General features: G+C 41.1%; 1 protein-coding gene across 3 annotated transcripts; it reads right to left on the reverse strand.

The window, feature by feature from the left end:
• Positions 1-741: 741 nt before the first annotated feature.
• On the reverse strand, positions 742-75,130 carry adcy8 (adenylate cyclase 8 (brain)). 3 transcript variants are annotated; one of them, XM_034291507.1, is made up of 19 exons: positions 72,982-75,130; positions 66,965-67,021; positions 45,635-45,784; positions 39,138-39,268; positions 38,124-38,235; positions 36,255-36,382; positions 34,345-34,503; positions 32,824-33,091; positions 24,123-24,320; positions 21,724-21,824; positions 21,011-21,212; positions 19,637-19,726; positions 18,000-18,172; positions 14,410-14,488; positions 9,257-9,415; positions 4,772-4,918; positions 1,883-1,975; positions 1,529-1,643; positions 742-1,254 (listed from the first exon to the last, which is right to left on the reverse strand). In XM_034291507.1, the coding sequence occupies exons 1-19, from the start codon at positions 73,849-73,851 to the stop codon at positions 764-766; spliced, it is 3,723 nt and encodes a 1,240-aa protein (XP_034147398.1). In that variant the 5' UTR covers positions 73,852-75,130; the 3' UTR covers positions 742-763. The 3 variants fall into 3 exon arrangements, with proteins under 3 accessions (XP_034147398.1, XP_028971969.2, XP_034147399.1); XM_029116136.2 differs by lacking the exon at positions 66,965-67,021 and having other exon boundaries at positions 72,982-75,129; XM_034291508.1 differs by lacking the exon at positions 24,123-24,320 and having other exon boundaries at positions 72,982-75,127.
• Between the last annotated feature and the right edge of the window lie 37,983 nt (positions 75,131-113,113).

Below are 113,113 nucleotides of genomic sequence, written 5' to 3' on the forward strand. Positions count from 1 at the left end.
CTAGTATCACGGAGGCTCTCTGCTCAGCCAAAGCGGAACCAATTTTTTAGTTTTCAAGTTTTTATTGGAAATACAAATGACAGTGCACAGACAAACCAAAACGGACTCTGTTATGAACCAACGGGTCCCCGGTCTACCTTCTCAGTGGTTGGGCGTTTCAGGCTCTGCACCCTCTTGGACTACACCCTAACTTGGCAGGTTACTCCTCATAGGTGGACGTGAAGAGGATCTGTGTCTACCCCCATTGCTCTCACTATGGATGTCCCCCCCAGAGCTCAGCTGTAGGCCCGGCATGCTTTACTTCTAATCGCAACAATTCAATCCCCGTTGATGGCCTTCTTTTGGCATCGCTCTAGTGCTTGCTCTGTCTTTATGTGGGGCACACATGTACTCTGTGGGATCATCGCAGCAATGCTGAACTAACGTCGACCACGGACAAAACAGCACAGGCACAGCGCATTTATAAAAAATTAAACCCCTTTTATTGTGTTCTCATATATAAAAGAAATACAAAAAAGAAACGTTGACATCAGGCAAGGGAACAGGGGATAGGCATGTGTGTGTGTGTGTGTGTGTGTGTGTGTGCGTGTGTGTGGGAGGAACAGTAGGTCGGACTGGCTATGGCAGGCAGAACGTCGGATTGTCACATGAACGGACGCGTCGACAGATGGACGGACAGAAAATTCGATGCAACGAGGACGGATGAAAACAGAGCGCACAGTCCTGCAACCCCCCCCCCCTCCCCTCCCCCTCCCCGCTCCGTTCAGGGCAGCTCGGCCTTGTCGGCCACGTCGGCATGGCCCCCCCCCTCGGGCCCCGCCTGGGCCAGCAACGTCCTCCTGTTGTAGTGGTGGCCCTTCATGATCCCCGAGTTGTTGTTCTCGTTCAGGATCTGCTTCTGCTTCTGCCGGTTGAGTGACTGCACCAGGCCCAGCACCACGGCCGCCAGGGAGTACTGGCCTTGGAGCTTGCGCGGTTGCAGTATGAGCGGGTTGGGCTGCACGCGGCCGTGGAGGAAATGCGTGCGGATCTTGCCCTCCTGCTCGCTGATGCCCTTCACGTAGATCTCGCCGCGGTACTCGAAGGCGAAGCCCCGCTCCGTCAGGATCAGGTAGGTGTCCTCGGGGACCTGGATCTTCCCGCTCACCCCGGTGCTGTCCATGCGGCTCGACAGGTTCACCGTTTTCCCCCAGATGTCGTACTGGGGCTTCTTGGCGCCGATCACGCCAGCGACCACCGAGCCATGAGCCATGCCTGAGAGAGGAGCAGGAGGAGCAACACAAGGATGAGGATCAGGCCGGGTACAATTAAGAGGGGACGGGCAGAAGTAGGAGAGAAAGATATAGAAGAGAAGAAAGAGGAGAAAGAAAGTATGAGGAGGATGTTGTATGGAGGAGAGATGATGATGATTTTTTTTTAGGAAAGTTTGCACCACCTAGTGAGTATGTTATTGAATTTAAGACAGTCTTTCATGTTATTTTCTCATTCGTTTCGGAGTGTTCAGCAGGGAGCACAAGGGAGTTCTTACCGATTCTCAGCTCAAAGTTGTTGAAGGAGTGCTTGTTTATCTCCTGGATGCTCTCGTTCAGGGCGATGGCAAAGTCAGCCAGCGCACACAGATGACCCCACTTGTCCTCACATTGCTATGGAAACAAATACATGAAATTTAAAGAAATACTACCATGGTCAGATGGAGTCCGATGGTGCTACACAGATGATGTACAGGGCAAAATACATGTTCTTCAGAATGCTAGTCACTCTACATAAGAGTGTCAGTTGAATTAAAATGAACAGCACAAATGAATGATGTCTAAGTGTTAATATACAATTAGCAGGGCAGGATATGGCCACGGGATACAAGTTACAACACTATTTTTCTCACTTGTTTTTCAGGCGACAGTCCGGAGACTGCCATGTAGGTGCTGCCAATAGTCTTGATCTTCTCAATGTCCTGGAATCGTTCCTCACCAAGGAGCTACATGAAGACGGAGGAGGAGGAGGGAAGACAGGAAACCCACGCAGTCCATTGTTAATCATATTCAACATCGCATAACTCCTACAATAAGTAATCAAAATTTGTCCAATCGTGTGATTGATTCCAACAACACATTAAGTGAGCAACACATTAAGTCAAACAATAAGTAATTTGCAAAGCGTCACCATTTCACACACCGAGATAGAACGTAAAAGCGTCCGTTCATCCATCGCCTGTGCTACTCTCCAGCTGCTGACCTAAGAATGTGCTGTATCTTTGGGGGCAAGTTTCAAGATGGAAAACGGCAAGTCTATTCCTGTGCAAAGAGGCCTGGGTATAAAGTCAACTGATTTGTCGACCGCCAAAAGCATCCAAAAGACCTCAGCTGGTGTGTTCTGGCCTCGTTTGGTGACAATGATGCCATCTGTAAATAACACGGTTCTATGGCAGATTTGTAACATTTACAATTAACAACCAATCCATGGGAATATACTGCAAAATGATATGAATAATTGATTGTGAATGTGAATGTGAAGTGTAAATAAAAACATACATAAAAGGACAAAAAGTCTACAAACCCTGAGCACAGTTTAAATGTAGTCAATAAAATATTTACATTAAATATCTTTCCTATGTGATTCATTAGTATTATTATTCTTTTTTTAATATTCTACGATATTGTCATTTGTTATTTCTTCACATTACTAGTTAATACTTGATTAAAGTAGCTTTGGCAGCAATAACAGTTGAACACAGTGAATCATTTGAAATGAGATTCTACCAAGTATGCAGTTACTGTGGTGGCAGCATCAGGTTATTTATTACTGCTCTGCTTGTCACCCAGACATTCAAGATTTCCTGTTCTGGGATATCTCATGCAAATATAGAGCTACGCGGTGAACCACAAAGCAATGATAGGACAGAAGATTGGATGGAGCCAAGTGACTCTGGGGGACACCAGCAGTAAGATGCAGAGGGTGGCTTGGACATGATTAACAAGTCTGATTTGTTGTTGTTACTCATCTACAAGCCACAGACCTTCTTTATCAGCCCTTCTTCATTATCCCTTTTTAATTATCCATTCTTAATCATCCCTTCTTTATTAGCCCTTCATTATCATCCCTTCTTTATCATCCCTTTTTAATCATCCCTTTTTATTATTTATTATTCCTATTTTAATTTTGCCTTCTTTATTATAAGAAAGCCTCCCTGGTGTCTATAGCTGTCTATCTGTGCTTCTAATTCAATACTTGACTAGAAGACCACACAGATGATTTATGTGTGGGAAACAGAGGAAATTGTAGTCATTAACAAATTATGTCAATCCCAATTATTTCAGATCTAAATGGTTCTCCTGTACTAATTTAAACAAAAGGCTTGATTACCTATGCAACAACTATAGACAATTTTTTGTCATTTGTAGAATCAAATGTATATATTTTTAATTACATTCAAACTTAAATATAATATTGTAACATAACGAAATGTGAAAAGTGTGCAAGGGTCTGAGTATGTTGCCATGTGAGTTGAGACTTACTCAACATGATTCCCAGCTCTATTTTCTGCCAAAGGTGCTTTCACCAAGTATTAACCCTGGGATGCGAAGACATACATAATAATGTAGACACATGTTTTGTATTCATAAACAAACAAATTATGTGATGTCTCTTTGACTGTAAAAATGTCAAAACTGTGCAAGGACACTTGAATAGCGGAGACCTCCCAATCCCCGGAAGGCTCTCTGGGCCCACATGCCCGCCATGTCCACGTTTGCATATAACTAATTCTGACAGTAAAGTGTTGGCTGTTTTAAAATAATCTAAATGGGTGATTCAAACAGACAACTACATTTTCATGCATCTCTCGCCTATATCTCAGTCTCACTTATATGGTAAAAAGAAAGTAAAGAAAAAGAGATAGCTTCACAGGATTTTGCCTGCATCTTTTAACTGGGAACGTTAATGTTAACTATCAAGCCTGACAAAGTGATACATTGGACACTACACAGCCCCTCAACAAACAACTTTCCAAGTTCGCTTCTGGATTATGGTTACATTTACAAGCTAGGTCCAGAATGCTTCAAACTTGTAAAATGTGAGTATAGACTGATCAGTGTGTTGTCTATTGTAACTGGAACAGCTAAAATGGGTCTATGAGCTGAGTTGAGCAGTGTACAGGGGACCTGAGAAACTTTTCTATGCCAGTATGTCAAGGCTGGACAAACTACTGTTTTACACAGTACTGTATTGTCACTTTTTAAGAACATTTTCATGTCTCTATGTATGGCAGTGGATCGTATCACTTGCAGCACACAGGAAATAAGACTTTGCTCTTCAGGGCAAACCCATCAATCTTGTGCAATTGGACATTCATTACAGCGCAAGATTAAGTATTTGTTGGGCTAGCAGTGACTCCCTCCATCAATCAAAGTGCAGAGGTCAACAGACATTCTCTGATGTTGTTTAGCATATAGAAATGCTTGCAACTAAACCATTTACTTTACAATTGTGTATAAAAACCTATATTTGTCTTTACTGAATGTTTTCTTAGACAGCAGTTAGGATCTCAACCATTTATAATTTGAATTGTTCAGTAGCCTGAATACAGTCCAATTTCAGAAAGAAATTCTATAGTAATTCTATTGTACTATAGTTATCTTGTGGTCAGTGACCTCTGTGGCTGTGTAGGACTGAGTATACACTGAAATACTCCGTCAGTCCAAACAGCTTACCATCACAGAAACGATATTTCCCTAAATAATGGATGGAGTATAATTTTAGTGGGACAGTCTCCCACCTCATCAAAGTCCGCTATTATCTCGTTGAGAAGACGCAGACATTCCACCCCTTGGTTGTTCATCTCAGTTTGGGAGTAGAAGTCAGCGAATCCTGGGATGGAGGCAAACATCACGCCCACAGCATCATAAGACTGGGAGTACAACTCCTGTGGAACCAAATGGGAGTAAGTTTAGAGAAAGAACAAGAGGCAGAGGAAAACTGAATGCATTTAAAGTGCTAATAATATACGTGTGGTTTGCGATCATAGAGAAGGAAGAACAAATAATGCGGGGAGATTACTTTCACAACAGCAGTTTTACCTGCACATAATTTTTAAAGAATGACTGTAACTGTTGTGGTGTTAAGTTGATTTAGGTTTATCTTAAAAACTTGTCGATTAACCATACTTAGAGAATGCCTCATTTTCTAACTGTCCTAACTAAGTGCAATGTTTCGCGGAAATGTGTTTTTTTCTACCAGCAGATGTTGTTGTACGGGCAAGTTAATTGCACTTAATTGCGTTTACCCAGTTCTAAATTAGTACCTGATTAGGTTAAAACTATGTTTTTCAGCCCTCCAAGATGGGAGTTGCCTACCCCTAATTTAGTGCAAGAAAACTGGAAGCGAATGAAAGAGTGCTAAGGTCCTCATATTCACAGCTTCACACATCTAGTTATAGCCTTGCTTCAAGCAGAAGCAAGGCTATACTAGGAAATTACATTGCACTGTTACATCTTCACCACTAGGGAGCGACGTTAATTCATCAAAAACAATTCTATTGTTGGTGGGTACTGTAGGTTTCATAGGCGAGCAATTGAGCAACAATGGCAGATGAATAAACGAGTAATGTATTCTTTTGTGTTTTGCTCTAGTCTGCAGTATGAACACGTTTGATGAATAATGCTCAAAATGACCTAAGTCATTCAATTGCTTTTGATTCCACAAAACAATGTTATAATTAAACAAATAAATTGCTAGATACTGCAGAAAATCACTATCTATTAACCCTCCTCTCTCTCTCTCTCTCTCTCTCACTGAAAGCTAATGTATAAGTTTTACATGGGACGCAGATTACAGGTACTTAAAACTAGTTTGACTCAGGTGTTAAATGACTAACAGCCATTATAAATAAACAATGAACATTTTATTGAAAACATTTTGTTTCGTTCTTGACCCTCTGGTTTGTTTCAATCTCCTTCGATGGGCTGGTTAATTAAAAGTATATTCTGTGTTCAAATGGCATCACATTGCCAATATACAGCTCTGGAAGAAATTAAGAGACCACTGCAAAATTATCAGTTTTACTATTCATAGGTATGTGTTTGAGTAAAATGAACAGTTTGTTTTGTTCTATAAACTACTGACAACATTACTTCCAAATTCCAAATAAAAATATTGTGATTTAGAGTATTTATTTGTAGAAAATAACAACTGGTCAAAATATATATGTTCCATTGGCAACGTTTTTTGCAGAGCTGTTTGGAACCGTCCTCGCTGTGCACTTCACCCCAGCTGCTGTTTGCCATACTTTTTGTAGGTCACTTGATGTCATCCTACAGTTGTTGAGTGACATTCGAAAGAGTTGACGGTCATCTCGATCAGTGGATAGTCGTTTTCCCCCTCTGCCAGTCTGTAGCTTTGTTGTCCCCAATGTCGGTTGCTTGACCTTGTTCTTATGAACCATTGTCTTTGAAATTTTCAGGATGGAAGTAACCTGACGCTCATTGTATCCCTCTGCCATTAAAGACAGAATTGAACCCTTCTTTTCCTCACTCAAAGCTTTTCTTTTCAACTATTGCTGAATAGTTATTTTTTTATTCAAATTACCTTTGAGGTACTACTTGCACTGTTTTTTCCAGCTGGTCCTATTGTAAGAGGAGAGTGATGACCACAGCAGTGGTCTTTATACTTTTCCTCATTAAATTAGATTTGGTTCAGGTAATCACTTAATCAGTACCTCATTAATAAAAATTAGGTGTGCCTGTGTTGGAATTTCACAGACACTGGAATGGTATGGCTGCCATACATGTAGAGATGCTGATTTAAGACAAATTAGGAGTGGTCTCTTAATTTTTTCCAGAGCTGTATACACTGCCCTAACCATAAATTTGATCTTTATTTTGGCTGTCTACTTCAGCTTTTAACTATATAAAAACATCACTATAAGGTCTAAGAATATTTTTTCAATGAAGGACCATTTCCAAGTGACAACATCAATAACACATTGTCCTCCAACGTCAGTACATGACTATTTCTTCACTGAAAAAGTAAATTGGCGCGCACCCCAAAAGTCTGTAAAGGTGCTGTCCACCCTTTGTTACAGGTCAAATTCATTGTTTTATTATTTATTTAATTATTATTATTATTTGTAAAGTGAAATACCAATCTTTCGGTATCAACCTTCCTTCTTTAGGGTTGTTAGAAATCACTTGAAGCTGTAACAAAGTGTGCAACTTTTATTATTAGTATCTATGTTTATTCACAGACACACACTTCGGTTCCTCATGTTAACAGACACCAAAAGTAGACTCCAAAGGCAAATGCAAAGCCTAAATTTATCACCAGACTTACTGCTCTTTTACACCTGCAAAAATGATGTGACAAAACACATCCGACAAACCAGAAAACACTGTTTTCTAGCAATTTCTAAATGCTGAAACCAGTAAGTACAACAAATACACATGCCAAATGTACAACCCTAACTTTTAGTGTATAGAGCCCTCCCCCTCCCTTGTGGGTGTGCTATTCTCTAAATCACGGGACAATGAATAGACTGATTAATAATGAAGGGAGTGATTAGGGCTTTGGAACCATAATGGATGCATTTTTAATCTTGCCTTTTTAATTAGGAAAAGGCTTGGAACAGAATGATATCTGTACTGTTGACAGCATCTATAATTCATTGAAGCCTTTACACATTGTTGGTGAGGCAACCAAAGAGTCAAACAGTCAGATAATGAGAACGGGAGGGAGGTGTTGCATGAAGACAGTGACTGACATACGTCAGGTAGAGTGAAGTTACCCAGAGTGGATCTTCACCGGAGAGAAACATCTCTTTGTAGCCTCGGATCTTTCACCACTGGTAAATGAATTCATGTCTCATAAACAAACGTATAGAAACAATGCGATCTCAGAGGTGAACTGCCCAGGAATGGTCACTCGTTTTAAAATGTTGGCCATTTGATATCAATAGACGGCAATTGCAATGGTTTACAGTGTTCCAGAACCTAAATCCTATTTTTTTCTGTCAAAACTATTGACAGAAAAATATTTATTTGCAGATGTCGCAGGTAAAGCAACTTGCTTAATATGTTAAGCTAACATCACAGTTTTACAATTTGTAGAGGCACTTCCAGAGCAAGCATGCAGCGAAATACAAATACTGGCACTCGATGCTACAATTCAACAAGTCCAAGCGCAGATGCAGCCTGCTTAATGAACATCTTGCAGCAGTACCGCACACTGCTTCAACAGAACCGCACACTGCTTCAACAGAACCGCACACTGTTTCAACAGTACATCACATTTCAACAGAAATTACTCCTGATTTCACCTCACTTGTCAACGCCCATACGAGGCTCTCAAGTTCATATTGAGTGAGTTACCCTAAAAGTTGATTTCTTGGGTCTGGGCTGCTGGAATCGCCGTCGTTAAAAGCACGTAGTACAAAAATATACTGTATGAAGTTAGATGACGTCAATTATACCAACATTTGCTTTGAGTGAAAATCTTCAGAAGTAGTTTCATAGACTTATGTCTGCTCTAATAACGATTATACCTATATAACTGTTATACACTATACCTTATGTAATGTAGCTTACTCTGTTGAGTTGAAAGATAAATCTTAAGGCAAATATGTGTTGCAACATTTCTATTGAGTAATAACCCTAAAAAGGGATTTGTAGGCCTTTGCCTGCCATAATAACAGTTGTTAACAGAAAAAAACTTTGTAAAAGTTAATTGAGTTCAATTATGAAAACGGTGTTGCATGGAAAATAAATATGCATAAATATAAAATGCAAGTTAACAGAGTTAGCTATGTTGTGTGTTTTTTAGACATGTTGGTTAAAAAAGTAATCTGGCCCACGATGCTCTCTGGCATTTTCAGTGTGGCCCCCCAATGAAAAATATTGCCCACCCCTGTCTTAGAGGATAGTACACGCAAGCGGCTACATAGTAACTACTAGTTCTCACAGTACACACTACTAGCTAGCACAGTGTGAGTCAAAAGTTAGAGAATGTTTAAAGCTATTTATCTTTGCCGTAACTCTCTCTTTTATTTGCAAACCCACAAAATAACACTAAAAGAAATACAAATTCAAAAGTAATGAGAATATTTTATATTTTAAATGTGTCCTTCTGCTTTGACACCATAATAATAATAAAAATGCCATTTTTATTCAGTGCGATTTATAACAGTGCAAAAGTGCAGCATACATTTTCCAGTAAGTGGGCAGTAGACCTCCTATGAACTGAAAAATAGGTAGAAAGCATCCCGGCTGACCTCATTATCCCGATCCTTCTCCAGGAAATGGCGAGCGACGTGACTGGGCAGAATATTCCGGAGCATGTTCTCATTATGTTCCCGGAGCTCCTTCATCTCGTTGATCTCCTCCTTGGCCTGGACACGCCAGAGAAAATCCAGTCGTGCTGTGTATTCAAGCTGTAGAGGAAAATATACATCACCATGGCCATGATGGGTGGGCTACAGAGATGTGGAAGGTAAATATAATATTCCAAAGAAGATATTTTTAACAAAATACAAACATTTCGTCTTTAGCATATGGAGCAAGATGCAGAACATTTCTCAGATATCTACAGAATTTGTGCGTTGTATTTTTTGATGACGTCCGTAATATACACTGCACTCCGAAATGTAATTTGGCAAATCACAAGTGAGTCAATGTGAAGTCTTGATTTTAGGCTATAATCTGTATCTTTTGCTGTATAACTAAAAAGAAAAAAATTGCTGAGCTCAGCAATGCCCAAACAACCTACTAGTTCAGGGCTGGCCAACCCTGTTCCTGGAGAGCGACAGTCCTGTAGGTTTTCCCTCCAACTCTTATTCAGCACACCTGATTCTAATTAGTAGTTGGATGAAAAGCAGACTCAGGTTAGTCACAAATGAGGCTGAAGAGAAAACCTACAGGACTGTGGCTCTCCAATAACAGGGTTGGCCAGCCCTGTGCTAGTTTAAGGAGGACCTAGCCATAATGAACAAGAAATAGAAATATTAAGATGTCTCACCATAATGAACAAGAAATAAAAAGATTCTGAAGTCTCACCAAAATGAACAAGGAATAAAATGATTAAGAAGTCTCACCATAATGAAGAAGAAATAAAAAGATTAAAATGTCTTACCATATTGAACAAAAAATTTAAAGATTAAGAAGTCTTACCATAACGAACAGGAAATAAATGCGTGACAGATCTGGCACGATCAGACACTATCAAGGAGGTAGGCATTGACCTATCACCCAATACCCTCCATAGAAAACTACACCAGCAGAACTAGACACGCTGGACTGCAAGGTACAAAAAAGTAACCTAAAAAAGTTTTGCCTGAAAATCTACCTAAAAGACCCCTCGAAAAAAGATATTGTGGACTGAGTGCCAGAGTGATGGAAAGAGGAAGAAAAAGGAACTGGCATATCTCCTAGTCTGTGAAAAAGTATGGAGGGTGTGTTGTGTTTTTGGCAATGTGTGTTTGAATTTGAAATTGGCTCACTTGTCCGTACTGAATCAAACTGAGGATGCCTTTCACATGCCTTAAACAAGACTAAAAGCTAAAACAAGTAGGAACTGAAGATGGAAGTGTGGTTGGCTATGTTTAAAATGTGCAGGGATTCTTAAATTGTTTATCCATCATAGCAATGTCATTCTGCACCTTAACACCATTTCAAATTCAAAGTGTTGGAATACAGACCCGAAACATATAAAAACAAAGTGTCTCTACAAACACATGAGAGTTTACTGTATTTCCGGTTCTCAAGGGGAACTTGAAATTTAAAATATGCTATATAATTGGGTATTATTTTCCTTTTTAAACATTTACAAAAATTATGCAGTAATTGAAAAAAAAAACCACAATTATAACAAAATTATATTGCATATTTTAACAAAAATTGCTTTTGAGAGTTAACAATAAATATAAAGTAATTTGCAAATATTTATGACAAATCCAGCCACTGAAAATTTGTGGTAAGAAATTTTTCATTATTCACCCACTTATATTCAAAAATAATTTCCAAAGCCTCAAAGGTTTATAATACCATAAAAGCTTGGAAGTATTAATCTTTGCCATAAATTACTTCAAGATATGTTGAGCGAATTGTATTTTTTCCAATTAGGAAAGTCCCCCCACACCTCTAGATCCTCTGGGTATATTGGCAATACGCTAATGAGCTGTCAATCACCGAAATACAGTCATTTAAATGAAGAAACATTGCCTCAGTTATTCACAGCATACTAGTGAGGATTTCTCTCAAGTAATACAGACAGAAACACCTGACATTCATCATTTACGTGTGAATGTAAAAAGATTATAAGGAACAACTCAATGATATAGATCTATAATTAGTAAGATAAGCATTACCCCAAAATGACACATTAATGTCCTGAAATATTTAGTCCCAAATTTGCTAAATGATCTTCCCATAGCTGTTGTTCTCAAATCTAATTGATACTGAAGTCAGAGGAGTAACTATACTCAGTGATTTATTTTAATTGACAAATTAACGAAGAAAAACTGGCAAATGAACAAAGGCAGGGCCCTATCCAACCACACATTGAAAAGCATATAGGATATAGACATACATGCATTTACCAAAGCTGACTTACAGTAATTGTCAAGGTCATAAAGTACATGAATGCTTCAAGCAGCACAAACCAGCATGGTACAGACAGTGCTCAGCCACGATCATACTACAAATGTCAAGTTCATGTAATGTGCCCTAATGCAGCTAAGTGAGTGGATCAACTGAATTCACATAGAAATATGAGTTATAGATAGTAATTTTTCATTGAAAGCAAATCTAATTAGAGAAATATTATTTCCAAGTGCTCACTCTATGTTTACTGCCCATTTGATTTGTTTATTACATTTCATAATTAATATAATAACAATAACCAGGTAATGACTGAGCGATTTCTACACACTGCTCCTTTAAGGTTCCTAAACCCTGTTGCTATGGAAATGAGCAGGAAATATATTTATTTTTAAATAAAGGAAATCAAGAAAAATGGGCATGCAGCCTTACACTGCATACATAATAATATCTGTTATAATTGTATGGATTAAAACAGCCATATTGAGACATGACAACCTTTAAAATCCTAAAAATAAAGAATGCTCTCGTGTTCCCCTGGTGTATTTGTTTTACTTACGACTGTCGCCTGCACTGATCAAAGGAAGAATATTGTTTAATATTCTTTTTAACTGAATGCCCTTAGTCTGCATTATAAAGCAAGGGCCTGAATGGACCATGGATTCTCCCACCAAACAGTGGTACGGAATCGAGTCTGTGATGTAGAAAGCGGTGAAAGAGTTAAATAACTGGGGCTTTGTCAAACCACTTATTAAGCCCTGGTCTGTGCTCTTTGTGTATACAGTATCCAGCTAGCTTAATTACAGTGCTGTAAAGAAGCTGGTACATCTGACAACATTTTGTTCACTGCCCTCTGGCCTGCAGATGTTGCACGATTCAGTGGTTGCCACTATCCTGCAGTTCAACAGAGGCATTTCTTGCTTGGATGTAGGAAAGTACACGTGGGTGCCAACCAACAGGTTTCAAAACACTCATTTGAATTGCCAACGAATATTGAGGCCATCTACAGTCATGGGGTAAATTAAGTACACCCCTGATTTTTTTGTTTTTGACACACGGTACTCTTAGCTAAATTCTAACAACATCTATTGATAAAGATAACCCAATTCAACATATCACAAGAATCCCAGAGCAGCATCAAGGGACCAACAAGCTTCTCTTGCCCCAATCAAAGTCGAAGTGCATGAGTCAACTGTCAGAGAGAGACAACACAAACGTGGCCTACATGGGAGGTCAGCAAGAAAGAAGCCTGAACTGTCAATACACAACTATCGTTGACCAGACAACACCAGGGTTAAGATCAAAACTACCAGAACAATGTGCTCTGAACAAATGAGACAAATGTGGAAGTCTTTTGCTGCAATGCCAGACACTATGTTTGGGGAAAACACTGCCTTTGAACAGAAACATCCGTAAAGCATGGAGCCACCAGCATTATAGTTTGGGGCTGCTTTTCCTGCCACAAGGCCTGGCCATCTTGCCATCATTGAGTCAATCATGATTTCTATATTGTACCAGAGAATTCTTGAAGGGAATGTGAGGCCAACTTTCAAAAAGCTTAAGAATGTATTATTAAATATATATTAGAACAACAAACCGTACATCTAGTTGCGTTTTACCATACCTTTTACTAATGGTCACTGTCAGTGAAACAAAATGTTTAACTTTTTTTCTGGTTAAAGGTTACGAAGTCACAATATTTTTACAGATACATACAGATTGCTTGTTGCAAGTTAACGGCATTTTCCAAAGATGAAATAAATCAAGTAGAAATATAGAAATGCTTGTTAAGGCTAGTGTGGTGGAAAATTGAACATGCAGAGTATGACATTTAGTTGTTATTAACACCGCTCTATAGAAAGTTGGCTTTTTTTTTTTTCTATTCTTTGTTTATGTTATTGGTTTCTATATTGTTCCCATATATAATACTGTGAGTTTGTTATTGAAATGGAATATTAGTAGGGAGAGTGTACTGTGAGTAGAGTGTGTATGTTTTTACAATACAGTATATGGAAATGAATGCATAGTTTGAGGGGAGTATCCCATTCTATAGGCACATAAAACCATACTGTTGTACCTGTTGTACATAATTTTAACATCTCGCGTTCCAGCCATTTCTCAATGACTGCAGTTTCCACTTTGTTTTTACAAGAGAATGCGGGGACCTGCATAAGCCACGATAATCAATCGAAGGGGGACAGAAAAAGGGTTAACACTGGGCTGTTATTGTTTCAAATTTGTTTTATATTAGCTGCAACCTACATAATTGTATACAAATTCAAAAGACACTTTATATATGCAATTAGTGGCCTTAACCAATGTATGATGTCAATCCTTCATAATGTGTTATTCCCAGGGATTGATATCCTATTATAAACATATTATACTATCTCAGAATGGTCTGAGAATATTCAACCACCAGAGGCTAATTTGGCAAAAGAATAGGCCTATTTTGTCTTAAATCAAAAGCTGATGGGTTGAATCGCAAGCTGTATTTCATCATGGAGAAAACCAAATGTATTACATTTTATGGATGTATAGAAGTTTAATTTCTGGGTGAATCTAGAATGGAGATGTTAAAGCCAAATGCAGCTCGCTTGAAAAATGTCTATGTATGATCCATCTGTAATGGGTAAAGCGCATCACATTATCCTGCTTCATATTATACCTTAATGACAGAGCATTGCTCCTTGTGTTAAGCACCCAATCCATAACAGCTTTTGTGTCTTCATAATAGGATTAGCTAATAACTCAATACATTAATGGAAAATACATTAAATAAAAACAAATGTGTTCCTTTCAGATTTCCATTGTGAAACACCCATCATACCTGTTGCCCGTGGTAAAATACAGCCAGGAGGAACATGGCCATCAAAAGCAAGGAGGTCTCTTTGGTCCCAAGGACGTTTCTGTGAAAACAAAACTTTTGGTAACACTTTCCCTTAAGTGGACGCTTATTTCTATGCAACTGCTACGTATATACAGATTAACAACTGTATCAACAACATTGTAATACCACAGATATTACATGGTCATTTCAATAGAAAAACTATTTATCGGTATAGGTTATTACACTTGTTGAAATCCAAGAGATAATTACAAAATAAAAATAAAAGCTTTAATACCATTGTTAATATGAATTTGTAGCAGTCACATATTAACAAGTGTCAACTTAAGGGAAAGTGTCACCAAACTTTTAATTAAAATTAAAAGTTTCATCAGAAAGTTCTCAAAGAATTATAAAAATCACTTCTCCAAAAATGCAGAATACAGGATGTAATTACAGTGGAGTGACAGGACCCCTGGTCATTTTGAAGTGCCACTGATCTTGCATGATATTTGTTGCTGTAGAAGATAAAACAAGATTTAAATCTTGTGGGTGTGGTTCAGTGTGGCAGTTACTGATGACCGTAACAAAGTGAGTAGTACATGAAATACCTGAGGAGCAGTGCACTTAAACAAAAAGCAAATTGTCTTTGTTTAAATGTCCTAGGTTAGTTGCATAAGACAGGAAAAGCTTCCTAGGTTAGGTCTTCGGGGCTACCTAGATAACAGCTGGTATTACATTGTATAGCTTGGTATTCTAGCTAACCTTGTACAACATGTGGTTTGGAGAAGTTTGTTAGCCTGTCCTGGCTATGGTATTACAATAACCAAGCAAACCATTTATACATGTTCTAGGCTAGTAGTGCTAGGAAGCAATGTGTGGGTAGCACCAATGAATGAACCACAATTGTAAATTGTAAATAAAAGTCCCTCATGTTACTTAGATGCATAGCTTATGGGTCCAGGAGATACAGTGGATATAAAAGTCTACACACCCCTGTTAAAATGCCATGTTTCTGTGATGTAAAAGAATGAGACAAAGATAAATCATGTCAGAACTTTTTCCACTTTTAATGGGACCTATATTGTGAACAATTCATTTGAAAAACAAACTGAAATCTTCGAGAAAAATGAAAAATAAAAACCTCAATAACCTGGATGCATACATGTGCACACCCTCTTATAACTGTGGATGTGGCTGTGTTCTGAATTAACCAATCACATTCAAACTCATGTTAAATAGAAGTCATTACACACCTGCCATCATATAAAGTGACTCTGATTAATCACAAATTAAGTTCTTTTTTTTTGACATTTTCTTAGTTGCAACTCAGAGCAAAAGCCATGGTCGGAGAGCTTTCAAAGCATCAGAGGGATTTCATTGTTGAAAAATATCAGCCAGGCGAAGGGTACAAAATAATTTCCAAAGCATTAGATATACAATGGAACACAGTGAAGACAGTCATCATCAAGTGGAGAAAATATGGCACAACAGAGACATTACCAAGAACTTGACGTCCCTCCAAAATTGATGAAAAGATGAGAAGAAAACTGGTGAGGGAGGCTTCCAAGAGGCCTACAGCAACATTAAAGGAAATGCAGGAATTTCTGGCAAGTACTGGCTGTGTGCTACATGTGACAACAATCTCCCGTATTCTTCATATGAATGGGCTATGGGGTAGGGTGGTAAGTCTTTTCATACAAAGAAAAACATCCAGGCCCGGCTGAAGTTTGCGAAAACAAACATCAAGTCCCCCAAAAGCACGTTGGAAAAAGTGTTATGGTCTGATGAAACCAAGTTTGAACTTTTTGGCCATAATTCCAAAAGGTATGTTTGGCGCAAAATCAACACTGCACATCACCCAAAGAACACCATACCCACAGGAAAGCATGGTGGTGGCCGCATCATGCTTTGGGGCTGTTTTTCTTCAGCTGGAACCGGGGCTTTAGTCAGGATGGAGGGAATTATGTACAGTTCCAAATACCAGGCAGTTTTGGAAGGCTGAAGATTAAGTTCACCTTTCAGCACGACAATGACCAAAAGCAGACATCCAAATACACAAAAGCATGGTTTCACTAGAAGAAGATTAATGTTTTGGAATGGCCCAGCCAGAGCTCAGACCTGAATCCAATTGAACATCTGTGGGGTGATCTGAAGAGGGCTGTGCACAGGAGATGCACAGATTTGGAGCACTTTTGCAAAGAAGAGTGGGCAAATATTGCCACGTCAAGATGTGCCCTGCTAATAGATTCCTACCCAAAAAGACTGAGTGCTGTAATAAAATCAAAAGGTGCTTCAATAAAGTGTTAGTTTAAGGGTGTGCACACTTATGCAACCAGGTTATTGTTGAGTGTTTTATTTTTTATTTTCCCCACTCAAAGATTTCAGTTTGTTTTTCAATTGAATTGTTCACCTTACAGGTCACATTAAAGGTCAGAAAAAGTTCTGACATGATTTATATTTGTCTCATTCTTATACATCACAAGAACCTGGCATTTTAACAGGGGTATGTAAATTTTTTATATCAACTGTATACAGCCATTTGCTAGATTCATATCAGTTTTATATCTTTTTAGGTTCATATCAGCTTGTGTATTCCTCTGTAGCTACAAAGTCATGTCTATATTTAGTTTTCCCTGGAGCTTTATCCCAATTTCTTTGGACTGCAAACACAATGACTGGAGCAAAATAAACAAGAGAAAATCACTGGGAAGATGACAAATTTACTGAGGATGAATACGTTGACAATAACAAACTATTTGTGAGGTACTCCTTTTCAAATAAACATATTTCCCCAAATACTATATAAAATTAAATGATCCTGTTTTTTGCTTTTGGATAAATCTTCCACATGTAACCTTTTATTAAGTACTGCACATATACAATTCATGGCTTAAGTGGCTCTTTCTTCAGGTGTTCCTAGTGTTGGTTCTGTCGAGAGGTTCTTCTGCTCATCAACAGTCAGAGGTAAAAAAAAATGTATATGTTATTTCGCTCAAGACCACCTTTGTGGGGAAGCCACAGAAAAACAAAACATATTTATATAAACTATAGATGCAATGTTAGACTACAACTGACAGATTTTCAGATTTGTTTAATGACATTTGTTTTGATTGAGATTTTAAGATTCTACATGAAAATGTAATGAAATGCACTGCAGAAAATAATAATGTGTTATTGTTATCCTGCCTAATATTTTGCCTAAACTCCCTAGCATTACAGGTGATGCTTAATAATGAAGGGATTGACACTCCTTGTATGGTTGGACCGAAAGTTCTATTTTCATGTCCAAGCCTTATATTGTAAATCCAGCTAATTACTTTATAACTAAACAGATTTACAAATGGATGAGAAAGGTAGACAGATTAAGATGATGATGATGCCTATGTTTGTAAGTAGACATCTGAAGAGGTTCTGGTGTTAAGACTCACTCTGTGTTGTGGTGGACATGGAACATCTGAATATGTTTTGGTGTTAAGACTCACTCTGTGTTGTGGTGGACATGAAACATCTGAAGATGTTCTGGTGTTAAGGCTCACTCTCTGTTGTGGTGGACATGAAACATCTGAAGACGTGCTGGTGTTAAGACTCACTCTGTGTTGTGGTGGACATGATCATAACGAAGAAACAGGGAGATGTAGAAGGCTTCTGTGAGCAGAGAGTAGACTGCAATCATCACCAGGAGCACGGCAAGCTTCAGCACCGAGTTCAGTCGCAGAAACACTGCGCACGTTACCATGGCAAGCACCCCTGTGAACACAAAATACTGCGGAGGGAAACATTGAGATTGGTGACCTGGGAATGGTGCGCACGTCTTCGTGCCTTTTAAATGAATCATGTATGGGTTAGCTATTGATTCTTCAAAAATAGAACTTCTAAACTATAAATGCAACGTGACCTTAGTTAGGGATGTTTGCTCTTCGGATGGTCAAGCCTTGTATGCATAACTTTAGATTAAATGTAGAGACTTTAAATGTAGCTACATTTAGACTTTAAATGTAGTTACATTTAGACTTTAAATGTAGTTACATTTCTCCAACCATGTCCCTTAGCTTTTCAGCAAAACACAACATTGATGTTGTTACATTTTCCCTAGATTTTCCCTTTACTTGACAATAGTAGGGTTGGACAGAAAATCCACTTATGCTCAGGAAATTAAATTACAGTATTTGATTAACTGGACATATCCAGTGTATTTCTTTTAGAATTATTTTTCTATGTTGTGTTAGTCCTGTTATTTTCCTGAATTAAAAAGGAATTGATTTAAGCCCCACAGTTTAGTAATTACATGATATACTCCATAAACTGTGCTCACTGGAAGAAAAAACAACAACTGTACAGTAGCATGTACAGTAGCACTAAATACGGTAACACTTCTGAGTAATAGACTTGATTACTTTGTACTGTTGTTGTATATCTAAAGGTTTACATGGCTTGTGTTTGCTGTGACAAGATCTTTCAAAAACTTTAACTAATTCTAAGTTGAGAAAAAATGGCTTGTTTAAAACTGCCTTATAACTCTCTGCTATCTTGCCCAGTGTAGTGTGTAAGCATTTTCATTCAACCAGGGAAAGTGTTGGTGCTTGTCTTTTTGAATAAGAGGTTATCTTAACTTGCATACTTGTAGTCATGCTGTAATTACCAAAACTGTTGGTACATTGTTCTTTAGGAAATGCTTAATGGTTGTATAATAATATAGAGGAGTTGTTTCAGTCATTATACTATGCAATTGAAATAATTATATTTTGTAATTACATAAACTAAGGAACTTTAAATGTAATTAAAATGCTATAACTACTACTACTAGTACTATGCAATAAGATGTTAATTAAATTATTTCATTTGCATTACTATGCATGTTTGAGAACAAACCAAATGTTGTATGTTACAGTTTATTACTGTTACTTTAGGTTATAGTGTAACTGTTAAATACACTTACCACAGTGTGTAGAGCTACTTTTTAATACAGTTACATCAGTGCTTAGTATTGCTGCTAAATACAGTTACATAAGTGTATAGTGTTACATCAGTGCATAGTGTTACTGCTAAATACAGTTACATCAGTGCATAATGTTACTGTTCAATACCGTTACATCATTGTGTACCGTTACTGTATAATACAGTTAAATCAGTGTATTGTGTTACTGTTTTTTACAGTTACATCAGTGTATACTGTTACCGTTTAATACAGACACATCAGTGTATTTTGTTTTCTGTGTAACGCCGTTACCTCAGGGTAGAAGCAGATGTCAGGGATCGTGGAGGATGTGTTGAAGGTCTGGTTGCTGAAGGTAGTAGACTTGTCAAAATCACACCACAGCTACAGCAGAGGAACAGAGATAGATCTTATTGCCTTTATGGAGAATCAATGCAGACAGGGTATGAATATTCAAATAATATGTCATATCAATATTTCATCAAACATCAAATTAATCTTTCACACGCTGTTCAGGGTCATACTTCATAAATCTAAGGCGGTATGTAGCGATGCATAAAATCACTTGTATTTTTCTCTCTGTACTGTATAAATATATTATTTAAACTGAGGATACATAAAATGCATCACAGACTATGTCTGCTAGCAGACAAACAATTCAAAAAGAAAAATATTATATATTATAGAAATATATAAATAATATTGGTTTGTGTGCTATCTCTATCCTATTAATCCAAATTGATCGTTACATAATACATTCACATCTCTTTTTCTCTGCATACATTTTTTAAGATTCCTCTTCATTTACATAAAGCAAACTGGTAATATCTGATAACCGTATTTAACGTGCTTTGATGGTAATTATGAATTGCTGGCAATGTTGCACTGACCCCGAAAAGAGAAGAACATTCCCTTCAGGAAGCAAATTGGGTTAAGTAGACTCAGCTGTGAACCTATTTTTGGTTAAAGAACCATTAGTTTTCATTAGGTATGGAAAGTAGGAAGCTAGTTCCCCTTCCAAACCATGCTCCTATTCATTGTGTCAATTCTGTTTCAACTGTTTTGCTGCAAATGTAAACCAAAAGGTTCATATTGGACACATAGGTTGACCCCTTATTGTTTCATTCAGTTCTGTTTGTTTTGGTTTAGTTGTTTCAGTTAAGCTCAGTTTTTTTTAAGTTGTTTAAGTTGTGTTTTTTTAAGCTGTGAAGTGGTCTGAGACTTTGCCCCAGAACGCCAATTACATCCATGTTTCTATCCTTTGGCTGAACCCACAGCATAAACATCTCAGCACAAATTCACAGATTGTGCAGAAACATATTGCTAGCATTCTATAACACTTGCATATTCAGTTTTTCCATAGTTGTTCATAGTTCACTTTCTACTGGGTCAAACAAACTGAATGGCAAACATCTACAGTATGAAATTGCTCTAAAACCACAACATTTAAATGGTTTGTGACCTGGCTCAGTGCACCTACACATCAGCACAATGTACATTTGCCATCGCTGGTGTCTGGAGCCTAGAAGTGGGTTACATTGTGCTTAATGCACAAGCAAATAACAACAATATTAAAGAAGGAGGGGAAAATACAATACATCAAAGAAGGCATTGTGTTAAGTGTAATGGGGGGCATGAGCACTACTGGTTTAGTCTGGCCAAACTCACAATGTTGATCATGGCCGCCAGGAAGTTGATGAGGATGGAGACAAAGACGATGACATTGCGGGCCATGTAGGTCTCGTTGATCCAGCAGCAGGCCTTGCGCAGGACCAAAGGCAGACACTTGTAGTCCTCCGCCGTTGTCAAGAGAACCAGGCATGAGTGCAGGATGATGAGCACTGAAAACTGGATCACCATGGTCACCATCCTGCAGACATGAGCAAGGGGACCGGTGAAAGGATTCAATCGCAGCCCTAAACAAAGCCACTAAAGATATACAATATATTTCTTCAATTAAATACAATGATGTTGAGTCAGTCAACACTATTTGCAATTGGAATTCATATTAATAATTGACTGGATAAGAGCAGTTATAATTAATAATATTAATGGATTGGATTTATACAGTGGATTTCTAGACAGCCAAATCGCTTCATAGTAAGCAGGAGGTCCACCGCATCCACCACCAGTGTTTGGATGCTACTTGGTTTTGGCACGGCAAACATTTTTGCTACAAAACTCACCGCGCATCCTCTATGAGGTGGAGGGATAAATGTTTGGAATTTTACCCAGGACACTGTGATTAAGACACCTACAATTACAGTGCCATGTGTACTCACACAGTCAGTCAGGACACTAATGTCCCAACCCAAGAGATGGCACCTTATGCAGGCTAACGACAATTTGGGGAATGTGAACAATAGCTGTCTCCCTGTTACCTGGCAGAAGGCAGCAGGCTCTGAATGGCCGTGATGAAGATGAGCACGATGAAGGCGCACACCAGGTTGGACTTGAACACTTCATCCCTCATTTGGGAATACTGCATGGTAAGGAGTAGGGAGAAAGAAAGACAAGGAAGACAGAGAGAAGGATTTGAAGACAAACGAGGACAGACAAACATCTTCAGCGCTCCACGTTTCAGGCCAATGCTCCACATTTCTATCCACATTTCACAAAGCCACCACAGTCGCATGCCCAAGTTTCACCACAAACAATAGAGATTAGGAGGTAGAGAGAGGAGAGCAAAAGAAGGCAAGCTGGGGTTCTGGGAATGACGCAGAGGTTGGGTGTCGGGATGTGACTGTGCTTGAAGCAAGATCCTAAACTTCCACCTGTGGTTACTGGTCAATGGAAGTCACAAAGAAGATAACTTTTTTATGTTTAGATTTTCTTTGAACAGGTTAGTAGGCTTGAGAATACTGTCAAACAACAAATGCATTTGCACGCACTGTTAGCATGAGCAACGTTGGCAAGTGATCCTAGATACGAGTGGGATCCAGACCTAGGATGGGGTCCTCACAGACCAAAGGTCCCTGCAAAAAGGGCCCCTCGGATAGGTTTGACCGCTGGTATCATATTAACACACATATGACATAGCAGATTGTGTTGAATTGCAGTCAATTTACCATAAAACCCCCAATTTAATTCCCTCATCACAGCAAAATGTGAGAACAGTTTGTACAGTTAAGGGTTGTATGGATTGTGAGCCGTGGATTGATTACCCATAAATAATAATATCCATAAGGGAATTTGTGTGACTGGACCTTAAGAAATAGCGCATTACTACCCCTTTGCTAGCTACAGCATTGTCCTAGTTGCCACCTTGCTGCTGGTGGGTCGTGACGCAGTGTTGGGAAATACAGTATGTACGCCCTTTGACCTCTCGCACCTCGACACCCACTGCCTCCTCGCTCTTTGTCTCTTCCTCAAAGGGTGCTGGGAAATTAGCAAGAGGCTTCATGTTCGTCATGTCTAGAACAAAAGCAAGGGAGTGTAAAAGCAAACTCACTGGACATCGGGCAGAAACTAACTGAAACGTTGTGCGTGCTTGGAGGTTTTAACTTAAGATAGGCACACAATAAAAGGTAAACACAGGTAAGGGGCAAAGGTCAACTGAAAGGTCAACTCAAGGTCAAGAGTGTAGAAAAGAGGCTTCGCTCTTGGAACATAAAGGAAGGGAAATGGGAAAGAAAAATTAACAGCAAAAAGCTGACCACCTCAATTTTTTTGAGATAAAACCAATAATTTTTATGAGATTTAAAAGGAGAACAGGTCCATGGCATGGACATTTGGTCATGAGTAAACTGAAGGAGACTCAGCATTCCTGTCAAAGCAAAATAGCCAATTGCCAAATATCAACTTAGCTAGCTAATGGTGAATTATCAGTACATAAGAATTATGATTATCTCTGTAATACAAGAATTGATTCAGTCATTAATCCAAATGCAATCTAAGTAATCTAAGACAATGTTACAATACATTTTTTTTCCTGATTGTTATTTGATGTAGGTGCCTTTGGGATCGTTTTCAAACGATTTATGAATGAGCAGTGAGGTAACTACATTTGATATACCAGAAGGAAAATCATGCTGTCTTGATTTTCAAAATGGGCACTAAATGGGCACTAAATGCCTCGATTCAAACCAACTCAGAAAAACCTCTGCCTCTAACATACTGTTTATACCATATAAATGGTATTATCTAGATTTAAGCTGTCAAATAAAAACACGTCACAACTCAAATTAATTTTCACTTCTATTTTGATGAATGTTTTTATTTCAAATAATACTAAATCAATCATACTTCTATCAGGATTTTAAATTAAAATTAAGTTAAAATAACTAGGTTGGAATCAAAGTACTTTAAACGCAGGTGTAGTTTTATATATTCCCTTTGTGATTGATCTACTTACTACCAGGATTGCAGTCAGTCAGTTAAATATTATTTATCCACATTGGTTTGAACCCCAACGTAGGACAATTCCATTCCATTTTACTGATCACTCACAGTTTAAGCCACAGAACTTTTATTTAAGGAAAATTATTACTTAGTCATGCATTGATGCCAATAACAGACTAACAGAAAATATGACATCAATATACACTGTGTAACATTTTAATGCATTTTCATTGCTCTTAATGAATGTTTTCTCAGGAATTTGTCAATGGTTGCTATTTTGTGTTTTGTAAGAAATAAAAACATTCTTCTCAATTAATGAGAGGGTTTTTAGGTGAAGTGCCTTTAGCTTACTCATGATATATATAAAATATGTTATTCTGAAATTGATAGCTAGAATGAATATTAAATGAAAAAGGAAATCTGTCTAAACCCCAGCTACCTTTTCTTCCAGGCTGGAGTCTTTAAACATCAGTGAGAAAGGCTTGATATGCTCTCTTCTCAACTTATCGCCACTCCGTAAGTCGATGATGCTCTCTATGCGCTTGTTAATTTCCTCAGGACCAGAGTGGACATGCAAAGCTTGTGCAAGATGGTTTGGAAGCAGATTTATTGAATTTCTCGTTAGGGCAGCCAGAGTCTAGGGGAAAGCACATGCAAATAGAATGAACCTGCTTGTCCCCTTTTCATTCAGTTCACAAAAAGAAAAGCATACACAAATTATAAAAACTAAAACAGAATGAACCTGCTTGTCCTATTTTCATTCAGTCACCAAAAGAAAAGCATACACAAATTATAAACACTCAAACTTAACAGAAAAATGCAACAGTCTCTTAATCAGACAGGCTCATAGCAGCTCATGCGTCTCCCAGTGATTCATTTAAAGGTATTGACACCAAGGGTGACAAAAAGCTCCCATACTGTACAAGTAGTAACGTCATAATGGACGTCATAATGATAAACAGTTACATAGGACCATTAATAATGAGTATACAGCACATAATAAAAATACAAATAAATGTGACAAGAGGTATTTAAAACAAATATACAGTGACAAAAATCAAAACAAAAAAAAACACATAATTTCCTATTTACGATAAGAAAAATATATATATAAATAGAACAAGAAAAAATATATATAGAGTTGCAGTTCTCAAGACTATTCATCCAGAGATCCCAATGTACTGATGTTGGACAGACTATTTACAGCTGAACCAGAGCATTTTGGTTTTCTAGTTAATCTAGCTAGTTATAGTATCTAGTGAACACTCCCTTGGTGACGAGACAAAACACACTTTTAACCATAGACTTAAAACTGGTTTAATCATTGGTGACAGCTAGCTAGTTCATATGGACAGTGAAAAGGCATTTAGCTACAATACGACTGGTGGGTGTAAATTACCACTAAACCAGTGTTGTATCAAGCCGCTTGCCAAAGGGCAACTGAATCAGCACCTCTGATATTACGTTTGTATTTTTCATTGAGCTAACACTGAAATGTGACTGTGTAGTTACAGATATGTAATAATCAGCCGTTTTAACCTTGGAATGGATTAGGAGAAGTCTGCAAGGTGATATCGGTTTAAGTAACAGATGAGATACGTGTTACACAATATGACTGCTAACTGGAAATTGCTGGCAATTTTTTTTCCCTCAAGGCCCCCATTGTAACCAATTCAGCTGGGATAATGATCTGGTTTCTAAATTGGTTCCTAATAACTGACAGGTGGCTAATTTAACTACATCTGTCCTGAAATAGAGATGATTTATAACAAGTTCAAGTGATACAGCTCAATATTGATGACTCAATTAAGTAAGCTAAGTTCCTGACGTTAGCTATCCATTATTAGCTATTAGACGCAATACTGACGATTGATGACACCCATTAACAGAATAACCCTGTGTGAAGCCTTGAATGTAGTTATGACATGTGACTCATCTGTATGAGTGTGTGCCTGCAGGTGTCTGTTTTCAATCGAATGTCTGGCCAACTGGGTCTTGTGTCCTTCATGCCAACACACACTTCAAACGAGTACCTCATGTGGCTTTATGGTAATCCATTACATTAAGAGCCTGTTTGAAGTTAACCGTTTGGAGTTTTGTCGTTGCTACCGTATGTGTCCGGACAGGCCACATCTATGTCACCAGGTGAGTCACTGGCGGTCAGACATGGAAACAGCTGAAGGATAAAACAGGGAAAACTTTGGCTGAGCGGGGAGGGGGGCTGGGGAGGGAGGGGGGGGGCCTGGGGAGGGTGCTAGGGACTGGGTTCAAAAACACTAGGAGACTATTTTGGATTGGATTTTGTTGATTTGAAGCAAGTCCGTCACTAGGCAACCAGAACTGTCAAATAATCTTGTCTCGTTTCGCACAGCCGCCTGGGAGCAGGCCACTTTGTGCTGACATGGGTTAGGGACATACCAAAGGCCAGTCAGTGGAGGTGGATGTCTGACCACCTCTAATATACTAGGTGATGTGGACTAAGCAGTCACTCTGGGGTCACGCTCTGAACTCTGAAATGTCCTCACCGGCACAATCCCAGATGGATGATCAAAACAACCAGCATTGCCATAAAGTTCCAAGTGTGATGGCTACAAAATGATGGAAGGCCCATCAGAAGCAGCTTATGAGCACGGACTGTGTTTTCGTGTTGCTGTTTAACTGTTCCAGAAAAGAAACCTTATAATATACTGCTTGGAGACATCTTGACCCACTGCTAAAACTCATTATGCAATTCATTCCTATGACACATTTTGTTCATAAAAATAATTATTTGAGTCATTAACTTACATTATTATTTGTGTCCTTAAAGGTCTAACTGTAGCATCCTTCAAGCCTAATTCTGGACTCAGAAACTCAGAGATAAACCTACATTCATGAACAGAGGTTTAGTCCGATGCGTTTCAAAGCGGCTGCAAACGTGCGACAAGCATTAAGACCACAAGCGTCACCGTAAGCACCATAGCTCCATCTCTCAAAACGGTCAACTCAGAGCGGTCCTGTGGTCCAGTGGACTGAGCAGAAAACAAGTGAAAATCAAGGGACGCTGTTCCGTGAGGCCTGGCACATGGAATTCACCAAAATAAGAGGGACGAAGGGAGCCGAGATGGGGGGGGTGGGGGGAGAGAGGGGGAAGAGAGTGGTGGTTAATGATGACTCCTCAGTGGAACAGAATGCGTGGAGGAAGAGATGTGTCTGTCAGAATATTGTTCTCCGGTGTTTTTCTCTCTCTTCCACGTCCTGTCCAGCAGACAATCAGACTTCAAAAGCCCACGATAACTGGCAGAAGCAATAATATCAGCAGACGTGGGTCCAGAGACAGTCACAGGACAGCCAGTCAAAAAAGAAGAGACAAGAATTTGGAGCGCATGCAAAAACATGTCAACATGCACAAAACCTTTCAGTATCACAATCGCGGGTTAAATATGGTAGAGCAAATCATTGAGGTGTCAGCGAAATGGTAGACAAATGAAGATGAACTCAAGCCGACAGCCATTGTAAAAGGTATTGAAGGTTCTTCTCTTTGTAAGTGGCTTTTCGCCGTGCTCAGTAGGCATTCTCTCTCTTGCAAGAGAAGCATTTCCCATGTGAGCTTGCGGTTCCTCTATGACATCAGGCAGGATTATGTGAGTGCGGGAACAGCTGGCTCTTGTCTACTTATCATCCCCTCATCTCAAGCGCCACAAGCTTGACTTAAAAAAAAAGGAGTGGGACATCTTGCTTTCTCTAGCATCTCTGGTTTCAGTACTGCTCCAGCTAAAATGCTATTTTTGTATTTGCCCTTGGGCTACACACAACCTAAAGTCACCAAGCTCTTAATTCTGATATTTCTCTTATTTAGACTGTGGGAGTGCAACGTTGCTCCAAGCACTGGTCAGTAGTAAGGTCTATGACTGGACGGTTAAACATTCAATACACCTGAGACAGAGAACCAGATTTGGCCTTGAAAATGACAACCAATAGACAGGGGAAATAATCAAAAAGTACACAGTGTAACAGTATCACAGATTAAAAAGGGGAAAAAAGGTCAAACAAATCAATTTTTTAATTGTATTTCCTCTGAACACATCAACAACACTTGAATTTGTTTCTGCCAGCTGAGATGTTTAAATCTGCCCTGGGAGGAATAAGCCAGCAGCACCGACCCATACCAGTCTATGAAGCTAACCTACATCACAGCCTGGGCAGAACGCCATGCAACATAATCACAACCCAGATATTTCTGACAATGTTTTCTCTGAGAATATTTCACATGTTATCAAGGTACAACAATTCCACTGCATGAAAAGATTACCTCTGCCCTCCCATCGTTGATTTAACAGTAGGGCCAACAGAAATGGATTAGTACTCTGTAATCCCAGGGAATCCGAACAATATCATTATTTGATTTCCTCAATTTATTTTGTGTTCCAACCCCTGGCCATGGTCCAAGAGCTGTAAAAAGCTTCCCTTCCACCTCGTCCTTATTTTAAAACCACAGGCCTGAGCAAACACGTTATGGAAACACTAGGCTAGAACAACCCACTATTTCGGGCAGACAAAGAGACCTCAGAAGCTTGCGCCGATGTTCAACTTTCACAGCCAGAAACGAAATAATAAACATATTTGTTTTGGTGCATTTTGCGTACCGCAGTTTTCAGAGGCCAAGAGCAGAATCTGTCACGCGCAGTGCTAGCCGTTTGAGGTGAAAGCCTTGTGACAGCAGTATGTGCCATAAATAGCCAATTGGGAGAGAGAGGCAGGTGAAAACGAAGACCACAGAAAGGAAAAGTAACCAAATCTCACAGCGGTAGCCCCAATGGGCACGTAGTCACATGCTACTTGTTGGTAGTCCAGACGATGGAGGAGTGGGCCGTCCTCACCCAGTGTGAGGCCCAACTGGGCTGCATCCCAAAGGGATGTATTCCCTGTGTCAGTGGTTCTGGAGTCAGGGAACCCACTCGCACAGGACGCATTTGGACTGTAGCTCCGGACAGGCACACAAATGGTCAGACCCCTCTGGGACTTGAACTCCGTGCGTTTGTCCTGGCTACAACTGAAATGTCTGCTGTTGGGGTCGCCACTGGGACGGTGTTCAGTGGGCCCTGTTCAAAAGCATCTAGTGTTGTTCAAGAAACAGCAAAAAAACCTGTCCTGGTGTGAGAATAGGAAAACACTGATACAGTTGTGGCCAACAATACAGGATTTATACAACTTAATTACTGTTTAACATGTGTATGCTAAAATGAAGTTTGTTCCAAAAATTGATAATTACTAATAATTCATTGTGAAAAAAAAATCATGCATTTCATTTTAAAATGTCCTTTTATAATGGCTTTTAAAAAATAATAAATAGAAACTGACCTTGTATGGACTTCTTATCAAGCGGAAATTATTTATGTGGGGTAGAAAGACATGTCTTGAAACAGAAGCAGACTGTTCATAATGAATGCCAGGGCTGTGGTATTCTGATTTGTTTCTTGGCGTTTTTTTTGACAACCTCCTGTCTCTTGTGCACTCAAATGGCATCAGTGACCCGACAAGCATGTCGTAATAAGTCGGGGCATTGGAGAGCAGCCATTCAAGCAACCATTGTAAGCAAATATAAGTAGACTATCAGGAGAACATGCACACACGCATACATGCACACACACACAGACACACACACACACGGCAGCAGCATATTAATGGAGAAACAGAATCAGACAAACTAATGGAGGGAGGGAAGAGAGGGTGAGAGCCCAGAGGTTGAAAGCACATGAGAGGGAGAACTTTTGCCCAAAGGAAGAGAAGTGACAAAATAAAAGACACGTCAGGATGCCACAGAGGAGCTTTTGATATGCAAAGACAGAGCCTTTTCAAACCAACGTCCTGTCAGCGTATCATTGTTCCACAAACAAAGGAGCCTGGATTTATGAGAAATAACATTCCATTGAATTAAAATGTAGCCATGGTGGTTAGACGGCATCATATATACTCCAGAGAAATACAGCACAGTGCTATGAGGTAAACTCGCAGATTGGCAGTTTGAAATTGCAGTTAGAATATGTGCTGTTCATATGTTCAAGCCTATTATTATTATGTGTTGTCATTAAGTATTGTTGCCATGCGGTCAGTCAAGCTTGACGCTGGTGTAGTGGGTAAGGCATGAAGCATTATAATCTCAACGCTACTCGCCTTGTTTTGTCTACCATCTTATTTTCATCTCTTTGGCAAAATAAAATGTTTCTACTTACTGTTGTTTATCTTGCCCTGTACCATGTGTGTATCTGGCCCCATCCCTGTACCATGTTTCTATCTAGCCCCATCCCCATACCATGAGTGTATCTGGCCCCATCCCCGTACCATGTGTGTATCTGGCCCCAACCCCGTACCATGTGTGTATCTGGTCCCATCCCCGTACCATGTGTGTATCTGGCCCCATCCCCGTACCATGAGTGTATCTGGCCCCATCCCCGTACCATGTGTGTATCTGGCCCCAACCCCGTACCATGTGTGTATCTGGTCCCATCCCCGTACCATGTGTGTATCTGGCCCCATCCCCGTACCATGAGTGTATCTGGCCCCATCCCCGTACCATGAGTGTATCTGGCCCCATCCCCGTACCATGTGTGTATCTGGCCCCATCCCCGTACCATGTGTGTATCTGGCCCCATCCCTGTACCATGAGTGTATCTGGCCCCATCCCCGTACCATGTGTGTATCTGGCCCCATCCCCGTACCATGAGTGTATCTGGCCCCATCCCCGTACCATGTGTGTATCTGGCCCCATCCCCGTACCATGTGTGTATCTGGCCCCATCCCCGTACCATGTGTGTATCTGGCCCCATCCCCGTACCATGTGTGTATCTGGCCCCATCCCCGTACCATGAGTGTATCTGGCCCCATCCCCGTACCATGTGTGTATCTGGCCCCATCCCCGTACCATGTGTGTATCTGGCCCCATCCCCGTACCATGTGTGTATATGGCCCCATCCCCGTACCATGTGTGTATCTGGCCCCATCCCTGTACCATGAGTGTATCTGGCCCCATCCCCGTACCATGTGTGTCACATTACATATTACATATGGCATCCCTGTTACAGCCCGATAGGGGAAATCAGTCAGTTCGACCGAAACAGGAAGTCAGTCAGTTCAGCGCATCGTGGTCGCACTCACTTGATTGACAACATCAGTTAACTTGCAGGCACCTGATCCGCCTGAGACCGTCGCTAGAGTGCAATATGTCTGGGATATGCCTGCCGACAATGCCACCCTTCACCCATAGAGATGCATGGCAAACAAGCACTGTCCCGCGGTGCTCCTGGTCACACCTCATCCAGCGCGAATCTAGACTGTGGTGGTCAGCTTGGCACTATGAAAGGTTGGTGAAAGCTAAGTCTACTGTATTCGGTATCAGTAGACATTTGGCTGTTGAAAGGAGAGAATGGCTGCGCAAAGACGTGTCGCCTAACTGGCAAACTGCATTGAAACAGATCCCTTCTCACTGCCAACATTGCTGGAAAATACTGCTCCCCCAATGTATTGTGTATTGTAATGCATATGAGTAACGTGTGTGTGATTTATGTGTGTTTGTGTGCGCGTGTGCGTATGTGCTTGGAGAGGCTGGAGGGTAGGGTAAGCTTGGGTGTTCATATGTGTGGCGCTGCTGGACTATGACTGCTGCAATCTTCTTCATTATTACTGTCACAAAGGAACCAGTCATCCGAACGTCTTACCCCTGCATTGAGTTACAGCCAGGTAAATCTCCAGAGGTATGATGTCACTACTAAACATACCACCAACAGCATAGCCTGCAATGATCCAATCCGAGACAGCCGACTCGAAAAATAACTTTATGCCAGCGACTGAGTGCCGAAACTCCCTTCAGGTTATGCTGAATTCAACACTCACTCCAATATTCATATCTGAATACATTTTGAGCTCAGAATATTTTGCCCGAGGCTAAGAAATGACTGATTCCCAACCAGAAATAACATAGAGTCAAAATGCACAGCTAAAACGTGATCACTCATTTCTTTCCATTTCCTCTCTCTCGTCGATGTGGTCACGATAATATGCTTGTGTTATGGTTGTCCACGAACTCACATGATTTAATTCATGACTACATGGTCCAGCAGTTCGCTTTAATCCTGGCAGGACATTCTTACGAACATCAGACAACTAGGACAAATGACATTGTTTTGACAGTATATTGCTATCTTTATGGCCACATTGTTAGTGGTTTGAAACACCAGAATGTGTGGCAACTGAGCTGCCACCAACAACTGTACTAAAAGATACGTCATCATCCTTAGATGTTTTGAAACATAACTTTATAAGGTGTGGTGCAACACCTTGCCAGAGACTGGGAGCACTACCTGAACAACTATTATGGTGTTAATAAATTCTACTTAGTGCAGAATTAGATCATGTATTTGGGAGGTTCAACAGAAAAATGTGCTTTTGTACCACTAAAATATATAAACGTTGGAATAGGTGGTCTTACTATTGAATATCATTTTGCCTGATGGTTTCATACTTGACACCTAACACCTCAGCCAGCTGCCTAAATATTTTCTCCGTGTGGCCGTGCGTGTAAAATTCTCATGAATATTGTCTCCTCCTCTGTTATTAAATGGTAATTTAAATGCTGAAAAGTCTATTGTCTATAGGCCATTTTAGACTATCAATAAGTAGTTTATTTGCATTTAATCAAAACCCTTCCTGTACATCACTTACATTGGGGTTTGAATTTAAACCCCCTCACCATGGCTGTGTTACCAGCTGGTGAACACATTTCACACAGGTTACACATTTAGACGTATAACCTTTTGCATCTAACCAAGTTCAACACATTCGAAACGTGAAGTAAATGTTTCATTTACATCACACTATATTTTGTACGTACACGTTTATATAGCAGGTCCCAGATCTCAGGTTGGAGATAATTACTTTTCATGATTTCATTAAACAATCATGGTGTTTTGGGTCTTCCTTTTATTTTGAGAACACCATCTCTAATTGTCCACCACTAAACGCATGTCCACCACACAGTCATTGTCACTGAAAACTGCCCATTGTGCTCACTCACTGCAAGACGAAAAAAGGCTAACAAACAAACTGATAAATCCCGAATAATTTCGTGGCTACACGAACGCAGTGATGGAAGAATCTGGACTTACATTCTGCTTGCCCACAATGTTGTCAAAGGGCAGCTCAGGACTCCAGGAGCCCTCGTTGAAGGTGGTGCTGCTGGCTCGCCGGTCCGTACTGGTCGCCTCCTTCATGATGTCCTCAGGCAGTGTGAGCAGACTGTCCTCGGGCTGCTTGATCAGGTATGTCTCGATGTTGTGGCGCCGCAGGAATTCGTTGCGGTCCTCGCCGTGGCCCTCCTCCACCTCGTAGTCTCCGTTCAGGCAGTCCAGGGACGCCTTGGAAATGTGGATTCGCCTGAGGGGAAACTCTGGCGGGTCACACTTCATTTGTAAAGGTCAGTATAGCCGTATTCTGTGCCACTGAAAAACTGAAATCCCCGGAAAATGTATTCACACGCATCCGTTTGCCAGGGTTACGGTGGCGATGAGGGTGGAATGAATGGTTGAAGTGGTGGTAAGAATTTCACGTGTCTTTGATCAAGTGCGTAAAACACGATTTAGGCGGTATGAAAACATCAGAGGCGGTGTGCTAACGTTTTGTGTCGTATTACCTTGGAAACAATGCAAACGATTGTTCTTGTGTTAAATAAGGTTAACTGGTTATCAATAAGACTTTGACCATTTTACTGGTAGGTGTGTCCATTGTCAAAGGCCTTTTCTTTGTAAGATTTTGAATTAAATTCCTGTCTCCAATTATGGCAAGGTACATTATGACACATGGTTTGCAGAAAATTATTCATCTGCCCTTGAGTTCCCCCAGAGACTTCCTGGTCCTTTCCACTTGGTGGGTCCTTGTTATTGACTTTGTCAGTAAAACCTCCAATGCTTAGGACCCAATTTGACCCTTCTTAGCTATTGATGGCGCACAACTACTGAAAGTCAGAGGTAGGCAAATTCAGTGCTAGAAATAACTTCTGTTTCTTTGTTTCTATCGGCTAGTTAATCGTATGCATCTTGGGGTTGCAGATCTGAACACTTCCAATCTGACATTAAATCTCATAGCTATGCAATGAAACGACATCATACTTCCCATTGTAGCATGTTATGCAGTTTCATTAAATTTAGTGCCGAGGAATGTGCGGATTCAGAGCCTACTGATATCAACTCCAGCAGCTGATGTTGGCTGACGCTGTGGAGAAAAACGTCACAATATGACTTATGGCTGGAGTTCAAAACCCCACGTGATCCAAATCCAACCACATGTAATGGCCCTGTGATTGTAAACCAATCAGGATAAAAGTGTTTCGAAATGGTTATTTGGCGCAAGGATTTCAGCCTTACTGCAGGATGCTTATTTGTTGATGGACATTTTCAGAGGTTGGGATTATGGCACACAGAAAGGAATCCCCCCCCAGGGCAGCCAAAGGGATGTACTGTACAGAGCATTCACAGAAACATGTGACTCCAGCCCTTTCCTCTAGCTTAACATGAAATAACTGGATAAAAAATGATCCCCGTTGGTCATTAGTCCAACCACCTATTTCACCCCTTCAAAGCTGAGATATGCAGAGTGTACAGTAGTAATCATTTGATTAAACGTCGGCTCACCCTGGGATCCCCCCTGACTCCAGCTTGTTGGCGATGTCCACGTCCCACGACCACACGTCAAACTGCCACTTCCTTAGTCCCAGTACCCCACACAGAACCGAGCCTGAGTGGATCCCAATTCGCATGTCGATGTCATGCTTGGTGCGTGACCTTACATATCTATATGGGGGAATAGTCAATAGGAAAGGCATTTGTGATCTGTCTCAACTGGTACAATGTAATCTAAAGGAAAACGATTAAGCGTTGTATAACTACATCTTGAGCATAATTTTTGAAAACATCAAAGTATTTTGATTTGCCACAACAATGACTGGTACTTAAAACACACAATGGTGGAAAAATGTCAAATAAACAATATCAGCTTCAGAATCATTTTAATTTAAAGGAATGGAATAGCATGGTTGATAACCTAGCATTTTTATTCGTTCTCACGTCCTTTTTAGTGAAATTGTATGCATTTTTTTAATTGTGTGTTTACACATTAAGCCTATGTTTGTTTCACATTTCCACCATAGCTGAAAGTGTAACAACGTGGACATCCAAACCCATTCCCATATAATTCCTCGTTCTATGCTATTTCATGCCGTTAAAGGATGTTGACCGATATGAGCAGACAAGCGCTCAACGAGATTCAACCCAGGTGGTTAAATTCAATAGCTTTCAATATTATATTCAATAGGTTTTTATCACCCTGACACAGACACTGATGCAATCGCTCAGCGGGGGATTGACTGAAAGGTGTGGCTGCTGAGAGTTTGAAAGTGTTTGATCTACCCCCCAAGTTGCATTCTCTATATAGGGCACGACTTATGTACAGATAAGCTCTGGTCAAAAGAAGTGCAGTATGTAGGGAAGAGGGTGTCATTTGGGATGCGGTCGTGGTTAAAAAGCACTGAAGCTGACAATGTGACACTTAACCGTGTCAACACATTTGCGCCGAGGCAGCCATAATGGGTCTGTCAGCCAAAGGGTTCTTAGCGGGGGACCTGCCTCTTGTTGGCTTTCTGTTCTCAGAAAGGACTATTGGCTGGCTCATTCTAACGGTCTACTTCACTACATTAGCCTTTGTCAAACCCAGGTCTGTAGAATGGCACCGGTCTGGGGCAAATCCCTGGTGAAAACGTCTTAGTGGTTCCAATAAATGTGTCCAAATCCACTGAATGCATTCACGTCACTTCCAACCGATGGGTCTAAATCCTCCCCACTGAAATTTGATTTAATGGATTTGACATATTTCTGTTTGTTATTTCGGGGTGGTGTTTGAGATGATTGTGGTATTCTAAAGTATTCTAAATGAAAAAGTCTAATTACCTGACATTTTCAGATATCACTGATATTATTATGTTATTATCTTCTTTAAACAATAAAATGTGTCATGGTGGTAGACATAATAATTAAAAATGCATATAAAGAGTCATGCAAAATCAGTTGGTACCTGGCACAAAAAGCTAAGTTGAACTAACATAATTCAAGCTGCTAAACTCTCGCTCTACAACACACACACAGACACACACACACACACACACACACACGCATGCACATGAGTACACACACATCCCTCTTCATAATTTCTCACGTTTATATTTCACACGTATGTGTCTCACTGTCGATTTTCACATTCTCTTGCAGGACAATGAGCAATGTCAAACAAGAGGACAAAGTATTTAACAGCAAAAGCTCCTGAACCTAACAAGCGCATATTGTGGCCCTCATTAGCCATTAAAGACATGAAGAGTAAAACAAAGACGATGTGTGCTTTCCGATAATCACTGCTATTACAGCATTAACAAGACCTTTTTTTTATAGCACACAGAAACCTTTATATGTCAGATGAGACAAAAACAGCTTCAGGCCAACCAGAAACACTAATCCAGTGAGTAAGAGCACAATAAAACCTAACACCCTTTTACCTGATGGTCTTAATCATACTGAGGCCCATCTCTACACAGCAATGGGCGTGGTCCTGTCGAGGCTCAGGGAGTCCGGACACACAGTAGTAGCAGTCTCCCAAGATCTTTATCCTCAAACAATGGTGCTCCTAGAAAGGTTTTTTTTGGGGGGGCAGAAAAAGAATGACCACAGACAGGTTAAAACACGATCCACTGGGACACTTTTTTTATTATCACAGAATTCTATGCAGTTTGTGTTGTTCTCATGTACTGTATGCATTTTTTGACACACATTAGTACATACATTATGTTGTCTTGTACCAGAAATGATTGGAGCGCAGTTTGACTGAATGATGTTCAAGGACTATATGCACTTTAAAAACATTGCAAACGGACCATGTTTTTTTAACTGAAATGACTTATCACTTAGAAAAACAGCCGTTGGTGGCCTATGGAGTGGCCCACGAAAACATTCTGCTATCGAGGATAATTGAGCCGTAATTTAAAACCTCATAACATTTATTCAGGCCAGAGGGGAGGACCCACAACCCGCGGGCCAGCTCCGGCCTGTGGTAGGTTTGAGTAAATAAGTACAAATAAATTGTTTTATCGTAGCATGATATAAGATTAATACATGCATGCGTGATGTCAGATTGATATCTGTGTGCGTGATGTCAGATTAATACATGCATGCGTGATGTCAGATTAATGTGCACGCATCATCCACTTGGAATGCATTGCATGGGATCAGCCAGCCGCACATCCTCAGTTCCATCCCCGGGACCAGGCTAGATTTGCTCAGGCTAAACAAGAGTAGGTACATATTTTCAGTTGATCTGATGGAACCAAAGGCCAGAGGCGTAAGGCTCACTGTCACATAAGCTCCATAGAGGGGAAACCAAGCACAGTGACACAGAAAACCAACGCGCCTGGATCAACATGCCAAGCACTATCCGTGTTAATGTGGGGCTATGTTCTGCCACAGATTCGCAAACATTTTCATTAGATTCATCGGGAAACCATGTCATGAGAATATTTTCTGACTGGTAACAAAAGAGATTACAGAAGTAGCTCTTTAGAATAACGTACCGCATTTGAGCATTTATAAAAAATAAATAAGCAAGCTTGTTTTTACAAGTTTTAAATATGTTGAATACATTTTTTTTTATTACAAAAAATACACAGAAAACCACATGTTTTTTTATGGGCCCCAGAAACAGTAGCTGTTGCTTTTGGCAGTGGCAAGATTCCAGTGTCACTGATTATTTGGACATACTAGGATTGAAGTGAAATGTTGTGTAAACTTTGACTTCTTCGTGGGTGTGGGGGAATTAGCAATTAAGGAACAGTAGCTACTAGAATAATGTGTTTTGGTCAGATGAGTCAAAGGTGCAGTTGTTAGTCACAATGCCAGTGACAAACACTCCATGTTTGAACAGAATAACCTCATACGAACTGCAAAGGAAGGAAGCGGAGGCATTATGGTTTGGGGCTGCTTTGTTGCTTCAGGGTCTAGTCAACTTGACATTATTGAGTCAACCATGAATTCCATATTGCACCTGAGAATTCTTGAGGAGAATGTGAGGCCATCAGTCAAATATCTAAACCTGCTTTTCATCCATTATTGGACTTTGTGTGGTTTATGTGCATTACAATTGATTAACACCTTCTGAAAAATAATAATGTTCCATTCATTAAAAGTATATTCATTCATTTATGTCATCTAAATTGTTCAATTCACATAATACTGTAGTAACTTAGCAAAATGGATAATATGATAATCCGTGTGTTTGTTTTCATATATTTTTTCCTAAATGTCAGTTGTAATGTCATGAAGTCACATTTAATTGAAATTAGCAATGCTAATGCTTACGCGTTAAATAAACTCACATGGGCAAGACGGTCAAAGCGTGCAAAGAGCTCATTCAACATCCGCACCAGTTCTTGCGCGGACAGCGTCGTGGAGAGGTTAGTGAACCCTTTAACGTCTGCAAAAAGAATGCTGCATAAAATATGGATTAGTGAAATTAATATCAACATTACAAATCTAAAGTTCATTGTTTAGGAAAAGGTAAACAGTGCACAGTTTACTTAACATTGTTATTTATAAACAGTTTACAGTTTTTTGCACATAACATGAAGTAACCAAGTAACCATTAGGTAACTGTCACTGTCACTCTATTTGTATTTGCAACTGTCTTCCTGGATGGGCAAAGATACAACACGCACTTCTACAAGGTTTACAACATCGCTATTCCTAATTATTATTCACGTGTACCTAGCACGTGTACCTAATTCTTCTGCTCCAAAATACAGCAATATGATATCTAATTCTACATGAAAATGTTAGCTATATTACAATGTCATGCTGTAATATATAACTGTGAGTGCTAACAAACATACTAACATTTAGTGTGAATGTAGATTAGAAAGAATTATGTTTATGGACTTTAACTGACTTTCTTGCTAGACATTCACTTCTCATCACAGGTCCTGATAACAGTCTTAGGAAACACATTCACAAGAATGAACCAGGGCTGTTGGGTCCCTAATGGCCGTGTTAGTCTGTCCCAAAATAGAACACTCCCCCTATAGTGCACTACCTGTGATATAAATCGTGCACTACCTAGGCAAACAGTGCCATTTGGGACGCATCCTAATGTTGATGAAAATCCTCGATGCCTCCAGTAATGAGAGTGTGTCTGGAAATACTTACAGCTTGTCAAAGCGTGTCAATATCCCAAATAGCACACTATTCTCTATGGGTTTTGATCCAAATGAAGGCACTAAAGAGGGAATAGGGTGTGATTTGGCATGCACTTCAAAACCCCATCATGATGATGGCCTAACCCATTCCAATGACATTGAAAAGCACCAACTGAGAGAAAATGGCAGCACCCTCACCTGACATTCTCATAGCGGTGGATGTAGATTCTGTGAAACTGGTGCTGGAGGTGCTCATCGTCCACATTTGTCATGTCGTTGATCATCTCCAACACCACAAACCGGGGCAGAACCGATAACACCAGCCTTTCCTGTGAAGAACACGTGCATCCTGATAAATTGGTATTTCTATAATTAAAGGGGCCAGTGAAAGGTTTCTCCAGTGCTCAACGCCTGAATTGGACTGACTGATCATTCACACGCACAGAATCATACTTGCCAAATGTACACTTCATAACAGCTGTTAACAGACTCCTTTTTACTATTCATTAATAATCAGACTCAGTTAATATTAACTACTGCACATTTTTTTGCTGCACGCAGAGCACACACGTACTAACTACTGCAAATAATTTACGCTTGCACAATACAATACTTTGTATTGTCGATGCTCTGTCTTGTGGCAACTGGCACTAACTGTACATAAACATTTTGTTGAATGATCCATACCTTGTGTATTGTATTAACATGGCAAATAAAAATTGTACCTTGAAACTCACACAAAATGTCACATGAAACATGGACAGTCGTGTTTTTTATTTTTTACTCTGTCTGTTTGTGCTTTAGTCAAATTCTCTATCATTTATTGCCATGCCAAACATTCCTGTTCAGATAAAGATATCTGAACAGATATAAAGTCACCCACTTTTGCTGTTATACTCATTTTACTAGGCTAACCACTGATCTCCATCAGTTAATGGGGATGTATATTTAGAGCTTCCTGTGTTATACAGAGTTCTGCTGACCACTGTGTTATACAGCAGCTTGGCACGGCAACCACATATTCCATACAAACATGCAAGTGCTTTACATTACATTTATGCTTTCCAATCACAGCATTCAATCGCAATGACAATTCTCTATAGCACTTTAGCAAGAAGCTTAGTAACCATGTGATGTCAATATGATTCCTGGGGTTGTGCATCTACATCTTCTTGAGTTCTACAGAGTTGTTTAGAAGTAAATATAAACAGCTGTTTTCAATGAGTAGGCACAGTCTCACAGCCCTCGGATGCAACTACAAATGGAGGCTAGTGAAACAGTACACTAGAAAAGCACTGCTTGTCTGCCTGTAATGAATCAGATTACAGACTGATTACAAACTGCAGACAACCGTGCACTACAGAATAAACTAAACCACTTCCACTACAGATTTCACTCACAAAGGCCCCCTTTATCTCCAGGATAGCTAATTCTCTGCATTAAGCACCACCATCCTAGACCCGCTACAAGATAAACTCTGTCTTGTCCATGTCTTGTTCCACCTGTCAGTGGGCCTTTGACTTCCTGACCGACAGATGAAGTTGGGTCAGCTCACATCAGGCTGCTGATCCCTCAGCCCTGGAGCACCACAGCAATGTGATACGACAGCAGTTTGTCAAACAGCCTAGAAATGAGATGAAAAGTCCCATTTGATTTAAACTTAGAGGAAACTGGGTTTCCTCTGTATGTCATATAATTGGACCATTTCGGTGCATTTGATACGATAATCCATATCAAGTAGAGTCATTTGTTAAATTATAGGCATGTGGGAAAATGTAAACACTGCTGAAATGAGTCACGGATATGTCAAAGTGTTTTTATTTGTCAGATGTGCCGAATGACATGAACAGTGAAATCCTTGTGGTGTGGCAATTTAGGAAAATGTAAAGCCAAAATAACAGCAAAAGAATAATAATAGGAACAGAAAAAAAGGGGTAAATATTGGAATACGAATGGGGGCTGCTGATCTTTCTCTGTAGGTAGGTTTGGCACATGCTGCATTTAGCTGAAAATTCAGACAGAAAGCATATATCTACTCAGCACTATTTTTAACACACCCTGTGCCAGTCTGGCATCTCCCCACCCAGTATGAGTGATGCACAGAGTTGTGGTCATTATTAACAAGAAAGCAATTTCCGAACATCATCGCACAAAGGCAGACATCAAGTGGGGATAAAAACGAATGAAAGAATTGGCGGCACCCGTATGGTAAATAAAAGCCCAATCCCGAGTTCTACTATCTGTAAAAAAAGAATTTGGTGTCCCCTATAAACATGTTGTGTAATCTAATGAGGCCCTCTAAGAGTTGTTTATCAATACATGCAGTTCAGTGCCAGTGGAATGTGAATTTATAATCTTTAGCGCATGCCGTTACTTTCCAGCCAATTCTGTTCCAGCAGTCCTGTTCCAGCCAATTGCCTTCTGTGAGGCGGGCCTTCCTCCTTGGCTTGTTTTGTGAACGCTCATTTTACCTGGATGATATATATTGCATAAGTACGCCAAAGGGAGCAAATTTCGCTTACGGTAAGATATTATAATGGGCAGCCAGAGACCACGAAAGGCAAACTGCCTTTTCCTCGCATGTCTACTACAGCATACACTAAGAGAACCACAAAGAAGCTAAAGAAGACTTAGACAAGCTCTCTATTGCTAGAAACCAGAAACCATAAGCTAATGTTAGCAAGGCTAAGAAGAACATCAAACTCTGAGTTATAGCTTTTTTGGAACAGGTCATTCTATTTTTTATATTATTATTTGGAACTTCACTCTATCAGGCATTGGTGCGGAACCGCTTTCTGACCGTTGAGTAATTGCAAAATGCTGTAATTGTTTTTTTTACTGAAAAATTCCTATCTAGTGCAGCTTTGAACTCAATTAAATTGCTGATGGGTAAAAGACAATGATGAATGTGCTGGCAAGTTGGCCACGGGGGAAGAACAAAAATGTCTTTATTATTTTATTTAATTGCAAAGTATTTTGGCAAGCAGCTAAGGTCAGACAATTTAAAATGTTTAGCTTTTTTGGTAAGGCCATTTTATTTAAACATACAGCATTATATATCACTGTTGATCTCCAACTGGAGAAAGTGAGGGAAAGAAATAGAGAGGGAAAGGTAGAGAGAAAAAGGAAGTTAAAGGATAAGTTCGTAATTTTTGAACCTGCGGCCTGTTTACAGATTATCATGCTCTTAATATTTAGAAACATGTTTTTCATAAATAATTTCAGTTTTGAGTGTTTAGATTTTTCCTGCAGTTTCGGGCCTAGCATGAACATTGTATCAACAGTTACCGCTGTTTATTCTTTCTGGCTAAACAATATTGTGGTAGTTTACATAACGATTATCTACATGAAAAACGAATGCTCTGTCACGGTGAAAACACAACACCGGTTATCCCCAAAGAACTGTGGTACAGTACATACCATTTACATTTCATGAGATGAGTGTCATCGGGTTTTAAAGTTGACTTTTTCTAACATATCCTCCATAGACCGCTTGTAGGCTTACTGGAAATAACATAAAATCAAATCATCAGTTTATTTTCAGGGTGGGTAATCATGCAACACGATGGGTGTTGGTGTGTCTCCGCCCACCTGCTCTGTTCACCGATAACCATCCTACAAAACGAAACTGCACTTGCATAATTCTCCTGGTGGTGAGATAAAGATAGCATCCCACTGCTGGCAACCCTCTGCATCTTATCAGGATCGGCCCTGGTCAGTCCCTGGATGGGACATCAGATGTTGCTGAAAGTGGTACATGCCAGTAGAGGGCACATTTTGCCTGTCGTCTAAAAATAAAATCCCAATGCCCCACGACAGTGAAGGGTGCAGGATGGGATGTGGAATGATTGTTCTGTCCCACGTTCTCCCAGTGTTCTGGCTCTTTGTGGTTACTAAACATCCCATATTCTCCCAGTGTTCTGGCTCTCTGTGGTCACTAAACATCCCACGTTCTCCCAGTGTTCTGGCTCTCGGTGGTCACTAAACATCCCACATTCTCCCAGTGTTCTGGCTCTCTGTAGTCACTAAACATCCCACGTTCTCCCAGTGTTCTGGCTCTCTGTCGTCACTAACCATCCCACGTTCTCCCAGTGTTCTGGCTCTGTGGTCACTAAACATCCAACATTCTCCCAGTGTTCTGGCTCTCTGTGGTCTCTAAACATCCCACGTTCTCCGAGTGTTCTGGCTCTCTGTGGTCACTAAACATCCCACGTTCTCCCAGTGTTCTGGCTCTCTGTGGTCTCTAAACATCCCACGTTCTCCGAGTGTTCTGGCTCTCTGTGGTCACTAAACATCCCACGTTCTCCCAGTGTTCTGGCTCTCTGTGGTCACTAAACATCCCATGTTCTCCCAGTGTTCTGGCTCTCTGTGGTCACTAACCATCCCATGTTCTCCCAGTGTTCTGGCTCTCTGTGGTCACTAAACATCCAACGTTCTCCCAGTGTTCTGGCTCTCTGTGGTCACAAAACATCCCACGTTCTCCCAGTGTTCTGGCTCTCTGTCGTCACTAACCATCCCACGTTCTCCCAGTGTTCTGGCTCTGTGGTCACTAAACATCCAACATTCTCCCAGCGTTCTGGCTCTGTGGTCTCTAAACATCCCACGTTCTCCGAGTGTTCTGGCTCTCTGGGGTCACTAAACATCCCACGTTCTCCCAGTGTTCTGGCTCTCTGTAGTCACTAAACATCCCACGTTCTCCCAGTGTTCTGGCTCTCTGTCGTCACTAACCATCCAACGTTCTCCCAGTGTTCTGGCTCTCTGTGGTCACTAAACATCCAACGTTCTCCCAGTGTTCTGGCTCTCTGTGGTCACAAAACATCCCACGTTCTCTGAGTGTTCTGGCTCTCTGTGGTCACTAAACATCCCATGTTCTCCCAGTGTTCTGGCTCTCTGTGGTCACTAAACATCCCACGTTCTCCCAGTGTTCTGGCTCTCTGTCGTCACTAACCATCCCACGTTCTCCCAGTGTTCTGGCTCTGTGGTCACTAAACATCCCACGTTCTCCCAGTGTTCTGGCTCTGTGGTCACTAAACATCCCACGTTCTCCCAGTGTTCTGGCTCTCTGTGGTCACTAACCATCCCACGTTCTCCCAGTGTTCTGGCTCTCTGTGGTCACTAACCATCCCACGTTCTCCCAGTGTTCTGGCTCTCTGTCGTCACTAACCATCCCACGTTCTCCCAGTGTTCTGGCTCTGTGGTCACTAAACATCCCACGTTCTCCCAGTGTTCTGGCTCTCTGTGGTCACTAACCATCCCACGTTCTCCCAGTGTTCTGGCTCTCTGTGGTCACTAACCATCCCACGTTCTCCCAGTGTTCTGGCTCTGTGGTCACTAAACATCCAACATTCTCCCAGTGCTCTGGCTCTCTGTGGTCAGTAACCATCCCACGTTCTCTGAGAGTTCTGGCTCTCTGTGGTCACTGAACATCCCACGTTCTCCCAGTGTTCTGGCTCTCTGTGGTCACTAATCATCCAACGTTCTTCCACTGTTCTGACTACATTTAGCCCTCAATACCATTGTGGTCACAGTATGGTCACTGGCTTCAAATTGGATAATTACTCCCCTCACCTGTCCAAGAAAGTGCTACATTTAAATGCATTACTAATGTATGCAAGTTGTTCTGGATAACATGTTAAGTTACTAGAATCTAAATGTGAAATGTTATCCAAATGATAATGTGGTCCTTTCAATACATCTGATAAACCTATTTCATCACTGTTAGCAGATATGAAGAACTACTTAATTAGATAATCTACCAAATTTACCAAAATCTCAAGATTCAAAAACCTAAGAGAGCTGCTCTAGGGTCTAGGTAAGCAATGTAAAGGCCTACATACCTGTCTAATGTCAGGTTGGCTGTTTCAGATATACTGATTGCATATACTGTCTCCTGTTCTGGAAAGGTGATTTGTGTCCTTAGCTGTATATTCAGACAGAAGAGACTCTCATTTGTTCACATTATCTGTGGTTTGCTTCCAGGGATGGCCTTGCTCCATTAAAAGATCCAATGGTTTATCTTGGGCAGCGTAGTTCCAGGAAATGCTATGCCTTAAAAGCTTTCTCTAGCAATGATAGATCCACTCTCCCTAGAGTAAACAATGATCGGAAGTGTATTTGTGTGTGTGTGTGTGTGTGTGTGTGTGTGTGTGTGTGTGTGTATGGGCGTAGATGCATGGTTGTATGCATGTACAGTATCCTTCAGATCAGTAATGTCAGCCTAAATAAAATATTTAGAGCACAACTGTGCCATTGCAGTAGATAGATAGATAGATAGATAGATAGATAGATAGATAGATAGATAGATAGATAGACAGACAGACAGACAGATAGATAGATAGATAGATAGATAGATAGATAGATAGATAGATAGATAGATAGATAGATAGATAGACAGACAGACAGATAGACAGACACAGACAGACAGACAGATAGACAGACAGACATACAGATAGATAGACAGACAGATAGATGTTCTCAACCTCTGTCCTCACTGACCTAGTAGTCATCCATGTACACATATTCTCCTAGCTGGTTTCAGATGTCTTCCTTGTCTCTGGATCTACATTTTAATTGGTCCCCGGTAGTCTTGCAGAATCTCTACGCTGTATATACACAGGTATGACTGATTTCTTTCGGTCACCTTATTTAGATGATCTCTCATTACCTACAATCCATGCTTTTCTCCGTGGTTTTACCTGTCTCTGATTCTCTGTCTCCAGTCGGAGCCTGGCCTCGATGCATCGCCTGGTCTCAAGGAAGGCCTGGCGCTGGGCGCGGTCCGACAGGTAGCTGATGAAGATGCCGGCTGTGTTCATACACATGAACAGCACTGCCTGGGCTACCACCTAAGGGAGAACATTGAAGATGGCTAAACAGCACAGAAACACACGTAACCTTGTCATACTGGGTTGGATCAAAATCATGGGACGGTTTTGTTAACCAAAACATGTATGTGAACTAAGCTAGATGGCAAAACAGGCCTCTGATGACCGTGTTTGACTGATCAATAAAATTGATAACTATAAGGTACAATTTGATTTGGAGCATATGACTGTTTAGTACCTACACTGAACAAGGCCCCATTGCCGTAAATAATAAAAATAATGTTAACCAAGTTAAGGGGCCTAGATTTTAAGACCCTTTGAATACAGACCATTGTTTATGCATATGAGGGAAAAAAACAGACAGGCACAGCTGGGAGCATGAGATGAAGATAGCAATAAAGATATGGCGATAAGGACATGGGAAAAGGTTTTGGAAAGCAAATCAAAGAGAAAAAGCATGATCCCCAAGGGGTCTTAGGTCGAAGAGAACGGCTGAGAACAAGCAGAGTGCCGGTCAAAGAAGTGGTTTTGGAAAACATCAGAACAAAATGTGCATGATACCCCTAGGTTCTGTCCAAACACCGTACCGGCAATCCAAACTTGCATCAGATGCTGTTGCACAGCATGACACCAAGAGCCCTTTCATGCTATCTGACGCAAGTTCATGGGTTCTTATGATGTTTGGATTTGAATGATAAAAATCAAACAGGGCAGATTAAATATTAGGCAGAATAAAGGTGTAAAATATAAAAATATATCTGCCACCTCCTATTTGTTAGGTATGGTAATGGTTTTCTCTTTGCTCTAATGTCTCTAATTCTCAGTCATTATCAAAGTCAAACCCTCACAGAACAGAAGGTACAATAGGTATCCAGTGGCAGTGAAGCGACAAGCGTCGGCATAATTTCATGAGTGCAGAGGGAAGGCCGTGTTCACGACTCTCTTAGAGTCACAAGGTGATTCAGAACGAGAACGCTGATGGCGGAAACATTTGAGGAAGTGAATTAAACAAGAAAGTGAAAGTGTTTAGAGTTGGTACTTCTCAAACACACATGAAACGCAAGAGTCATTGTTATGGTCACTTCAAAAGCCTCCCCTGAGGAAAATAGAGTGACAATACCTGATGCAATCATTAAGACATTTAACAGTTACTGGTTTTAAGTGAATCTCAGGAGCCTGGATATCTATTCCCCAAAGCAGGCATGGGCAAGCTTGGACAAGTCCCATCACCTGCTGCCATCACTCCCTTCTCCTATTTAAAGAAGGAGGGAAAAAACAACACAGAAACTTCTAAAGATAGGAAACAATGTCAATGTAAATGGGTGGTTGCGTGTGTGTTTGTGTGTGTGTGTGTGTGTGCATACATGTTTAAGAGTTTTGTGCATGTTTGTGCAGTATTTTTATGAGTTCTCCAGAGCCACACTGAATATATATATATACCAATAGGAAAAAGAGGCTACAATACACATACACATACACAGTTGGGTCAGGATATATTTGGACTCTGACACAATTTTCATAATTTGGGCTCTGTACGCCACTACAGTGGATTTGAAATGAAACAACGGAGATACAACTGAAGTGCAGACTTTCAGCTTTAACTCAAGGGGTTGAACAAAAATATTGTATGAAACGTTTAGGAATTGCCACCATTTTCATACACAGTCCCGTTATTTCAGGGGCTCAAATGGAATTGGACAAATTAACACAATCAATTAACATAAATAAAATGTTCATTTTTAATACTTTGTCAAGAATCCTTTGCAGTCAATGACTGCTTAAAGTCTGGAACACATGGACATCACCAAACACATGGACATCACCAAACACATGGACACCACCAAACACATGGACATCACCAAACACATGGACATCACCAAACACATGGACATCACCAAACACATGGACACCACCAAACACTGGGTTTCCACCTTTATGACACTTTGCCAGGCCTTTACTGCAGCTGTCTTGTGTTGTTGTTTGTTTGTGGGTCTTTCTGCCTTAAGTAAGGCCAGGTGTTTTGTAAAAGCACCTTGTGACATCTGCTGATGTAAAAAGGGCTTTAAAAATACATTTGATTGATTGATTGAAGTATTTTTTTCAGGTGATAACTCAGTCGTTGCAGAATATTCCATTTATTTGCCTTAAAAAACTCCTGGGTTGCTTTTGCAGTATGTTTTGGGTCACTGACCATCTGTAAAGTGAAGTGCCGTCCAATCAAATTCGCTGAGTCTGAGCAGACAATATATCCCTATACACTTCAGAATTCCTCCGGCTTCTTCTGTCTCCTGTCACATCATGAATAAACACTAGTGACCCAGTGACATTGTAAGCCATGCATGGCCATGCTCATCACACTGCCTCCACCATTTTTTACAGATGGTGTGGTTTGCTTCGGATCATGAGCCATTCCATGCCTTCTCCATACTTTTAAATTCCCATCATTCTGGTACAGATCTTAGTTTCATCTGTCCAAAGAATGCTGTTCAAGAACTGGGCTGGCTCTTTTAGATGTTTTTTGGCAAAGTGTAATCTGGCCTTTCTATTCTTGAGGCTTATGAATGGTTTGCACCTTGTGGTGAACCCTCTGTATTTGCTCTCATGAAGTCTTCTCTTTATGGTAGACTTGGATAATGATATGCCTACCTCCTGGAGAGTGTTCTTCACTTGGCTGGATGTTGTTAAGGGGTTTTTCTTTACCATGGAAAGGATCCTACGATCATCCACCACTGTTGTCTTCCATGGACATCCAGGCCTTTCTGTGTTGCAGAGCTCACCAGTGCATTCTTTTTTTCTCAGAATGTTTCAAACTGTTGATTTGGCCACTCCAAATGTTCCTGCTTCCTCTCTGATGGATTTGCATCCTATGGATGGCATGTTTCACTTGCATTGAGAGCTCCTTTGACCGCATGTTGTGGGTTCACAGCAACAGCTTCCAAATGCAAATGCCACACCTGGAATCAACTCTAGACCTTTTACCTGCTTAACTGATAAATAAATAACAAAGGAATATCCCACACCTGTCCATTAAACAGCTTTTGAGTCAATTGTCTAACTAATTTTGAGCCCTTGAAAAAGAGGGGGTATATTTTAAAGCTGTTATTCCTAAACCCTTCCTCCAATTTGGATGTAAATACCCTCAAATAAAAACGGAGGGACTGCACTTTAAGCCCATATTCATTATTTAACTGTAACTTGAATATATTTTGGTAAACAGCCAAAATAACTAAACTTGCGTCAGTGTCCAATTATTTCCAGAACTAACTGTATGTGTATAATTGTATAGAGAAGAACATACATTTTCTATCAATCATTTGCGGAATTTCCAGTGTTCCGTGACTGTCTTTTAGTGCAATGATGGAACCTGTGCAAGCCTTACTTTCACACCCCTGATTTAGAGTGAGCTGCTGTCTGGCTCTCCTCCCCTTCATACATTTTACATAGAGCTTGCGTGGATATCAATCAGATAGTTCAAAGGCCCAGTGATGATGTCCTAGCCTACAATTATCATGCATCCATTTCATGGCTGACTTCAAAATGCTACTCAGAGGAAGATGAATGACACACTACACACAGAAAGCTTCTTAAACGTTTGCCTGGGCAGTCACAATGGCCGGCCAGATTGTACATCGGGACATACACTCAACTTTTCCATTATCGGCAAACACCTTTATGGTGAAAGTTATATTGAAACGCACATAAGTCTCTGCCCTTCTATTTACCCTAAATTGCAAGTTGCACTAAGCTATGTAGGTATAGACAACAAGATGTTTCGGGAATGTTCATCTTATCTTAAACTACAGAAATGACTTCAGGACAATCTGAGATGGTGGCTGTTGAAATCCTCTTCCTTTTGCTTGTAGACGAACGAGCCAGGTTCCTGTAGAGGTGGTCCCTGCAGCTTCTAGATACAGCTGAAGCATGGACCCTAATTTGCAGGTTTTAAAACGATTTAATGGCCATTTTCCACTGCATGGTACCGGCTCAACTACTCGTCTATAGCCTTGACTTTAATGCTTCATGGGGGACAGCTCCTTACTGTGTTTAAACACCGCCGTTTCCGTAGATGGCGCTATAGAGAATTGCACATGTGTAAGGCAAGACAATCGCCATTTGGATCCCACGCTGTAGTACGGTGAATGAACATTCATTTTAGCGACTTGGTTCTCTCGTCAACTCTTGTTCAAAGTGTGTAAGGTATAAGCTATATGCTCTGAATTGAACAATACAACATGTGGATTATCACATTGTTTTACTACAATTTGATGAACTCCTGAAACAAACGAAGATCAAGGATTTTTTGGACATCAGACCGAAAATTGCTGAACGCCGAGTCACCTACATCTAAGGTGAGTTCTGTTCTATGATAAATAACTTGCGTTAGGTGTTGTTAGGTTACTGAGTATGAACGTAATTACTGTTTTGTATTAAACAATGACTGTTTGAAATATTCTACTAACATTCAAATTCTTTAGTCAAAGTCACTGGTAGCTGAACGCAAGTTCTGAAAAATTGGCAGGAAAACAAGTTATAGAAACTGAGCTTGAAAATGAGATGAAATACCTACAGTAACCCTTGTTTCTTCGTGTGACCACAAGTTTGGTTGCTTACTATTTTTTGTTTCTTCGTTTATCCTCAAGTTCGGATGTTTTGTGCTTCTTCGCATATCAACAGTTGAACAGGTATGGTAACATCGTTAGCTAACTTGTCTAAATCATGTTTCTTAGTGTAACAAGTTAGAATTTTATAATATGTGCTTACTCCTTGTAATTTTTATCAACTGATACGTAACGTTGGTTAAATAATTTTTCTTTGTGTAACGTTATCCACATCATGTGGATAACGTTACTCTTGGCAGTGAATTTAGATAGACTAGCTAAACCTGGACTTGATGCAATTCTGTTACTGAGGTGTCTGTGTATCCACATTGTTCTTAGATAGCCTGTGTGTGTCTTATGCTGCCGGTTTTTTAAACCTCTTTTCTAAACATTGATTTCAGGTGATGACGTTTTCTGTAGTTTTGTTCCCGGAGGAGGATGACTGTGTGGCAGTAGTTCCACGCCTGTGGATCAAAGGAGGACTTTGCTACTGGCCACCAAACAGCATCACCAGCAGGAAGTCCTTCAGCCATGGCAAGTTTGCCAGAACTTGTTCACCACCTGAAGACACCTGGGAGGCTGTCCCTTATAAGCTCATCAAGCATGAAGGTGAATTTGAAAACATAATAACAATTTGAAAATATGTTTTGCAGGGTAAATGCTTACAAAACCTTAACTTTTCCTAGACACGTGAGATACCGGACGTGAAAATCGTTCCAGCGTGGGCCCCTACCACCCCAAGGCCGCACATCTACACCACAACACCCTGTGGATTGCAGCCCTGGAGGTATGTGAATTACATGTTGATCTCGTAATTGCTGCAATGTTTACTTGGTTTCACCATATTTACCTGTTCACCAACTTTCATGTTTATTTTTATAATGGAGCAAGCACAGTACTCCAAGGCACCAGAGAGGTACTCCACGCCACCATGTAGAGGATTGCTACATAGGTATGTGTGGGTTCATTCACTTAACCCAGATGCTTAACTTGTTATTAAAGAATGTTGCTTCCAATTTTATTTGTCAATTTCAATTTATTTTTAAGGGCAAGAAGGCAGAGGTAGGGGGAAGTTTTAGCTCTGCACATGAAGGTAAGAATGAACATTTTGGCGGACACTGCAATTTGAGTTCTGATTGTAAAATAACCAGATATTAAGGACTGAATAATTAACTGTCTGTCTTTACTTTCAGAACATTTGGAGACAATCAAGTGGCTGACTGAATAGAAGGTCGAGCTGAGGGCACAGCTGGCTCTACAATCAGGTAAAAACAAGACTATAGTTACGCTAGCATCTTGTCTTAATGAAACTGCATTTGTCTGAACGTGTGCCCTTTACTAAAATGCAATACTCTACAGCCTTTCTGAAATTTCATCTATACGGCAGTTTTGTTTATTTCACTATTAAGCTATTGACATTTCATTGTGCTTCTCAGCTTCTGATAAACGTCTGACTGAAAAGAATGTCAAGCAGTACTGTAATTTTAATTTTTTTGCTGCAATGTCCAGTGTTATATATATGATTGCATTATCCTCTTAATATATTTATAGCTCTGTGTGAATGTTCTTATTCTGACTGTAGTTGTAGTGCTATGCCACCATTCATAAGCTTATTGCACTGATGTATCTATGATATTCAATAACTATTGATTGCTGCTAGGTCATACTAATGTATATTACTGCCATTCTAGCCCTTGTTTATTTTGTATTGTATTATGTTTATTTTGTACTTTCACATTCAAATACTGTAATTTTACTGGATCTGTTGCTGGACATGTTTTCTTGCACTATTTGATTTTGAAAGATTTTTCTTTCAATTCATTTGCACATGTTTATTTTGTATGCTTGCTGTATAATGCATGTTTTTCTGGTATGCATCTTGCACTATTTGAAATAAATTGTTTAGATTGTATTCAGTTCATTGTCATTTGTGATATGACAACATTATTATAAAGGATTATTATAAATAAAACCTAATATTCGGGCGTGAGGCATCCTGCTTGGTTTAGTGCTTAAAAGCGGCTAGGCGCCGTCGGGCCGCTGGTGAGCCGCTGATCTGGATATTGTTAGAAGGCACTGTCATGAAAGCCCGCTAGCCGGACGCTTTGCAGAAACGCTCGGTGGCCACAGTGGCGAAAAGCTAGTGGGCCGCCGGTGGGCCACTGGCGTGTTGGTTGCTGGGAGTTGCAATCCATTAGAGAGCTGTAGCTGCACCAAAATCCACCGAAATCCACCAAAAGGCCGGTTTTGTTTTTATCAAAAATGGTCAGACTAGTAATCAAGACATAGACTTATTTTACCAGGGTTAAAACAAACTGAAAAAGAGTTTCATTTAACAATAGAGATCATAGCCTACTATTAAAATGAATGAGTTAAAAGTTAAAGTTGGAGTTAAAGTTCAGTGTTAATTTTGGAAAACCTATTACCAATTTGAAGGCGCAGCCTGTGTCGAGCTACTCTTGCTCATTTAATCCAATGACGGTTTGCATCGTTTGCTATGTTTGTGCCGTTGGCATAGCAGGTTAGGCAACATTTCTCAACCATTGAGGTGTATTTTCCCCTGTATTAAGTTTGTTTGTAGGCGCCGATATTGAAGCAGAAACCTTTCATGCTGTTGTATATGTAGGACAATATCTAGGTGCCACTCTCTAAGCAGAAGTATTTGCTAGCAGTTGCAGTGTTAAATAACTAACATTGAAAAACCATCAAGTATTTAAACAAAATTAGTCCCGGTATTTAAGTAATCAACAGAAAAACCTGCAGCACCCGCAAGAAGAAAAAATTACGGACGTACGATGCCTGCCCGTTGCCTCGCGTGAAGCGCATATCATTGACCTTTAGAGCTGCAAATCGCCAAGCTGCAATTATATTTCGATTAAGTTGCAGCCCTAGCGTACACCTAGTTCCCGCAAAACGAGCATAACATATTTCAGTATGCATTTCAAGGGAGTCTTCATACATTCAATTATTACAATCCCCTTATGATCAGCATCTCCCTCTGGGAGAGCAAAGCGAAAATCCTCCATGCCAATGCAATTACAGTGTTGTTTTGGATAGAGACTTGCTTTGGAAAGAGCATGCTTCATCTCTTGCTGCAAAGGCCAACAGCATGGAGACCTTTGGAGTGCTCATTAAAGGAGAATGCCAGTGATCTGGATGCTTTTAACAGGGTCTTGTTAAGCTTTTGTACCATGGCAGGCACATACAGTATCATACATAAAATGGCAATTGCAATGACAGAACCGGGATGTGTTCATTTCACAATAGCATTAACCGCCAACAATAACAGCAGTGGCTAATGGCATCATATTTCCAACCCTAAGTACATAGAAGCTGCCTGTGCTGTGTGGGGCTGCAGTGCCAGATCTCAAGGAAGTCAACGTCTTCTTAGAAAATAATCAGTCCAGAAAATGCCAATTCAAGGATTAAAACTTCTTTCATGACCTCTCATTCAGTTGAACCTCAGAAGAACACTTAACGTTTAGAGCATAAATGTTTCTGTTAGCCTACTCGGTATTAGAAAAGAGAGAACTAACTTTCAAAAGTAACATTCTAAGATGAAAATTAACTGTCAGAAGGGTCAAAAACTTAGTCACGATGTCTATTGGTATAAAAAGTGTTCAGACAGACTTTCCTCCACTCAGGTGTTAAAGCTGGTGTCCCCAGGTGCAAGTTAACCAACAAGGCGGGGCCATGATACAGCGTTACTAACTAGCTGCTAACAGGTTCTTGGCTGCTAATTATGAAGTCGCTACCTTTGAGATAGCAAAAAGATGAGTACAGCACTGTGTAGTTTGGCACTGCAATCTGCCATGCTAGCACTTAGCGGAACTGAGAGAATTACATTCACACGCAACAGGTAATGGTTAGGGCATCAGATTTCAGTCCGTATTTTAGTCTGGCTTAACTTTCACCTAACACCAAGAAACTGTGATGACCGTCATCAAAATATTTAAGCAATGCAAAGCATGTCTTCTAGACCGGTTATAGAGATGCCCACACTAACTTCAATGGAACCCTGTTCATATTGCACACTAGTGTGATGGGCTTTGTTCAATTTGTAGGTCCCCAAAATGGGAATGTCGTGCCATTTTGGAAACATAATAAATCTTCATCAATATCATGAGCGATGGATGAAGACACAATATGAATAGCAATGAATTACTTGGATGAATAGCAATGGTAAGACAGCTTCTACAAAAACCTTCCAGGTCAATTGCACTGTACAGCACTAAATATAACACTGTCAGGCATTTACGATTCACAACTCCTTGCACAGGCAATTGTCATTGTCAAGCAATTACTGTGCTTTATGCAGATGAACCATATTGCGTATTTAAGCACTAAGGCCTGAAAAGGTTTAGTATATGGACAATATTCCATATTTTCTAGGTGCAGTCCTTTGCTATTGGACCTACACTAGCCAAATACACCACAAACCTTTAAGGTGCCTTAATGCTATTTCAAACGAATTACAGTAAGCTAGTTGTTATTTTCAAGATGGAATAGTAAACAAGTCTCTCACCTGTGGTATATGGTCTGATATACCACACATTTCTGCCAGTACATTTTTGTAATTTAACAGACTTCCTTAAGTAAGTTAATTAGAATTTAATATTAATTCCCTTTGGGAATTGAACCCAAAATCCTGGCAGTCCAAGCACCATTCTTTACCTACTAAACTGCACTCAACCCTATTATTATTATATTAAGTCAGTCATTTCAATTGTGATTTTTCCACATATCGCTCAATGCTAATGCAAATACCTCTTAGTCAGAATGTGAATGGCACTTCATTATGCATATGCAATCAAAATGGAAATGCTACACTATATGTGTGATGAAGCATGTTGAGCAACATTTCAGACTGAGGCCTGAAAACAATGCAGACTAAGGCAGAAATGTGTACAGAATGTGTACAGAACACATTCAAAATCCAGCAGCAAGTTCAGTTTAAATGAGCGATAAAATCATAGCAAAATATATCTATACACAGAAAGAGTGATTAAAGAATATTTGCATATTGAATGTAAAGCAAGTAAAACAAAAAATCCACTCAGTGCTTAGACATTGTATCATCGTCTCATTCATAACCAGTTGGGACTTAGACCAGAGTGGCTATTTTCAAGTTAGGAGTCCTGCTCAGTATGGCATGACAAGATTTTTTTTCTTCAGAGAATGCAAGCTTCATCTCTGGTTTATTTCCATTCTGTAGCCCTTTTCCATATGTCATTGCTCTTACATTTCCCTGGAGCTTCAAGATAAGGCTAAAGCATTAACTCCAGTCAGACGAGGTAAAGTTCACTCTCTCCATCCAGAGTAGAATAGCTCCCTTAGGGGAAGCAGCACTAATACAGTAACATGAGGGACAAAGGCCTTCCGCCATAAACAGAATTGCACTTGCTCTGCGTTGATGCTAGAGACTAAAATGATGTCTCTCATTATGCTGATAAGTGGCATTCACACATTGCATTGGGGAGACTGAGACTGCCAGTCTTTTGTCAAGGTGTTTTATTAGAGTCAAAAGTTCCAGTAAGACATCATTTGTGAAAGAGTTAGCGTGGGAGTACAGCAGCAAGAGGCTTCTAGCTGAATAGATATTGAACTAAACAAGTTAGTCAAGTTACCCTATTGCCGGCTGCTTGCCCCGGGTAAAAACTAAAGTTGTTATAGCAGTTAACCGCAGTACCCTTTGCACTTGTGCATTGCTTAAAAAGACCAGGTCCAAACAAAACCATCATCAAAAAAATGTTTTATTCTGTTTGAATAATCTTTTAATTTGAAAAAATCTCTGTAATATGTTGTGAGTTGATTTTGTGATTGTTAGTTTAATTAAAGCTGGGAACTTACAGACTAACCCCTTCCTAACCCTTACCGTAATACCTACTGTAACCGTAATACCTACTGTAACTGTAATACCTACTGTAACTGTAACTTCAGAAAGCATTTACTTAGTTTTTTGATAGTTTGTTAATAGTATGAATACGTTGGTGATCCTCACTATCCAAATAAAGTATCACCTTAATTTGATATGGGAAACAGTGTTGGTCAGGCATTTCTTCAACAAAGGGCGAAAAGGAAAACACAGCATCATAAACCTCTTCCAGTCAATAGTAAAAAGCTTCTTTATTCTGTTCATTTAAAACAATTGATTAGATTGCATGTAGCTAATATACTGTTACAGACCCTCACCCTGTCCCACACCAGGTGGTTGTGCTGACCGGGCATGGTTTAGACAATGGCACACATCCCCACAGCCTGTAAACAATTGCAAGGACAAGAGTTGTGACTCAGCATTTTGAAGCTTATTGTTCATTTAACAGAGGGAGGCCTGTTCTTCCTCCTTTATCTCCAGTGCTAGTTAAGAATGTCGATTGAGAAGCCTGGGTGGACAGACGAAGACAAACACTGGATGCAGGCTGATTACTTTTTGGCTGATTTACTTTAGAACTACAACCATATCGAACAGTCATTTTATATATTGCCATTTTTTATGTATTACCATTTGCACAAAATATTTGCAAACTGGGATCAGATAGGTTTAACTGTCTTGCACAGGGACTGAATGACAACTTTTCTCCCCTTGTCAGCTCAAGAATTAGAACCAGTGACATTTTGTATCCTGGCCCAATGCTCGTGACCACTAGGCAACCCAGCTGCTGCAAAATTAACCATCAAGATTGCTGCAATTTTCTGTCTGTTCTCTAGGTTATAATTTACAGGTTAGTGCATTAAATTAAAGATTGCTCGGTGGACAGTCACACAACCCAGTGATCATTTGAACAATTTACTCAATGAAATATGTATAATCATGAGTTAGTGCCAGAAGAAAGAAAATGATAATAATGATAATAAGAAATTGATGGTATAAGCAGGGCGCCATAGCAACTGTGAGTTGCAGAATGCATGGAAGTGAGATGAAAAATCTAAACTGATTCCCCATTTCATTTACTTTAGTAAATCAATATAATTCCAGTAACAATTATGTGAGCTCAAAGTACGGTCATGATTCAGTTGTGAAAGGGTAGTTTGCTGTACCTCTGATTATTTTTAACTACGTGGGTGAATTAAGGATCATGATGGCAGACATTATGTGAGCTTTACAGATGTGAAATCTCCAAAAGAAAAATACTGAATCTTCTAGCAATTCAAAACTTCTCCACCTCTGGCACCCAATGACTGATCCAGACAGAATCTGATATGCAGCATATATAGACAAGATCAATGCAAAAATATATTCTGCACCTAAAAAGAATTGGCCAAATTAACCAAAGATATTAATACTGACTTTGGTACACAGTGTCAATACTACATACACAAAATATATATTAACCAAATGGAGGCACTATAATAGGCACAAGTTTACATCTCTTGATCTAATCGACTGAAATAATCAAATTTGGCACACCTGCTCAGGGATTCTAATATTTCTAGACCGTGTGGAATCTCAGACACAACTGCCACAATTTTGTCTAAACTTGGGTGAATTATACTTAAATCTGGGGTGGTCCAGAATGTTCTTAATCAGTCCTAACCTGAGATGACTCTTCTAGTGTGTATGCACTCTATGTGGCAGTGAGTATAAAAAACAGTGTTTTCGCTAAACCCTAAGTCCTTTGGTCCCTCTAAACCCCAAAATAATCTCATTAATCGTTGACCCCAAAGACCAGGCCGACTGACATCCCCAAGCAGCTATGAATAGACCTCTTGGAGGTAATCCAGCCTGAAATCACCCTCAATGTAAAATAAGCCTGAAATCATTTAAAATATGCCATTCTAGTCTGAGCTGTCTGGTTCAGGAGCAAATACAATGGTAAAATAAAACAATTTCAAAAATTGCTATACAGTAGGCATGAAATCACTCAATACCGTCTCCACTGTTGTTTTAAGTTGATAAGTTGGTATGCTGCTTCACCTCTGTGCATAACTGATAATGTGTTACAAATTGATATACTGGACCAGACTGCTCGAACATACTCTTTTTAGTATTTTCTGAAATCAACTGACGGAATCACAGCATAAAAGTATGTCTCAGGTAATCACCCCAAACACACTACCAGTGTTTGAGAATCAATTTAGGGGTGGTTGGATACAAGTTATCCAGCAAGCAATCCTTACGAATTCCTATTAATATATATATTTTTTTGTATCTGTTATTCAGGTGCCCAGAATACAAACAGGAAAATATTACTAAAAATTGTCACTAAATCTGACAAAAATATTAGTACTCAAAATGACATCAGCTTTATGTTATTGTAACCAGTCATGTCAACTAGATATCCCTCACATGACATTGAGTTGAGGAATGACAGAGATAATTATTTCTATTATGAATAGATTACTCAGTATAATTCCTAAGTGGTGGACTTTTGACAATGTAGACGTGTTGGTCCTCAGTCGGAAAAGGGTGGCTTGCCCACTTCAGGTTGGTGGAGAGTGCCTGCCTCAAGTGGAGGAGTTTAAGTATCTAGGGGTCCTGTTCACGAGTGAGGGAAGGATGGAACGGGAGATTGACAGACGGATCGGTGTAGCTTCTGCAGTAATGCAGTCGATGTATCGGTCTGTCGTGGTGAAGAAAGAGCTTAGCCGCAAGGCGAAGCTCTCGATTTACCAGTCAATCTACGTTCATACTCTCACCTATGGTCATGAGCTTTGGGTCATGACCGAAAGGACAAGATCCCGGATACAGGCGGCCGAAATGAGCTTTCTCCGCAGGGTGGCTGGGCGATCCCTTAGAGATAGGGTGAGAAGCTCGGTCACCCGGGAGGAGCTCAGAGTAGAGCCGCTGCTCCTCCACATCGAGAGGGGTCAGCTGAGGTGGCTTGGGCATCTGTTTCGGATGCCTCCGGAACGCCTTCCCGGGAAGGTGTTCCGGTCCCGTCCCACCGGGAGGAGACCCCGGGGAAGACCGAGGACACGCTGGAGAGACTATGTCTCCCGGCTGGCCTGGGAACGCCTCGGTGTCCCCCCGGAAGAGCTAGAGGAAGTGTCTGGGGAGAGGGAAGTCTGGGCATCCCTGCTTAGACTGCTGCCCCCGCGACCCTGCCCCGGATAAGCGGAAGATGATAGATGGATGGATAGACGTGTTGGCTGCTAGCGTGTACATCAAAATTCTCAGCGTGTACTCTCAAAACCCTGTACTTTCTGTCCCGGGAAAGGCTGGGGGGGGGGGGGTTCTGACCTCAGAAAAGTCTGACCTCTGGGATTGCCAACAAGGGTTTTGCCACAAAGTACTAAGTCATGTTTTGCAGAGGGGTCGAATACTTATTTCATTCTTTAAAATGCAGATCAATGTATAACCTTTTTGACATGCGTTTTTCTGAATTTTGTTGTTGTTATTCTGTCTCTCACTGTTCAAATAAACCTACCATTAAAATTACAGACTGATAATTTCTTTGTCAGTGGGCAAATTTATCCCTCACTGTATAAATCACGAAGCACAGGGAAAATGTGTTTTTTCCGTCACGTCTTTGTGTCAACGCGTCTGCAGTGCAGTCTTCACCAAATCCCTGATGGTCATCTTCTCTTCCAAGTAGGGGCTACCCCTGGATTTGCTCCATTTGGTTTCAGAATGGAACGGCCCATGGCTAGACCCACTGACGACATTTTCCAGATAGAAGCAGACACATGGACAAAATTAGGTCTGTTGCTTTGCCTCAGTCTCACCACGATATACTGACATTTCCACACATATGTTGTGCACTCTCACATTACTATCCCAAAGCTAATAAAATCCCATCTGTGGTTATATTCATTAGGAAAAGGGAAATTATCAGAGACAATTTATTTTCATGGGGTTTAAAATGTATTTAGTACAGCACAGCTGTACATGTTTTATTCAGGGCTTGAAAGAAAAATCATATTCCAATTATTTTGTTAGGAACAAAACCTGATTTTCTGTCATTCCCCCAAAAAGTATAGGTTTACATTGGTCCTTTAAATTACAATGTGGATATGCAGTTTGCTATAAAATGGGCAAGCTAGCTGTTTTAATGCTTGATTGGCCATAATAATATGGACAAAATAAAATAATAATAATAGACTAACATAATTTTGAGCAAGCAATTTTATATCCCCTTCCACAACATATGTATTCACATTCAACCAAACAATTCAGAAGTGGTTAAAATGAGACATAAATTACACTTTATATTCAATTTTAAATATATTTCCATTCATATCAGATGAACCACAATAAAGTATGTTATTTTTATTACTCATTATTATCATTCATTCTTGGACACGACATAATTTAAATCACAACCAAAACAGACTGCAAATGCATCCACAAAGTGTACAGAGTCAGAAGCTTGATGTGTGCTATAAATGAGTGTGTGCAGGAGACAGGTTAGCCATGCACATATATGTGAATATGACAAGAAAACATGTTCCTCTATTTACATAACTCAGAATTCTAAAGCCAGTATGGATAAAGAAGACCGTCTGTACATCCAATACATAGTCACTGAATCATTTCAAGAACAAACTACCGGGGAATAGGGCCAAAACCAACAAAACATTGTCACTGCCCAAATCCCTTTGGACCTCATTGTAACAGAGGGAAATGTAGTGGATGTCTGTATTTGGCAGGTAACTTCTAAGGTCAGTCCAAAGAATGACACAACAAACAGGGAAAAAAGCAATTTGGGTGGACACATAAACTTTACTGATGGCTAAAAGGAACTGGTTTATTTTATTTGGGAGATGTTCCTGAAGGCAGTAAAATAAACTACTGGCAAACCTCTGGGCACCAACAGCGAAAATCTGGTGAAGTCCTGTCCACTGTTGCAAATCATGCCGGAAGCACAAAAATCCATTAAAATATGTTTAAATCACCCTGTATCCTCCTCGACGTATAAAGACGCAACCCAGTTACTGCTACCTTTGCAAGCACTAAAATATTCAAAGTCACTTGAGAACCATCTGGTCACGGCAAACCCCATACCCCCATAATCTCCTCCTTCCATCCTCTACACACACACACACACACGCACACACAGCAGGGGCCCCAGAAAATTAGAGTTACAGTAACAAATACATACATTAATACATTCCCATTAAAGTTAAGTCTATGTTGTTTGACGCGCTGACCTGCAATCACATTGAGTGTAACCATAGGAGTGAATAATTCATTTTCTGTGAAGGCACCCCCTGATAAGTGACTCAGAAAGTTAATCTCCCATTGTGTCCTTCCTCCATCTGCACTACCTTTACTGAGCTCAGCGACCACAGAGCCTGAGTGGGTCTAAGGTTTCGGAAATGAGCAACGCACGCCTCACCAGCATGGGCCAAATAGAATATGTACTCATGCATGTTGAGAACTGGGAACTGGGACTCTACTCAGTCAATTTACCTAGCCCTAATTATCCTGGTGGAATTTTCTGGTTGCTTCGTTTGTTCCATTTGATGTGATGATTTAATGGCTGAATTCCGATTGGCCAAATGAGAGCGTGTCTCCTATACTAGCTCAGTTGACTTACAGACTTGGATGTGACAGACATTGGATGTCATTCAAGTGAAGGCATGATCGAAGCCAAATTAACCACTTACAGGAAATGGAACGGACCACTGTTCCCTCAGTTTGTCACTCTGACGGCAAAAATGCCGGCGGAGTGTCGTCAATTACAGCGCCTCAAGTCTAGAACTACATAGACATGTTGTAAGTGTTACAGTTCAGGGTGGAGCACAAAGCAACACAAACAAGAGATGGAGTCCATACTGGAGCAACACAAACAGGGTGGAGGTCATAACAACAGAAACGAGGTGGAGGCCATAGCAACACAAACTGGGGGCCATAGCAACACAAAGGGTGGAGGGCTATGCTCAACACAAACAGCGTGGAGGGAAAACAATACAAACTTAGTTTGGTCATCTGTGAGAGCTGAAATAGGCTTTCCGATGGGGACTTCGCCTGATCTAGGCCTTTTGGGATTCCCGGGGTACAGTACTGTGCAAGTGAAAATGTCTTCTGGCGTTCAATCAATCATAAATTCAGCTGACATTAACCCTAACCTCCTGCAGGAAGACTGCTGTAACACATTCCCTCAAAACCGCCATCTTCATGTACAATGTATTAAGAGGTCCGAATGGTATAGAAATTTGGGTGATCTCTTGTGGTCATACACAATGTAAATTAATTTGTCCATTTGACTGTCATATGTCCATTTTATTGTCATTTTTTTGTCATATAACATAAGCCCTCTGATGATGGAGGCTGGAAGCAGCACAGGGTCAAGAACTTCCAATTGGCAACCCTTCCAATTGGTTCCAATTGGCAACCCTTTTGTTGCTGACACTCCTCTTTAACCTTGAGGCTTACAGGCTTTCCAAATCATAAAACTGAATTATATGGCATAAGGTGGGCAGTGATTTTTTTATTCAGTTTAACACATTGTGAAAGGTCTTCATGCTTGACTGTCCTGATTGTCTGGGACAAGTACTGTGTGACCATGGTCGCTTTCAATGAAAGCATTTCTGAAATACCCGCAATCCTCCCATGCTTTTTGACTTCAACAAACAAATGACTACAGGGATTAGTTATAACCCTCATCTCCATACATTACATTGGCTGCCTATCAGACCGGGGTTCAATAACTATTTGATATCCTTCCACTACTAGCATTTGGTAGTCTGCCCGGAATTCCAGGTGGGTAAGGTTTGAAACTTTTATTGTTTCCATAGCTACAGACAAGCTCAGTCAAACCTGGATTAAGGACAATATTTGAAATTATTTTTAGATAATTTGTTGCCATGACAAGTGCAATGCAAGTGTTAGACTAAATAGTGTCAGCTTCTAAAGAAGGATTCCTGGAAATAATCCCTCAAACACCCTCCCCCAGTCTCCCATTCATCCATCCAACCATCCATTCAGATAAGTTGTATTTGACCTTGTAAAGGGAATGCAATAAGCAGAAGAATGGGTAATTACTGGTTAAATCCTGCCCATATTCAGAACATCACTGTTCACTAAATAATCTACCTGTGCGCAATATTGACGGGACAGAAAAGAGGAGACAGAAAAGACACTGCACAGACTGATTCCCGACGCTCTTACTACAACACTTTTCCTCTTATGCCCTATCAGTACTCCAGCAGAGGCGGTTGTTCATTCACCAGCAAATAAGTGGACTTAATGAGCTGTGTAGAAATGCAACCACGGTCATTACAATGGATCAACAACGAGACACATACACTGTTCTAGAAGGCACCCCATTGGTGTTCAACTTCTGGACTACTGTTGGAACCATACGGCTCCCGTCCAATGTGGAGCCCTGCGGACAGAACCGGGTAAGGAAAAGACTTGGCCCAGAGAGGGTGATCCCATTAGTTGAAGAGCAAGAGAATGGTGGACCAAGGGTGAGGCTGTACAGGTCTGAAAGAGTGTGCGGTCGATTTTTAGTCAGGTCTGAAGAAGAGGCTACGATCAATGGAGACCTCTTTTAAAGCCATTGTGTGTGTCCTGGAGGGAGTGGTTCTCGACAGCAATGCACAGCGCCTTTCTAAATCAGGAGTACTCGACTATGGGATGCATCTGGTCACACAAATGGTCCCTAGGTCCATTTGGCCATGGCGTGTAAGAGACCTCCACGTGGTGCCTCTAACACTTTCAGACTCTTCATTAACCTCTTACTGGCACCGACAAAATGTTGTCATGTAATTCTACACGTTGCCATGTCTTATGTGTGTCCATGTCGGAGTGGGTCAACAGAATCTATAGTAAAGTGCTCCTCTTGGGGTCAAGAGCCCTGGGGATGTTACCTGGCCATGATAATGAAGATTAAGATTTAGGCTTATTAGCCTAACTTACTCAGCTGGGAAGTCTAATTTACCCATCTGGCTAACATGGCAATTAGTTAACCCGATCGCTCCCAAGACCAGCAAGAATGAGCTTTCCTTTGTCTTCATGTCCAGCCTTTATGCTTAGCCTGTATCTTACCATATACTTTTCAGCAAAACCGGGGCTACGAACAAAACACCCAACGATTTCACATGCAGTTGCATACATGGGTTTCATTGTCACATTTTTAAATATCCCAAGTGATAATAATGCATTGAAATGAATGCTGTAGATACATCAATTGTTTGCTCGGCAGGAAATGAATATCCAACTACTCAGTGACTACTGTGTGGACCTTTCGACAACAACCACGTCATCAGTATGTCCAGGGAATTCCTTCAGTACTCTGTTGAGGAACCGTTAACCATCTAACCACTCACATGCACTGCACCTTGTAGGTGTCATCATCTCAGCATTCTGTGGATATCGTTCGGGCATTTTTTTAGGTTAAACCATTGAGACTACACAGCATCTTTGTGAAAATAACAAGCCTCAGGCTCCTGATTCCACGATGCAGCTCTAGCTACGTCAATCAAATTTATTTATAAAACCCCTTTTTACATCAGCAGTTGTCACAAAGTGCTTTTACAAAACACCCTAAAGCCCAAGGCGCAAACAACAGTAGTGTTGAATTTCACTGGCTAGGAAAAACTCCCTAAGAAGGCTGAAATTTAGGAAGAAACCTAGAGAGGACCCAGGCTCAGAGGGGTGGCCAGTCCTCTTCTGGCTGTGCCGGGTGAACACATTAAGAGTACAAATTGTAATAATTAATAAATGCATGTGGGCTGTGTCCAGAGCCTTTTTAAACAGGTCAGAAGCATGACCAGATGGACCAGGACAGGACAACACGGGGGAGGGGGGAGGTGTCAGCACAGTGGCAGCTGAAATCGTCAGGTATCATCTTGATCTACAACACAACCAGGAGGACTTTGGACAGGGACAGCAACTTTCAAGCCTGGTACTCCTCAGGTGTGGGCCAAGACCTCATGTCCTCCTAAGTTTAAAACGGCAGGAGACAGGGAACATTTATAGAATGCATTCCTTAGATCTACAGGGATTTTTAGTGGAGAATGAGAACTGACCCTACTCCTCAAACACAATAATACAGCAGTGTAAGACCTTGGGACTGAGACCGGGGGGTCCAGCGACACTGTGGTCCTATCCGGGCAGGAAATCAATCCACCCACATTGCCAAGCATCAACCAAAAGTACCCCCATCAACCGCCACCACCCTGAAAGAGGGCAGAGTACTGCCAGCAGAGTACAGCCCAATTGCACAAGTGTGCAACAGGGAGAAAACAACAAGCCAGTGACTCCGCCCCCGAATGGCACTGGAGGGAGGGCATTCCAGTGGCAAAGAGAACCCACCTGACAAGACAGCAATGGTGGACAGTATCAAGCATTTCTGGTCACCTTCACGCCCCTGGGCCAGACTACACTAAATCATAGACCATGCTGTAGAGATGATTCTTTAGTAGAAAAAGTTTGCAATTGGCCTTTTAATTGGCAAATCATTCCACAGTAGTGGAGCTCTATGAGAGAAGGCCCTGCCACCGGCAGTTTGTTTAGAAATTCTAGGTACAATTAAAAGGCCTGCATCTTGCGATCTAAGGTTACGTGTAGGTATGTATGGCTGGATCATTTCAGCGAGGTAAGTAGGAGCAAGTCCATGTATTGATTTATAGGTTAACAATAAAACCTGCACTAACCGTAACAGGCTAGTATTGGAGTAATTTGTTCAATTTTTTTTGTTCTAGTTAGGATTCTAACAGCCGTGTGCAGCACTAATTGAAGGTTATTTCTTGATTTATCAGGCTAACTGGAAAGAAGAGCATTGCTGTAATCTAATCTAGAAGTAACAAAAGCATGGAATAGGTTTTCAGCATCAGTTTTTGATGGGAAGTTTCAGATTTTTGCAATGTTTCGAAGATGAAGAAAAGCAACGCTTGAGACATATTTTATATGTTCATTAAAGGAAAGGTCAAGGTCAAGGGTAACACTGAGATTTCTAACAGTTTTTTGGGATACGACCATGCAGCCGTCGAGGTTCACAGTGAGATCTGCCAACAAAGCTCTTTCTTGGGTCCTAAAACAAGCAATTCTGTTTTTCTTGAGTTTAAAAGCAAGAGGTTCTCTGTCATCCACTTCCTAATATCTGAAATGCATGCTTCCAAAGTAGCTAATTTTGGGGCTTCGCCAAGCTTCATTGAAATATACACTCACCTAAAGGATTATTAGGAACACCTGTTCAATTTCTCATTAATGCAATTATCTAATCAACCAATCACATTGCAGTTGCTTCAATGCATTTAAGGGTGTGGTCCTGGTCAAGACAATCTCCTGAACTCCAAACTGAATGTCAGAATGGGAAAGAAAGGTGATTTAAGCAATTTTGAGCGTGGCATGGTTGTTGGTGCCAGATGGGCCTGTCTGAGTATTTCGCAATCTGCTCAGTTACTGGGATTTTCACGCACAACCATTTCTAGGGTTTACAAAGAATGGTGTGAAAAGGGAAAAACATCCAGTATGCAGCAGTCCTGTGGGTGAAAATGCCTTGTTGATGCTAGAGGTCGGGAGGAGAATGGGCCGACTGATTCAAGCTGATAGAAGACCAACTTTGACAACCGAGGTATGCAGCAAAGCATTTGTGAAGCCACAACATGCACAAACTTGAGGCAGATTGGCTACAACAGCAGAAGACCCCACCTGGTACCACTCATCTCCACTACAAATAGGAAAAAGAGGCTACAATTTGCACAAGCTCACCAAAATTGGACAGTTGAAGACTGGAAGAATGTTGCCTGGTCCGATGAGTCTCGATTTCTGTTGAGACATTCAGATGGTACAGTCAGAATTTGGCGTAAACAGAATGAGAACATGGATCCATCATGCCTTGTTACCACTGTGCAGGCTGGTGGTGGTGGTGTAATGATGTGGGATGTTTTCTTGGCACACTTTAGGCCCCTTAGTGCCAATGGGGCATCGTTGAAATGCCATGGCCTACCTGAGCATCGTTTCTGACCATGTCCATCCCTTTATGACCACCATGTACCCATCCTCTGATGGCTACTTCCAGCAGGATAATGCACAAAGTCACAAAGCTCGAATCATTTCAAATTTGTTTCTTGAACATGATAATGAGTTCACTGTACTGAAATGGCCCCCACAGTCACCAGATCTCAACCCAATAGAGCATCTTTGGGATGTGGTGGAACGGGAGCTTCGTGCCCTGGATGTGCATCCCACAAATCTCCATCAACTGCAAGATGCTATCCTATCAATATGGGCCAACATTTCTAAAGAATGCTTTCAGCACCTTGTTGAATCAATGCTACGTAGAATTAAGGCAGTTCTGAAGGCGAAAGGGGGTCAAACACAGTATTAGTTTGGTGTTCCCAATAATCCTTAAGGTGAGTGTATAACTGTGTGTCATCAGCATAACAGTGAAAATTGACATTGTGATTTTGGATTACATCACCCAGAGGCAGCATATATAGTGAGAACAATAATGGGCCCAGAACCGAGCCTTCAGGAACACCAAAACATACCTTTGATTTGTCGGAGGATATGCCTTCCACACATACGAAGTGAAATCTTTCAGATAAATAAGATTTAAACCAGGCTAGAACATGTACAATATGGGTTTCCAGTCTCTCTAAGACAAGGGAGTGATCAATAGTGTCAAAAGCAGCATGAAGATCAAGAAGCAACAGAACGGATGCGGAACCTTTTTCTGAGGCCATTAGAAGGTAATTTGTTACCTTCACAAGTGCAGTCTCAGTACTATGATGGGGTCTGAAACCGGACTGGAGCATTTCATAAATGTTATTTGTCTTCAAGAAGGCATTCAGTTGTTGGGAAACACATTTTTCTAATATTTGTGATAGGAACAGGAGGTTCGATATTGGCCAATAATTGTTTAATATGTCTGGATCCAGTTTAGATTTCTTTTAGAAGAGGCTTAATTTCGGCATTTTTGTGAGTTTGGTACACATCCGAAGGGAAGGGAGCAATTTATTATGTTCAACATTGGCTGACCTAGCACAGGAAATAGCTCCTTAAGTAATTTTTTTGAAATATGGTCTAGCTGATAATTTGTGGGTTTAGGACAAATTTAGTGAATGTGTCGAGCGATACGGCATCAAAAAATTCAAGTGTCCCCATTGACACCTGGTCAGGGAGGTTCAGGACATTCTCAGGACAACTGAGATGTTACAGACTATTTAAGGAGGAGTCAGTTATTTTTTTTTCTAATGGTGATGGTCTAGTTCATGTATTCATTACAACTAAAGTGAAGACCCACTTCACTTGTTGAGCGTTGCTTTTTTGTAAACTTTGCAACTGTCTCAAAGAGATATTTTGGATTGTTTTTGTTCAGGTTGGAGAACTTTCGCTAAAATTTTCTGGAGGCTTGCTTGAGTGATCTAGTATTGTCTGTGTTCTAGGGAGCAGGTTTCTTGTTGCATATTTCTTTTGTTTTTAGTGGTGCAACCGTATCTAAAGTATTTCGCAGTGTAGAGTTTAGATCTTCGATTAGATCGTTTGCGGAATTATTTACTCTGTCGTTGATGAGCGAGCTTGTAAGAATATCAAGGAATCTATTTGTAGTCCGAGAATTTATAGTACAGCTTTTGAAACTCATAGTTTGCGGAGCAAGTAGATTCCTTGTTTTAACAGTAAATGTAGTTTATTATCGGACAGTGATCCGATAATCCAGGATTTTGAAAGGAAATTATTATATCTACAATATCTATTTCTAAATCTACGGTATGATTGTGGCAGTGCGTTGGACCTGAGACATGTTGGATAATTCTCAGGACATTCTCAGGCTGACCTAGCACTTAATTGACTCAAATAACATTTGAGTCAATTAAGGCTTCAAAGGCTTTTTGATGAGGGTCATTGGACTTTTCCATATGCATATTGAAATCTGCTAACATTTTAATGCTATCTGCCATGGCTACAAGGTTAGACAAGAATTCTGGAAACTCATTGAGGAACATTGTGTATGGCCCGGGGGGGCTGTAAATAGTAGCTATGTAAAACGATTTATCAGCCTGGTTAATGTTCATAAGTAAAACTTCAAAAAAATGAAAACCAGTGATGTGTTTAAGAGTACATTTATATTTACTGTCATAAATATTAGCAACACCCCCTCCGTTTCGGGATGCACAGGGGATATGATCACTAGTATAGCCAGGAGGAGAGGCCTCATTTAGGGCAGTGAATTCATCAGGCTTTAGCCATATTTCACACAAGCCAATAACATCTAGTTTATGATCAGAGATGAATTAATTTACTGCAACTGCCTTTGGAGCAAGGGATCTAACATTTAGGAGTCCCATTTTGAGATACGAGGTGATACAGTCATTTTTATTTGTGACCGAGGTGGAGGAAGGCTTTATCTTAATAAGGTTGCTATTGTTAGCACTCCCTGTTTAACTTTTCTCAGCCTGGAACGAATCACAGTGGCAATAGGTAAAACTGTACTAACTACTCTGGCTATGCTATCGACAGACTCCACTATACTAGCAGGCTGGCTAACAGCCTGCGGCCTGACCTGCACCCTATCTCATGGTGAGGCTATAAGTTAGCTATAGGTTAGCTCAGCTCCTGTTAATTGTTCAGTATGGATGCACAAGAAATAGCCAAATACAGCAAAAAGCTTGAAGTCTGAAGCTAAATGTGTTCCTTCTCCAAATCCCATGTGTATGAGGGTGGGGCTTATTTGGGTACACTTAATCGACTGGACATTTCTGACAGGTCAACTGGACATTTCTGACAGGTCAACTGGACATTTCTGACAGGTCAACTGGACATTTCTGACACTATCTCTGTGAGGTCTGTCAGAGAATTTTTTTTTTTAAATGACCTCCCAAATGTTTGATTTTAGTATTACTTGTGCAGCCATTCTACTATATAACTGTTATCATGGGTTAGTTGAAAACCTTTCAAGGGTTAGGCAATATCTACATTTTAATCATGTCCTCTCAGCCCTAATGGAAAACATAAGAAACCCTCCAAAGAATCCCATACAAGGAATGCTAACCAAATTAGAATACATACAAACAATTTTCCTTAGATGCTCTTCAATGTTCTTGTACGTGTTCACAAATATAGAAAGCAGTTAAGCTCACAACTTATGCCAAGAAAATGTAGTAGCTATTTACCAACTCTACTAACACAACTGTACAGTAGTCGGTCTGTCTGTGTGTGTCTGTGTGTGTCTGTGTGTGTCTGTGTGTGTCTGTGTGTGTTTGTGTGCACTGGTCCGAGTGAACAGAAGGAGGAAGAAAGAAGTGTCAGGCTGTATAGAGAACGTACCCAAAGCTCTTTTATGACTTCTGAAAGCTCCCACTATAACACCCTATCCAGTCATTCATTAACTCACATATCTAATGAACAAGCTAAAACATGAATCACCAGCTCCTGTTTTACCTGGTTTCCAATTTTTTTTTATACGCTGTTTGCGTAAGCACTGTGTGAAACTGCTATTTTAAATGGGGTTTCATTAAATAAACTCGATTGCTTGAAATACTTCTTTGAGGCAGTAGCATGCAGATGTTGTCAGTCTTTCCTCAGTAAAATGCAACTCCTAAGCATCGGTGTTCTCTACACGCGTTTAACCATACACCACCAACTATTCGGGAACAGCCGACAAACAGCAAAAACATTCATTTGATGATATGCTCCGACTACATTTTAAACAGGGTGTTTTATCCTAAACCTGCCTTTACTCAAACGCCCGATGTCCTGACAACCGACTCTAACTAAATCCTGTTTGTGTGGGTATAGCTATGATTAGCAAATGTTCAACAGGGACAGCGCAGATGAATCGACATTTGTATGTTCAAATCCACCCATATGTGCTGGAGTATGCAACAATATGTTGATATAAATTAAGCTAATGCAGAGGTCTCCATGGCAACCCTGATGAGCTACTGGGTCAGTGTTTCCCAAATCTGGTCCTGGAGACCCCAAGGGGTACACATCTTTGTTTCTGCCCTAGCACTCACACACCTGATTCAAATGTTGCCCTAGCACTCACACACCTGATTCAAATGTTGCCCTAGCACTCACACACCTGATTCAAATGTTGCCCTAGCACTCACACACCTGATTCAAATGTTGCCCTAGCACTCACACACCTGATTCAAATGTTGCCCTAGCACTCACACACCTGATTCAAATATTGCTGTGGCACTCACACACCTGATTCAAATGTTGCCTTAGCACTCACACACCTGATTGACATGATCAACCTTTCATCAAGTCTTTAATTCAAATCAGGTTTGTGAGTGCTAGGGCACAAAAAAAAAGTGCTCCCCTTGGGGTCCCCAGGACCAGGATTAGGAATTTAGAAATGTTGTTCATTTTTAGTTGTACTTTTTATATTATTTTGAGGACTTCACATAATTAAAACAAGCTGGTGTAGCATCTGAAACCTTCTACTTGTCACACAAGGTTGACAAGCATCAGCATATTCGTCAAAGCATCTCTATGCCCTATGTTAAAGCTCTGTGGGTCAAATAAGGAGAGAATAGCCCAGAGCACCGCAGTTCAAAATAAGCAACTGCCATTAAAATCTGACATCATCAACATGTGGTCTCAATGTCTCTTTTGTACAGAGATGCCTTGCCCACAGCGGAAAAACCTGAATGATTGTCCCTCATTTTTGATGTGGACAGATCATTTGAGGCAATATATATTTATATTGGGATGTGTTCTAAATTGCACTCTATACAGGGTGCATTTCTAAGGGCCCTGATAGGGTAAAGTGCAATATAAAGGAAATAGGGAACTTTTTAGGATGCAAGCATTTCATGTCTATATGTGTTTTACTGCAGGGGAAATAACATGTTTCTATTAAAGAGATTTGCTACTGGTTTAATGATGACGATGTATTTACAAGACATGAAACTGGAAGAAATGCACCCCTGTAGATGCTATTAGAGTAAATACAGTGGTCCACAAACCTCTCATCGGGGAACCCCAGACAGTTCACAATATTGTTGTATCTGAACCAGCTCATCTTATTTTAACTATTCATGGACTATTGATTAGCTAACAAGTTGAATCAGGCAATAGCTCTGAAATAAATCAGTTACATGGAAGAGGCTGGTGGACCCCAAGGAGATGTTTGAGAATCATTGGACCTTTGTTGAACAGTGCCTGACAGAGCCATTCTGAATTTTTTTTTATATAATGACACTAAAGTTGACAAAGAATCCATTTAGATTCAACAAAAATATCAGAAGCATTGTGTGAACCATGTATATCTTTGTGAAATAATGTAATTGCAGAAGTTGTTGACATAAGCATAGTGTACCTGCATTATTTACATAATATGACCTTTAATGACCTCCAAAACGGTCTGATATTGATGCACCAGCCCCAGAAACAAAAAGTGCACTTGATATAATATTCACCAGTAGGGGGAGCTAAACCGTCACAAGACCTTCAGCACCTTTGGGGTGGACAGCGACTTGAACTGAAGCCAAAGGATTTAATGGTCGGATTTGGACCATTGCGCATCAAAACAGTATAAAGAGACTCCGGCAGTTTGCATATGGTGCTTGAAATAGGCACGGGTTTTGTAATACCACTTTCTGTCTAAACTATATCAAACTGCTCTAGCATGATCATAATACTGAGAGTTGACTATGACATGTGAAAGACACCTGTTCAAACAGGTTGAGGTTGACACCAGGACATATGCCACACATTAGGGAAAAATACATGAAATACAGCGTGGGAAAGGAGTGAATTCCGATTTCACATACCTGATTTGTGGAGAGCTGTGCGTTTGCGGAGATGAATAGTTGTACAACAATGTGGAGGGCTGAGGTTGCCAAGCCTGCCAGAATAGCCCAAGTGAGAGGCAAGGGAAGCATACTGTAAGTGGCAAAGAGGGTGAAAAGCACGTATCCCACACCGTCGCCCAAGAGTCCGTAGCCCAATCCAGCTGCCAAAATCTGTGTGGTCATAACCACCCACGTCACCACGCCACTGTATTGCAGATAGCTGTGCGAGGTCGTATCTTTTCGGACTACCACTAAGGCACAAATGACCACTTCGATGCCGGTGAAAAAGCCCAGGAGCATTCCTTTGATGGGATCCATTGGAGAAGACGCGAGTGTTAAATGTAAAACCAACAGGGTTAGTTTGGTCACCACGTCCAAAATGTTCATCACAACTACCGATTTGCGCCTCTGGCCCAAAAAGTAGCGTTGGTACAGGCGCTCGAGGTCTCGAGATTTAAAAGAATTGCGTAGAGTGGGGAATATTACGCCTCTGTACGTGTAGCCCCAATTTAAGAAAAAGTCAGAGTTGCTCGGGGCGCAATCGATTTGAAGAAATCCTAGGTCACTGCTGGCGCGCTCGGGGAAGACTTTGGTGCCCCCGTTGTTGTGTCTGTCGCCTACCGAGGTCCGACCGCCAGATTGTTTCCGTAGGCTCTGGTCGTAGGGCTCGTCGGGGGTGATGCCTTTTGCTTCGCTTTGTTCATGGATGAACCTCTGTTCGGTGATGTGTCGAACCGCGTTCTGCCACAGCAACCTTTTGGGTCGTGTGCTGCTGTTGCTGGTCGGCGTCCTGTTGATGGTGTAGAGCTCTTCGCTTGCACTGGAACATCGAACTTCAGACAATTCCATTGTTTTCAACGTGGTTGGTGATTTACCCCTGTTTTCTAGATGTTAGCCAAACGTGCTCAGCGATTCTGGGGAGACGTTCTGTGCATATCGAACCAAACTGGCATGGTTTCCTTGGGGTGTGTCGAGCTGAATTGAAACAGTGTGCTTGTCAGTCATTGTCATGCACCCATCAGTCGCGTAAAATGTATGGAAGTGGTCGCTTGATTAAAGATCATTGCAGGAATAATGTGTTTTCCATTATAGTCAACGCAGCTCAATTGCGCACGCATAAATAATTAGGTGTCAAGAACTACAGCACCAGCCACCATGTGCCAACGGTCCACACCATTATAACGTTGTGAGGTCGGCAGTGCATTACAGAAAATAACGTCTGCAAAAATAATTTGTATTTACGTTAAAAAATTTAAGCAATTTTAACGCACTTGTGCGGTCATCCTTGCCCATTAAATAACACCGAATTTAATGTAGATATTGCTGATAGGCATTTAGTGGCATTTAATGTGTGCTTGCCTCACACGTCGCTAATGCAGTAGCCTATACCTTCTGCTTTTTCATTCGTTTTTCACTCGTAACAACTAGCGTGCCATGTAACTAGTGCGAGATCATGAAGCATATTTTCCGTAAATAAAGCTTATAGTTCTCCGTCAACAATTAATTGAAAAGTATAGAACGAATGTAGTCCAGGAATTTCCGGAATCTTCAACTTCACCGGGCGCCTTGCCTCACCGCATTTGGACATCACAGGAGCTCTGAGGTGACTGGATCAATGATGAGAGCTCGAGACCCATAGCGCGAAGCTGCTCCATCCTCGTGTGGAGGTTGGTGGATGAATGCAACACCTGGAAAAAGAAGCGTCGGATGGCGGGAGAAGCAGACGCAACTCCCTCGAGCAGGGCATAGATTGGCTACAGCGACATCAGTCTGCGTCTGTCCATTCGAATATACTCCGGTGGTCCAGCGTAATATATACAGATATCAACAGATATCAATATATTTTAAATTATAGTACCAACGAAATAGGATTTTACCCGGCGGAAATGTGACGGTGTCCAACATGTGATGTGTAGGCTTTGGCGCACATAACGGTGTTCATCCTATTTCTCTCCAAAAAAGACTGTCCCGGGGTTTCTCTCATTGTCTGGTTGATGTGGCATTAAGGCTGAGTGTGCAGTGTATGGAATATATTTGCGGAACGCTGAAATGCTGGTCAGTTGAGGTAGGGCGAAGCAAGTCATATGGGTCTAGCTGACGTCACCCCCCCCATCTCCCTCTCGCTCTCTTCTCGGTCGCGTTCCTTTTGTCTTTCTTTCCACTACCGCAGCAACAGACTAGGACGCCGCGAAGCGGAAAAGATTAGAGCAAGAATTGCGCAGACTAGCAACGTGGTTCCAAGTTACTCTACTGTTTCAATCATACCCCTTATATATCAAAATATGCAGACCTCTAAGACGATGTGTTGACGTCCGTCTTCTGTTCTATTCAATACGTACAATTACATATATGATTAAATAGATTGAAAATCCGAAATCCCTAGCAATCCTAATCCTAAAGGTTATGATGATGATGATGGTAACACAAGGAGAAGTCAGTAGGCCCAAGGTTTATGAAAAAACGTTTATTATTTAAAATTATTATCTATATGTTAAAATTATTATTAGAAGACAAGACTCAAATAAGTTATATATTTGTTAGTGTCAGTGACAGGATATGAGAGTGAGCTGAGCAATACATTGAGTCATCTCTCACTCATTGTCCCGACTCCCTTTCTGTAGATACTTGACACAGGAATACAATGGTTGCCTCTGATTGGCTGAGTACCGGGTGGAGGAGGTGGAGGAGGTGGAGTTTGAGTTGTCAACAAAGCAGCATGACAGATATATTATGTCATGTTTTCAGAAAGGTTTTGTCCTTTAGAGCCATAACATTAATAAACTCATGTTAATACCCATATATTATAGGAGTGACCACTGCTGCACATGCTGCTTGGACAGATGAAACTGTTTAGAATGAGCAAGTTCTCCAGCACCAGGAAGAACATAAACAAGCAAACACATTATTTAAAGTTATCTACACACTTTCAAATCTTCATGACAGATTTCAACAAACCAAACACATATACTTCAGCCCTTTTTGCCTCAGTAATTCTCACACAAGTGGGGAAAAAAAAACATGTAGGATGTAGGCTTTTCATCGCCACACCTTTAAAAACATTAACAGTGATTAAAGAACCCCCTACAGTTGGCATTTCACTGCAGTGTGTTCAGAGGTTGCGACAAAAAACATTAATTTGACAGGACAGGGACAACCAGGGGTCATCAGGCAGAAAGTAGATCAGCAACAGGGCCAGGTGGGCAGTGGACAGGGACACCCAGAGGTCACCAGGCCAGGAAGTCCTGAGGCGTGGTCCTAGGGCTCATGTCCTCCTGGAATGAGTCAGTGAGACATAGAGAGAGAGTGAGAGAGAGAGAGAAACAAGGCAGATAAAGTGTGAGAGTAAACAAGACAGAGAGAGGTGCAGGTCAGGAAAATGGTGAACATATCTGCGGTCAACAGGACACCGGGAAATACACACCAGACAGGACTGGTGGTACCCAGCCCTCTGGCATATGGACTGTCGCCACAGAGACACTGGGAACTGAGCCAGGTGCAGACTGGGGCAAACAAATGCAATGCCCACCACACGAACCCAAGGGGACGCAAAATCAGATGGAAAGATCACGACTGTGACTCAATCCCCTTACATCCAGTGTGGCACAGAAAAAAAGAAAAAAGCCTGGCAAGACACGAAGCGCCCCCTGAGGGATGGTAAGGTAGAACATGAGCAAGCCAGTGACTCAGCCCCCATAATCGGGTCAGTGGTAGAGTATGCCGGTGGAGGGAGGGGAGCCTGCCAGGCAGAGACCACAAAGCTGGTTTGTCAGTCAAAAAAGGCTTGCCATTCCCCTTCACACCCCTGAGCCAGGCTACACCCTGTCATAGAATCTAATGAACATTAAGGTTATTAATGACATGACGGTCAAGACGAAGTTTGAGCCTCCCGTGAATCAGCAGACTATTCCATAACAATGTAGCTCAACAGGAAAAAAGCCCTCCTCCAGCTGGCTGTCTAGAAAGTCGAGAAACAATAAGGACACCTGCATCTTGTGACAAAAGCTCATGTGTAGGGACATGCGAGTGGCTGACGTGCCACAGCTTTTCATCAACCAAATGTGTCAACACATTTTCGTTTGACAGACTAAACGTCTGAAGTCTTAATTGTAACTGTCCAAAGAAAATCATTGAATCCCCACTGTCCATTGTGTAGAGTTTTGACACAGTTGTTTGTTTGCAAGAGCGCCATTTGCGAAGTCATTCCATCATTTAATAAAAAGATTATGGAATGACAAAATAAATTTGTTCTGGGATAATAATGTTAACTGGTGTGACACAATATTTGGATATTTGAAAAGACCAATGTGATTGGATTGCCCTTTCTCCACCAGAAAGAGCTGAAGACATCTCTGGAATAGATTGCATTGAATGTTTTTGATGATGAATTATTCAAAACATTGAACAGTTTACACCATCACCAGTTTCTTTCCTCTTTCCCTTTGATGTGAAGCCTTTTACACAGGATTGCAAAAACATTTTTGTTTTTTAAATCATCAATCTACACTCACCTAAAGGATTATTAGGAACACCTGTTCAATTTCTCATTAATGCAATTATCTAATCAACCAATCACATGGCAGTTGCTTCAATGCATTTAGGGGTGTGGTCCTGGTCAAGACAATCTCCTGAACTCCAAACTGAATGTCAGAATGGGAAAGAAAGTTGATTTAAGCAATTTTGAGTGTGGCATGGTTATTGGTGCCAGACGGTGCCGGTCTGAGAATTTCACAATCTGCTCAGTTACTGGGATTTTTACGCACAACCATTTCTAGGGTTTCCAAAGAATGGTGTGAAAAGGGAAAAACATCCAGTATGCGGCAGTCCTGTGGGTGAAAATGCCTTGTTGATACTAGAGGTCAGAGGAGAATGGGCCGACTGATTCAAGCTGATAGAAGAGCAACTTTGACTGAAATAACCACTCGTTACAACCGAGGTATGCAGCAATGCATTTGTAAAGCCACAACACGCACAACCTTGAGGCGGATTGGCTACAACAGCAGAAGACCCCACCTGGTACCACTCATCTCCACTACAAATAGGAAAAAGAGGCTACAATTTGCATGAGCTCACCAAAATTGGACAGTTGAAGACTGGAAGAATGTTGCCTGGTCCGATGAGTCTCGATTTCTGTTGAGACATTCAGATGGTACAGTCAGAATTTGGCGTAAACAGAATGAGAACATGGATCCATCATGCCTTGTTACCACTGTGCAGGCTGGTGGTGGTGGTGTAATGGTGTGGGGGATGTTTTCTTGGCACACTTTAGGCCCCCTAGTGCCAATTGGGCATCGTTTAAATGCCACGGCCTACCTGAGCATTGTTTCTGACCATGTCCAACCCTTTTTGACCACCATGTACCCATTCTCTGATGGCTACTTCCAGCAGGATAATTCACCATGTCACAAAGCTCGAATCATTTCAAATTGGTTTCTTGAACATGACAATGAGTTCACTGTACTGAAATGGCCCCCACAGTCACCAGATCTCAACCCAATTGAGCATCCTTGGGATGTGGTGGAACGGGAGCTTCGTGCCCTGGATGTGGATCCCACAAATCTCCATCAACTGCAAGATGCTATCCTATCAATATGGGCCAACATTTCTAAAAAATGCTTTCAGCACCTTGTTGAATCAATGCCACGGTAGAATTAAGGCAGTTCTGAAGGCGAAAGGGGGTCAAACACAGTATTAGTATGGTGTTCCTAATAATCCTTTATGTGAGTGTATGTAAAGCAGTTTGAACCAATTTCAGTTGGTAGAGTGGTGTAATGCTAGCTAATTGCCACAAGGCCCCACATTGCCCAAACAGCATTAATGTTCTTTGGTGTGATAGTATATCCTCTAGTGTGACACCTATTTTTCATGTCACAACTAAGGACATTACTGTCACACAACTAGAGATGTTTACTTTTCTGACACGTTCCTTCCCTACAGGAACAGAATGGGGCCACCAATTGCGAAAGAGGGTAACATGTAGAACGTGTCTGCCCTTGGTTGCAACACTCACTATGGAGTTCCAAACTGCCACTGGGAGAGACTGCTTGTTGGGAGCTTCAATTAATGATTTTCCATTTTGGAAGATTTGTATTTGCATCAATCACACATAGAAAAGCTTCTGGAGAAATGGAAGAACTCAAAGAATAGGTTTTGCCAAGAGTTTGCAATTGTTAAAATCATTCATGCTAAATTTTTTGGTCAGTGGAGGATGAATTCATTATTTTATTTTTTTACATGAGAATTACTGAGCAGGAGATATATTTTTTAAAATCAATATGACCCACAAGTAGATTTGAGGCTTTATAAAAAAAAGTTTGTTGAAATTAATGTAAAGCTTATTCAGCCTCTGAGAGTATATGTCACGTCCTGGCTATGCCCCTTGCCATCTCTGCACTGGGCTCTGGGCATAGCCAGGACAGGACAGGAGGTGGCACATCTTGCCACCTCCAATCCTTTTGGTCTCACCAATTGGAGGCAGGTGTCGGTCGTTGCCTCCAATTGGGGACCCTATTTAAGTCCTTTGATTTTGCCATGCTGGTGTGGTTCATTTTGGTTTTGCCTGACTTTCAGTTGGCCCCATGTCACTGTTTGCTGCTTTTTGTTTTGTTTGAGTTTTTGTTTTCATTAAACATGGATTATCCCCGTTATCCCGACTCTGCGCCTGTGTCCTTCCACACTCCAGCACGTGACAGTATACACTTTGTTTCAAAACATTAACCTAAGTTCTGAACTATTTTACTTCCCACCATGTAATACATTATTGTTTGAGAGCTATGAAACATTATACTGACAAGTGATCCTCTGATCAAAATCCAATCATTTTCATGTTACACTGGAGGACACATTCCAAGCTGAAATGTCTTAAACTGTTCATAAATTTTCTTAAACTGTTCATAAAATGTGAAAACCAATTAATCATAACCAATCGCATACATCATTTTAATATTCAGACTGAGTAGCATACCACTACATGTTTTTCTATAGTATGTGTAGAATCCTGACGTAATGTTAATAAAACTGAATTAAAATAATAAAATGACTTGTCTCCTTCTCTTCTCTTACCGAACAAGACAGGAGTGGTAAGTAATCTAGGGTGGTTTAGTGTGGGAGGATAATACAGTAAATGTTTAAAGTGAGTATGAGGAGAATTCAAGTCAATGCAAACTGAAAAATGGAGCTGTGAGAATGTTTCAATGGGAAGTAACTCAGACACTTTTCAAAATTCAAACACTAGCTTAAAACATAAACTGCAAAGGTTTACGCTAGTAGTACAGTACAAATCTTACATATTACCCTTTTAAACATCAACCACACATGGCAGGCTAGACAGAAGAGCATTGCAATGTGTAGGCACAGAGGACGATTTGCATTATACGGCAACTGATTAGAAAAACTGAGCCTAGACCCCAAAATATGTCGTCATGATCTATAAACTTATGATGTGACATTGGTAGATGTTAATGAAATGTTGTCTCACCCACAGAGTTTGTGCACTGGGTTTTATCCCACAAAACATTGAGTACAGTTCTTTTCCTTGTGTGTCTTGGCAATTCTGCCTTTCATGTCCCAAAATAATTAATTGGCAATACAGTCTAGTTGTTTGTAAAAATGCTTGGTTACAAGCAGGTTTATATTAAAATAGTTTTGATTTGGGATACAATGATTATATACTTTTGTTTCTGCCCTAACAATGGGATTAGCTGTCCACAGAGTTGAATGACAGGCTGTTAGGTTTCTCTATATTCCTCTCATGGACATCTTATTTTAATGCTTTTTTAATATTCAATGAGGTGTGTTGACATCTATGACCTGTGGTTGATGGAGAGTGCGAGGCCATACTATAAATATGCATAGATCTGAATTAGATCTGATTTTATTGGTTTTATCTCAACATTGCTGAGATAAGTCACATGTATCAAGTGCACAGTATATAATTTTTCTCGTAACAGCCTAACTAATGGTAATTAAATTAACTAATCCTCATGTATCAAAAGGGCAAATTAACATTCATGCATCTATTCAAATGCTGTTAGTGTCCATTTCTTTCCCTGTCATATCCCATACCTGGCTTTTTGTTATCATGACCAATAACAACCTCCATAGAATCCCAATAAACATTCTTCACAGTAGTTCTCCCAAGTATGGAGCGCCAGAGTATTCAAAATGAATTCACCAAATAAATCATATAGCATATATCACTGTACATTTCTGGTGGTAGTACATCATATGTGGTTCCACATCTACCAATTATAAATGACGAAATATATAGCCATAACTGTAACTAATGTAGGACCATGATCAGAGATTTTGGAATCTCCCCGGGGACAAAATGACAGGAAAATTGTCACAGAAGAGGGTATAAAACTCACTGACTGTGTAGGAAACCGGCAATGTCGCAATGTCTTTCTCTATTATCCGAGGTAACGGCTATTTTGGTGCAGAGCTAGCTGACGGGCACGTCCCTTTGGAGGACTGTAATCTTGACAGAGTTGGCCTCATGATGTGCTGAAGAAGAGACGTTCATCTTTGCCAGCGCTCCCTCGTTAGGCCTTGTTCATAGGACAGCTCAGACAGGGCTTCATTCCCCTGTCATTTCTCTGTCACTTCATTATGGAGAACTTGAGCAGGAGGATTGATGAGCTGCCATTCTGTCATATGTGCGACTCTATTAGCTGTCAAAAGTTGGAGCACAGAAATTATATGGTTTTGGGGAAATGGAGTACGGCTTCATTTATGTTTGTTTTGAAGTTTGACAGCAAAGATGTATACTTATCAATCATCGAAAGTGATGTGGACACGTTTTTTGAAGTATGTCATTTGGCCCGGACGTCCACAACATTAATATTTATTTTCTTATTACCATTAGCAAAAAAAGTGAAGAATTATGCAAAACTCAGTTAGGAAGCTTACCATATCACAAGGCTCCTAAAAGAGGCACATCCAATGTAAATAACCAAAATTTTTGTTGGTCTAAAGATTAAAACCAAGCACTTTTTCTCAACCAAATCTATCTCCTCCTACCCAAATGAAGAAATACAGCGTTGGTCACAGTTCCAATTTCATCCTTCAGATGTGTCAGAAGAAACACTAAAACAAATAATATGGAAAAATACCAATGTATTCAAGTCACGATCTTCTTACAAAGTGATCCTGTAAATGTATCATCAAGGTATCCTGTTTACAATTTACACAGTAGATATGGAGGGTAAAATAATGCAATTAAGGACAGTAAAATAACTTCAGACAGGCAACTAACAAAAGGCTATGGAGGTGTACACACGGTACAAAAGTGTAATCAACTCACGAAGCTCGGCCGCAACACTGGAAGAGGCAATTACTCCAAAAAGAAAGAATGACTTAGTCTCCCACAAATCAGGAACCGGGCATCATGCAAAACAACTAACGTGTATTTCTAAATGTATCAATTTCATTTAAGGTCTGGAGGTTTGTCAGTTGGGAACAGATCACTGATGTGCCAGTACCACACCATCGGGTATTTTAGTTTATTCACAAAATTAGATTCCACATATATACACGTATGTGCTCTTCAAGTTTAACAATCACGTATATAACTCATTACAGAAATAATGCTCATAATAATAATTTATATGGAGCAACAATAACAACATTTACATTAATTACAAATCTGTGAATGGGGATAAGTGCAGTGCTTTGTAATAGGGAAATCTGCCTCAAATTGGGGTTTGAGATTGTTTTGGTCAACTAATCATACAGTAACAAACCATTGTAAGGGCACAGCTGTGCTTATTACAGTACTTTTAAACCACATTTTCAATAACAAAGGTCTCCAGAGATATTCCTACACTGTAGAAAGCTGCTTAAGTGTTTCCACTCCGTAAGGGTCAGAACACTGGTGACTTTGACAACTATTGCCCTATTTCTAAACCGACTTATCTGGTTAAGATTATTGATGAATGTTCAGCCTACACTTCTCCGTTCGAGAACTGATGGTCAGCATATTGGCATCAAATGTGCCCCAAAACCATGTTAAAATTACAGTGACATTTAGAAACACAGGGCTGCTACAGTCATTGTGATGGTTAGTTGTGCTCTCACAAAATAGAATATCAGCGGTTTGTAAACTACTGTTCAATAGTGAATAGGGTGCCATTTGCTGTGTACATTATGCTGGCTCTGGATTTAGTCAGGCTAATTTAGTCTGGCGGCAGATTGAGCTCCAAGTAGGCCTGTAGCTATCTGACTAATAAGACACTGGATGCTCGGTTGGAATTATTTTTAGTATTATTTATGTATTGGGTACAGTGCAAAATCTGTTATTATCATACGGTACTACATACAGTACCATGTCCAACTGAAATATTTCTATTGTTAATTTCGTGTCCCATTTAAACCAAGGAAGAGCTGCATCTCACAGCAGCGCAGCAAAGGACGAAGATCTCTCCATTAATCCGAGTGTGTCTTACTACGCCAACATGTCAGGGAAAAGAAAGGATTTGAATCTGCTCGCTACAGCCTATTTGATATGGAACATGTCTGTCAGAGTACACCAGTGGCGGCCATGACAACAACCTGGCTGGGCGACCTGGCCAGTAATGCAGGTGAGTGTCATCGGTAGGCAGAGACTGAGTTGTAGGGCCTTATAACCTCGACTGACTAATAACTGATAAGCACTGATAAGCAGATATAAGACGATTTACAAGCAATGGAAAATGACATGCTTCACGAGAGACAGTTTGGATTCTGATCGTGATCTTAGGGAATAACGTGACGGTTTAGAGAATCTGCAAATAGCCAACTTTCTTGGCAACACATCTGAGGAGCAGCCTGAGAGGATGAGTCATCCCAAGGAGTTTTCTTTTTATTTATTCCAGCACCGCCCCCTCCCCCCTCCCCCCCAACACGACTACTTTGCACTCTGCATATTCACACAGTCGTTTCCTCGCTGGCTGTTTCTCTTTCGTCTTCCACGTTGCCTTTTACCTCCCGCAGATTTTCATTGTCTCCTGGATTGTTCAGCAACTGATGACCGTCCCTTTTCCACCGTTGTCAGTGTTTTGACACAATGTGAATGTTCCTGCTGGGTTTCTGTGTCATGTGACCATTCCTAGTATGCTCCAGAAGTCTGTGTACCACACGTTTCAGTCTAGCGATCGTTAATTCAGGGTATTTTTTTCCTATTTACATCCCAGTGAATATGATTACACAGAACTGGTGGGCCTGAGACCCCCTGATCATTCACTCTTTGCACATTACGTTAATCACTGGAGATACTCCAGTGTTTCCAAATCACTTTAATTATCAGGAGTTCCTTCTCTATCCTGAGTCTTCCCCATCTCCTTCCTCTCAGTCTCTTTTATGTGTGTGTTGTGATTTTCACTCCGACCGTCGGCTGTGATGGCTTTTCGTCATGGTGCGTCTTTGATTTAGATTTTTTTTTTAATTCATGTTTCATTGTTGTAATACAGGGCACTGCTGTCCCTGACCAAGGTCTTAGTTTGATTTCCTGACAGTTTGACACATTCACAGATATACATTGCAAATATCCATTTGAAGTCCGTCTCCTAAATGTACCCTGCTCTCTGAGAAGTGTACTTTGTATGACCAGAGGACAACAGAGGGAATAGCATAGGAATGTTGGAGTTGCATCTGGGTCGCAGACATAGCTTCATCAGCAAATTGACCTCCACAACCAGACAAGCATGCGGAAACAATGACTGAATAACAAGGCTAACGATCAGCAAAGATCAGACCAGACAGAGATGTTGGCCTTGAATTTATCACCCTGGAGAGCTATACATCAAGAGTGGCTGAACGGAAGGATGCAGACCACATCGATGTGGAGGTGAGTTACTTCATGGACGATATATAATCCCATTAGATTAAAGACGAGGGCGATCCTTCTTGAGTGCATCATTATAGCTGTTGTTGTCACTTCTCCATCCCCTGTTTGTGCTGGGCTGGCTGCATGAATGTGGATAGGTGTGTGTGTGTGTGTGTGTGTGTGTGAACTTTTATGCTTCTCAAATTCAGCGATCACAGTTGCCCTTTTTGTCCAAGCCTGGACCAAGTCGCATTTTTTTTGTTGCAAAACACACAACTGTTTCAACTCATAAACTGCTTCAAATCATGAACTGCTTCAACTCATAAACTGCTTCAACTCATTAACTGCTTCAAAGCATCAATTGCTTGATGATTAGTTAACAATCAGATGGGTTCATTATTAATTGGCACGTCAGCTTGAAACGTGGGTCCCTGTGACCAGGACTGAAGATGACATTGGCATGTATTCCCACATCACAAGTTAATACATATATTGTGCGATGCCATTTTGATGCGTGCTCCGTGTGGGAAGGAAGCAACACCGCGCTCATGTTATGTGTCCTGTCTGCTCAGGGACGCCATGAAAAATTGACTCTTGTTATGAAGAATGAATGTAATAAAACTTGGTTCAAAGTCAACAGTTAACACAGCTTGACGCAGTCATAACTCACTGTAAGATCTGTCACCAGAGTGCACTCAACCCTGAAGGGCTCACACTCTGCCCCCTTTTTCAGAAATTCTGGATCAGGAAGTAGAAAGGACAATAATTTTTTTCATAAACATTTTGAGAAGACTGATAGTTATGGCACTGTTACAAAAATACCCAATGCAACCTGTTAATTCAAAAGATTTGAAATTGCTTCCAAAAATATAAATGTTTCACCAAGAAATTTTTCCACATAATGTTTTGAAGCTTGCTAACCAGCAATATTGTCCAAATATCTCTGACAAAATGAGTGTCAGTTCAATTTCCTGAACCAATGAAGGGACGGAGCATGCGAGTGAATTACAGCTATTTCTGGACAGGAATTGGTCTTTACCCGTTAGTTATTATGTCATACGTTATATCTCAAACAAAACTGGCCAGATTGTTACACATTTCGGTGAATAATAAGATTCACCAAACAGGAACGTTTACAAATGTACAGTAATTTGCCCAGGGCAGAAGCTATAGTAATAAACTGAAATGTGTCCCAAAAGCTGCATCATTCATGGGGAATAACATGTTTACTGTTGGCTTGTCTATTTTATAATTCATTTTAAGAGTACATGCTTTTAAAAAGTACTTTATTCTGGTTGAATATAATTGCCACCATCAATGCTCTGTGGATTCTTTTAATCTTGGATATTGAATTGTTACCTAGCTGGGATGTTCAAACCAAGGGCACAGAAGTGCTTCTCACATTCCAGATTCAACAAAGCCATTCATTTAGGAGCAAGAAAGGCAACTAAATTAAATCCACTTGTGTTCTGAGAACGCCTTCTGTCGTGTCATTGGCCGTGGGATAGTTCCTGCCCTGGTCTCACTCCCTGTCCTAATGATGTGGAGCGCCCATCATTGTATCACTGTTTCAAAATATTTGATCTTCACTCCTCCTAATTTGACGCAACTGTCAGACGGACAGACAATCACACTTTTTTCATGCCTGGGTGTGTGACCGGCAACTGATATGTCACTGCCTTTGTCTGAGTAATGCCCTGAATCATCTTGCCTGTGTGTGTGTTAGTGTCTGCGTGTATCCGTGTCCTCGTGTGTTTCTCTGTGCATGTCTGTCTTGATGTTGACGATATGTGTGCATATGCATGTCTCTTTGTATAGGAACACATTTGTGAATGTGCATCTACAGTACAGTACAGTGTGTGCATATGTTCAAGAAACGCTTCCAATTAATGAGGGACTATTTTGGTTCCTCTTCAAGTCAAGATGTCAGCATTGCTGTGAATAGACGTCGATGGGTTGCACATCATTTGTGGACATTTTAGGCAGCCAAGTAGCCGAATTAACAGCCTTCCAATGATGCATGTGTACGAAGGAGAGATTTTGCATGTGTGCTTGCTTTTGCATTCATGCTATCTTCCAAGAGCATTTGTAGTCTAGGTTGGGCGTTAGGCTGTGAAACAGCGTGTCCCTAAAAAGTAGAAGAGAAATTGAGTAGATTCGAATTGTAAATTATGTAAATTCTCTTTTGTGATGACATTGTTTCCTTTTTTCCCTCATTTGTTTTACATTTTCTCCCCAATTACATTATATCTAATTTGTGACTTAGGCCTTGCCTCATCAACGCTAATCCTAGCAGACATGGGGCAGTTGATGTTGAGATATGTGTTGCCCAAAACCCATTTAGTCCAGTTTTCAATCAATCAAATGTATTTTACATAAGCAGTTCTCGCAAAGTGCTTTGACACTTAGCCTGAAACTCCAAAGTGAAAGCAACAACAGGAATTGATGCACGGTGACTAGGAACACATTAGCCCGGTAGCAACTTAGGAAGAAACCTGGAGAGGAGCCAGATTCCAAGGGGTAGCAGGAGCTCAGTAGGACACCAGAAATCCCTTGGATCCAAAAGGGTACCCCAGTAAATAATTTAGACTCACCCTATTCCTCTGTCACATAAAGTGGGCCAATCTGTGAGCAAATTCCACGCTCAAACTCCACCCGAACCAATTTCAATTTGAAATCAAAAGTTAGTAAATATTATAAATTTTTATTCAGTTTCAGCTTCTTCTCTTTCTCCTTTTTTCTGCATCCTTCTGAAATCCGTAGAAATCCAAAAACTCTTTCCGACAACTGGCTTTGAGGAGGAGAAAGGAGAACATTATGAGGATGAAATTGAAAAAGATCAGTTGTTTTGTTGACATTGGAGGTTTTCTATCACAACAATAACATTATTTTCAGGGCTAAGACAGAATTTCTCAACTGATGGATCGCGACCCAATTTTGCATCACTGTAGGGTTTCAAAGGGTGTGGGCATTTGTAAAAATAAATAGGGCTACTGTTACATACAAACACGTGCATATTAATTTCTGGAGATGTAAATGGATATCAAATTACATAGCACAGCGCGGTTTATTGCCTAACAGTGCTGGATAGCTACACTGTTCAAATACTCCTTTAACAGTTAAATGACACTGAATCAGAAATTCATGTTTAATATTTCATTTAAAAAATTCGGTCATGGTATTTGTTTTTCTAAAGGTAAAAATGTTCTACCTTCAAAGCAATATATTTTTTGAAATATATTTTTTGTCCAGGATTAGGCTTTCCCGTGTCTTCACAACCAGACCACAGAATGAACCTCATGGCAGAGACTGATCTTTTCAGTGGTCTTGGTAAGTTTAACCATTTAATATGTTTTCATGTTCACAGATATAAATCCATCTAGGAAGACCGTCACCACAGTATTTACAATCAATAAGCTCATTATCAACATTTGCTTTTTGTCGTGTTTCTGATTCAGAATAATTGTGTGCAAGGAATTCTGATCTGTGTTTACTATTCATGGGATTGTTTGATTTTCACACCTTGCTATCTTCCTGCATGTACTAACTCTGGGTAAGAGCATTGAATAAATTACTAAAATGCACAAAGTCAAATATCTAACTGAAAATGCAATATCTCAACATTATAAATGAACACTGCATGCTACCGACTTGGGGCCACATGTACTGTAGACCTTCTTATAATCTGGCAGAATAAAGAAAAAAGAGATGAAATGTTGCTTCAGCAGTAATGAAATAATCACAAACCTGAATTGGGCAAAGTTTTCAGATGTGTTCAATAAAAAAAAAAATCTCGTCTTGCCCTTTCATAGGCTAGGCAATGGTCACACTGGACGCACTTAACCGAGACATGGACAGCATTTGCTCAGATGCTATGGGCAGGGGCCGTACAGCATTTGGAGGACTGCGGTTGTGACAGCACCCCTTTCGATGGCGGGTGTTTGTGTGCACCAACCATTGCCTCTGGGGTTAGAACGATGCACCTCAAGGTCACACCTCTGTATTGTTACAAACACCTTCACAAATCTTCAAATCCAAACAGTAGAATGTAATGTTTCCATCTCTCTGCACATGAATCCCACATGTGCAGAGAGAGAGAGAGAGAGAGAGAGAAATGGAGCGAGCGGATAGATGGAAATAATCCTTGTTTTCTTCCTCTATGAAGGTTGTTTGTTACTGTATATTCCTCCACCTGTCTCCCAGTGACAGAGCTGTTGTTTTGGGTTGTAACACAAGGCATTTTCATTCTTAAACATTACATTTTCCTTGTGATTTGAACAGTTAGTACAGCATGAATGTTACAGTTATTATGACATTCTATCAGACAATGAAATGTGCAACAGTGGCCTTGCAGCATTGTGTGTGTGTCTGGTGTTTGTGTGTTCATGTGTGCATGCAATGCGAGTGGGTGTGTGTGTGTGTGTGTGTGTGTGTGTGTGAATGCACCAAGCAAGTGTGTGCATCCTTCCTTGTGATGAAGACTTGGTCCCAAGGCAAGCTTCCTGGGGGAGTTTCTACTGGATATGCTGAGAAAAATAACTGGGGTGTGAAACCGAATTAGTAGATTGGTTATACTAATGCTGCAATAAAAAAAATCTGAGGGAGGGTATAAGACTGGTTTCATACATTCTCAATGATGTTCATACCGAATATGTTTTCTGAACCTGGGAAAGGGAATTGAATTGGTTTATTTCTTTGTGAGTGTACATAATCTCATGACGCATTTCTAAATGTGATAGGTCGTTGAATGTCTACAGACGTAGCATCTAAAATGGATCATTAGCTACTCCCAAAAGCGACAGATTTCATTTCTGGGGACCACACAGAACATGAAACATAACATTTAGAAAAATGTAAAAAGACCAAAAATGCAATGCAGTTCAAAAAGTATTTTAACATATTGTGTAATTTCCCCTTTGATATGCCAGAGTTGTTTTTCCCTTATAGGTACAAACCTCTGCAAAAATGTCATATAATTATAATCCACATAACATTTCACATTTCCTGATGCTAGCGGATCATTTCCCCGCTGTGGCAAACTGGTTCAAATTGAACTCCTGCGTATGTAGACTTGCATAAGCATCTGCTTGTTGAGGTAACATCAGTCCTCAGGTCACAACCAAGGTTAACAATCATGCCAGAGTGGATCAATGAAGGATGCTAGTTTGAATACCGAGTCAGAAAGTAAATAAAACGGTCCCTGAGAAATACACTTAACCCCTTACTTTAGATTAGATTAATCTTTATTGTCATTGAACAAGTGCAAGTACAGTACAATGAAATGCTGTTAGCATCTAACCAGAAGTGCAAATTATGTTAGCCTTAACTGCTCCCAGGTCGTTGTTGCAACTAAGAATGTGTTGTTAGCATGCTTACTTGGTAAAATTATGTTTAAATAACCCCTCCTCTATTACATACACATAATAACAACATTATTTGTGTTCAAATAGGTTGATCACGTGACGGAAGTAGAATTTTAAAATGAGATGAGCCGTCACGGGTTACAACACAAACTACAGTACAGTTACTATGACACATTTCCAGGCTCATTTGATACTCATATGCGTACATATGAGGGCCCACCCTTAATGAGACCTCACTCATTGTCAATGGAATTGCTATAATGTTGACAGTGAGCTTGCAACCAACCTCGTCGGTTTTGTCTCGCCGCTGAGAAGATCAGATTGCAAGGAGAGAAAAACAGGGACAGGAGGGGCAGCGAGGGTATATGAGACAAAAGCAGTAATGTGTCACGTCCTGGCTATGCCCCTAGCCATCTCAGGGCATAGCCAGGACAGGACACAAGGTGGTTCATCTAGCCACCTCCAATCCTTTTGGTCTCCCCAATTGGAGGCAGGTGTTGGTTGTTGCCCTGGTCGGACCCTATTTAAGTCCTTTGAGTTTGCCATGCTGGTGTAGTTCATTTTTGTTTCTCCTTTGTATGGAATACCCCACGTCATTGGTTGCTGCCGCTGTTTGTTTTGTTTGAGTCTTTTGTGTCATTAAATCATGGATTATACCCTTTTCCTCGACTCTGCGCCCGTGTCCTACTCCTACCACAACCATGACAGAATGAACTACCAGAAAGAGACACAGCAGAGATGGACGGTAGGGGAACTCCTCTGTTGGCCTGATAGCGACACAGAGGAGGAGGAGAACCCCTACCGTCCCCCGCTGAAAACCTGGCCAGCTCAGCGCCGACCCCGGAGGAGTCGTTGACGGAGGAGACGTACCAAAACCTCCGTAAGTCAGCCCCAAGGAACTTCTGGGGGGGTGCTAGGGGGGCAGCCGGTGTGAGGACTAGTGGGGCTACAGGGACCCACCGTACCGGTTCTTGCCGCCTGAGGGAGAGTCCCCGGCCAGCTTGGCGGGGCCAATGCCTGGCCTACGTCCGGTGCCAGCCCCAAGACGCCAGGGGGTTTCCAGCGCCCAGCACTGCCCAGGAGCCGCAGCCAGCGCCTCCACCGGCTCCTGCTCCTCCGCCGGCTCCTGCTCCTCCGCCGGCTCCTGCTCCTCCGCCGGCTACCGACCCTCCGCCAGCTCCCCCGTCTCCTGCTCCTCCGCCGGCTCCTGCTCCTCCACCTGCTCTCACACTGGCTCCTGCTCCTCCGCCAGCTCCCCCACCGGCTGCTGACCCTCCGCCGGCTACCGACCCTCCGCCAGCTCCCCTGTCTCCTGCTCCTCCGCCGGCTCCTGCTCCTCTGCCGGCTCTCCCACCGGCTCCTGCTCCTCCGTCGGCTCCTGCTCCTCCGCCGGCTGCTGACCCTCCGCTGGCTCCCCCGTCTCTTGCTCCTTCGCCGGCTCCTGCTCCTCTGCCGGCTCTCCCACCGGCCCCTGCTCCTCCACCGGCTCCTGACCCTCCGCCGGCTCCTGACCCTTCGCCGGCTCCTGACCCTCCACTGGCTCCTGCTCCTCCACCGGATGCTGACCCTCCGCCGGCTCCCCCGTCTCTTGCTCCTTTGCCGGCTCCTGCTCCTCTGCCGGCTCTCCCACCAGCCCCTGCTCCTCCACCGGCTTCTGACCCTCCGCCGGCTCTCCCGTCGACTCCTGTCTCTCCGCCGGCTCTCCCGTCTCCTGGCCCTCTGCCGGTTCCGCCTCCCCGGCCTGTCCCGGCAGCTCCGCCTCCCCGGCCTGTGCCAGCGGCTCCGGGTCCTGAGCCTCCGCCTGTCCGGGTGTTGTCGTCCCGGTCTTGCGGTCAGGAGCCCGCGCCTTTCGGGGGGGGTACTGTCACGTCCTGGCTATGCCCCTAGCCATCTCTGCTCTGGGTTCTGGGCATAGCCAGGACAGGACAGGAGGTGGCTCATCTACCCACCTCCAATCCTTTTGGTCTCCCCAATTGGAGGCAGGTGTTGGTCGTTGCCTCCAATTGGGGACCCTATTTAAGTCCTTTGAGTTTGCCATGCTGGTGTAGTTCATTTTTGTTTCTCCTTTGTATGGAATACCCCACGTCATTGGTTGCTGCTGGTTTTGTTTGCGTCTTTTGTTTCATTAAATCATGGATTATACCCTTTTCCTCGACTCTGCGCCCGTGTCCTACTCCTACCACAACCATGACATAATGCCAGACTATTTCTGAACATGACTAACCATTAACCATTTATTTTGAGGACTACTTATTTTTGACCAGCAGTCGAATGCTATCAATGCACATCTTAGTAAAAGATCTTGCCTTGACAGTCATTTACTCTTTCAGGGTAATCTCCACCCAGCACCAGAAGAGGAACCTGGATCTATTGACATTTCTTTCTAGGTTCCTTAGGCTGGGTATCGGTATTAGGATTGATGTAAAAATGACTTCAGAAACCATATTCAGTATATTGATGAGGTGTGCACGACAGCTACAGATGTGTGATTGAAAAGACACTGAGAGATTACTGTTGAAAGAAATAGAGGTTATTTATATACACTGTCTGTATGTGAAAGAGGGAGAGTGTGAGAGAGATGGAGAGAGGATGTGATCCCACTCTCTCTCTCAAAGGGACTGAGAGAGAGGTTGATCAAGAAGGGATGCATAGAGAGGGATGAAAGAGAGGGATGATAGAGAGGGATGGATAGAGAGGGATGATAAAGAGGGATGGATAGAGAGGGATGGATAGAGAGGGATGATAGAGAGGGATGGATATAGAGGGATGTTAAAGAGGGATGGATAGAGAGGGATGAAAGAGAGGGATGATAGAGAGGGATGGATAGAGAGGGATGATAAAGAGGGATGGATAGAGAGGGGTGGAAAAGATGGATGGATAGAGAGGGATGATAGAGAGGGATGGATAGAGAGGGATGATAAAGAGGGATGGATAGAGAGGGATGATAAAGAGGGATGGATAGAGAGGGAGAGCTTCTTCTGTTTACTGACTCACCCCACAGTCTGATGGGGATGAGGGTAGGTCATAATCTATTGGTCAGAAGCAGGGGGACCCTCATCTCCGCCCTCAGGGGTGTCAAAGCTTACATCCCCTCTTCTGATCCGAACAAGTCGTTGGGTGGAATTCCTAGCCGTTAGCAACGTGTGTCTTCTTTTCCACCCCTTGTTCTTTCTCCCCTCCCTCTTTCTCCCTGGGCATCCCCCTTTAATTCCTTCCTACCCTCTGGATCTCCTCGTCTTATCTTCTCTTACCATTCCTGAATGTTTACTTCATTAATTATGAATGTTTACTTCGTCTTTCCCCACTTGGCCCTACCGTCCTTCTCACTTTTCTCACTCTCAGTCTCTTCCTAGCTGCCCTCATTCATTCATCACTACCTCCTCTCTTTTTCTTTTTGGGTCACCACTCCTTTTAATGTCTTAATTATTCCCATTCCTCATCTACTCCCTTCGTCTCCTCTCTTCCCTCTTCCTCTCTTCAGTCCTTAGCTCCCTTGCTTTACTCCTCCTCTCTTTACTCACCTTCATTTCGCTCCGTCTTTGCTACCTGCCGTTCGGTTTCTAAATGTATCCATTTCTCTTCTGTTTACCCATGAGTCAAAGGTCACAAATGGTATGCACCCTATGCCCTTTATAGTGCTGTTTGAGCCCTAGTAAACATGATACACTATATGAGCAATTTGGTGCCATTTAGGAGGCTTTCATGAGGAAGAAACAAACTGCCCAATAAATGGATGACTAAGCATTGAAGTTTAGAGAAAATGTACATGATAAGCCAGTTGACCTTTCTGAGTGGGGTTGAGACAGCTGACATGTGTCCTGCTGGAAGGAGGCCTGGGAGAATGCAGAGTTCTGGATTTACCCAGCTTTTGCCAAGATCAAAGCTTGGCAATTGTAGCTTGTGAAAAATAGCTTGTACGAATTGTAAAAATACATTTTGTCAATGAACATCCTATATCAGCTCAATCTGTCACCGTGTTCCAGTGAACTCCACTAGCACTGACCTGGTGGAGTTCACTGGAGATTCAAGTCCCCAGATAACAGCTCTACAGTAATAGAAGAGTAGAGTAGAAATGCACATTCACTGCTGCTGCCCTGGAGCCAAAGATGTCACAGTACAGCGCTGCTGGCAATAACTTTATTTAAGTTAGTCCAAGACACGATGACAGGGTACCTATAAACTGTTTATCAAAACTCAAAATGCATTTTGCTCTTTCCACCGTCCGTGCAAATTACACGGACGGCTTGTGTAGTATTTTCCGTGGACCCCTGAAGTATTGCATGGCTCTTGTTTGCAATGAGGCCAAGTTTATAGGCCCCAGAAAAAGAAACGGATAGTTTAACAGTGGATCCCTGCTGGGAGGATAAATACGATAGACCCTGACCTCCCACCCATCCTTACCACCCACCCACCTTCATCCTCCCACCCAGCGCGCGTGTCCCGTGTCACTGATGAACGATCAAAGGCAATGTGCTAGATTTGTCTTGGTGCTGATCTCCACCACGCGCTCCCATTTGACCCCACTATTTAATGTGAGCCTCAATGGAACCCATTTGTTCTGTCACCAAGAAGAGGTCTATTTCAGCTGACAGTGTTTAAGGCTTTTCCCGAGCGGCCGCACAATGTCAAAGTTAATATGCGGAGGCCCGTGCCGTGCAAAGTCCATCAGGTATGCTGAGGACGGATGAACGGTCAAACGCTCACTTGTGACCACACGACTCCCGATGAGCATCGATTCCCTCAAATCAATTTGTCCCCTCGTCTTATGCGGCGACTCAAGATCACGGCCGACCCTGTGTTTCCATCGACTCGCACGTAACGCCACGCGCTCATTATCAGCCTATCTGACATTTAGCATTTTACTTCTGCGTTCAAAGCCCCCCGGGGGAAAACACCAATGGCAATATCTGCTGATTAACGGAGGAGTTTAGCGGTGGATAGTGTTGCTTGTGAGCGAGTAGAGAACGGAGAAGGAGGAATGATAGTGGGGGGGGGGCACTGCAGTACCCTAAGGCTCATTCAAATGTCACTGTCTAATAAGGGCCCCCAAAACAACGTGGACTGACAAGTAGTCCCTAATTATGACAGCCTGTTCCAAATAACCTGCTGTCTTGCACATTGCGCTCCACCATTTTGTTTGCCCCCGGCTCCCTCGTCACTCTGGCCTTCTCCTCGTTCACGTCGCGATGTAAAGCGGCTTGCAGCCGGCAGGGCTCAGGCGTGGGGAGAACGGAGGACTTCAAATACGAAATGACGGACGTGAGATCTGTTTCTGGCGATAGAATGCTGTATTTCCCGGAACGGCAATGTCTCACAACTTATCAACACACTCAAGGCTACAGTACAGCACAGTTGCAATAGCCCAGGGTAGCTGAGCGAGGGGGCCTGCTTATACTGTAGTCTTGGCAATCCCGCAATGTCTTGCCTTGCAATGCGTTGCTAATTCAACAAAGTTTCTGGCTTCCTCCCTGGTTTTAAGTGTGACCTAGGGTTGTCCAGTGGTCTGAGCCTCTGTCTCTGGTGCACATATGTCACTATGTCATGGGCTTGATTCGCTCCAACTGCTCTATTGGCAAAACCTCTCCTCCATCTTTTGCCTCCGTCTTTGGCGACCTTAAAAGGCCGAAACTATATGTTTATAAACATTTCACAACCTCGACCAGGCCTTTTATGGCCCATTGTCAACTTATTAAGTCAAACTATTTGTTATAGGGAAAGACCACACAGTGAGTTGTTAAGCCGAATCAAATCTTATTTAAAAACGTATTTACTTATTCACCAATCTTCAGTGTTTCCATGCATCCGGGGATGTTAAATGTTCCCTTTTCGGGGAATCCTATTCATGTTGAGGATTTTCTTTTTTTGGAAAGTGCTGTTTTGAATCAGACCAACGTTCATATTGAATGCTGCGGTTGTGGTGGGTGAGGAGCGTGTCCGAGGATGAGAGGCACTGTGCGGGAGCATAACAGCTTTGGTCAGGGTGACCCCATGACTGGGGATGCCGTAACAGCCGAGGTTTTCCTCTTCAAAGAAGCCTTTAAGTGCCAATGCATTCGCAACCTTCAAAGGATGAATAATGACGACATTCTGTCGTCTAGATCCGCACGATGGGAGAGAGGCTGAGGTTGGGGTGAAGCATGCACATGAGTAATGGTCTAGGAGCCAGTGGGGTCGGTTGTGTTCACCTGGGGGAGGGGGTGATGTCTCATAGGGATTTTCTGGACAGTTTTTGTCCCTAGAGTTGGAAAATGTGTCATCACAGAGCAGCAAAGGGTGCTCTCAGCACAATCACCGATTTTCCCTTCCTTACCTTACACATTTTGTGCTGGTACAATGTCAGTGTATAACATTATTGTGTACATACACCCTTGGACTGAATGAGAAAAGGTTTATTCACGACTATTCATGCGATTTCTTCGGAGAATGTTCAAGTCAAGATAACTAACTTTGGAGCTGGAGTTTACCTTTAATAATTACCTGTATAAATCACTTTCAAAGGCTTTCTTTAATAACTATTTCCAGAAGGTTATTACATTTGGTTTAAATTAATATATAATTTGACCAACTTTGAAAGCATTGACTAGAGTACAAGGGTTATTTAAAAAATTGCCATATTGTTGGGAGTTTAACTGTAGAGTTCCATTTCATAGGCAGCTATATGGTTTTCAGCAATAGAGGACCAAAGTGGCCACACGCAACCAGGAAAGCACTTTTAAAATCGTGACTTGCCAGTTTCCCTTCAACACTGGCGACAGAACCTCAGCCCCCCCCCTGTGCTCTGGTACACCAAAAAAGCACCAGAAATGTGTCTGGATCAAAGTTACTGGATGATATATGACAAGCAGGGGTTCCTAATAAGAAACCACAACATGCTGTATACTGACGTTGTATAATACCTGTGGTAGAAACAAATGATGGGATTAAAGAAAGTGATAACAGAAAGATGTCACTGAAGGGTTCCCAAGTGGTGCAGCATACTAAATCCGTGCCTCACTGTCCACTTGCATCATTGTGTCCGTTCAAACCCTGGAGGCCGATTACAGACAGCACCTGGAGGTCTGGCCGAGGGCGGGGCAGATACAATTGGCTTTGTACTGTGTGGATGAGTAGGATGTCATGTCACCTGCTAGCAACTCCTTTGGGTTGGACACCTGCAAAAAAAATACCATTACTGTGAGGTTGTCACATATTTTCTGACTCCAAAGACACAGAACTTCAAGAAAATCCTTCCGTAATATTTCCTGGGGTCTGGCTCGTGGACTAGAAAGGGCATTTTATTTTATTTGATAATTCAAGAAACATTTGTTGTCATAGCTGTTTCTACCAATCACACATGTGACACGTGTGAAGGTCTGGCAGCAGCGTTTAATGCTCCTAAGCCTGAAGATGATGTAATCTCGACTTCCAGGGTCAATGCCTGGAAGACGGCGAGATGACTGTCTGAACTGTAATGCAGTGGTCAAGTGAACAATCCCATGTGCCCTTGCAATCAAGATCCCAGGGGATTTAATCACCAACCATCAGCGTGATCATGATTGTCTTGTAAAGCCTAGTAGTCATTTATTTTTCCAAGGGTAAGTGCAAATTGTCCTCATGTGAACTGCACACATGGGAACCTTTCCTGAGTTTAAAACAGTCTTTACGCAGGCTATTCTTCATGGTGGACAGGGCTTCTGCGATGTGTAACGCAATTCTTGTGCGACTCAGTCGCACTTGCCTTTATATTGCAACATTTGATTGGGAAAATGTTCAATAGATTTAGCCCTAGAAAGGCACTCCTCTTACAGACTTCGAGGACGTGAGTGGTATGGGAGAGTATATTGTCCTGTTTACTTCATTGTCCTGATTACCCTGCTTGATACCCTGCAATCCATCTTTTATCCGAGGAGGGAGTGAACAAAGATCCTGTTAGGTAAGTCTTGGGCTTTCCTGTCACATACATGCAAAAGGGTTTGTTGGCGTAGCCAACGACTAAGCCAAAACTAGCGCCATGGTGGTTTAGTAGGAGAGGACTCTATCTAAAGATCCTATTGTCTTATTTAGGAGAAGATCCAGAGGCTGTAGGGATCCAGTGGACCACCCACAGGGCCTCCAGACTGAAAACCAACTCACAACCACAATGCCAGGGAATAAGCCTGTGGGGTTGTGGCATCAAGTCCCAGTTGAAAAGCTGAAATTCAGTGATGTGTCTGACATTCTGTTAGTTTTTGTTGGGCTAATGGCTGATTATTAACAGCCCCAACATGAGGGGATGTGCTGGTTGTCTTCACAAAGGCTCCCCACCATCCTCAAATTCTTTCTGGTTTTATTAACTAAAACATTGGTTCACGCATTTTGCTGACTAATTACTCACAATTGATTACAATGCAATATGACAAATGTGACATGGCATTCTCCAAACCAGCACATAATACATCAGGAACAAATAATCCACAATAAGATACTGATGTGATCTGACTTGGTTTGGAGTTCTTTCAGAGTGGAACAATTTTGTAGAAACCAAGTTTAGAATTTAAACATTAACGTATAATGTATAACATAAACGTATAACATTAACTGCATATGCCTTCTGGTCATTAGAGGACAAAAACTCCAAAAGAGGAACCCTACTGTCATTCCTGCATGTATGAATAGTACTGCAGTAATAATGCTAAATACATCCCCCTTTAAGTTTGCAGATGTCACACTCTGGTGTGTCTCATCCCTGACAGAGACCTTATGAAGTGAAAGAAAAACTATTGGTGGCCTGGAATTGGTCAAAACAATGTGAAACACAGAGGTAACAGAGAAGTTTGGGGTTGACTTTAGGAAATGGACCACTCATGGAAAAACTGTGAACAGTCAGAAAAATAAATCTCAGCAATGATACAGCAGGAAGCATATTATACACAGCGATGTGAAGCCTGGTGTAAAAGCCCATGGTAACTATGAAGTATTAAGGGCAACTGGCTCACAGGTTTTATTAGAGCCACAGATAATGCGCGTACTTACAGTACTTGATCATTCCTCCTAGCACTTCTAATGAAGAGGACACAGCATTGGTTGTGGGTATCCCCTGGATACGAGTGCTACTAAATCAGCAGAGGGAAAAGGACAGTCACAACAGGGGTGCTTTCAAATCCCCACACTCTCCTTTGAGATGTGGGGAACGACTCACAGCTGACACATTCCCAAAGTTCAGCAGTTAAAACAGCCTTTAGAGTTTCTGGTTCCCATTGAATGCTGTTGAACCATCCAGGCAGATCAGACAAATACGGTGTAATAAATAAGCACTTGGACAGAGACACACGTTTTGTTGTTTTTGCTTGGTAATGTAGCACTGGATTTAATATTATACAATGACAATGGGGTTGAAGTATATACTGGCTGCTTTACGTTCCAGGTATTTTCTTCCATTTCAGATGAACCATCTCAAAATAACAGCACATTTTGTACATAGTTCCCCATTCCAGAAGTAATTGGACAACTGGCTTCACAGCTGTCTCTTATTAAGGCCAGCGTGCTTGGCTTGCTGTTGGCATCAGCATTGTTTACTTTTTTTATTTAGCTGATGTTTTTATTCAGAGCACAGTTACAGTGAAGTGCCTTGGTCAAGAGCACGGTGACACATTTTTCACTTAGTCTGCTTAGAATTTGAACCATTGACCTAAGCAAAGTGTGTCTTTGTGGAGACGATGATAGCCAGCTAACGATAGTAGACACGTCGTTTTGGTAGTGGATAAGTAGCATAAATATGAGCTAGCTCTGCCTAGCTAACTGATTACACATTGGCCACAACTTTTGACTAGTTGATGTTCATGTATATATTAAGAGAACACAGTCCAGTAGCTCAGTGTAGACGTGCCTATTGTAAGTGGTCTTTCTGTGCATTGTCCAGATGCCCTGAAATCGAACAATGTTCATTTCAGTACCCCAAAGTGGTCCTTTAATGCTCCACTGTAAAAGCAACTTCATAAAATACCCATGTTCTCATTGTTGCAGCACTCTCAAGCCATTTCTATGCATCCATGAGCTGGGCGTCAGGCCCAATGCCCAGAGCTGCTGCTGGCAGAGTCGCTGGTAACTGAAAAGCATCTTTTGAACTGAATTTTTATTTTAAAAAGCAAAATGTACACATGAAACAAAATATAACCCATTATTATTAGTAGTATCATCTAGCCAATCACAGGTAGGGCACCAAACCAAATATTCTTATAGATGGGCCATCACTGAGTGAGTTATCCCCTTAAACAAACCAGTAGCCTCTGACAATGCCAGACTGTAGGATTTAAAAATCACACAGAAAGACGTCATGCTGATCTCTGCAACAGAAGGTATCATTAAGTTCACATCAGTTTACCTACACTGCAGATGGTTTCCCGCATCTTCTGGCTTGAAGAGAGGACGCTAAAAGAGGCGTGAAGGACATCCTCTACATTTGCATAATTCTTCATGCAAAGACAAATATGGTGCAGGTGGATGGAGAATTTATTGTATTTCTTATGTTTTGCATTTGAAAGACAATGGATCATTTTCTGTAATCTTAGACCAAACCTCCACACAGAGACCCTTCCAGATCTTTCAAACACCTCATCTGCACATCAGGGGATGCAATCAGTTTTTCTTTTACAATCCATTAATCAATGATGCACAAATGTTCTCACTAGACCTACTCTGTATAATCAATAATTTTATTGAGCTACAATCTAAATCATGAAATCTTAACCTATGTTGTCATCGATCAGAGGGCACCAACAGTCTAGGCATAACAGTTTTTTCGGGTTTTCTCCAGGCATATGCAGGACATCAGATCACGTTAATCTGTCATTCTGGCAGTTTCATTTGGTGAGCTGCATTTGAGTCCCAGACAAACCGCTAGGATTTGAGGAGTTATAGTGAGGGTCTGAATCAGCAGATGATGCAGAAATTAGTTTTTCTGTACTATAGCCACATCCATCCCACTGCCTCGGCTTTCTATCATTTCAAGTCCTAATGGAATCTGTCACAACCTGATACCCAACACTACCCCTTGTTTTTTTTACTGATAATGTCGGGCTTGAGTAAAACCATAAAAATAATTATTGTTGGTTTTGTATATTGTTGTTCATTGTTTTTCCCTGTTGAAGACTGTTGTAAAAGTTACACTACATTGATTTTCCCTGCTGAAGACTATTGTAAAAATTACATTACTCTGGTTTTGGAAAGACATTATCTTAATAAGTAAATTATAGCAGTGCTATCTGTCATATCCTATGATAATGCAGCCACATCTTTGTTTAAGAGGAGATTACTGATGTCATACATTGCTTGTTGTCTAATTGAAGTGTACTTTGCCAGCAACCTCTCAATCTCCTGTATACTATATGCAGATCAACCACACAGGAAGCTAAAGAAGGCTGCCACTTTTGACTTTCATACACAAGATTTATTGTAATGCTAACAATGCCATGTTTATTAATCATGAGTTTCTACATCCCATTTCACCATAGATCACCCATGTGACATTTATGGTACATGTTTATGAAAGACCCACCATGTGAGGTCCAACCTCCCTGCTGGCCCATGACTCCAGCAGTTTTAATTAACAAGGCAGTAAATCTGGAAAATGTCACTGGTTAACAGCACTGGACTACAACTGTAGATCAGTTCCAGTAGCTAGTGACTGCAGGCTAAGGATCACATTCTAACAGCGATACATCCTTTAAGAAAATGTCTTTCTCTGAACAATTGTATCAGCATAAAATTATAAAAAGGAACGAATGCCTGCATACAATTTAGCACAATTATCTTTATTTCTATCAGGCAGGAGAATGTGGGGAAGTCTTACGTGTGAATGAATATGTGCGCTTACCCACATCTGACAACGCCTCAGACAACACTGGCCGTGATTTTGAAGACATTTAGATAAACAACGCATCTTGCCAGCATTACGACATCACACCGCTACTGTTAACCTTTATCAGTGATGTAAGCCTACATACTGTCTCACCCTAATTTGAACTGTTTTAGTCATTGGGATCTTAATGGAAAAATATGCATTTAAAGATAATGTTCTTGTCTAAGCATAAACATCGTTGGGATAAATGTCCTGTAATATGTAAGGTAAAGGACATAACATTGTGAATGACTTGAGGTACTGTAGAGAGGTTTTCAACACATAAAGCTAAACCGAACAGTTTTATTATATTTCTAAATGTAGAAAATTCCCATCATGATGATTTTTTTGTGCTATCTGTTTGGCCGTGTTAAATAAAAGTTATATGTTCCTGTATATGTATCTTAGGGTAAAGCCAATTTCTCTGCAATTTTATGTGATTAAATAAATACATGCTGGGGCTTTATTTTGGAGATTATTGCCACTCATAAGAAATTAATTGGTTATTGTTCAAAATCAAATACAAATATAAAACCAAAAATATGTGATTGTATAACTATTCACTCCTTTACTATGACACATCTGATTTTGTTTATGTCATGTCATTAGTTGAATGCTGACCACCTGTGTGCAATTCAAGGTGTTTCACATTATTCCAGTTAAAATGTATCAGTCCCTGGAACTTGGTTTGTACAATTCCTGACAAATCTACATCATAGATTTTTTTGTCTGAATGCTAAGTGCTTTGTCCAACACTGCACATCACCCTGAGAATGCTATCCGTACCGTAACACATTGTGGAGGTCAGAAACAACCTATGAAAAACTTGATGCCATAGGCCTTGAATCTGCAGGTAGAAAAATTAGCCTGAACATACACTACAGCCAAAGCCACACTGTAGTGCCGTAAAAAGGTCAACGCCCTGAAGTGGCCCAAAAGCTCGGTCCCCAATCCAACTAAGAACATAATATTTGCCGTTCAGCAAAGGTCTTCATTCAACCTGACAGAGCGTGAGCAATTTTACAAACATTTTTGGGCAATTATTTTCTGTTTTGTATTTGTAATTCATTTACAACAATTTGTAACTCATATTTTTTAGTCCTGCACATATAGTTGAAATGAGACCCAGTGGGAGCTGAGTTCCCATGCTTGTTCTGGACAGCCGTTTAACATTTTAGATACAACAGGAAAGTAGAAATCCGGCTCCCCCCTTGCCAAAACCCAATTTAAACCCTGATTATATTTAAGTAATTTAGCAAATATGACGTCATTGTTTGATTAAACTGGTTGTCTGATCTAAAAATGAGTCATGTATTGTAGCAATTATTGTGGCCTTTGTGTTTCACAGATAGCTTATATACCTACCTTGTCATGTCAGCGCTTCAGAGATTTGTGGATTTTAATTATGGTTTCTTCCTACCCATCAACACACTAGACTCCACACTTCAAAGGGGATTTTTTCAAATTGTAGAATGAATTGATAGGATAGGTCTCTAACAAGTTTTCACACCTATATGTGATCATTTTAACCATTCTTCTTTGTTTAAATGGTTCAAGCTCTTTCAAGTTCCTTTTAGCGTGTTGAAGGACCGCTAACTTCTAGTCATCTTATATTTTACTTTTTGATTCTACTAAGTTCAAGGCCCCGACTGGGCCACACAAGGATACTTACCTCTGTACCTATGTATTCTTCGTTATTTGGCAACTTACAGTAACATGCAATTCAATAGCCCAATCATTTCTTTGCTCAAATGTATGTTAATTCTTAGAGACTCGAATAAACAACACTCAGTTGAGTACTGAGTCTTCAAACTTCCAGTATAGACAACATGTTGGCTCAGTTTTTGAATTAATCGTTTCTGACCATCTTTAAGCAAATGTTGGTATTCTAAAATACATGACATCATTGCGAAACAGTTTTCCTTTCAAACCATGTGGACAGTGCCAGATTGGAAGATTCGGTTCGAAGACATATTAAGGTCATGCTTTGCAAATGGGTCTTTCTCTGCTAAGAGGCTTACGGAGGAGGAGTATCATGGGCCAGTGGAAGATCCCAACTTGTATAAACCCAAGGGATGATCAGCTTACAGACCAAGGCTTTAACCAAGCTATGGCAGAATGGACCAAGTCTAGGGACACAGACGTCTTGGGTGGTGTATAGGATTAACAGTTAGCCTCTCTCTTATGACTGTTGGTGCTGTGAATAAAGCTATTACATAAGTATACCAGAAGCCTTATCTTAACAGTGCTGGATTAGTGAGGGCGCTGCTTAACTCGAACCCTCAGTCTGTTCCGTTTTTCTGAATGTATGCTAAATGTTAATTAAATAACATTGTCTGTGGCCCATAGTTGGTCTGGTGTTAGTCAATAAACTTAGTGAGTTCTTTAAGTTGCTTAAATCATACCGCACACCTTTGAATCCTATCTGGTTGCCCATATATAGGCATCCATACTCTTCCCTTGGGCCAAATAATTACAGTCATTATTATACCAGCCCGGATAACAAATATTGTTCAGACTAAATCTCATTGTTGTCAGAGGCTTTTTGCATGCGCTAGAACACATAGAATACTTGGGTAGATCACCTGGCAAGATGAGGTCTCATCTGGTGCGAGAATTTCAGCCGGCCCATCCCAAGTCTGACAGGCAGAAGCCAGAGTCCAACTCCAGACTAACATGACAGGAATTCAATGAGCCCAAACCTGGAAAAATTGGAATGAAAGTGTCAGGAAGACACATTCAGTGAATATGGAATGTTTTGCATCATCAACAAAATGAGTGTTTTCCCGGGACACAGTATTTCAGTCAGAAACCAGTACGAAGCTATTCAACAATGGTCACTTCAGCAGAAGCTTCAGCAGCGCAGACGGATGCAATACGGACTGTCCAGAAGCTTCTGCCTGCAACTGCAGCTGACTGGGAGGGAGAGACAGACAAGGTTCGGCAGTTACACCAGCACACGCACAAGCCTGTCAGACCCACTCTCTTCCTCTACAGCACAGTGACATCAACCAGTGCTCAAGCCCAAACTGAAATGGTGATTTGTTGTTCCACATTACATGGACCACAAATAAGTACGGCAACATGCAACAGACAAAGAGCATTACAGAACTATGCATTAAGCACACAGAGAACAGTACCCCAATTCTCACTAGAAAGAAGCTTTTCTCCTGTCCTTGCTATGAGTGAGAGATCGGAAAAAGATTACCCCTGTGGGACAGAAAATTATTGGTCAGTCTGTCTGTTTCTCAGGGACTGAATTTGAAACGATGTACACTGGGATAAAGGATACTAGTTTACACAGCCTCAATTGTCTTTTCACCCCTGGGTCTAAATTACAGGTAAGGCTGAAGAGCATTCCAACGGTGGTTTGCGAGTTGGGAAGGCCAACTGGGACAACTTCCGCCTTCAGCACTGCAGCCACATCTATTACTGACCTTGGGCCAGCACTCTCCCTTATCTGGTGTGCCTATCCAAAGCATCTCCTCTGATTTGGAACACAATGCTTGGAGGAAATTGTAATTTCCGCCACCCTTTGTGTGAGCCTGAAGCACTGTGGGTATTCCGCTACCAAGATTTGAGCACCAGCAGAACCATGAGGCAGTGAGTACGGGGCCACTTTGGGGCCCCCGACAACAGAGAAGCAGTAGCAAGTCAATGATTTAAGCCAAACTCCTTTTCACTGTTTTAGAAGGAGCTGATTTACCTATGTCTCAGAACTGAGGTACGTTCTTAGGCCACAGACTGCTACTGACTTCCGACAGCACGTATGTGTTCTGCATAAAAAACAAACTGGTTGGAATTTGAGAATCAAGTATTTGTGCATTACTTAAAAATTTTTCGCCACAGACAGACGACCCTGGTCAGAGTGATCCTGTTACTGCAGAAGGCTTTTCACTACAGGTTGGTGAATCCTTCACAGCATCGTTAGGAATGGATGGTGGAGTTGGATAAAATGGATGGAGAAATGGATTGTAGAGAACTCCCCATACATCAAGATATACAACCATTTCAATTCTACCATGTGGCCGAACAATCCAGTAAATCTACCACTGTCAAGGCTCATTTACCTGCTCATAGGCTCTTTAATATGGCTTTCATCTCATACATTCGTTGGGATGATACATCCTGGTCAGGCCTATTTTATCTCTTTCAGGGCTGCATGGGCTGCTTTTGTGCATTTCAACTTTAGTGATCATTTTAAATTGAATGAGTCTGCAAAACAAAATGACAATATGGAGAGAAAAAAACAGGAAACCAACAAGGCTCTCTCCCTTCAGTTCATCTTCAGTATGTTAATCTAGATCTTTGTGGATTAAATTTTTTGTTTCCTGGATCCACTTCATTACTTTCTCCATTTAACAGTCCATTTAACCATTGAAGTGTGGATGTTTATTCAGTACCAGTAAGTCACCAATACGTGTAAGTTAACAGTTAACCCATGCACTACTCAACATGAATATTTACCTGAGGCTGTTTTCAAATTGATGTATTCAGATATACATTTTTCAATACAATACTTTTAGTTAAAGCCAATTTCAACACTTTGTAATAACATTTGTTGAATTTCCATCTGTCTTTGTGAACTTTAGTTCATTTTGTTTAACACGGCAAAGGCGGGTCACTAGTGCAAAGGTTAGTGACTGGAAAAATTAAAGAGGCCAACAACACAGCAGAGGTTTTTTCCAAATTGTCAGCAACAGAGACATGGTGACCATATGCACGTGGACTTACGTCACATTCTGGTGGACATACGCAACATTCAGGTGGACATCCGTCACATTTCAGTGAATGTCATACAGCTCTGGAAAAAATTAAGAGACCACTGTACCTTTTTCTTTCCTTTCCAAAAATGTTGGAACAGAAGATTTTGTGTGAGGAACAGAAGGGTTAAAATTAAGAGACTTCTGTTCCTCACTCAAAACTTTCTTTTTCAACATTTATGGAAAGGAAAGAAAAAGGTGCAGTGGTTTCTTAACTTTTGCCAGAGCTGCATGTGACATGTGACCAGAATAAGTTGGGGATCAGAAAACCAGCATAATATGCATGTCATCATTGCAGAAAACACAGCAAAGGCTAATTATCGGTGCAGAACACATTGAAGGACCTCTTGAAAACTCAGAGAAGGCCCTGTGGAAAACAAAAGGCCTTGATAAAACACATTGAAGGTCCCAGTGAAAACAGGGTAGAGGATGGGTGAAAACAGGGTGAAGGCCCTGGTGAAAGCAGGGTGAAGGCCCGTGTGAAGACAGGATGATGCCCATGGTGAAAACAGGGTGAAAGCCCTGGTGAAAACAGTATGAAGGTCCTGGTGTAACGGTGAAGGCCCAGGTGAAGACAGTTTCGGCCCCAGTGAAGACAGTTTCGGCCCAGGTAAAGACAGGTTCCGCCCTGCTGAAGACAGTTTCAACCCTGGTGAAGACAGTTTCAGCCCTGGTGAAGACAGTTTCAACCCTGCTGAAGACAGTTTCAACCCTGGGGAAGACAGTTTCAACCCTGGTGAAGACAGTTTCAACCCTGGTGAAGACAGTTTCAACCCTGGTGAAGACAGTTTCAATCCTGGTGAAGACAGTTTCAACCCTGGTGAAGGCACAGTGAAGGCAGAAGCAGGATTATTCAGCAGGAATGAACAATGTTTGGCTTTAAACAAAATAGTAACTAGAGGCAGAGGAACCACTACAAAACTGGACCATTAGGTTGTAGAGGTCATAACGTTCTTATATCTTTCAAAGAAAACTGTTTTCCTAGCTAGATCATCACTTACTGATTTTCTTGATTTAGGAAAGAAGAGGTGTGTAAGAAATTATTGGTTGATTTTGGAAGCATTTTTTTCTCTAATGTACACTAACAAAGCAATTAAAGAAACTCGATCTCCCACATACTGGTCTTGTTGAGAAGAAAGAAAAAAAACACTTTCCCTGAAAAGCGTCTGCTTGCTGGGAACTCCGGACAGGAAGGGGTCTCGTGGGTCACTATCTATTGATGTAGTAACATACATCCTTGTCTGGCTGAAAATTGATTTCTTTCTAAATGCAAATCTTGGCAGCAATTTCAGTAACCAGCCTCTGCTCATATCTCCATGGGCAAACACACACAAACAGCTTAGGTCATCCCCATATAGTTTTACATGTTATTTCTCTCCCGCAGCAGCCATGCAACCAAACATGTGTACACACACACACACACACACACACAAACACACACACACACCCAAAGACACACACACGCACAAACATTCGATGAAACTTCACATTCCCTCTGAAATCCACTGAGGATATCTAATGACATGTGGTTTTCTTTTGGGATGTCCAAGGACACTGCTAAATATGGCCTAGTTCAGGACTCTGAACAAATCTCTGCTGGAGATTTAAGAGAGGGAGAATGACAGATGGGTAGTTATAGATAGAAGACACAGGACAAAGATGAAAAAGAATGAGCAGAGATGGATGGAAGCCTGGACAGCCAGAAGTCTCCACCACACCGTTACAAAGAATGATCTCAGCAGAATAATAGAGGCCACTTCAGTTTGTCCCCATAGGGGAACTCTTTTTGGCGCTATGTAGAACTATTTGCTGAGGGTTCTACCAAGAACACTCAACGTGAGGTTCTGTAAAGAACAATCTGTAAATGGTTCTGCCTAGAACCCAAAATAAATGTGACGGTGCGAGTACCAAGCATGCGTAAAGATGAGGCAGTAGAAGGAAAAAACAAAACTCAGGCGAAGACTGTTCAATTCTTTATACATGTTCTTAGGCTTTTAGTTTCCAAACAGATTACGCCCCTCACGGTCAGGCGACAGAAACAATTATCCGTCGAGTGAGACTGCAAACAAACACAACATATACCCAATTAATAACGAAGTGACAACAGGTGCGTCCTCGGGGTGCGCTGCTGCCATCACCCTCCGGCCGGTGGTTAGTACACTGGCGAGGTGAAGCACCGGATCGGAGGAGCTGCGGTGCCACGCAGAGGTGACGTCCCAATAAAGGGTTACATCTAGAACCCTGGACGATGTGTGCTACCAAGAACTATTTCTTTCTTGAAAGGTTTCGGCGTGAGTGATTCATTGATTGATTGACTGATTGAACCTCTGAAATCGGTTGAAGAGTTGTTCCTGGAACATTCTGTAAAGGGTTCTACCTACAGTGGAATACAATAAAAAAAAATTACGGTTTCTTGATAAAATCTCATCCCTTTGCAAAGACCCCTTTCAAACCCTTTCCTTCCAGCTGGAAAAAATAGAAAGTGTTTCAAAACATGAAAAGGCCAGGCCAGATGTAATTATAGGAGGGAATGGAGAACACAGTCATTATTTTAGCTTTTTGCTTATTATGAAAAGATTATTTGAGTTGGATTAATATAATTTTTTTACAAACAATTTACATATCTCAGACGCCATAACAGGCTACAACTACATTTCTAGGTCATCTTGCAGCAGTTGTTTACAATTCAACAGAAAGTAGAGGTAGCTAAATGTTAAGCTTAACCCCATAGGCAGGGCTAATTGTAATAGACTTCAGGGTTAGAAGTGAGAGTAGCTGGAGATCAGTTTTTTGTCTGACCTTCAGAGGACAAAAATCTGTTCCACTAAAGATCCAGAAGCTTCTGGGCCTGTGCAAACCACATCATGTGCATTTATTCTCTATGCCCTCTAGGCTAGTTACTAGGCCAAGTTTTCTATCTGCCACGGAATACTCCTTCCCTTTCCGTTCCTCAAACACTATACGGGTTTGATTGATCTGTTAAGGTAGCGCCACATTTTTAATTATCTGAGATCAAACAGACAAAATTGAAACCCTGAGGTTATTTGAGCAAACACTCCAAAAATAAATGCAGCCTATGGCCAATATCTGGCTTCAATATGTTTCGCTGGCGAGTAAGAAACAACATAAAGCACAGAAAATAACTAAATGTTTGTTTGTGTCAACTCGGATTAAACACAAACAGTGCCCTGGGTGGGTGAAGAAATTTTAATGGGAATACCCATTTATGCTACAGAGCCATCCCCATTGTTTATTTTCCAAGATATTATCTTAGCTGACAGATGTTCAAATGTTTACACAAACATACCGTACATTATTTAAAAATCATGATGAGACCATTCATTGTTTTTCTTTATAGATTTATTTTTTACAAAGCTGATATTCGTGAAGTGTCGGACCGCCGGTGACACTGCAGCCATTGGTGTAAACATGATGGTGCATCAGGAATATTGGAATACCGTAACTCATTCTAGTCCCGGTGAGGACGCTACCAATTCTTCTAAATTAACAAACAAAAGTAAATGTCTAAAACATATGCGTGAACACCATGTTAAACTTACTGTTATGTTGGTGTTTCTTACAAACATGGAATTAATATAAGTCACTCTGGATAAGAGCTTCTGCTAAACAACTAAAATGTCTGTGTGCCGTGCAGGCTGAGTACTATACAAAAACATCCAGGTGACCATGGAAAAATTTCCCATGAATGTCCCACAAAACTTCTCAGTGATGTCCCAGGGACCTACTGCAGGGGGCCCATGACCATGACCTCTTGGGTACCATGATACTATGTCCTCAGACAGTCCTGGGGGACAAATACCAAACCAAACAGGAATTAGGCACAACCTCATTGAGACCATCACACAACATCCCAAGAACGACATAAAAACGATGAAAAAACATGACCTATGATTTTCTTTTTCTGGGAAGCTATTTGTTTAACATCCACATTTTAAGGAAAATAATGATTTTTTTTTATTGGTGACAATACAGTTAAATAGATCTTTAAATTGACTGTGAAATGCATCTTTTCAGCAGTCTGTATTCTAAGCTCCTTTATTCTCATATATGCCTATGGAGTTATTGTTGGCCTGTAAAGCCCTTAAGGTTTTTTATTGTGTGAAGCTAAATGTGTGTGTGTGTGTGTGTGTGTGTGTGTGTGTGTACACATGCATAACTGGAAAACCAAACAAGAAGAAATTGATATTTTTAGGACAAATGGTCCACTTCCCTTTAGTTTACTACTTCCCTTTAGGTTTCAAACCTAAAAAGATACTCAGACATAATCTTACCACTGAACTGTACAACTCTTTCTAGGGTATTTTGGTTTGCCAGTGTGAGGGAGGCTAACCAGGCCACTACACTAAAATGTAAGATAATCCTCTGTAAAAGAACTGAAAAACAGATTAAATGACATTCAGCTTTTTCAGTTTATGCAGGAAGGACAGTCTGTTTTCACATTTTGTTTTTTCTTTCACAGAACAGTATATATTTTACAACAGAACAGCACCCCCTGTCAGTCATATAGTGAATACATACATCATTGTTAATTGATAGAAATATACTGTGGAGATTATATTACATCATGTTGCAGGTGAACACCTATGGTGTCATTGTTACTCTATATTATAGGATTTCTACTTGTTATGTTGACATAGCTCGGAGCAGATCTCCCAATATTGCACTATAAGATGTTGGGCTGTTTTCACTCTCCATCAGACCGAAGAACATACCCTGTGAATTCAGACCCTTTTTTAAATTATATTTTATATTTGCGAAATGTGCTTTTTTTAATTGGTTTGAGGTGGCTAATGTCAGTCTGTATGTACATTTTATTTTTGTTTTATTCTTGGATTAGTGTTCCCAGGGCACACTAGTAAATAAGACCTGTCTCCATATGTCTTCATGGTTAAATAAAAGTTCAATAAAATAAAAATGCATGAGTCAAATTCTCTCATAATTATTACTGGGTGAGGTCTACAGCTAATCAGTAATACTGCATGTGACATGTGAGACAAGGGGTGGCAAACTAATTGATCTTTGCTTCTGCAATATTAGAAATGCCTATGCCAATTATTCTTTAGTCCCACCTCATTCCATCCCACTGAATTGAAATACAGAGAAAGAGTGGTATATAAATTGAACAATGGAACTTTGTCTCCTAGACAGCAATACAAGACTGCTTTAAAAGCACCATGTTGGCTCTGTACTCAGACAAAGCTATACTGGAAAAGACTGTAGAAGCTGGTGCATATCTGCCAGACTCAGGTGAACATTTGGACATATGTCACAGACTCAGGTCAGATTTGTACATATGTCACATTCAGGTTGACATATGTAACATTAAGGTGGGCATCCGTCACATTCCGGTGGACATAGGTCATATTCAGGTAGACATACCTAACATTCAGGTGGACATCCATCGCATTCTGGTGGACATAGGTCATATGCAGGTGGACTTACGTCACATTCAGGTGGACATCCATCGCATTCCGGTGGACATAGGTCATATGCAGGTGGACTTACGTCACATTCAGGTGGACATCCATCGCATTCCGGTAGACATAGGTCATATGCAGGTGGACTTACGTCACATTCAGGTGGACATCCATCGCATTCCGGTGGACATAGGTCATATAAAGGGGGAACTTAAGTCACATTCCGGTGGACATACACAACATTCAGGTGGACATCCGTCACATTCCAGGGGACATACGTCATACAGCTCTGGAAAAAATAAAGAGACCACTGCACCTTTTTCTTTCCTTTCCAAAAAAGTTGGAAAGGAAGGTTTTGAGTGAAGAACAGAAGGGTTAAAATTAAGAAACCACTGCAAATTGAACGCTTCTGTTCCTCACTCAAAACTCACTCAAAAGGTGCAGTGGTCTCTTCATTTTTTCCAGAGCTGTATTTAGTTGGACATATGCCACATTCAGGTGGACATACATAACATGCAAGTGGACAAACATCACACTCAAGTGGATATAGGTCACATTCCCATGGACATATGTCACATTCCGGTGGTCATATGTCACATTCCGGTGGACATAGGTTGCATTAAAGTGGACATATGTCACATTCAGGTGGACATAGGTTGCATTAAAGTGGACATATGTCACATTCAGGTAGACATATGTCACTTTCAGGTGGACATAGGTAACATCCATCAGGTGTCAGAATGATGGATGTTCAGCTGAGTTCGATATATGTCCACATGATTCTTATGGAAGAGAATGGCAATTTCCTGAAATGTACATCATATATTTTAACGTTAATCTTTAGCAGTGGAAACTGATTGGGTTATACAGGAGGCAGTGGTTAACAGGGTGTC

The sequence above is a fragment of the Esox lucius genome, chromosome 3 (assembly GCF_011004845.1).
Source record: "Esox lucius isolate fEsoLuc1 chromosome 3, fEsoLuc1.pri, whole genome shotgun sequence".
Taxonomy (NCBI): domain Eukaryota; kingdom Metazoa; phylum Chordata; class Actinopteri; order Esociformes; family Esocidae; genus Esox; species Esox lucius.

What these genes read in the sequence shown, in the direction of transcription:
- adcy8 (XM_034291507.1), bottom strand. Translation starts at nt 73,851, where the DNA reads ATGGAATTGTCTGAAGTTCGATGTTCCAGTGCAAGCGAAGAGCTCTAC. An exon ending in AGACAGAGAATCAGAGACAG is followed by an intron (nt 39,269 to 45,634) that starts GTAAAACCACGG and finishes TGTTCTTCACAG; the next exon opens with GAAAGGCTGGTGTTATCGGT. An exon ending in TGGCGGCCATGATCAACATT is followed by an intron (nt 19,727 to 21,010) that starts GTGAGTTTGGCC and finishes CCTCTGCTGTAG; the next exon opens with CTGTGGTGTGATTTTGACAA.